General features: G+C 41.4%; 2 protein-coding genes across 7 annotated transcripts; both read left to right on the top strand.

The window, feature by feature from the left end:
- The first annotated feature begins 25,991 nt into the window (after window positions 1–25,991).
- RRP15 (ribosomal RNA processing 15 homolog) lies at window positions 25,992–62,975 on the top strand. Of its 6 annotated transcripts, none has more exons than XR_008465579.1 (6): window positions 25,992–26,074; window positions 29,739–30,013; window positions 31,915–32,012; window positions 32,821–33,022; window positions 44,003–44,127; window positions 50,083–50,116. XR_008465579.1 is itself a non-coding variant. In XM_054196244.1 (6 exons), exons 1-5 carry the CDS (start codon window positions 25,999–26,001, stop codon window positions 50,233–50,235), a joined length of 804 nt encoding a protein of 267 aa, XP_054052219.1. In that variant the 5' UTR covers window positions 25,992–25,998; the 3' UTR covers window positions 50,236–50,284; window positions 52,082–58,028. The 6 variants fall into 6 exon arrangements, 5 of the variants coding, with proteins under 5 accessions (XP_054052219.1, XP_054052220.1, XP_054052218.1 ...); XM_054196244.1 differs by lacking the exon at window positions 44,003–44,127 and adding an exon at window positions 52,082–58,028 and having other exon boundaries at window positions 50,083–50,284; XM_054196245.1 differs by lacking the exons at window positions 44,003–44,127; window positions 50,083–50,116 and adding an exon at window positions 60,730–62,975.
- Window positions 62,976–63,771: 796 nt separating this feature from the next.
- Window positions 63,772–130,295, top strand: TGFB2 (transforming growth factor beta 2). Its single transcript, XM_054196221.1, has 7 exons — window positions 63,772–64,661; window positions 106,102–106,265; window positions 120,196–120,328; window positions 120,443–120,553; window positions 122,568–122,742; window positions 123,311–123,464; window positions 125,372–130,295. The coding sequence occupies exons 1-7, from the start codon at window positions 64,319–64,321 to the stop codon at window positions 125,528–125,530; spliced, it is 1,239 nt and encodes a 412-aa protein (XP_054052196.1). The 5' UTR covers window positions 63,772–64,318; the 3' UTR covers window positions 125,531–130,295.
- The last annotated feature ends 13,884 nt before the right edge of the window (window positions 130,296–144,179 follow it).

Raw genomic sequence — 144,179 nt, 5'->3', positions numbered from 1 at the left:
CTGCTGGACTCAATGGGAGTCAATGTATTTAAACACCTGCACCTATGGAGTGTTTGCTGGATGAGGGCCGTACAAAATATTGACATCTGGATTAAAGCATAAGCATCCATAAAATGCATATCTAAATCAAAACTGTTAGCACAGTTCTAACTGCAATAAGCACTTGGATAACACTATGTACTTGGAAAATCCCATATGGTAACAACATACCTGGCATATAGCAGTAGATCATCCAGGATTAGGTGTCTTACCTATCTACAGATCTGATACTGAAATGAAGTCCTATTTGGAAAGTGAAAACTCAGAGAAGTACAATAGTTCCAACATTAAGAAAGGCAGCTTTATAAAATAATGACACATGGTTCTTAATATAGAATTTCTCATTTGTGGAACTGCTTATGTTGGGCTTTCTGCAGGTGGGACAGATATTACCTACACTATGGCTTGTGGGATCCATCGGAGACTGAGGCATTGCAGTGCTAAACACTATACTGCAAAAACAGTTCCTGCCATGAAGAACGTATTGCTTAAATAAGCAAGAGAAAGATGGTAAGAATGGATATAGAGACAAAGACAGATAAGCAGACTTGCCCAAGATCTCAGAGGAGATCAGTGCCACAGATGTGGTTGAAATCTGCCCAACTGGGAGAAGGACATGGAAATCTGACAGACAACAAACAATATTAGTTTTGGAAAGAGGGATCAAATGGAAGGGCAAGTGCTTCCAGCCTCACTGAACACTGTCCCCAAAGTCTGGCTCACGATGTGAAGGTGTGTCCCAGCTCTCCCACCCAACTTCCCCTAGTAACACAGCAAAACCATTCCTATAGTAAACTATACTTCCTAGGGGAAAAAAAGAAAAAGGCAAGGAAGATCGGTCCCAAGCACCCCAGAGATGAATTCATAGACGTCACAGCAGTCTTCCCATTGGAGTATGAATAGCCATGCTCATTTTACAGATGGGTATACATCTGTTCATGTGCTTTCTGCAGGCCAGATCCTGAGGATACTAAGGCTGCTTAGCACTTTCAAGGATGCAGAACCACAGCTACAATTTATTGGTATAATAGCAGAGCTTGGTCTAGTCGACAGGAGTTCCCACCACATGCTCTAGTTATTATTCCTCTAAACCAAATTTGCACATAAATAAGCAGAGAAAACCGCTTCCTACTGCACACAAATAAAGCCATCTGCAACTAACTAGGTTGTAAAATTTTAAGATACCACCCAGCCCTTATCAAAAATGTATATGCTTCCATTTTCTTCTTTTTTTTACGCTTTCTCTCTCCCCTAAGCAGAATATTGAGACAGGAGGAATACCTTTTCTAGAGACTTAAAAGTCACTCTCCTATAGTTGACAGCGCTCCATCTGGCACAGTAAGCACATACATCGTGCTCTTCACCTGTCATTTCACCTACCTGTGCTGGACAAGGCCTCCTCTTGTCATGGAGACCAAGTCCAATGCTGAAGGACTTCAGTGGGAATGGAGAAGACCATGGTGACTTCTGTGGAATTTTGTCTGAACATTTAATGTCCTTCATCACAGGTCTCCCAGGAGGTCGAGAGAAGTCAACGCAGCACAACACACAAATGCACTTGCACATTTGAGATATGTTTAACCCGCGCGCACACAAGTCCCTGGGATTTTTTAATAGTAAAATAAACAAGAAGGGTGGGGGAAAGCAGAGAAAAACTCTCTATCTGATCATTAGTGTAAACCTAGTTCTTGGCACATTACAGAAAATTAGTAGCTTTTAAGAAAGGGCTTTTAATTGCTTAATCTAAGTAATGTGGACAATGGCATACGTGTTTTATTTTAGGGTCTATCTAGCCCACTCAGAAAATGTAATGGACCTAATTTTCATTTAGTATAGGTCTGTGCAGTTCCTAAAACATCTAAATGGCTATTAATTTAATCAGGTAATTTAACTATAGCTCTAGAAAAGGCCACCAGCTAGTTGTCACGCAATGATTATGAGGATGACATTTCTATCCCATGATGCCAGAGGCAGACTTTGATACATCATTTTCTTTTTGAAGGTTAAACTCAGATAACCTGCCTTTGGCATTTAATTAGCTACATATTAAACACTCTTTTAATAATAAAATGATTAAAAATTTTATTGCTTCTCAAATGAGGCCCTTTTAGATAGATTTAATGACTTGGTTAGAGCACTGTAGTTTGTGAACCAAACCTTAGTTAGACCAGTATATAGTATAATGATATGCTTTACAGCTTGCAAAATCTGTATTTTATTCAAATGACTGCCATAATCATTTTGGGTAAAACTTATAATGCATTCTTCTGTATTTTTAAGTCTAACTGTTAAATGTCATTGAAAAGTAACCAAGAACTAACTGATTTCAGAATTTAAAGAAATGATCAAATTCAGGTATAGTTACATTAAGCTGCAGTAGGATTAATGTACTGTATTTTATACAGAAATTGTTTATCCTTTAAAAAAAATATATCATTTTTCACAGTTCAGTGTCTGTAAAGAAAAAAACAAACCACCCATGTTCACCTAGCAACGATAAAAAAGCATGAAGTGTCTGACAGTCTCCACTCTTTATTTGGTATAAAAATGTTCACAATTTAATGAAAACTGACACAAAAAAAGATAATATTTTCCCATTCCAGCATGGTAATAACAGTGCCATGACTGCAAAATAGCTGTAAAGATAATAATTCCATGGGCTGTGCCCACAGAGCGAATAGTACTATAAGGCAAAGCAAGTACATGGCATTTAAGAATATATATATTTTATGTCTGTGTGCATATAGATTTCTCTCTATACTTAAACCAAACAAGCACCTTATCTACAGATTAAGGTAATTATTAAAAGCTCAACTTCTTGCAGCCAGGAGTTTGGCCCACCAAAATCCCATCACCTTCACAGCCAGAACTAGGTCACCTCCTCACAGGCAGTTAGTTACTGACAGAGACGCATAATGTAGGAATCAACCTACCATCCAGTCCCCTTAAAAGTGGTCCCTTAGGGAAGAAGTACATTGTCAGGACAGCTGGATAAAGAGGGAAGTTCATTGCCAGGTCTGTCAACCTAGCACTTTTCATGAGCATAAAAATGAAGGAGAAAAAACAAGAGCAAACCAAATGAAGAAATGAAGAGTAATATCTTTTAAACCATACAGCTTTTTTCCCAAGTCTTTGAAGGATTCCTCATCGACTTAGACCCTGCTAGAAAGAAAAGTCTTTCCTCGACATCTACTCAACCCAGTCATGCCAAAGTAAAAGCCAGAGCCTTCTTAAACACTCCATTTTCAGGCAGGTAGGAGAGATTTGCCAAGATCTATTTGATAAAGGAAAAGGGGGAGGCTATCGGGATTATGGTTATGCCCTTTTAATTTTCAAACTGCTTTAGTCCCTGTCCAGACATAAATTAAGACAATCTAGAAGTTACTCTGCTTACAGTCTCAGCCTAGCACACCACAGGGAATAGAGCTCTACTGCTCTCTGCTCTTCCCATGTCTCCTGTGCCAGGGTAGGCATGCAGCAGTAAAGCGTGCACCAGTGTCCTTCTCACCACTGACACCCACACAATTTTATACCTCACGTTTGAGGCAAGAAACCATACATCTAAAGAGTCAGGGCCAGATGGTTGTGTCAGGGGCTTGAGTGTGCCAACAGGCTAATTGCCCTGCCCAGCCTCTCACGCACAGTATACCTGCCTTTGTGCCATGATGCCATGTTGGCCTGGCTTGTCCTTGGGCTTTGTAACCACAGGCTTGCCTGGACCCAGGTTGACCCTGGTTGCTGTTGTTGGACCCAGTCTGCTCCTCTTGTTCAGGTACTATGATGCTGAGAAATCCCCGCCTGGACTTTCCTCTTTGTTACCTTTGCCTCCTGTCGCATCTGCCCTTGGGAAGCAGCCTGCTCTTGCTGCTCCCTGACAGGTTGCTTGTAAACACCAAATGATTTTTTTACTGGGTACATCTGTACAACATAACATGTGGAAATAACTAAGCTAGACTGGACTAAAACAAGTTAGGTAATGAAGCAAACACAGCTGTATTGGAATGATGCTTTCCAGGGGCTAACACATGCCTGTGAGAAGCCTTGGCAATGCGGCTCCTGCTAACTGTTGAGAGTTACTGTAGATGGCTTCATGGAGTGTTATGCTGGTGTATGGACAATCCTAACATGCTCTCTTTCAGCTTTTTTAGGCCACGCCTCCTTTCAACTAATTAAGACTTCTTCATGTCTCATTATATGACACACCTAAAAGGGTAAGAGCTGCTTCACACCTCATTTGATGCTTGCAGCACCTAACCCATGAGATGAGAGAAAACTTTAGAAGTGCTGCCACCCCAAAGGTGGTACCATATAGCATATTTACATTTTGTAGCCTATACAAAAGGCTTGACAGAGCAGACTACCACACAAATGTTTCTAGAAGAAACTGTAGGAGACACATCAACAGAAAAAGATGAGATTATCTGTTCTTGGGCAGTTCTTCCAAAGGCAAATGGAGAGCATGTAAAAGACTACCATTCCAGTATGCCTCCATTTTACTAAAATGCCGTTAAGCCACAGGCAAACAGAACCATGTACCAAGAACTGAAGGTTTTGGAGACATTTCTGCTCATACTGAGAGGACAGGATGCTTGAAGAGACAGTTTATCACTGGGTGATAACACTCATATTGCTGCCTTTGCACTGCCCTTTTGTGAGGGGTGGGGGAAAAATAATCTCTTTAAGTTTGTCTTTAAGCATGTACAGATTTCAAGATGAACTCAAGAAGAGAGATGGTAGGAAAGAAGACAGGTCACGGTTTTCCTAAGTACTAGACCTACAAGCATGCCACTTCCAAGAAAGAAAAAAAAATAAAAGTCAGTCTTACTAGATTTCTTTTTCAGTAGCATCCATTTTAAGCATGCCTTCCAACACTGCTGCCCTTTCCATGGTGGCTTTTATTTTCTGTTTTGTTTTTTCTTTCTTGGAAGTAGAATCTTCCCTTTCAAACCATGTAATTCTGCAAGCTATTGTTACTTGAAAGCAGAGGAATAAAACAAGCAGTAAATTTGTCTTAAAATGCAAATACGTTCTTCCAGTCATGCGTATGTCTGCTCTGGGAGCATGCCCACCCTCTGCAAAAACTCCTAGGCATACCAGCTTTCATATTCTCATTTTTCTTTGTGAGTAATGACTATCCCTTTTTCTTATGTTACACTTCTGTGCCCAACTATTCAGTTTCTCCTTTTTCACAGGGGAAAAAGCTATGATCTTAATATCACAGGATGATATTGCAGTATGTTATTTTACTATGCATCTATGCTGCAGGTGAATTACTGAATGAAGAAGGTTCAGGCAACACCCTCTCTTTACTCCTGTTTTGAAAGTATGCAGATTTTTTGCTCCTTGAATTCTATGACAGGGCTTCCTCGTGTGGTGCATTACATGGCCGAGGACTAAATCTATACTCAAATACAAATTATTAGCCCTTTCGTGCCTCTTACAGTGCCCATCAGGACTAGCTAATGTGAATATAGGTCCAGAAACCGTCCTCCAGCAATGCCACCAAGCAGATACTTGGGTAAAAGCCTGACTTCAGGAAAGACAACAGGAAAATTCTGAGTGCCTGCAGTGATGCTCATGTTTCACCCAACTTATTCAATATATCAGATATAGTTAACTCCAGCTGGATGCTAAAGGTATTGTACTAAGGGTGCTGTATTAATGGCTAAGCCAACGCAGTCACTTGTTGCAATGAAATAAAGCAATGAAATAAAGAGAGAACCCTTTCTCCGAGGCATGTGATCCTACACTCCCCAATACCTTTTGGAGTCAGCTCATCACACCAATACACAACTAACTTGGCAAGGAGAAAGCTTTCTGGTGGCACAGTCAGCTGAGCTGGCTCACTAAGGTATCTCACAAGCCACAGACCTGGCTTAAGGGGACAAAATTGTGACTGGGACCAGGATGGTCCCTTTCAACAGCAGCGAGCCTTTTGATGTCATCATATTATCCCCTAAATAGGAATCAGAACATAAAAAAAGCTCTCTAGCACTCCTCCAGTAGAAAGATGAAACCCAGTTTTACTTTGCTGAGAAACAGTAGTGATCCAACTTTGTACAAATTAAAGGGTAATCACATAACAAAACTTGTAGTTATCTGATATCATCACATGCTACAGGAGGTATCAGATAACACTTGCAATATGCTTTGGATCTACACCTTATACTTCAGCCAACATGATTTGGACCTACACTTTATACTTGAGATCCAAGCCATCTGCAAAGAGCAGCAAGTATGAAGCAGAGCTGGAAATAAGGCACGCTGCACTCAGAAGCCATAGAAATTCCAGATATTCAAATACGTTATTTCCAGTTAGTTTTAAAAACCACAAACACAAAGCTCTGTACGTTATAAGCTTATCCCATGATAATAACTAGGAAACTGCTTGCAAAATATAGGACACTAATAGCACTGTTACTAGCAACAATCAGATACAGCAATTGAAAAAAAAAAAACAAAACAAAAGGAAGATGAGATGCTCCCATAGAAAATTTTGATGCAAAATTTGTTGGGGTAAATGGAATCTTTCCTTTGACTTCAATGGGCTTTCTGTTAGGAGTCAAATGACTGAATGCAACAGGTAGTTTTGTGCAAATGTGACTGGAAAAAGAAAATAGAGTGACTGGGCTAGAGCTGTTGGCACTGAACTTTTGAACTTTCAACCAGGATTTTGTATATGGTATTTTTTTTAGACTGTTCAAAATATTCCGGGAACATAATAAAAATCTAAGCAGTTCAATCATTTAGCTAGTGCACTGAATGGTAACCGGTGAAAGAAAATGCAGTAATTCTGGGAATTACCTATGAACTTACTGTGCATCTAATCATTGGGAGGGATTCCAAATTTACCCCCAGAAAACATATAAATTAAAAAAAATAATAAAAGATCTTTGAAACCTGGTATCCCATCAAGAAAAGATAAATAGAGAAACAGGCATGCATTTTTACACTTCAGTATTCTTTAGATCTGAAGCAAATAATTAGGTTTAGTGGGTTTTAATTTCTAGACTTTTCTACATACATTTTCACAAGTTGTTATGCAAATTTTTTTTGCTTTTCTTTTAGAGAATGTCTTTACAGCCAGAGCTAGAAAGAAGTTTACTGCTAGTTCCATGCTCAGAAGAGAAACACTGGTTTGGAGTTCACTTTACTTACAGCATGTAATGCTTCTGACAGAATTAAAACTAAACCAAGAAACCATCACATTATTCAGCTTTTTACTTTCATGAACATGGAATGAACATCACAAAAAAAAAGCAAAACAAAAGCCAGCAAACAAATGACAACCCAAAACTTCTTGCTTCTCCCAAAGCAAAAGAGAGCATCCCTTTTGTATGAACCTGAACTTCAGGCCTTGGTGGCACAGGAGCTTCCATGAGTTAGAGGATTACCATAGGAAAAGCAATCCGGGTGTGATATCTTGGCACTACTCCATTTAACCCTAAAATTACTTCAAATTGGCTGGAGAGTTCCTACTGAAAACTAATTAGAGCAGTTGCATACTTCCTATCCATGGTCCATAAGGATCCATATTTAACTTCACGTTATTTTTCCTACTATTCTGGGTATCAATTCAGAATTACATGTGCAGTTTTTTCCTGAACCCAAAGTAGTAATCATGATCGGAGACAACGGAGTAATATACTCTCTTTCAGCATATACCTTGGCCTATGCCAGAAAGCATGTGATCCTCTTGTTTTATTCCCGGCTTAGCATTCAGAAAAGTAAAGAAGTGTTCACTTGGAAGCAAGTGTTTCAAATTATTAGGCATACTTTGATCAGACAATTGCCTCGTACAGAGCGATGAAAGATCAAAGTTGGCTGCCTTTTTGGCAATAATGTCTTAGGAGTGGCAAGGAAGCGATTAGTTTTCCGCCGATAACCACATCCACCAGTCTTAATATCTCTTTACCTTCAATACAGTAACTCTGAAAGGAAAACCTTTCCATACAGATTACACATTCTCAGCAGTAATCTATTGATCTCAGCTGCTATGTTCAGCCACATGTACAAGATATAACACTGCATTTTCATCACTGAAAATGCTTTTGCCTGTAGCAGCCTCTGTTGCAGAAGAAAAGTTTGATATGCTCAGTGAAAGGGAGCGCTTGCTCCACTGAGGAATAAATTAGAGGTTTAGAAATCCAAAAGAGAAATTGCTGCAATTTTGATGTGGTGGTGGTTTTTTTTTATATATATATACAAACTTCCCACAGACATGTATAACTTCCCCTGTGTAGGATGACAGCAAGGATTCTTAGTTTTACAAGACTACAAAATCCAGCTTTGCCTAATGATTGCTACCTGCAAAGCACAGGATCCTTCCTTTCCTTATGAAAAGTACATGAAATGTTGTTCCCTGCCCACCCAAACCCAAAGCTGTTGTTTCTCTGCACACTTCCTGCTTTGCTGTCTCTCCTCAAGGACAGAATCTTGGGGGTTTCATGTAATTTGTATGAAAATGTAATGCTTCCCGGCTCTTTCATTTACGTTATGCAAAGTCAGTATTCTCCTCTACAGAATTTAAAGCATACCCAGTGAAACTTGACAGGTAAGGGAGGGTAGGTGGAGGAAGGTCTTAGAGGTCTGAGAAAGCAAATATAATTTATAATGCCTAAAACCATAAAATCTCATTAAATATGTAAAGCCAGCAGAGCTACCAGGAAAGGAAACTAGGTAGGGCTGGCCCCAAGCACAGAGGACACGCTCCACAGAGACGCCATGGTGACCTTTAGTGGGCATAGGACTGCACATAGGCGAGCTTTCCCGCTCTGTAGTAGGAGTCCTGTGGGATGTCCTCCAGCCAGGTGAGCTGCTGGGACACCGCTCTGTTTCCCCTCCCTCTTTGTCAATAGTGGGCAAATATACAAACGGACACCACACTTCATCCATCACGCCACCTCTTTGCTTGGGAGTGGTTGCTGGGGTGAACGAGAAACCATTATTGTGTTACACAAGGTTTAGTGACCATTCCTGTTCTGTACTGTAAAATATCCATGATTTCTTTGCAGTTTCTCCTAATAATCTAATCATCTGGTGGTTTGAGCATATATGTAGGAAATGAAGCTGGCCTCTGAACCATGATCTGTCACAGCCCAGGAAAGCCCATCATTGGACAGATTTTACTCTTGTCTCTCCTTCTGGTTTGAAAGTCTTTCCCAAGTCCTCCCAAACCAATTCTGAGAAAAGCATTATTAAAATGGTAAGCCAGGGAAGTGCTCAATTTCAATAAACAGATTTTTCAGAAAAATGTTGGTTTTGAGCTTTCCCAAGCACATCATGCTCAGTCTGCAGACAGAGCCCATTTCTGTGATTTCAGTAGGTGCAGAGCGTGCTTAAAGACCACAGGCAGCCACACGGACAGGCACAGAACCAGATCCTAGACTTCATGGATTAAATCATACGTGCATTGTTCAAACAACACAGAACTGATTCCGAAGATTCCAAAATGCCCAATATTCTGTGAAAGGAGAACTAAATGCATATGGTTTACTACGCTACTAATTGAAATCCATCCTTATGCTTTGCTTTTAGTTCCTTACTATCCCCGCCTCCCGCAGCTTTCTGTTTGGGTGAAAAAAAATTAATGTTCCATCTTAAGCATGGCATTCAGCCTCCCAGCTTTGTTATTGATATGAAAAATAAGTGTTCAAAAGAAATGCACCTGGCTCTATGCAGTTCTCTAAAATACAAGATGCAGTGAAAGAACTGTCACAAGTCTTACTGCAAGTATGAAAAAAACTCTGGGGTTTTTCCTTTGCACGCTTCACAGCTAATCAATTTACGATGTGACAGTATTCCTAGAAAACCTTCTTTCTCACTGTATCAAGGCCTGTTTTTCAAGCATTTTTGAGTGATAATTCAATAGGATTAAATTACACTCATGTGACAGCTCAACCTCACTAATGAGGTACATTTCAGTAAATTGTTGACAGAACTGTCTGGAAGGCTTCTTTAATTTACCAACATGTAACAACATGGGAAAAGCATTAGTCAACTAGATGAAGATGAATAAGTATTGGGGTCTGGGGGCATTTTACATTAACACATGACAACCTAAAAGTGTTTTTGTCACTTGCGCTATTTAGCCCAAGGCAGTCACTGAATAACTGGTACCTGTTAGCGTGATTGACTTACCAAAGCAACAGAAGGGATTATATTTACGAATGTCTGTATGGAAAACATGCCAGGGAAATGTGTTTCTTTTTTCTTAAAAGATAACAGTTGTTTTGTGGAAACATGTCTTACAGCTACAGCCAGGCTGAAAGAACTTTTAAATCTCTTCAAACAGCCTGCCAGAGTGCTACATCGATTATTTCATTTCAGAAATTCTTTGACTAGATATTTTTTTAAGCTTGTTTAAAACATATAATTCCATACAGCTGTTGCCTAGCAAGAGTACATACAGCCTCTTACTAAGCAGAAAATGTAAGAGGAAGAGAGAAGGACTCAGAGGCAGACTCAATGGCTTCCAGTAACACTAAACAACTCTTCATGTACATCAGTTTCTGCATATATACTGCTATTAGCATGCTTAAATAGAAGCCGAGGGATATTTAAGGAACTGATGGTATCATTAAACAGGGAAACTAAAAAGCATGCAAAAGAGAAGACAAAGCAATGCCAGTAACTTTAAACGTGCAGCTTCCTGTAGGTGTAAATCAGTGCAGGCAATTTTAAAGGTGTGATGAAAAGTCTCTTGCCTGATGCACTCAACTGATGTATCTATCTGCTGCATTTTTAGAACTAGAAAAATTAAATACTTGCAAATAGCTTAAGACTTAAGCAAAACAGGTTGCAGCATAACTTATGGGAAGTGGTCCACTGAAGGAAAAGCCTGTCTTTCTATTTAATCAGGTTGCATGTTTAATGAGGGGAAAAAGGGTATTTATTCTATCTCAGTATCACCTGGTGCAATGCTCATGGTTCTGTGTGAGTTTACTTCCCTAAGAGTACCTGCTTCAGAAGAATTAAAACATTCCCTGATGGAGGGGAGAAAAAAGACAATTGAACCAGAACACACGTTTTCCAATGTAGTGGAAACAAGACAAACATCCTAAAATAAGACTGTGGTTGAGAACTAAGGGGAAGCAGGAGATTTTGTAGGCTTACTAGAGGAGAAAAATTGAAAGTCTAAATTCACTTGAATGGAAATCAGACCCCAAAACCACATAGCTGTCTGATTACATTGAATTTGAACAATGTGAAAAGAAGAGAAACAAAAGAGCTGTAAATTAATCTTGCCATGAGTAAAGCTGCAGACGTTAAGTGATAGATACCCACTGAGTCTTTTAAAAGATCCACCTTTTCCCATTTGGATTTGTCCTAGTCTGCTGCTATCTGTGGGCTACCAGCACCTTAATTTTTTCCATTTGTACTGGCTAAACTGCCTGAACTCACCCCTTCTTTCATCTGTTCCTAATTCAAATGACTTAATCTCACCAGTGTAATCCTATTGTCTGCGATCATAAACTTAAAAATCCTAGTTTTAATACCAGTGAACAGCCCCCACCAGTCTCCTTAGCATTTCAGACTGGTAAATATGACTGATGAACAGAAAAAGAGCTATGGGGGCAACACCTGGGGACTAATACAACTGCCATAGTCTCGTGCTCAGTGCCTCCCTTTCACTTCCTCCCTGGCACTTACACCTTGTACAACAGCAGATCCGTGGATCAGCACAAACACAATATTAAGGACAACCTGAGTGCAGAGTAACCCACATTCTTGTCCCTTCACACCTATTGCAAATAACTTCCTACAAGAATAAAAACACTGAAGGTCTGGTGCTGGCTGGCACTTTCTTCAAACCTCTGTCGTCTTCCATCATCTCTCCCTTTTCACTGCCCCCTGCAACTCCTCTCTGTATGGCTGCAGCTTTGGTGCTTTGGATGGGCTGTGCTCTCCTTTACAGAGAGTAATGGGACACCAAAAACTTTGACTGCATTTGTAAAACTGTGTTGAAAATGTATAGAGAAATGTCTCAAATGACAAATATCCAGAAGGAGAAACAGGGGAGGGGAAAGGTGATTGTCATCTATAGAAGAGCTCATTTAAAATTGTTTCTGAAGACCCTTGCAACCTGTAATCCCAGCGATGGCTGATTGAAAGCACTGATGCCACAAAAATGGAGTAGAAAAATAGATGCATGCTGTGCCGATAATGTATCTTTTTTAACAGTTTGAGTCTCTGGGGCTAAAAAGGGCTGGTGCGTGACTTTGTCTCTCTTCCTTTTTTCCTCTCAACTCAGATGCAAGTATATTTATTAAGCAGCAGGCTGAAACCTCTTCATCACAAAAGTTAACTTTTTTCCATTTAGTTTTACAATTTACTGGAAAGGATAATTACTTATACAGCTTTCATTACTGCAGCACCAGAGCAGCTCACAGTCCTGGTGCATTCATCCTCACAGAATTATTTGAAGGAGGAGTGACACTCTTATCGACATTTTGCATACAGCAGGACTTGAGCTCAGACGCTGACACATTCAAACTCAGTGACTTGCCCAACAGCACATGAACATCTCTGCCAAAACAAGGCCTTGGACTCCGGTTGCCCAAGTTTGTCTATATGGAAAAATAAGCAAATGAAAGAGCTTTTTTTCCAGACAAACCTGCTTCTGAAAATACATGATTTCCTTCTGAAGTGGTTCTTAGGTTTACTAAATGTCTACAGCTGCCAGATGACAACTTGAATAATCCTCAAGACGGTATGATGAAGCATATTAATAAGTCTATTGATGGCTTTACTTTTTTTCCTGTTCAGCTCTTGGTATTAATAGTTTCTAACTACAGTGTAATCAGCAAGTGAGACTGAAAAGGTTGGCATGCACCAGCTACCCAGGAAAGGGCTAGGAGCCCTAGCATCCAAAATACCAATAAGAGAAATTTGTCTAGCCTGTTGAAAACACGAGGGTTTGTTTTTTTTAAAGCAGTAAAATTTCTTAATCAGTCACAAGCTTCCTAGTATGTCTGATTTATTCTTCTTTGAATCAAGACGTATTTGCAAATTCAAGATAAATATCAAGGGCAGGATTGTATCCTTAGGAATAATTTCAGCTGGTTTCCAGGGGAAACATGCAGGAATTTTGTAAAGTTGTTCCTGCCCATGAATACTTGACCACTTAGAGAAACCAAAACTACTTTTGTAAGGAGAGGTGCTCTTTCAGAGTCCAGAGCTTATAGGTTTCCTCCCTTTTACCTTCTACCAAAAATACTTGGAACAGGTAGAACTTAAGAAACCAGACTGATCTTCTGTTTAATGAAAAGCAGTTTTTTTCATGTTCATCCCATGCATTGCCAGAAAGACATAAAGGAGGGAAAGTTAAGACGCTGACTGCAGCTCATTTACTTCTGGATGACACAATGCAACTTCAGAGCAATCATGAACCTGAGCCACTTCTCTTCCTTAATGAGACAGTATCTAGGAACATCCATGGAGCATGATCTATACCCTGTCTTTCTCACATATCATGACTTTCTCGTGAACAACAAATGATGCTAGGGAAGTGAGTGTAGCTGAATGACCACGAAGGCCTAATCTATTCTGTGATGCGAGTACATCACAGTTATCCAGCAGTAAATTCACCCGTGCGTTATATTTACATTCCTCTGGCACATGAACAGAATGATTACATTCATATTCAGTACTATAATCCTTTCTCTACAGATGAAGAAACTGGTTAGTGCAGAATTTGAAGCAGGACACTGGAATGCCAGAAAATCACAGATTTTGAGTGCTTCTTCCCCAACACCACCACCACACGCACACAGCCTGGGCTTGCTGGTAACGCTCAGCCTCTCCAGCACCCTCAGCAAAGTCCACAGGGCACAGAGTGGAGCTCAGCAGCCTCCCTTTCTCCATCCCTTAAGTGAAGGACAGCAATGCCATCCCATCTTCCTGACAGCATTGTTATGCAATTCCAGAGATGGATCTTGCAGCTATTCTCTCTCTGTGTTGAAACATCCATGCATTATTAATTTACTATATGCCTATCACTATCCCAAGTCTTCTGTTCAGTGAAGAGTCCCCCTAAGTCACTATTCTTTTTTATAAGACCGTAACCCAAGTACTTTACCAGTGGCAATGCCTTTGGGTAGCAATATCTGCAAAAATTGCACTTTCCCAGCCTACCGGCAGTACAGGCTGCTCATAAATGGCAGACAGCTCCATCCTATCCTGTTTGGTTCCAGCTCCCTGAGTACAAAACCCATTCCTATCATGGCTGACTGAAGGTAACCTCCCCTGTGGAGGTGCTGAGCTGGGGCGGAGGTGCAGCACTTGCACATGAGGCAGCCACCTGCCGGTGGAGCTCTTGATTCATCACCTGTGGAGCCATGACCACAGGTACCATCCACGTGAAGGCATCTCACTGCCAATGCAAGCACCTGAACAAAAGCAACTGGGTGCTTCCTTGGCATCCTCCTTGGGAAATGGCTCAGGTCCTAACTTGTCCTTCAAAACATGTCCTTATTCACGTTTGTGCAGCACCTAAGATGGACAAGAGGCACCATCCCAGAATAAACTGTGATTGTCCTAACAAGTACAGCACATACCCTGAAAAATCTACATTGCTTGCTTGCAATATATGGCCTTGACTTGCCCCAAGAAAATAGTTGGGTGGGCAGAGCGAGGATATTGTGCTCTATCTTTCAATGCAGGGAGAAAAGGGTACCCTGAGCTGTTATTACTCTGCTCCTCCAGCTCAGAGCACTGACAATTCCATGTCTGCTGCCCTCATCTGCTACAAGATCTGCCAGCCAAAGGATGACACACATGCCTTGTTATGACAAATTGCTTAATTACAAGTTTGGCAATATGTAATACTTTGTATTTGCTATTATCATCAAAGCAGAAGAAAACGAAAAAACATCCATTACCCTGAGAAAAAAAGTCTACTGTTACCATAAATTTCTGATAAAGAAATGAAGTAGGTTCAAGTTTAATCACACCAGCAGTAAATCAAATATCAAATTTAAAACAACGAATTACAAAGAGCCTCCTCACAGTCACTTAGCATTGATAAATTAGTAATGTAATATTAAATTATTCATATCTTTTTTTTTCCTTAGGACTATAATGATATACTGTACACAGCACTGATAATTTACTTAGGCTGAGTCCATTCATTTAATTATGCTGCTAAACTTGGTAGGCCAATTGGTCATCATGAGAGTTTCCAGGCAAGCTAATCACAAATATATAGAACATGTCCCTTATTGTCCCCAGCGGCTAAGTGCTAAAATGCTATTTAGTGCTCAGAAGGTTAATGTCCTGCTTATGTAAATTGTCCAATTTAACATTCAGCAGCAGTATCATAAATTCTGGCTCCAGGATTTCATTAAACGTATGTTCAAACTAGTTGACCTTAAAGGTTAACAAGCACAAGTTAAACAGGACAATTATTTAACTCGCTTCTTATCAAGAGACTGAAGCGCTCTAGCCATTTAATAGTTATGCATACTTCACAATTAGAATTCTTAAAAGGTCTCTGATAAAGCAGCAGGTCATGAATTTTCATAAGGATGTCAGATAATAACTATTTATCTGCACTTGTTTTTCTTTCTTATAAACTTAAACTTTGATCTTAACATTCAATTAGAAATGATTCCACAGAGAAAGACTAGGTGACTCAAGGAGCTTGTCTTCACATTAATTTGAATCTAAATTAAGCTTTAAAAACATTGCATCCATATTGTCTCCTACAGAAATTAATTCAGAAGTTAGCGACCTATTCTTCATACAAGAAAACACTTCAGCCTTTCAGCATTAGCCGATCGAAAAACGCTGAATGCCAAATGATTACATCAGGCTAACAATTGCATTTTTATGCAAATCATAGGAAAAAAGTCTCCCTATATGTCATGAAATAATTTGTATCATATACAATCAACTTGCCTCTTAATATGTTAACCAAAGACGAAAACAGACTAGCTGAGACCATTTCTTTTTTACACTGCCCTATTTCTCACACAGCCTCTCTTCCTGAGGCTCGTGTGAAATACGAACAACAGTAGCCCCTGAAAGCGGCTGCCACAGCCACAGCCACCGCTACCTACGGCAGCAGTGATGCATTGAGAGCAGCCCCTCTGCTGACATTTCAAATCCCAAACTCACAACTTCTAAATGCAACAGGATCAAGTCGTAGCTTCAGGATACACTAAAACAGTAAACATACACAAGAAATCTCAGGAGCTGCCAGTAACGACATTCCAAGGAAGTCGTAAGAAGCATTATTTTTTTTTCCAAGCTCAGCTGTATGAGGTGATTTTATTTTCAGATAAAATAGCAACTACAAGCAGTTTTATATTTATAAATCATGCAAATCCCACACTATTTTAGAGGCGGGAAAAAAATGGGAGAGAAATCGATTGTTATTTGAGAGAGAAAAAGCCTTTTCCTTTCTGAATATGATGATGCTTTCATCCAGCTCATAATATGAGGATTTTTGCCGCGCAAAATTTTACTCCTGAGGGTGTCTTCTGAAAAATGGGGCCAAAGGAGACTTTGGAGCTAGTGTCTAATTTTTTTCAGTAATACCTGAAAAAAATGCAGATCAGTTGGAATAAGTACCATGAAAATGGGAAGTTGACTGCATGTTTTTCAGTATTTCATTTTAAAAGTTTTCTATCCTAAAAGGGATCAGAGAACTATACATTTTGGCAGTCAGGAAAAAAGTGTTGTAATTTAATTATGGCAGAGCAGCAGAAGATGAATACTCATTCCTCTTCCTAAAGGTTATTGAAAACCTTGAAGAAAGAAAAGAATTTTCTAGCATCCTGAATGTGACAGCATTTTATGACCTCATGAATGGCTCTTTTTCCAAACTTCATCTTTTGAATTCTGGCTTCAAATTCTCCCTGAAAGAGGACATAAATAAAGCTGAATTGCTAATGGACTAAAAACACTTATGATCAGGTTTTCATAACGAACATTATTAATGGCTTCCTTTGCACATGCACTGACATATAGTGCAATACTCATTTCTAAAGTAAGATTTAGAGCCCTATTTGCAATAAAAAGCTAACAGATGCAAATAAAAAATGAGAGATTCCATTACATAGCTACATGCAATGGATTTCTATTAAGGATAAACAGAAACATTTTCTTCTAGAGGCAGAAGGAGCTTCCATAGAGCTTCATTAGAAACTCACACGTTTGTAAGATCCGCATTTGTCTTCTCAGACAGATGTGGGTATGTTTCTTTTATTGCTATCAACAGTACTAAAAACCTTGGGTCTGCTTTTTAGTAGTAATGCACACACACGTCCTACTTTAAGTCTTCCTAGAATTGTGAAACTTCTCACCCGAAAAATCAGGTTGAGAGAGTCAAGGATTATCTCCAAACAATGAAAAAACCCGCCAAGAAAAAAAAAAACAACAAACCAGAATGAGTGTATATCCGTCTGTCAGGCTTCTAATCTTTCTCTAGCTCCCCCCCGTCTTTTTCTTCTTAAAGGACAGTAACGAGACATTTAAATCCAGACAGAAATGAAGACAGACAACTTGAGAAATGACTCTCTCTACGAAACACAGCAGTCTATTAAGATAATCATAAACCCTCTACTCTGTCTCTTCACCAGTCTCAGGCTAGCCAAATGTTTTTGAGAGACAAGTTGTTTTTCCTGCTGCCACCATAGTATACCCCAGCAGCCGCGTTCCTGCAGAGCAAATGAAGAACCTGGCAGTATGGGGAAGCTCACTTAGGCAGGAGGCTGAACAGCCCCACCAGCCTGATTTACTCAATAGGACTCACACTCAAAACAAAACCAAGAAAAGTTACGGAACTAACTGCTTTCAAAATAAAGCTTATTTCTCTGACTCTGCATTCTTTCAATAATTTCCTTAGATCCGTTCCAAACATCCAAACTCATTGCAACAAAAGAAAACAACACTAAATCAAGAAATCCAGCTCCTCTGTAGATTCAGATGAAGATCTATAATGTTATTCTTTTCTCAAATACTTCATAAATAACGTGGTGATTAGGCTCAGATGAAACCTTGGGAAATGATCAAAAGACCACACAACCCTAAGTTGAAGATTTTATAGAAGTCAAGTGTTCCCACTATCCCGAGACACATGCACTGTTGGGACTGCGTGGTTGCTTTCAGAGAAGGTGAAGGTAGGAAAGCCTATCCTATAAAAGATGGGCCAGAGAAAAGCAAAGTAGACCCAAGCACCATTTGCTCTGAAACATGACAAACAGCTACAAAGGTTCAGCCAAGTCCCTTGTTCTAGTCAGTAACTGAATTTACAGGAAAGTTGCTCAGTGAAATCGGGGAGTTCATTTGCAATAATAATTTCTGTTGGGGTTGGAGAAGAAAAAAAAAAAAAAAGTGATTCAAGTTTAGCTAACACTAGCATTCATACAAAAGCTGAAAGAGTAATTTTACCATAACAGTAATTCCACCATGAAGGTAAATCACTAGAGGCATACAGGCAAGAAAATGAACTTAATTATTGGTAGTTATGGTTTTGCACAGGGAATAAAAATACACTATGAAATTCTGTTTTCCCTGAACATAGAAAGAGATCCGCTACTGATTTCAGGGGAACCAGGAATTTACCCATTTGTCTTTTATTAAAGATTAAAGTCTCCTAAAACACTTCAAAAAATAATCCCAACGTTACTTGTGAAGCTGCCCGATGTAAGAACATGGAGAGAAGAAAACTTGTTGAAGACAGACTGGATAATCAATTTCTCCAGCACCCATCTGTCCTAGTTTCAGCTGAGATAGAGTTAATTAGAGAGATTAGATGATTAGAGAAAATTAACTCTATCCCAGCTGAAATCAGGACACCGTCTTAACAGTATGTGTGTCTTGCTTGATAGAGCTACCTCTTCTTCCCCTTTACTTCTCCATCTCTAAACAGATGTAATACATTTCTCACTGGAGAGTTTAGGTCCCTCTAAATATGTTCCGGGCATGGTAAGACTCTTGATAGATCTCACCTTGCTTAAATGAGTTTTAATGATGGTTGTTACCCAAGTTCTCATTCAGCTGAAGGAGAATTAGCTGGATTCACTGATTTATAGATGATCTCCACTGTGAGGAGGAGGGAGTAGAGGAGGAGGAATTGATTTTTAGAAATAAATTACTTTGCAGCAATACATCTGAATGCAAAGTTTAGTTTCCTATATTTAAAGTGTTCTTGTGACCTTACTACTAGCAAATGTCAGGTTCTTAAAAACCTACTATTACTTGAAAATCTGAGAGTATGATAGAAGACCAGTTGTAAACCAAAAAGGCCAGGTGTAAACCAATTCCCATTACACTTCAGCTGTCAGGACAAAAAAATTAAAACTTGATCATTTTACAGAAGATTTGCTGATATGAGAATCATGGCTTTTCATCAGCATTCAGGTGCAAATGGCACATCCCAGTTACAGCTCACATGCCCACAATCTCATGTATTCAGGCTTCATCAAGGTAATCACATACATGCTTAGTAAGCACATGTTTCAAGCTCACAAGTACTCATGGAGAGGTTTTGTGTGCTGAGAGTTTGCAGGTATGCAAGAACCTTGCTGAAAAGGGATTTAGAAGCTTTTTGAAGTCAGATTTATTTATTTATTTATTTATTTATTTTACTGGTTGGAGTAGAGTAACTTATGCAATCAGGTGCTACTGAAGGCAGGTGTATCAAAATCTGGTATTAAATGAAGTGTAAAAATAGTTGCTGATCGTGTATAAACAAGTGTGAAAGTAAAGGTCAAGTCCAGCTACAAAACAGAACTTCCGTGTCTTATAGTTAGGTAAAATATATTATGAAACTCTTAAGCTAGTTTAGCATGAAATCTTTCTTGAGCTCTTACACCATCATATAAGGGTATTATCTCATCCTCAGTTATCTCAATACAGTATTTGCTTTGTAGCTACAATACTGTTTTTGGCTAACCCTTCTGTGTCTCTATTTTATAATGACTTTCATGGACGATGTGAAATCGCTGCAGTGAAGCTTCATAATCATTAACAAAGTAGATCCAGGAAGATTTTACAATTTGAGATAATAATTAGGCATAATTTAAAAAGGTATTCAGGTAACAAATAGATAAACCTTTTAAATAAAGATGTATATAAGCTTCCCTGAGACTATTCTGTAGCAATAAATTACTCATCTTTCAGTTAATCAGCAGAGAATTATCTTTCTCTGCAGTTTGTTGCTTTATAACTGGTGAGACATTCACACTGCCAGAATTCACAGGAACTGTTCCTGCACAACCCTCGGTGCACACAAGCTAAGTGACTATTCTGGCACTTTTAGCACAACTGGAGGCTTTTATTCTGATTTGGGTATGAAACATTTGGATCACCTTCTACTACAGACAGGCTCAAGCTAGTCTTCTCTCTGATTTCCAGAGTGGGAGGCAACCTTTGGAGCTTATCTAAGCTTTTCTGCTTTTTCATATTTACTAGTTTGTTTTTCTTCTCTTGTCTAACCATTACTGACAATTCTTTAAAATGATCAGAAGTGATGAATGTGGCTGACATAAATGAAAAAAGAAACCCGAAAATCCTTAAAGATTTGGATAAAATATTCATTAACTGTTTTGTTCTCCAACCTGCCCTCCTTGACACGTCCTTAAACATTTAAAATCTACTCAGGACATAAAACTACATTTTTGGGGACAAGCTCTTTTTCTCATTTGTTCATTGTAACTCAAGCTAACTCCTGTGATTCAGATACTGATAAAATGGAGAAAATCTGACATGAATTCCTAAAATTCCAGTTACTAGCTTGTGTTTTGAACTCGATTGTGTCAGGTAATATATCACTACCATAATTCATCCCTATGAAATATAGGAATAAGAATGGTTATTGCACATGAATGAATGAATGGAATTAGTGAATAAGAAACAGACAGGAATTTAACATTTAGCTTTCGGGTACATTAGGTCCTTTTATCTCTCTTTTATTTTCTCATATTGGTGTGGCAGAAAATAATAACTACTCCTCAACATGACATATAAACTTACATATCTCTTAAACCAAGAAGCTGTATTTCAAATGGCACCATGGTATTGGTTGAAAGCTAATATATAACAACCAATAACTACACGCTGAATAAATTGTGTCAAATAATATGGATAGTTGCAAACTCAAGCACTTACAGTTAGGAAAACACAGATTTAAGACTACTCAGCATTACTCCACACATATTCAATGTGATAACCTGCCGCATTCAACGGGCAAGATTTCACAGTTTCTTTTTAGAACTGTTTTTCAGTCCATGGCTCCAAGCATCAGAACAAAATCCCTTTTTTACATAAATGAGAGTTGTTCTTCTTGGCTTTTCTATGGTTCTCATTGTTTAGGTAGCAAACAGTTGTACAGGTGTTCATCTCAGTCTAAAAACATGCATTTATGTTCACAAATACAGGCATAAAGGTTTGAAAATGTTGTATTTACCCCCCTGTGACTCCATCCTAAAAACATTAAGATTTACTTCACTGTGTGGTTGTGTGGCTCAGGTGCCAAATGCATTCCCAAGGAAAGAAACAGGAAGTTTCCACTTGACCTTGCCGGGACCTGGACTCAAACTTTCACGAGGCAAAACATTTGCAGAGAAACGGGTAGTATTTTACTATGATTCATTAAATGTCAGTTTATATGAGTTTTATTGAATACGAGATAAGAGCAGTAGTTATTATATGACAGCACAGTATTCTGTGATTTACTCATGAATTGCTCTTCTTTCTTCATCTGCAAATACCCTGCAGTCAAGGGGAAAACATGGCATCAGCTAAACCAAAGAAATGGAAATGAGGATAAACATGTTTAAATCTTGGGGCACTGGAAAGCTTTATCATGCTCATCTTCTATCTGTTGTTATTGATCTCTTTAAGTGAGGGAATCAAGTTGTGAATACGACCTACAAAAGTGGCAAAGATTTTGAACTTTATTTCTCTGGCTTGGGATTCAGCCTTCACTGTAACCAAAAGGGCAATTGTTTGGGGGATATGTGTGAGTCAAGGCAATTTGTTCACAAAGCAAAGAGGAGGAGAGCAGCATCAGCCATAGGGGACAGCCGGGAAAGAAAACACAGCCAGATAGATTGGGAACACCGAGCTGTTTAGTTGGGATAATAAGGGCTCAATACTTGGGAAGCTGAAGATAATGCCACAGAAACGTCTGAGAGAGGCAACAACGCTCAATCCTCATGGATGGCAGTAACAATTTCTAACACTGAGTAAGGGGTTATATTAAAAATTATCATAATTGTATTACTTTTTCATTTCTATTCTATTGAAATTTTAGCATAAAGATCTTGATCTAAAGGCCAGTGGAGGCAGCACATCTCTGCATTCACTTCCACAGGTATTCAATTAAGTCAAAGCTGAACTCCTAATTTTAATGCTCTTGGTGGCCTGTGCCCAGGATATCTCAGAGGCTGCACTCTGGGATGAAGACCACAGCTGGTAACTACCGCCTCAATGAACATTTTAGAGTAAGGGTAATTCTGTCTGCATAAACAAGAGCACCTTTGCATAGAATGAGACAACTTTGTGGAGCACTTTCCCACAAGAACTAAGGATTAATACAAAACTTTTTACTACCTTGTTTAAGCACAAGGTATGTTTCTCTGACCTCATTTTCTTTTACGTAAACCCACTGCACTTTTGGTCATGTGTCTGCATGTTGAAATGCATCATGCAAGCTTCTTTCCTAGAGACAAACTGACAACAGGCTTTGGACAGCCACCGCTGTGATGTATGAATTCATTGTATGTCTAGAACAGAAGAGGAGAGAAAGGAGCTCCACCGCTCCAGAGAAAAAAAGTCTTCATTTTGTTACTGCTATTTTTGCCATGAGGAATAAAAAATAACCACTTCAATTGAGCTCTATGCCAGTATTGTTGATATTTAAACTTTAAGCAAAACCAAAAAATTAACATATTTAAAATCTTAGATAAAAATGTTAGGATTGCAAATCCCTGTGCCATCCTTTTTACAGCTTTTTTTCAGACATTGGCTCTGCTGCATCCACAGATCAAACTTTCATGCACTGTCTCGTTAGCCATGGTTTTACTACAGACCTGCACATGCAGAATGCCAGCTTGTGCCTTTGCTTCTCTTCAGACAACGTTGCTGACATTGATAAACTGGGAGGTAACTGCTGTTTTGTCTGGGTTGGAACGACTTTGTAGGCTGGCTATCTCTCCAGCATTCCTCAGACCACAATTTCAATTCAGAAGAACATTCAGGCCAGAGTGATGGGAGACAATGACAGTCATTTGAAATGAGGTTTGGCAACACATTTTCTGAGAAATGCTTCGGGATAATGCTTGTGGAGAGAAGTATGCTATTGGAGATGTGACTTGTTAATTCAGTCTGAGGGAAGAAGGTTCAGACCTTCTTTACTGGAACCCATTACAGGACTTAATCTGAAGATTTTTACATACTTCCAAGCCAAATACGCTACCATGTGCAAGACATGTTCAATAAGGTGTGTGTACCAGGAAATGAGGATGGTAATCGCTATACTGGAAGAGCTTTTTGCCTATGCAGTTTAATAACCTGCTCCTAGCAGTGTCCCTTCTGACACAACATGATTCAGAGATGAATCAGGCCAAGCAAATGCTAGGTGTCTTTATCATTGCATAGCAGACTTAACTAAATGATTAGTGATTATTATTGGCAAACACCCTAGGATTTGAGCCCTACAGAGTAAAACATTAGAAATTATGTCTCCTGTAAAGCTTGGGCCTCTTCATGACACATCCTGGGGATGTTTACAGTTTCCTTCTTACTCCGCAGATCAGAGCAGAGGCACAAATTTTTCAGCACAGTGTTTCTCTTTGCTTGTAACAATGAATTACACTGATATTCTTTCCAGGTAGTTCTGCTCTGCAGGACAGTTTATGATAGAAACAGTGAGTCCCATACTGTTTATACTTAGCTGGCACTTAACCAAGATGTACATACTTAGCCTTTATAATCTTTACTTGTGAAAGTTTCCCTAGCCACGCAGTAATTTCTGTCACTCTATCTGACCTTTCTCCAACTTCTAATTTTTCCACCTGATACTGAGGTAGCAAAAGGAATTTGCTATCTTGGCTGCCACCCACATCATTCGGAAAAGAACATGGAATAATAGAAGTACAAAGACGCAAGACTGACTGCACAGGGTAGCAACAACAAATGAAATATTTATTTACAAAAATACAGAGTGTAGAAATTAAATAGCATGTTACTCAGGTAATAAATTCTCTAACCTAAGGTAAGAGGGATGTATTTCTTTTTCTACAGATGGTGGATAGTCTGCTCTTCTGAACAGCCAGTGCTAAAACCAAATACTACCATTAAGAGGAAGGGATTTCAGTACATCAACTGAACAGGAGTTTGCAAAAATTTCTAGCATACTAAACTATTAATTTGAAAAATTTGTAAAAGAATGTAAACCATAGTTAGTGATCTATTCATGCTAAGCATTAGATCGGTTAGTTTGGGTAGATACAGTAACTGTCATGTGGAGGTTAACATGCCAGCCCACCCCAGAGGAGACTTGTGGTGGAACGTGTCATTTCGGACATGCAGAGGGTCCGTGGCTCACCCACCTATCTGGGGCCTATGTGCCTTTGGGTGTCTGAGGTGGTCTGAGCACATCCACCCCACAGATAACAGCTAGCACAGGGTAACTTTAAAGATTGAGAGCACCCTCCCATGAGTATCCTCAGAGGACATCTCTAGTGTAGAAAAAATATATTCAAAATAATATGTGGAAGCATCAGTGTGCAAATGGTATATCTTTAAGAGGATGTAATATGAGGACAGGCTCAGAGAGCTGGGATTGTTCAGCCTGGAGAAGAGAAGGCTCTGGGGAGACCTTATAGCGGCCTTCCAGTACCTAAATGGGGCCTACAGGAAGGATGGGGAGGGCCTCTTTATCAGGGAGCATAGTGAGGGGTCGAGGGGTAACGGTTTTAAACTGAAAGAGGGGAGATTTAGATGAGACATTAGGAAGAACTTCTTTCCTGTGGGGGTGGTGAGGCACTGGCCCAGGTTGCCCAGGGAAGCTGTGGCTGCCCCATCCCTGGAGGTGTTCAAGGCCAGGCTGGATGGGGCTTTGAGCAGCCTGGTCTGGTGGGAGGTGTCCCTGCCCAGGGCAGGGGGGTTGGTATTAGATAATTTTTAAGGTCCCTTCCAACTCTAACCATTCTGATTCTATGAAATGTTTGTTTCGTTTTGGGTTTTTTTTGTTGTTGTTGTTGTTTTTTTTTTAATTTGACTGAAATGCCAACAGAAAATGATTTGGTTTTCTTTCCTCCCCGTGTTAAAAACTGTCCTCCTTTTGGGCCTTGACCCACGTTTTCTTTGGGATATCAGCACTGTGAAGGTAAGCCTTCAAATTCTTCTTCCCACTATGCAATCTACAGTAAACACAACATCAATTTATTGTTGCCACATTGACTGTGGCTCCCAAAGGCGGAAGAGAGCAATTGCCAGAGAATAACCAGCCTGCGCTTTGCTGTGTTTGAGCTTTTGCAGGGGTACTCCCCAGGCTTCGGCTGAGGCAGTCTTTCTCCGTGTGCTGAAGTCTGAGGCCATCTGTGGGTGCTGGTGACCCCAAGATGGCGCCCCTGAGGGCCGGCGTAGGGGAAGTCCACAGGGTCTCACTGGGCTTTGCCCACTGCTGCAAGGGGTGCCCGAGACCCACAAATCCTCCGGGCCTGAGGAAGAGCAGAAACCCAGGCAGACCTCTCTGTATTTTATTATTATTATTATTATTATTATTATTATTATTATTATTATTATTATTATTATTATTAATAATTTTTTTGTTTCTGTCCATTGCGCAATGAAAAAACCCGGCACTACCAGACTTGCTCAGCTGCCTCAGCGCCTCGTCAGGCCCGGAAGCCTCCGACACCTCCTCCTCGCCTGCCCGGAACCTTTGGAGCCGGAACGCAGATTCCGGGCGCCGGGGCCGGGCCGGAAGACAATACTGGGAGGATGCAGGGGAAGATGGCGGCTGCCGTGGCGGGCTCACGTGGACGCGAGGATGCGGTGGGCGAGGAGGCGGACAGCGGTAACGGGCTCTGCTTCCCAAGCGGGAGCGGGCGGGAGGGTAGAAAGGCGTTGGGGAGGGATCTGGACAGGCTTGATGGATGGGCTGAGGCCAGTGGTATGAGGTTCAAGAAGGCCGAATGCCGGTTCCTGCACTGGGGTCATAACAACCCCATGCAGCGCTACAGGCTTGGGGAGGAGTGGCTGGAGAGCTGCCTGGCAGAAAAGGACCTGGGGATGTTGGTCGACTGCTGGCTGAATATGAGCTGGCAGCGTGCCCAGGTGGCCAAGAAGGCCAACAGCATCCTGGCCTGTGTCAGGAACAGGGTGGTGAGTAGGACTAGGGAAGTGGTCACCCGCTTGTACTCAGCACAGGTGAGGCCCCACCTCGAGTACCGTGTCCAGTTGTGGGTCCCTCACCACAAAAAAGACATTGAGGTGCTGGAGTGGGTCCGGAGAAGGGCAGTGAAACTGGTCTGGAGAATAAGTCTTATGAGGAGCGGCTGAGGGAGCTGGGATTGTTTAGCCTGGAAAAAAAGGAAGTTGAGGGGAGACCTTATCACTGTCTACAACAACCTGAAAGGAGGTTGTGGAGAGGTGGGGGTCCATCTCTTCTCCCAAATAACAGGACAAGAGGAAGCGGCCTCAAGTTGTGCCAGGGGAGAATTTTCATATTAGGAAACTTTTTTACACTGAAAAGGTATTAAGCATTGGAACAGGCTGTCCAGGGAAGTGGTTGAGGCACCATCCCTGAAGGTATTTAAAAGACAGGTAGACATAGCACTTAGAGATATGGTTTAGTGATGGTTTTTGTCAGAGTTAGGTTGATGGTTGGACTAGATGATCTGAAAGGTCCCATCCAACCTAGGCAATTCTATGATTCTATGGGGGTGGGAAGGGGTTTGGGTCTTTCTCTGCTCAGACAGGCATTGAAGGCCTCCCCTGCCCGGGGGCAGGGGAGGCCTTCGACACCAGTCCGATCCCCTCCTTCCCCCACCCCTGTCCTTTCCCTGTTAAAACCCCTTCCCAGTGTGGTTTCTTTATTCTGGGAGGAATGGAGGTTGTGGCCATTTGGAGCCGTAGGTGGCAGTGGTTTCTGTTTGGTCTGAGGGACAAAACTGAACCCAAGGGGAAACCTTATGTGGGAGCTTCTTTCAGAGCTCATTGCTGAATGATTGCTCTTTTTAACTGTATGTGTATACACCTAGATCGCTGAGCAAGTTTAGAAGACTAAACTATGGAGATGTACACGTGTATTTGCCCCGCACACACACTTAGGATTTTTTATATTAAATCTATACCAGGCTTCAAACTTTGCAATTCAGGATAGAGTCCCAGGTCTTACTTCTGATAGAGTTAATATAGTTTAAATTACTTTGAAATTCCTCTGCTTTATCTCATGCTGTTGACAACTGTTGACATGACATTATGATCCTCTGATGTAATAAAGAATAAGTCATGCCTGGTTGTTGAAGCCTTGTTCATCTTTCTGTAATTGTTGAAAGCAGGTATTGTTGGTATTATCTGTCATTCTATTTTCTTGGAAGAAAATATTATGTAGACTAAGACATGCTTTTGCAGTTTTCCTTTTTATAAGTCTGTTCTGTTCTGCTAAGGGTGGAATTTCGTCCTAAGCAGTGTGCGGAATTCAGGTTTGGACTTCTGGTAGCTGTTAGCATTTGTATTTATAAAAAGTCACAAGTAGAGGTTGATTCCTTGTTTAGATAGCAACGTTCTAGTAGGGCTTAGGGGTGAAACCTTGACAAATTGTTTTACATGTAGGAATCTGCCAATGCACCTACTTCTTTACATGCAATGGTTTGAATTTTTCTTTTTTATTTGGAAATCAGGATACGGAGATGTACGTATATCATAAAAAGGATGCCTTTAGTAGTTTATGAATATGTTGAACAAATTTGCCACTTCTGAATTTCCAATTTACAGTAAGGACTGTTGAAAAAAGCCCCACAATTTATCCTGTGTGGAGTGTGGCACAACACTGTGTTCACCTTGGTGGCAGTAAAAATCATACTGATATAGATAGTGAGCAAGTATTCAATAAATATTTCTCTTCCACTTTTGTGATGTAAACATATAATCTTGTGTCTTTCCATGATGATGACTAAATGCCCTCCAAGCCTCTAAACGTGCCTAGCTATTAGAGGCTTTGTTTTAAATTGGTTAATGCCACTGTTTTACTGCTACATTGGGTGTTTTTTGCTGGTTCAAAAAGGCACATGGAGAAGGCAGAATGAGTTAGTCTGACAACAGAGTGTATGTTTATGTTTGTTAAGTAATTAAATAGGCAATTAGTAGAGAATATCATTAATAGCTGTCTGCATGGTTTTATAGAAAACAGATCTTGTGAAGCAGTCCTGACTTCATTCTCTTAATGATTTGGTTGATGAAGGTAGTTTATGGGATATAGTAATGCTTGCAAAGTAAAGCACTTGGCTCAGTAGTACTTAACACTGTGATTTTAAATACTCTTTTTATGGAGTGAGAGCGGTAGATGGATGAAAACCAGTCAGCTGGTGTCTCAGAGTTGGTGGGGAGTTGTCCCCTTACTGGTATGCGTGTGGACATATTAGAAACCAGCCTCCTTCTGTCCAGAACTTGTTTTGCAGCCTTGAAAGTTAATTAATTTAAAAATTTTGGGTGGCACAAATATGAGTGGAATGGTAGTTAATAGCGGCGGGTCACTTGTAAGCTCTGCTCTTGATTATGTGATAAAGTGGGTCCACTGAAATAACCAAACATATTTTAACACACCCTAAACTTGCAGCTCGTTTCATTCTAGTTAATCATCCACACCGTTAAAGGCTTGATTTTTTTCTATTTGACCATTAGAACAGACTAATGAGGGAAGTGGTAGATTCTTCATGTGTTTTATTTGCTGTCTAATTGGCTGTTCTGTCTTACTGTTGCTTGACTCCAGACTTCAGTATTTTAACTTTAATTCCTTCTTTTCTGTTTTGAAGGGACATAGGGTAAGGAAACTTGAATTTGGGGGTGTTTTATTTGCGTATCAAGAATTTGAGCAGTTAGTTTTACCAGAAAAGCTTAGTGCCTCTGGTTTCTTTTGAGCTACCTGACAACTGTCTTGATTCTTTATTTCACAAAGCAGCCTCCCCTCTGCGTTCATTTTGCTTAGTAATCATATTTTTGCTGGCATTATTTTCCGTGAGCAGATTTTGCTGTCATGTAAGAAATGCTCCCCTACCTTCAATTTAATCCATGTAGCTGATTGCATTTAAGCACTAGATGTCACTGTTGCGGTTTGTATAAAAGTGTGTACATATATACATATGTGTGTGTATATATGCCTCTGTAAATTATAATTTTTGAACTGGAAAATATGATTTTTTCTCAAAACTTGCTGCTCCTAAGCATCAAAATATTCATTAATCTAATAATAAATCTTCCAAGGGTGCCTTTTCTCTTTTACCCAACCTCTTAAATCACTTTAAATCATCACTGACATGAGCAAGCACGTGCACAGGATACTTTCTAATAAATTCATTATGGAGGTGTATGCCTGCTTGAGGAATTAATAGTAGCAGCAAGCAGTACATGACCCTGAACTTGAGTAACATTTACATACGGAGAAAATTATGCTAGTGATGGATCCTTATGAGAAACAGAACTCCTGATACTTCTTTTTGTTCCGTTTTTTTTACCCCTAGATTCTGAGTTAAGCTCACAACTTCCAGAAGACAGCTACTCTTCAGGAGGTGAAGCCCTGGATGGTGATGATGAAGATGAAACAGCAGCCCTTGGCAATGGGGTTGAAGAGGCAACAAGCTCCAAAGCTGGTCCAAGTGCAGGCTGGGCAGATGCCATGGCAAAAGTGCTCAACAAAAAGATTCCACAAAATAAGTCCACCATTTTGGCCAAGAATAAAAAACTGGAGAAGGAGAGAGAAAAGGAAAAACAGGAAAGACTGGAGAAGAGGATGAAGGTGAGAAAAAGATGCAGTATTTCATTGTGCAATCGCAGTCAGATGGGGATACATGCAAGATCCCCTCAGTGGGGATTTGGGAGAGTCCTCTGAGACTGCCTCAGTTTTGTAATCTCTCCTCCACAGTTATCTCAAGAGGCTTCAATTTTTTTACTTTCCAGACAGTCACGCTGTAGGGCTTTTTCCCTTACTGCTTTTTCTGGGCCATCAGGCAGGCTGATCTTTGGCAGCAAGACTGTTCCCGTCTGTCCGCTTAAGGTGTGTCTTTGCTGTCGAGAGGGTGAAAGCTGCTGCTTTAAGCTTAGTTTTCTAATTGCTATTGTTAATTTGGGGTATAGTTCACTTTGTTGGCATTACAAGTTGAAATAGTTCTCATCGAAAGTGCGAGCGAGAAAGAGAAGAAAACTGCTTTCATTTAAATTCTGCTGTGACTTCCAAAATCAAAGGCCTCTAGGTTGAGATTGCAGTAATCGTTGACGCAGTTGTGAATCATTATTTGCTCCCCTCAATGATTTTCGTGGTAGGAGTTTTCTATTACAGTGTTCGTGCCCTAAATTGCTTCTGGTTCTGAAGCTGTTATGAAGAAAACAAAACAGTGTTGGCAGTTAAGTCACTTGTTTGTGTATCTTTAGTGTAACTTTAAATTCCAGGCTGTGATTGATTTACCTTCAGGGTAAAAATACATTAATAGTTCTAATGTCTCATCTTACCAGTTCTGTTTCAGTGGGATAGCCAGGTTATCCACCTGACAGTCTGGAACACGCTGTGGTTAGGCCACGGCCTGCCTCTTAACTGAGCAGATGCCATACAGAATCTCTCTGTATTTATGGTTGTCCTAAATACCTGTTCCCATCCAGTAAATATGTGGGAGTACTGCAAAGCAGAGGTGGGCTGCAGGTCCCCCAACTGACTTGTTTACCCTTATAAAAGCTTGAGAACAGTGTGCCTTCTATTAATTTCTTGCTGATGGAAGACAGAATAAGGCAATTCTTTTCATAGAAGGCCAAAACACAGTCATAAATTCACAAATTTGTAGTAGTCTTCCTGGAATTCTAAAGGTAAGGACTCTGAAATTCCATGAAAGACTTTTTGTGTAAAATACACTTAATGCAACATCACCAGGCCTAGAACACTGTTAAATTGGTAAAAGGGAAAAAAATATTTCACTACCTGAAGCTGAGGCTGGGGAAATACAGTGTTCTCCTGTTGCAGCAGAAAAAAAGCTGGTAGTGTTGCGGCCCCTGGTAATAGGAAAGCAGATTAGTTTGGTTTTCATACAGAGCGCCTCAAAGAAAAAGGACGAAAATAAGTGTTGTGCACAGGAGTTGTTTTCTGGTGAGCATTTGGTGCTCTTCCTGATGTTTGAGTTTTGCCAGTTGTAGTCTTTGCCATGCGTCACTGTTGGTCACAAGGCTGTACTGTGATTAACTCAGCCGGGGAAGTCAAATTCCCAAGGCTCAAAATGCAACACGCCTATCTTGATAGACCCAGGATTTTATTATGTATAAATTTCTCTGTGATCAGCTTATTAAGTCTTGGAGTTGAAAGCTGTCTTTGAATAATTTCCATGTCCATAGCAACCAGTGTGAAAGGATTTGAGTATTTCTAAATTCCTTTTGCTTGTCTTGAGTCAGAGGCATCACTCTGGTGCGACTCTTTTCTAGTTTTTGTTTAGAGAAGGCAAGTGACTTTTTGAGATTTGACTGTGGCCCCTGGTGTGTCCGTACAAGAGACTTGCCTCAGACCTGTTGCCCGGTCCCATACTGGAGCTCCCCTTAGCCTCAAACCAAACCGAGATTCCTTGATTTATCTTTTTTTCCCTTCTTGCTACATACGCTATCAGAGCATGCTGCATTCTCAAATGCTCCATGTTGTTTCACATAACAATATTTATAATGCAGCTCGATAAAAAGCGGGAGTGGGAAATGATGTGCCGAGTGAAGCCAGATGTTGTCAAAGACAGAGACAGAGAAAGAAATCTTCAGAGAACTGCCACAAGGTATGAGTTTTTCTGAATGCTTTCCTTAAATGTATGTGTATCGAAAAAAGGAGAAAAAGGGGAAGAAAAGGCCTGTGCAGGTAAGCTGTTTCCAATCAGAATGAACACTTAAGAAGTGACTAGCAGGAGCCAAGTGATTTATATACAGGTCTGCTTTGTACAGTATCAAGTTCAACAAAAGATTTCAGAAGCTTTATGAAAGAGTGAAAATTTAGATGGGAACGTAATGTTTGCTTAACGCAAATGCTGTGTTGGATCCCCTTATTTTGTTAATTTAAATGCTTTAAAAATGCAAACAGTTGTTTCTGCTACTCTGTTTCTTCCTTCTCTGCAGAGAATTCACCAGATCCACATCTGTTAAGTTCAGTTGCCTGTTCTGCATTGCAGTAGTTTGGTGTTGCAGAACTAGTTGAACACCTTGATATGCTGTCTGTATCTGTCTCCTTACTCATTGCTCTGCCTTGTCCCCCTGCTTCAGCTGCTCTTAACATCTTCCCTGAGGACTTTAGTAGCTGATGTAGGACGAGTAACATGCTTCTGGGGATGAGACATGCTCTTGCACTGATCTCAGTGCCATGTTATCATGCTTACTTCTGCAGAGTTATTTGTGGATTTGTGAAGGAAGAGCGAGAGCTGTAAGTCTCTTACGTTGCAGTAAATATTACTTCTTAACTGATTTGAGGTTTGAAGTAACTGTTTTGGGGAGCTAGCATCTGCACTGATTAGTTGCTTTGGTAGAGGGTTCGTTTCCTTAAAGGGAACTTGAGTTAAAAACTTTTTTGTTTTGTTGGTTTTTTCCCCATGCCAGAGGTGTTGTACAATTATTTAATGCTGTCAGGACGCACCAAAAGAATGTTGATGAGAAGGTGAAGAAAGGTGGGAGCTCTGAGAGGCAGCGTGCTAAACTGCTGTCATCTGTTTCAAAGAAAGATTTCATCAATGTTTTAAGAAACATGGATGGTGCTAAAGGAAGCAAGAATGCTGCTGGAAAGGCTACAAAAAGTAAACAGGTAGGTTTCGTCTGGGAGAAAAAATGCATACAAGATACCCTCTTAGTATAATTACTGTCCATTAATGTGCTTGCTCTTCAGAACAGCTCTGATCCTAGTGCCTCGGGTTTTTTGAGACTACTTAGGAATGGAGCAGGCAGCTCTTAGTCTGGTTTCCCTGTCTTTTGAGTATCAAAGTATGAAACCCTGGAATCTCTTTTGGTATGACACCAAGCCTTGTATACAAATAACTTGGTTTTGCTGTTTTTTTTAAAAAAAGAATACTGAAAATTGGATTTTATGTTGGATTTTGCACCAACCATGGAATAAACTGCTAGATTTTAGTGGCTTGTGACATTTAGAATTTGGCCAATAGTAGTTATCAGCTCTTCAGAATTGTTAAAGGCACAGTGGCTCTTCATCTTACATGTTATGTTAGACTGTACTACTTGTGTGTACCCACAGTTTTGGGCACTTCAGACTCGCTTCCTCTGGATGATTATGGTATCTGGAACGGAAAGGCTTTGCCATACAGGTCAATACCACAACAGAAAGAAACTGAGACATATTAAACATTGTATGTAGGCTTTTCTTTCCCTACTTCTCTGTGTGTGTTAGGCTGATGTGGCTTTATTGCTGTTACGATGTTTTGGAAAGAAGTATTTTAACATGTTCCACTTTTTCCAAACGTGCTCAAGAGACGCAGTGCAGTTGGCCTTGTCCAACTGTGTAGTGATTCCTTCAGTTCACCAAGTAGCTCAGGGTTGAAAACAAGTTGCTCAGACATACTCTTTCTCAGATTTCAGAAGCTGCACGTTTTTGAAGCGTATTTGTGTTCAGGTTTGAACTTTGTGCTTGGTAGTGGGTGTAATACATCTGTTGGCCCAGACTCACAGCAGTTAACTAAGTGCTTTTCTGTGCCAGGAAGAAATACTTTAATCAGTTGGGAGACAACAGTTTGTCATATGTTTTTTGTTTGTGTGCACTTGGGGAGCATGCTGAAACACTGCCTGCCATGAAGAGCTCATACAATTTTCATGCAAGTGTAATATTAAAGTATTTTTTAAATTCTTTGGATAATGAGAACAATTTAGCTCGGTGCTGACACTTTATTTCTCCTTAAATAATTCCAGCTTACTTGTTTGGGTGGGGGGGCTTGCGTGTGTGTGGTTCTTCCCCCCCCCTACGCCCCTGCTTTTTTTTTTTTCTTCTCCCCTGGAATAGCAGAACATCAGAGCGATAGGAGTGCCAACTACTATTGTAGTAGGCATTGAATCAACAGCTGAGCAAAAACTAGGACCTTTTTTTCTTTGTGTCAGATTGTAGCAGGGCAATTTTCTAATTACTAGGTCAGAAAACATGGTTGCAAATGTTTCTATATTTTAAAAAAAAGTCTTATTCTGGCAGCATCAGTAACAGCCTATTTCCATTAAAGTGATCTGGAGATGCTTTAGATGCTGCCTGGTTAGTGTTGGTTTTGAGTATTGATATAGATGCTGCTTTCATGTTGCTTGTGAACAAAACCTTCAGATTTTGGAGTTTTTCATTAATATAAGGCTATACTTGTAGGTTTGCTTTTTTGTTTGGTGAGAGGGAGTGGCGTTTTTTGTTGTGGTTTTTTTTGAATAGCCATGTCTGCCTGGATAGACCACCCCTTCCCTCCCTCCCTCTTAGCATTTGCTTCAGTGACTTTCCATTCAGGACTCACCTAAATTTGCCTTATTTTCTCTTAAGAACATATCTTAGCTGTTTAGCAGGCTCCCATCCTCATAGTTGTTGATGCTTGAGGTTGAGGCCAATATCTGATCTTCAGTCTCCTCCTCAGAATTACACAAACATTTAGCCATAATAGTACAACATAGTACTGCTAGCCTCCATGGTCATATCTCTGCTTCTTGGTCTTTGAGGGTTTTTCAGAGGCATGAGGCTTTTGGGTGGTGAATTTGTTGCAGCAGGAGTTTGGTAGATTGTTTGTGCCATCTGAAAGCTTTTGTTTGTTTGTTTCTGTTGTCTTTCTTTTTTTTTGTAGCAGCTTGCTTTGTTTTTAGCAGTTGAGAGCATGGCATGTATTTCATTTTTAAAAAAGAGGAGGGAAATACATTTATTTATCTCAGCAAAAACAATGGAAGAGATGCCAATCCCAAACTTCAGGCACTCTGCCATCAATTAAAATGCAGTCCAGAACAATAAAAACTCTACCCCACCCACGTAAAACAAGCAGTCAGCAGGAAAAATAGCAGAATAAAGTTTTCCCAGTGAAAGCAAACCTTTCTTGACTCAAGCCTTGACCATATTTGTGAGAATGGGCAAATGCTTTTCCTTACTTTACAATGGTTTTGGGATGCAAAATTTGCTGCTGTATTTTTGAAAGTTTGGTGGCTTCTTCAAAATGTCAGGGATTGTTGAAGAAACCCCTTATAAAGCTCTGTTGTGGCTGACTATTTAGTCAGGTATATGTATGCATGAGAAAAAAGTTAAATGCCCTGTAAAGGCCCATTCGTAGCAGTGGGGTTTCACAGTACCACAACGACTTAAAAAAGTTTGTTCTCTATTTCCATCAGCTTCATGCATTGATGGGAAGGACAGGTAACCTGTGTCCTCTGAGAATGTTGTTTATAGTCTTGTATACTTTTAAACATTGTCCTTAATATTACTTGGTGTACGTCCACCCAGTGTAGCTATGGAAGAAAGACTGTAAGCCTGTGAAAATTTTCCTGTACCATGTGAAACTGTAGCCCTTCTTGGGGTTCTGTGTGCCCAGATGGGAGTAATTACTTTTTTGAGCTGGAGCCAAAAGCTTTGCCTTTCATATCATTAGCTGTTTATCAAGGTATTTCTTAATCCTTACTGAGCCATCTGACTTGTGTAATATTTTTCCCTGTTTTTTTCCAAAGTACTGTACATGATGCTTGCCTCCGGGTAATATCATCTGATTTCTCTACCCTCACCACCTTATCTGAAAGCCTTGCAATGTGGGAGAAAAATGTAATAATTTTCCTTTTTTTAAAAAAATCCCGCTTGCTTGTTGTTTGGGTGGTGTTTTTTATGTTTTGGGTTGGTTTTCTTGGGAAGCGTTTATTGGGAGATATGAGAGCTTTTGGTCTTGTTCAACGCAATCCTTACAGACCAGATTTTCCTTTCAGTATGTGTTGGTTGTATCTTGCAGCTTCCCACCTGTAAGATACCATAAGAAACATGATTAAACTACAGGTTTAAAAAAAGGTACATATCAGATATGCTGTCTTTCCAGCCCTGGAGGCTGAAGTGATATTCACATCTATAGAAGAAATACAGAAGTAGATAGTGGCAGTACCTCTAGGTCCTTAAGAATTTTCTGTGTGCTCTTAGCATTATGGGTTAGGGAAGTACCTTTGCTTCCAGGGTTGAGTGGAGTTTCTGATCTCTTAGAGTTGCACAGACATGTTGGTTGATGTAGTGAATTACATGGGGTCTTGAAATCTTAATTGTAAGAAAACAAAGAAATACAGAGTTAACGTTTCCAGAGCAGCCTCAGCTCACCTCCATTGCTGCATGCCAGTTACAACAGGGTTGTTCAGTACCAGAAGCTCTCATCTTGACTTTTTGCTTGTTATTTGTGCTACTCCTTTTAAAACATTACTGGGTGGTAAAACATTTTCTAGTGACACATAAATAACTGACATGAAAGTTACAAATATTCTTTGTGATGAGCATAACCTGCACTCATCAACCTTTAATTTTGAATTAGGCCTTTGTAGCATGGTTTTCTGAATCGCCTGTGTTTGCTTCAACTTGTAAGTTTTCTTACACCAGATCTGTTGCAGAGAATTTCAGTGGTTGGAAGTGAGAGCAGGATTTCCTGCTCTACTTCAGTAACCTTGATCCAAATTCTGCAAGGGAATTTTTCTGTAAACTCTGCTGACTACATGACTTGGAGGTACAATTTACTTCCTGTGTTGTGATCGCATCTAGAAAAAATTGATGTATTGGTCTCAAAATAGTACCTTTTCTAAAATAATTTATTGATGGGAAGGAAGATGAGCAGAGAAGAACACAAGTGCTATTTCAGCTATATAACAGCTATTGCTCATGTGGGACTTGAAATAAAATGCTTTTCCAGAAAAGTTCCTTCTGCCTGAAGTGTACTTTATAAATGCTTTTAGTGTTTAGTAAGTACTTTGTAAACACAGTAATTAGAGTCAGGTTTACTATATATTTTTCTTTTGTTCATAAGATTTTTAATATACAAAAATATTTTAATTTTAAGTAGCAGGGCAGAAGGAGTACTACACTTCCAGCTTTGACTGCTGTTCTTGCTGAGACACAAGGAGTGGCATGGGGGGGCTTTCATTTTTCAAGCTAGATGGGGATATAGATGTGCTTTCCAGCTTAAAAACTAGTTCTTTTTAAAATCTGTGAGAGTGAGTGCCTTCTTTTTCTTGTGGCTGCATAAGTACTGGCCATTGGCATGTCGTTCTGCTTTTTTCCACAGTTTCCACAGTGTAGAAATGGGGAGGGGGGGGGCGGGGAAAAGAAAGATTATTTTCATCCATATCCCAGTCCGGAAGGACAGTAGTCTGAACAGTTGCTTCAACCAGCTGTAGGAAATAGTTTGGTTCTGAAGTATGGATGAAGGCATAGACAACTTCTAGAAATTTGGTAAGGTGTATCAGCACCTCTTTTAATCTTAAAAGGAAACTTTTTTTTTTGGTGATAATGGCATTGCAGAGTAGCAGAAGTTTATTACTACAGTTGTTGTGTGCTGGTTTTACAGAACTAATTGAAGGAGTAACCAGGCGTGCGTGTATTCCAGCAGATTTGAGGGGGCAGCCAAGTATTAATTTAGTTCAGCTGCAGCTAGAGTAGATGTGTTCTCCCAATTTCAATAAACGTCTTCCCATCACATGCACAGAAACTTTTAATTTGGATTCCTTTCTAAATCATGCATTTGTATCTCTTTTTCCTAAATGTGTGTACACTTTCTTGAAGGTCACCTCGTATATATTTGGAGCTCATGCTTTTAATGTAGTGTTTTGGTTTTGTACCAAAAGGTTGCTGACTACCTAATTGTATACTCTGATTTTTATCCTTAGGGATGAATGCAGTGCAGCCTGCCACCAGTTTGCTATATCCCGAATTCCTTACATTCTTTAAGGTGAAGGGTTGTTGTGCAGTATTATAAGTTGTTTGATGGCAACATTTTTGCTTTAGATCTGTTTGCAGGAAGACTTACTCATTTTGGGTTGCCAGCAGGGTTAGGTTTTAAAGATACATGAGCTCAGTTCCCTATCTGTTGTCATAGCTGGTAACACATATCTGCTTTAATGTGGGAATGTAGGTCTCTGTCAATATTTACACATGTATTTGTTTATTTCCTTTCTGCTCTCATTTCAGGTACTTGGTCAGAAGTCTGGTAGGGAAAAAGATTGTGATTTTGCATTCTGTTTCCATCAAGCTCGCTCTTTGTCCTCTTCATGTTTTATGTTCCTGACAGGTTCTTTCCCCCTGCACCTGCAGACCAAGCATGTAGCCTGGCTTCCTGATGGCTAATGTGAGAGCAGCCCTGACAGCTGCTTGCACAGAAAGACTAGTTCCCTGTCATCATGGGTCACATACGGTCCAGTTTGATGCTGTCTTCTAAGGTGCAGATAGTATGTGATCAGTGAGGTCAGATATTTTATGAGAATTTGGATACTAAATACCTATCATAAATACTTAGAGCTACATGTTCCACCTAATTATTTTAATCACTTGGAAAACGAGGTAAAAGGATAGCAAGCAGTGTGGAGTGGAAATGAGTGTTAATAGGGAGGCAGCTGGCAGTTCATTCACCTTGAGGGCGTTGCTGCTCCATCACATTCAGGGTTTATTACAAACCATATCCTTCACAGCCTTACCATTAGTCACCCATCACTCCAAAATGTTATTTGTTTGTTCTTGCTTCTGCAATAAGTGGACGAGGAGACTCAATTGTTTGGGTCAGAGCTTCTTTTGAAACCAGTTATGCCTCTGGACAACATTGCTACCTGCATATGTCTCCTCTCCGGGAATATGGGACATAGTTCAGAGTAAAGCCTTTTAAACGTTATTGCTCCTATAAAAATGCTCTACTGACTGCAGTGGAATGTACTACTTCTTGTGTTCAATGAAATGTAATGCATTGCCACAGCACAGTTGGAGGACATGCTTTACACAACACTCATCAAGGGAGAAGTAGCACACTGGATAAGATGATGGAAGTCCAGTTGTCAGACAAGGACAACAGGCTTCAGAGAAATACAAGTTTTGCAAGTCAGAAAATACCATTTATTGTTGTCTCTGGCTGCAGAGATGAGGTGTGACTCTTTTCTCTTTATTCCTGACATCTCATCTGGAAAATTCTTCAAGCTGAGATGGTCATCCCAGATCCCCTTACAGGTGAGAAAAAAGCGGGGGTGTAATTCAGATGACTGGTCTTAGACATCCATTTCAGGGTGAGGTGACCACTGGTGGTGTCAACTGGACTTATTAACAAGGAGAGCCCAGGGTAACTGGATCAGAGGCTGGTGTGTGTCATGTAGACATCTCTGTTTAAGTCAGTTGAACTCAGCTTGAAATCAACCGGAGATTCACTCCAGAGAACACGAGGTTTTAAACACTTTCTTTTTTCTGCATGAAACTTCACAAACTCACACCAATGCTCATCTCACACTTTGCAGACCAGCAGGACATCTGGGAGTTACTACAGCCAGGCTTGTGCCCCAGAGACCTGCCAGTATTGTCTTGTTTGGCAAGATGTGGAAGGAAAAGTACACCTCAAAGAGCTCCAGGGCGAAACTCCTGTTGGGAATCCAACAACACTGGCAGAAAAGAGCTTTTGGTGTCTACCTATGCCTTCTCAGGAAGGTGATGTAGCATTGCTGCCAGCTGCTTTTTTTATCATTATTCATATTTATAATTTATTCATATCTCTGACTCCACTGGGGCAGGGGCTCTGTAGAAATTCAGTTCATCCTACCAGACTGTAGGATCTCATGTGCATCTCATGTGCCAATGTTTATAGGTGCCTCCTTACTTTGAAGAAGCCTGTATCGGTTCCTAGAACTCCCTGGAAGGAGGTTGTAGCAAGGGGAGGGTCGGTTTCTTCTCCCAAGTTACAGGTGATAGGACAAGAGGAAACAGCCTCAAGTTGCGCCAGGGGAGGCTTAGGATGGATATTAGGAAAAATTTCTTCACAGAAAGGGTATCAAACGTTGGAACAGGCTGCCCAGGGAAGAGGTGGAGTCGCCAACCCTTGAGGATGTTTAAAAGATGGGTAGGCATGGTGCTGAGGGACATGGTGGACTTGGCAGTGTTAGCTTAACGGTTGGATTCAATGATCCTAAAGGTCCCTTCCAACCTAGAAGATTCTATGATTCTATGTTTAAAACTTGGGCAGATCGGGCCAAATGTTCATGGAGATAGCAAGTGACACGTTCCTAGCTCCAAAATACACTCTTAACTGATTTTTAAGTCCAAAAAGAGTGAACGATGCGAGGTTTTAATGGATGCCTGTAGGAAATGTCTCTTTCCTGCTTAGAGCTATAGACAAAATATTTTAAGTTCATCTTTCTGTGAAAATGGGTGAAATAATTTAAGTTGAAACATCTCAAAAGCCTGCAGCATGAAGAGGTTAAGTTTGACAAATTGTGTAAGTGAATATAAACAGGGACTTGTGATTGAAATGTCAGGCAATATTGAGACGGCTCCATCTGTCATATTTGAGACTAACTTGCCTTTGTATTTGATTATTAGGGCACAGGATACAATGATGGTGTTCTGTTTTCCCAGAAGATGTTGCAAGGATTTTTTTCAGTAAAACTATGTCTAAAACAACCACATTTGAAAAACTTGTGGTGTGCGTCGTCTTTTGATCTTCCTGGAAGTATACAAAGCACAAAAAGTCAAATCGTATTAGACTTCTAGATGGTAAATTGAGTTGGAAGCCTTATAACAGCAGCTCTCCACTTTTGGCTTTGTACATAACTCTTATAGGCAAGGCAATGTGCTTAGAGAAAAATATATCTAAACATTTCATAAAGTTTTATTAAAAAAAGTGTTCTCCAGAAGTAAGAAAGATTGGGTAGAGCTTGTCTATCTGAATCAGTTTGTTTCCCCCATCGAAGCATTTTCTACTGTTAATTACCTGGAAAAGTGATTCCCTTACTTTGAGGTTTTGTTAAGGTATAAAATGTTCTGATTCCCAGAGTGTTGAACTAGCAGATGTGTATTACAAATGACCTCTGTGGGCACCTACTCATCTGTTTATCTTGGTAGACTTCAGGAGTGGTGGGTCAAACTGCGTCTGGCTTCCAGTGGTTAGAGGGATCCTGAATTCAGTTTGGTTTGGTTTTTTGGTTTTTTTTCTCTATGGGAAAATCTGGCCAGTTTTTAATTAGTGTTTCTGAAATTTACTGAAACCTTAGAATATATACTTTTTTTTTTAAACCTACTTTATTAAAAATGATATTAAAGCTGTCATCTTGGAGAGATGCGACCTCTTTTTGGTTTGTTGCTGAACCCTGGACAGTGTTCTGCATGTCATCTGTGTCATTTCTTCTCCACCTGCAGGCATTGGGAAAACTCATACAAAAACGTAGAAGGAGACAGAAGGGTCAGAAATGCAGAGAAAGGGTAGCCAGATGGCTAAGATAAGGGATTGGGATCACAGGCAGTTTACATATTCCCTCTTCAGGTTTAAACAGCTTTTAGAAGGCAGCCTGGGAGTGTTGAGGGGTATGGTCTGTTCCTTAATGAGTTTGCCACTCACCCACTATGGTGTGAGGGAAATCACAGGAATATAAAATCAGAGACTTGGATTTGCAGACGTTTAGGATATATTGCAAAAGCCATTTAAGTAAAAGCAGGGGCAATGAAGGTAGGGAGGTTTAGCCATACAAGCTGCTTCGTAGTCATAAAAAATTCAGTATTTCATATTTAGTAATAAAAACACACAAAAGCTAGTTCTTCGTGGATTTTTTTTTTCCTCCCCCTCCTGCTGCATAGTTTTTTGGATCTCTATACTTGTTTTGGGACTCAGATGTGAGTGGAAATTCTGAGTCAGGAAGAGGAGGCTTTTTATTAACCCCACTTCTTCCTCTTCAGCTACTCTGTGAGATGATTTCTTAAGTGTCGGAAGTGAAGAACTTGGTCATTACTGTCGCCTTTGTTGTTTGAGACAACCTTTTGGGACTCACTTTGTTATGCCTCTTGCTGAATCATAATGAAAAACAGTGGATGATTTCAGCACCATTTGTAGGAAATTATCTGAGTTGCATTCAGATTATTCAGAAATCAGCAAGCTGCTAATTTATTCTAAAAAAGGATCAAAAAATACTCCAAACAGCTGTGGGCCTGCATGTTTCCTTACTGTACCATCAGGCAAGCTTTTATAAAAACCTTCAGAAAACTTTAGGTACCCAGCTGAGATAGTGCATGTGTGTCTTGCATAAATGGGTGACATCTGAGAAGAATCTGTTGTGACTCAAAGATGTTTGTCTAAAGTAGACTGTTGAAAGACATGAGTACTTGACTTCTGAGGGACAGCACATTGAAGGTCTTAGTCTTGACCGGATGCTCTTTACTGGGCACTCTTGCTGTAGCTGCATATTTTCCAGGTACAGCTTGATGGTTTGGGAACCGTGCAACATGCAACGAGTATGTTGTGGGCTGCATAATGTTTAGTTCATCTTTAAATGGTGTAATGTCTTCATTACTGCAGGCAATACACATTAAGAAATGTAGGATCAGCTGATGGAGAGAGGTCTTTTCTTATCACGTGCAGGAAGTTGTGTGGCATTTCTTTCAGGGTTGAAATGCTAAGTCTCTAGGAAAGTTCGTTCTTCCCTTATTTTGAATCCCATCCAAACAGAAGAATTCTCGGTTCATTATTTTCTTTTTAGGAATAACGATGGAAGCTGGTAAGTAGTCATCCATATAAATTTGCTCTTGGTAATTAACAAATATGCTTTTTGGTACAAAATGAACAATATTTTGCAGACGGGTTACCTGAGGTACATGACTAGCTAGCATGAAAAGCTCTTCTTTCTGATGGACAGCGTTGTCTTTTCCAAGTCAGAATTCAACTACTTTGAATACCGTAACTTGCGATACAATTTTTGTCTAATACGCAATGAAAGTATAACACGTTGCTTTAAATACAACAGTGTTGATCATACGTCGTTTTCAACCACAGTACTCTTTGGGTCTTTATGTCAAGAATTAATTGATCTTGGTGCTGTGCAGCCTTTGCTCTAAGGTTCCTATCGTTCAAGTAGACGAAGCATGAAAGCTGTGTGGAGACTTACTGATGAAGAAAGGGTAGGAGTAACAGGTGAATACTGAGAGAGTAGTGGCCAGTATGGTAAGCAGTAATTTCACTGTCAGTGGTATAACTGCTGATAAACAGGCATTGCAGATGTGACGGTAAAATCATATAGATGAGGATGATGAAGCAGTTTTGTTTTTATAGGAGGCAAAAAGAAACGTGACTGAAAATGAGCAGTGATGGCATACTGAAAGAGTATACTGTCTGGAAACTTTCTGTCCTCATATGTTGCATGATAATCTAATACAAGCAGTGTGTTATTTCTCTCTTGCCAGGTATCTTCTCTGTAATAATTTGCAGTATTTGAGTTAATTTTTATTTAATGCCTACTTAAAAATGCTTACTTGTGAATGTTTTTTTTTTTCTTTTTTATGTCAGTGTAGTGTTTTGGCCTGATGGTTGTAAAGACAGTGATGTAATTACTTGATATTCACGATGTTGTCATTTTGCCTTGTATTTTACATAACATGAGTTACAAATTACAGAATATATTCCACAAGGGGAATTGTTAGCATGGGTAAAGGTAGCAGGTTGTACCTGTGTTGTAACTTAACTATAAGATTGTTTCATTAGTGAGGCTTATTTTCAGGTGAGTTTTTATTTGATGAGTTTTTCTGTGAGGACCTCCTGGGAATAGCATGCCCATGCTGTTCGTCATCTCATTAAAACATGTGAAGGAAATCTCGATGCCAGTTGGCCAGACATTGCCTGTGGTAAAATTCCTTGTGTAGCAGAAGGATTTCCGAGACGGCTGCTATTAGAGCTGGAGCACAGCACAGACTGAGGAGTTCCAGAGCATCAGGTATGCAGAAGGGCCCTGTGTTATGCTTGAATTCTTTTGTTTTTTTCTGTCAGAAATACTGATTTATGAGATTTCTGATGAACTAAGGCTGAGAAAATCTGTTCTCTCAGAAGTTCTTTCTGTGATTCTTTGCAACTGCGCATTTAATAACAATGCTAATGATTTTTCTTCTTTGCTTAAGTCAAGATGAATGCTTGTATTTAGAAATTGTGTAATTCAGTTCTGACCCCTCTAAGGTTGGGGCATGTTTAAGCCTCTGCATGCCAACCCAAAGCATTCCTCCTCATTCACACATCCCCCGTTGTAGTAAACCCTAGGGGAGGATGTGAGGATGGGGAGATTCCTCATGCAGGTCATTAAGCTCTGGGTGGTCTTCTGGCTGTGCTCAAAAGGAAAATCAGTATTTGTTGTGCTTGTAGTAATAATTCCAATGTATGTCTTGCAGAGAAGTTTGAGCAGGAGCAGCAGGTTTCAAAACACACTATAAACCATGTAATTCTTAGATTTATTTACTAGAAATGCCAGTGTAGATTCTGATGTGCACAAGAGACCTTGTGGTCTGAGTAAATCTTCTGTGCTACTGCTGATATCCGCAGTATAGCGTCACTTCAGATATACCAAGGCAATTTAGTTCAGTTGCTCTAATTTCTCATTCAGAGACAATGCAAATGGGTATTGAATGACTCTCACCCTAAGGAATAAATGATTGTGCTGAATTATGCTGCAGCAGAATAGACTTCTGTTCTGCATCTCACATCTTCTGCAAGCTTGAAAATGCTTCCTAAAGTGAGTTGCTGTTGAGACATCAGCTCAGAAGGTCAAGATAGTAGCAGTACAGGATATATTCCCAGTTTCCAGATATCTGTGTTTCTCTGTCTGTTTGGGATCAGGTGTACGTAGGAACCTTTCTTACAGTCAAGATCTCATTGTTATTCAAATTTGATAAAGTTGCAAGCAGCACTGATGATTAAACCAAGTATCATTTTTCTGTTAAAAAGTCATTAGATTTTCTGCTTATATTGCTGCTTTAGATACTTCAGCTGTAGTTTTCTTTATTTCTTCCAAGCTCAGAGGAAACCTGATTTCTTAGCCTGTCAGCTTGGATATTCCTGAAGACGAATTTAGGAGAAAAGATTGTGCTGGTGTTCTTTGTTTTCCATTTCTTCCCCACTTCTACCAAGTGATCTTTTTTTATTTTTTTTTTAATTGAGATGTAACACACCTTGGTCTATGCCTGTGGTGGTTTTTTTTGAGCTAGTGTTAAACTGACTTGCTTGGGGATGAGAAGCAGAATGGCAGCAGTCATTCGGAGCCAGATGCAGGCTGTCAGGGAAGGTAACTGTCAGATGTATCCAAGAATGCATTTTGGCAGTTAGGCTTTTTAATTTCTTTGTCGTGACAAAAGCTGTCCTGTATTTCAAGGTCTTAGATGTTTGTATTGAGCAAAACAGAGAAACCTGGGGAGGCAGTTCCAGCTAATTAGATATGTTAGAATTGTTTTCTCAGGGCTTAAAGTTGTTGCTTGAGAGATATTTATGTTAGAAATTCCTTCCCTGACAGGTACAAATAAACACTTATTGTATGTGATGGTAAAGAGAGATGCCCCTGCAAGCTCTGGCATTTCATTGTGTACAGCCCAGTGTGCTGATTGTAATTCCTAGGTCTGAAAAAATGTTCCTTTGTTAATACCCTGCAGTTACCATCTTCTGGACGCAGGCTGTAGGGGAATCTCTGTGGTGATGTAGGTATGTTTGCTGTCTTGCAGATGCAGAAACTGGGGTATATTCAAGCGACATGAGCTGGTGGAAAGTGGAGTGAAATGCTGTTTTTAATCTGTGCACTCTGATTTCAAGACATGTCTTTTAATGCTGTTATTTACCAATCAGCATGGGACTTCGGTCTGCTTATGCATAGGGTTCTGAAAAGCTCTGGCAAATGTTCCTGTTCTGGTTTTAGGATGTTGCTGTGCCAGTAAAGCAACAGATGAAAATGACAATGTCCTGTGACTCAGACAGACTGAACTTAATTCCCTTAAGCTTTCAAAGGAAGCAGGCTTTGAGTTAAGGCACTTGTTTGCAGACTGAAGCAGCTGTGCATGGTTACAAGTATCCTGCTGCTGCTTCTGACAACTTTGGAAGGGGTAGGGAGGATAGATCTCCTACCTGAGTGGCAGTGCAGTCTGCCACAACTCCAGTACTGAGTTGGGCAGGTCTCAGTTGAAGATACTTACTGTAATGTCATTTACCAAGAGTGAATTATGTAGCTCGAAATTTTTGCAGGGGTAAAGAAATGAACCAAAACAGGGATATTTCTAACTTGGTGTTGGTGACATAGCAGCTGCTGATGCCATGAGGCTTTCATAGACCAATTCCTCCAAAAGCATCCCAGAGGCAATTCCGGGATGGATCCTGCAAGGGATGGCTGTTTGTTCCAGGTGACAGACCTGAGCTTTGTTGTTTGGTGGGTGGTTGGTTAGCTTTATTAGGACTTGGCTAAGAAGTTCAGTTCATCTTCTCCTGGTGCAGATTTTAGTCAATATGTCTTGAAACCAGAACTAGTTTGGGAAGTTTGTCCCCTTGAGCTAATGCTGTGATAGCTTAGGTGGCACACCAAGCAGGCAAGATGGTGTATATTTTATTTATATGATCTCTTTTTCTACTGGACTATTGGTCTGTCTCAGCAAATAAGTGTCTGCACTAGAGTAACGACACTGCACGTCTTGGTCTGTCTTGTTTCAGACAAGTGCATCACCAGTTAGTCCTGAGATATTTTAGTAACTGTGGCCTCTCAGGCCTTTTGAAATAGATTGCCACACCTTCAGGCAAAGAACAGACCCATTCAAATGTATATAAAAAATGAGAGGGGAAAAAAAGCAACACCAGAATTTTTCACTCCTTGCCTTACCGAAGAATCCACTTTATGTAGCATTACACACTAATGTTTATATAGCTTGCTTTGTTTCCATTTGGGGATGTTCAAAGGGGACTTCAGTGTTGTAGTGAAATGTGGGAGATGTGGATGAACAGCTGACTGGAAGTTCAAAAGCAGTTGTATAGAATGAAAGCTGGCTTATTTTCCATGTGCCAAGAATCAGTTTTGGTTTATTTAGATGAAACCAGATTATGGCATTGAAAACCCAAGTGTATTAACATTCTTACATAAAGCGAGTTGGGAAGTGATGTCACAGTTGAACTAATTGTTAATTGTACAAATAGTCTTGCTGCATATTTTCTTAAGGCTCCAGGAATGTTTTGTGATACCATAGTATCACAAGTAGGGGACTTTTTATTCTGAGGGAAAAATAGGGCAATAAATGAGTTAGGAATGAAGATAGTGAACATGGGGCTTTCTTCACTTGGGAGCATGCTTAAAATTGATTAAATACTTGCTTTCAAGGATTTAATCTTCCTCTTTGAGGCGCGGGCATGCTACCTCTGTCTTTCTCCTTAGGGCTTGTTGTAAAATTCTATTCAGACCTTTGTGGTGCCTTACATAGTAGGTAATGCTATGGAGGATCAGCATCCCTCTTTTGTTGAGGTCCTGGTTTTGTCCTGTTGTTCACTTGACATAGCCAGAAAGAAGGCTTAATGGTTGTTGAATGGTAGCTTGTGGTGAATTTGAGCATTGGGCTTTTCAAACCCTGAGCCTTTCATTGCTGACAATAACCTACTGCTTCTGTGCTGTTTAAAAAACAAAACAAAAATTCCTGTTCTGCACATCTTGGGCCGGGGTGGGGTGGGGTGGGGGGGGGTGGGGAATGGTATCTTTCATAATTTTATTGGAAAAAAAAAAAAATTGGATTGTTTTGTAAAGAAGATGGGATTTTTCCATTTAGGTATTTCAGATTTTACTCTGTGGCGTGTTCAAATGGTGATCTATGAAAGATCTGGGATTAAAAAAGAAAAAGCTTGGTGACTCTTGCAATGTTTTTGACTTTTCTCTACTCTGCAAAGGCAAACTTGTAAAACAACTGAAATACAGTTAAAAAGGGGTTGGGGATAGGGGTAAGCTACCCTTTCCTTACGTCCCAGAACAGAGTATTTGTGTTTGCACTAGTACAGGTTATTCCCATGTGAACATTTTAAGGTCTGCCTAGGGACCCACCTTATCTGTAATTCTTTAATTCCAGGTAATTGATTACCCTGTCTGAGATGGTCAGGCTTTACAGGGTATAGCATTTGAAGTGAATTGCTGCAAGAGTAGAAAGTGGTTAGGAGGCACTACCCTGGGGAAAGGGGGATTGTTGGGATGGGAAAATTACCCTTAAGAGTAGGCATTAATGAGAGCAGCTGTGAAGACAAAACACCCCAAAAAACCCCACAGTGCAAACAGCTTGAGGAACAGCTGTACCGTTTCTCTTTTTTTGAACTGGGCCCTGGGAGGTTCTTTTTGGGAAGGAAAGTGTTAAGACTTGTTACCCTATTTTTGTGAGAATACTCTCTCAAAAAGAACTGCAGGAGAAGTCACATTGAGCATTTCTGCCTTGATTACCTATTAAAAATACGTATCTCGTTTGACAGACTTTTTGCTCTCAAGCAACTTCTGTTGGTGTGGTACGATGTGTTAGATGTGTCATGTTGGACAGGGATGGACCTGCCTTCTCTATTACTCATTTCCTGTGCTTTTAAATTCTGTATGCTGCTCTCTCCCAAAGATTGCACAGACATCAGCTTAAATATACTGTTGTTTTATGCATCACATATTCCCAGATGCATGACAAAGAAGAGGCATGAACCTACAGCAATCATACATTTACTGTGGGTTTTGCGTCTAGTAGGCAAATCTGCATCTGCAGAGGATGTTATAATGATGACCCCCACCCACTGTACAGCATCAGGAGCTGGTAGTTACTTAAATTAGGGTCGGCCAGCTGAGGTCTGTCCTTTTGAGCAAGGGAGTGGGAAGAGCATACCGGAGATGCCAGTCTTTGTTTCAAAGACCCTGCAAAAGTAAAATTACTGTTTTCTGTACCCTTGATTCCAATTTGATAGGACAATTTTTTGTTTTCCTGCTGAACGCTGAGCCACGTTGTGCCTCAGAAGTATTTTGCTACTAAGGCTTAAACCACTGAAATCCTTCTTCAGTACGTTGAGCAGTTTTTATTATTTTCCTTCAGTAATAACGCAGGAATAGCTTCAAGCTGTTCTTCAAAAGTGCTGCCACAGGATGGGGCTGTTGCACTGCCCAAATGCGATCTGTCCCTTAGAAGAACTGCAACCAAGCACTGTTTTCAGTGCTAACCTAAAACTACGCTCCTGTCACTTCTCTATTATTCACCAGTCCATGTAGCGTGGCCTCAGTTTATCCACTTTCACGAGGTAGGAAATTTGGAGTAAGGTGGTGTTGGTTTGCTGAGCATAGATCAACTTTGTTTCTTTTAGAGGCAGCTTTGCACCATATGACAAGCCCAGGTAGTGAGGTAATAATCCACATAAAGGGGATTTGGTTCACGTATCACAGAATATGTTAAATATTAAATCGGGGGGGCGGGGGGGGTAAGCCTTTATTAAATCCATATTTGTGTTTTAGAAATGTGCCAAGAAGTGTTCTAATGAAGCAGCACCTGGGGGTTAATAAATGATATCATGAATCCATTCTGATTGCCAAGAAAGATTTTAATAAAGGAAGCCATGCCCAGGGTTGACTGTTTCATCCATGAGGAATAATTGTTTTCTTTCCATATTTCTTTTATTGGTTGGTTAAAACAAGTTTGCTTATTAGCATCAAGTCATTTATGATTGTCTTGTATATTTTTGTGTACCATTTGCATAAAGAGCTAGGTAGGTCTTGGTAGACCTTGGTAGGTCTTGGTAGACCCTTGGTAGGTCTGCCACTGCGAATTGTAAGAGTGTGAGAGGTGTTATTCTGATTGCGTGAAGAGCTTCCATCTTTTACTGCCTTTCACATTCATCTCATCTTCCTCTGTCCCCTCTTCTCCTCCCCTCAAACATTCAGGGTGAAGTGAAGTCTGAAGAGGGGCCGGAATGGAATATACTGCGTGATGACTTCATGATGGGAGCATCTATGAAAGACTGGGACAAGGAAAGCGATGGAGAGGGCAATATTGAACAAGGAGGTGGTCTGAAACAAGAAGATGACAGTGACTGAATGAAACTGAAAACCATTCAAGATAACGTGTTATCTTAACTTTATTTAGGTAAAACATCAGCATTCTGTGAATGTACAACACTTGGAGGATATCTCTTTTTTTAAAAAAAAAAAAAAAGACTTGCACAAATTTGGGGTGTTTTCTCCTCCATGTCAAATTTTTATTTAATACAGCTTCATTTGCTATACTGAAATCTTGAAATATTTTCCAAAACATGTATAATTTTCAACATATTTCCAAAACATTTTGTACAGTCAAAATAGTGGCACCTGCCCAATGAAAGAAAGATTTTGCCAAGGTCATTAAAAGTTTATACATTAGTCATGGCAATTGATGTATTAGTGTGCCTGCATTTCCAAATCATTGTTGCACTTTCAAAAGTTGTTAGCAATTCGCAATAGAAATGGCTTACAATAAACACAAAAATTCTGTCACCTTGTAAAGTTATCAGACTCCTATAGAGTCTTTACTACTTTGGCCGGAAAAGGTTTTGTAGATAATAAAGAAAAGCAACCATTAATGTGATAGTTCTGGTCTTGGAGAATTAGTTTGATTGGAGACAACTCTGGAAACGTAATTGTAAACAGAGAGACTTGACCCTACTGATTGGCTTTTATATTTTTTTATATATATATATGTATGTATGTTTTTTCCATTGCAAGTCTGAAGTTGTATAAGCTCAGAGACTGGTAAGAGAGGAAAGGACAACCGTTGCTATTGTTTTTGTTGGAGAAGGGAGGGCTTTTCCAGCAGTACCGCATAAAATTGTATTCAGTGTTGGTTCATTTGTAGTTCTGGTGTTCTAGCATCTTTCAGTAAGGAGCTGAACCTCCAAGATACCTCCTGTGGGTTTAGTCAGCTATGAGGCTAATTCCTCAGGTCAGTAAAGGGTCAAACAAAAGCCCTTCCTCTTAGGTGCATACTGTAACAGTACCAGATTTTGGAAGACGTCTGTCAGTGTAACACTGTTGGATTTGTTTAAGCTACAGCGGTTTCTCCTAATTAATTGTTTGGTTGCAAAGGTGCAGAAGCATATGCATGCAGAAGGAAGTGCCTTGGGATTCAGGTGTTCTAAATGAGAGGCTGGGGTTGAATTCTGCTGCCTTCACTGTTCCAGACTGGCTGTCTGATTCTGCGTCGTTTGTTTAACTTCACTATCACATGTCCCCATTTGCTATGTGAAGAAAATGCCTTGGGGCCTATTAATTGCTACTTAAAATACATAGTCGTGTTCTGTCTGTTTTTACAGATGTCTTACGTACAAACCTTTCTTTGTACCTGCTTATATGCAAGATATGATTAGGAGCGACTTTCAAATTTTCAGGCTTCAGCATTGAAATGTGTAGTAGGACAGTGAATTTAGATTTTCTTAATGAAGGCACTGAGGAGAGGAAGGGGTCTGAACTTTGTGGATACTGCAGGATAAAAAATAAACATACAAAATGGCAGAGAAACCCATCCTAACAATTGGCAATGGTTGTGTTATCTCTAGCCTATTCATCTGGTATATATTGTAGCATAATTCTTTGAGGAGAACTCAAAGCTAACAGCAGAAATGTTTAGATTTTCAAGCTGTTTTGAGTGTTAAACATATTAGATATCTGAGGAGACATTAGTTTGTGGCCTGATATTTATTATCACAAATGAAGGCACACGCCCAAAATATCAAGTGGCAAAACCACAGAAGTTTGACATATGGTTATCCCAGCTTCTGAAGGCTAGACATCTGTATAGCTGTTCAGCAAGAGCTGGCATCTCATTAGTGCAATACAAAAATATACTACAAAAATTTTGAATCTATGAAGCAGCATAATAGTCTAATCTGACATTGCTTTCTTTCTACAGCGTGCAGGTACTTTGTGTGTAAAAATTACATCAGGACCCTTAAATGCACAGTCGTTCTCTTCTTTGGTATCACCAGTCTCTGTCTGAGATGAAACTTCTGGAAAATAATCTAGTTTTTCTTAGGAACTACGACATCTTCGGGTGATTATTAAAAATTTAAAAATATTTTCAGAATACTTCTGGAATACTTGTGGGTTTGTGAGTTTTATTTGTGCATTTTTGAAGTAATGTTTTGATTAAATCACGGAAGTGTCGCTTGTGTATTTAAGAAAAATGTGGAATATATCGATATTGCTAAAAATGTCTTGAGCTTCCATTTCATTTAAAGCGCATAGCACTACTTTTTGCCTGAAAGTGGAGAGCATTTCTTGCCTTTTAAGAAGCATGATACTCAGATTTTTATGTACATTGGATAGTTTTTTAATTTTGATAGTGTACCTTGCCTTTTGTTGTGCCATATGCAGAGGAACTCCTAGAATAACTTAAATTGATAACCACCTCCAAAAGAGAAGTATGCTGAGGACTCAAGACAGGTGGGAGTGGTATATTTTAATTTTGGACATTTCAGCGGCTGATTTATTTCACAAGTGTTGTTTTAACTGACTAGCAATTCAGAAGAAGAGCTAAACCCTGTTTGGCCCAGACACCTTCGAGTCTCCTCTTTCAGCTGTGGGATCAGTTGCCCTTACCCGCCACCCTTCCCGCTTTTTCAGTAACGTTCTTTCTTGTCAATAGCTACCAAGAACAACCTTTAGCGGCTTTTCCCAGCCGTCAGAGTACTTGCTCTGTTTTGCCTACTCCCATGAATATCTCTGCTTAAGCAAAGCTGTGCTGCTGCCCTTCATTCCAGAGAGCATGAATCATCTCAACTTTGTATATTTCTGTACCTATCTATATAAAGCCAATAAAGATGGGGTGGTTCCAGTTTTGTTAGGCTTCAAGCCAACTCCAGACTATGTAGAGTTTAATATTCTATGGATTGCAAAGCAACAGAGTTTTGTTTAATAAGAGAAGGCATAGGGTCAGCTCTTCCCCATGTCTCTTATCCTCTGGTCTAATTTCTCTTCACATTAACTGGGCTAACTTTTTTCAGCAAGGAAAGCATGAGTTGGCCTATGGAAAAAGAAAGACCATCTACTCCCTGCTTTTCTTCCGCCTGCTGTTAGGGAAACACTTCAGGAGTGGTCGTGCGATATCCTTGTTGTGCCTAATGCTACTGCACCTCAGTGTCTTTCTTCCCTGGTAAAACATGGGGGGAAGATCTCCCACTTCTGCAGCTGTGAGGCAGGTTCTTCTGGGTTCTCAAGTAGAGCAGAACAAAAGAGCTGGAAGCCGCTGCTTGGGGCCCCTGCCACTGCCTAGTGGAGATAGGGCTTTTCTTTGTGTGTTTCATTTTAAAGAGAGAAATTAATTGTTTGGAGGCCATAAAAGTGTTTTGACTATGATGCTTCCAGAAAAAGGTGGTCTGTAAAGCCGCATCTGTTCAGAGCTGGCTCAGTAGCTGTCTCCAGGGAGGAAGGCAGAAGTCATCTGGCACACAACACTGCACAACTTAAAATGACAAACTCCTCATTCTTATGAAATGAGTCCTGGCATAGTTAATATCCACACAGAGCAATCATCAATGTTGTTCACTTCCAGCCCCTGCAAATTGCTCCATGATTTCTTCAAGACTTGCTGAGGTAAGGAGTAAGAGGGCCAGGAGAAGGCTTGAAGTAGTGAAGACTCTTAGTTAGGATCTTGTTAAATAGATAGGATCCTCGTGCTAAATAAGACATTAAATTTAGACTCTAGGACCTCAGTGGCAGACACTAGAGACCAGAGAAGTTCTTGTTCAACAGATGGTGGAAGACTCAATTTCATTTACTGTTTTTTCTAAAGCAGTGGCTTTTAACCTCTTGTCAGTATGTAAACCTCAAAGGTCTACCTCTGCAGATCTAGCAGATAAGGGCCTTTCCTTAATTGTTCCTTCTCAGACTGACAGGGAAGGATGGCTGATATTTCTTAGACAAAGCATTTTGTTTTCAAATGCATCTTTTTAATTGCTTTTCTGTCTTAGGGGACATGTTGAAATAAAACTACAGTCAAAGTTAATAGCTTCAACACCAGAGATGCTTGTGTTTGTGTAATGGCCTCATCCTTTGAAATGGTCTCCTCTTGTTTAAATCTACGTGTTACATCTGTTGGATATCAAATTGTAAAATGAATTAAGACACTTGCGTCAAGCCTTCAGATATGACCTCATGAGCACAAATGGCTTCCAAGAGGCACTCTGGAAGGTGATTTTAGGAATGCTCATTAAAAGCATTATTTCTTCACAGTGCCTTCGTCCTTTCAACAGACCAGTGTCTCATGCCGTGAGTGAACTTCTGAGCATTATTTTGCAACATTTTCTTAGTGTTTCTTAATTCTATTTTCAGTATATGTGGTGTTAATTGTGAACTGCTAACCAGGATCAGATTTGCACTGTAAGTTTGATACCACTAGGATTTCTTACAGACATAAGTGTTCTCAGAATAGCTAAATAATTAATAGAAGTAGTTCACTTAAAAGATTTACTGGTTACTCTTCTTCCCAGAAACTTAATGTGTAGTTTAGAAATGGTTAAATATCCAGCCTGCTGATGTTATATACTAATCAGGTCTTTAAGTAATGTCTGTTATAGGCATGTATGATCACAAGTAGAAGGTAACAGGGTTGTGCACCATAATTTTAAAATCTGTTTGAATATTGAAGTACTTAAAGATTCCACTAGCCATTCGTGAGCCCTTTATAAAAGGCACTATGATTGTAATCTTGGAGATTATGACTGAGGGCCCTTGGCTATTCAGTCCCATTGTTGCTTTTAATTTAACCCCAGTGAAGAAGGACATGCCCATTCTTGTTCAGATTGGAAATACATACAAGTGTTGCTTCATCCAAGCAAAATGATAGTGGAGTGGAAAGCTTTCTTGATTGTGGATGTTTGGTTTTGATTATTATCTCAAATATTTACTGCACTGACTTTCAGGTTGTGTATGGTTTATCTAAAGAGGATTTTTGTTTTTCGAGTGATCCGCAAATTGCAAAGTTTGTGGGCAGTCGTGTATTGGAAGAGTAGGAAGTTACGGGTAGAAATACATTAGACCTAAGTATAAATATACTTCCAGTTAGAACATTGATCAAACAAATCCAGCTTGGGGGGATGATACAGTGACATCATTCCTGCAGGTCGTGTTAGCAAAGGGAACAGTCAGGCCTTGCAAGATCTGATGTTGAACAAGTGCAATGAGCAGGTCGGATCAGGGTTGCCAGTGCCACTGCTGTTCTCTCTATCTGCTATGTTAGTTACTTTATTGCCTTTTTTTTTAACTGCTGGAGCATTCTTTTAAGTTTTGGTGTTGTTGCCTAGAATTAAAGCAGAAGTGAAATACATTTTCTGTAAAGAAGATAGTTCAAGTAAGAAGGGAAACAAATTATCTATATGTCTTTCTATAATGTCAATATTACGCTTACAAGAGAAAGACCGTTGTGTTTGGTTCTCATTCACTTCACTTACTGTTGAAGCATATTGCTGGACCCATCTGCCTTGTGATGAATTAATGTCTTTTAATTTCTTAAGAGACTGGAGTGATGGGTTTGTGGACTCAGGTCCTTTATGTGAGATGGTGCTGGGTCTGACATCTGCATTGTCAGCCGCTGTGTAGGCTTTTCTAAGCTCTGACTTGGCTGCTAATGAGGTGCACGTTCAAATGACAGGTTTGTGAGAGCAAATACGCTCTCACGTATTTGTGAAAGCAAATATGACACTTATATTTGTGAGAGGCATTTCAGCTGTCAGTCTGTATCCATGATGGAGAAGTTTAGAAGTTAATGTCTGGAGGACAGATGGAGCTTTGATATGTTTAATGAAGACAGTTCTCCCATTCTTGGTATCTGTTGTTCTTAAATCTTGTTTGCATGATACCTTTCTCTTATTTTTCTAGAAAATACAGGACTTTTAAATTTCTGGAAAAAATACCACAATTCTTTTGATCTTCCTTATGCTTTTAAAGATCTTCGTCCTTAACCCACAGCCTACCTTAGATGATAGGGGAGGTGCTCTCAGGTGGTTCTCCTTCTGGAGAAGACTTCACTGAGCGCACTTCCAGTGCAAACCACCCAGCTGGGGGGGTTGTGTGTGCTGTTAGAGTTTCAAAAAGGGGTGTTGCACAATTACTTCGCATGGTGTATGGCTGGATGGAGAACTGCGTTCAGCTCTGTGGTGGGCCTGGTGGATGTGCAGGTGGAGCTGCTCCTCGGCTTCCCGGGGGCAGCCTGGACCCAAGCCGGTGCCTCTGGGTGGCACGAATCGGGAAAGCGCGGAGCCTGTCTAGGTACAGGGCTTGGAAGGCCTGCTGCTGGGAAAGCTGAGCAGTTGTGTAAATGGGGTACCCCGCTGGCTCCGCAGGGCCCAGCTAAAAACCAGGAGAGCAGGTGCATTTAACTGCAATCCCATCTAAAAGACCATTAATTCAGGAGAAGTAGATACTGAACATCTTTGCTACTCCATATAGGTGGCCTGTTCTAGACCCTGCTCTGAAATAATCTAAATCTGGCTCAAAATTATCACCATTACAGAAATGGGTCTTCTTGTTCTATTTCTAGATAAGAGTCACCAAGCTGAAACGCTCCGGCTTGGAAGGATGCCATTTGATCAGCTATTCAAGAATACTGTTTTCATTGATTTCAGTAGCCAGGCATAAAAAAACAGGTTTAAACATATGTAAGGCTGAGAGGCAACACGAAGACCTTCTCCGGAGCTAGTCTGGTGAGCGCAGCACAAAAGCTTGGTATCGCCTGAGTTTTTGGTTTTGTTTTGTTTTTCCTGAGGTGATGTAAAACAATGCATGGCTTTCTGTAAACGCATTAGGATCAACTTGAACATGTGTTGCTTAAAAGCCATTAGGAAAAGCCATTTCTGAAGCTGCATTAGCTTATTAGAGCTTTTATTCTGTGCAGACTGCACGGGCAGCTTGCGAAGAAGACAGGACTCCAGATCCAGGGCTGTTTGGTTTTTGTAGCTGCGGAATATGACTCTAAGATATGGCATTACTGGCTGACCCATTTTTGAAGGTGCTGCCCATTAATCTTGTTCTATACATATTATTCTTAAAACTTCAGCAGTGCAATCTGGGTGCATATTCTGACTTGAGTTACATAACTTCAGTTTGTTGCATAAACTCCTGTAGATGCTCTGTCAGGAATACAGTATTTATAGATATCATTTGCGTGTTACTTAGTGAGGTATAACCCAAATCATCACTGAGCGGTTTGGAAATAGAAGGCAACAGCGGTAATACCGAGAAAGAGATGCAGGTCAGGAGTTGAAACATTGAGATTAAAGGGATGACTTTTACTTTGCCGTCTTTACTTTGTCATGCTTGCTGTAAGTAGATGTCAAGAACCTCTGGTACATAAACCACGGCTCTTATATTTCTTCCCCCCCCTTTTTTTTTTTTTTATTATTTTTAGTTAGTGAATCTGATCATTTTCCTCTGCTGATATTTAAGTCTTACTGACTTTAGTGGAAACAGGATTTCCTGTGGTGATTAAAACCACAGGTGCTAGGATTAAGGAAGGCCTTTTTTTTTCGTGGTACATAGACTAAAACTGGAATGATACAGAGAAGATTAGTGTGGCATCCTCAGGGCTGACAGGCAGATTTGGAAGAGCACATGAGGGGATCAAACTCTGGGAGGTATGACCATGGGGGAACTTCTCTGGCATTCACTAAATTTTTATCGAGGCTTCACTCTTAACTGATTTAAAGATGGGAATCGGCTGTTGGAAGCAGAAACCTCTTTGGTTGCAGCACTGATGTACGCAGCCTTTATAGAAAATGTATATTTTTAGGATAGTCAGTTAGACCGCTGGTCATTGCATTGCTTCCCTAGACCCCCTCATGTCCAGCTGTGCTCTTTGGAGAGAGAGGGCAACTTTACTACAGGGAAGCTATTTTCTGGATTGTCAAATCCAAGCCGTGTTAGCTGTGGATAAAACCCCAGTACTGAAATACAGACTAATGGTCACTTTCCTTTCTGTTCCCTTTTTCCTCCTATCCATAAGACTTTTTTTTGGGAGGGGGAGTTATTCTAAGGGACAGCTATATCTCAGCACCTCCTGAACATTCCCCTTTCCTTCAAATTTAGTCATCCTGGCTTGAGGTGTCTTGGGATCAGGATCCTGTCTAAAGGGTTTGGGTTTTTTGTTTTGTTTTGGGTTGGGTGTTTTTTTTTTGTAATTACATTCTAGATGTCTTTTATTAAGGCAGAGTTTTAAACACAGAGGCTCCACACTGCTGTGTGGGCATCACAGCTTGCTGTCATGTCTGTCTCACTTCCATTACTGTCTCACTCGGTGGAGGTGGTGCCATTCCATAAGATCACAGAGGTGACACCTGAACGGCACTTTGCACCGGGTTCTGTTGACTACTCTCTTGTAATTGTTTCCACTGAAGTTATTGAACCTATTTGTAGGAACGAGAACTTTTATCTTCATATATATATATTTTTTTATATATATATATATCTGTGCGTATATGAAATATATAAAAGTGTGTGTGTATCTATAAATATATGTCTAAAATTCATATAAAAATAAAAGTTCTCATTCCTACTATATATAATATGTATTCTGTATTCCTTCCTATATATAAAATATATATTAAAAAAAGTTCTCGTTCCTACAAATAGGTTCTCTCTCTATATATATCAGAAACATACCTTTGATTTGCAAGTTGACAAGTAGTTACATATGTATATGTATATATGGATAGCAGTCTTGCGTGTCAAACAGCATGTTCTATAAAGTAGCCTTTATCTTCTGGAACATGAGCGTTGCAGGAGTGGGCTGTGGCGGTGTGAAACGCAATCCTAGGGGCAGTGGGGCTGCTTGTATTAGTAAGGTCAGCAGGATTTGCTCTCAATTTCATTCAGGCATTACTGCACACACTAATGAAATGTGCAGCACAGAAGTATGGACTTCTACTTCACTAAGGATAATAAACAGTGAAATCTAAGGTTTTATTATGGTATATATTACAATTTTCCATTATTTGTCATCTCCTCTTTGCCTCACCTTTATTAGGTGCCACCTTGGCTCTACGAGTTGAGCCTTTGTACGTGTATTTTTTATAAAAAGGAGAATTCAAACGTTTTTTCCCTAGCACCCTGCATCAGAATATCTGAGATTCTACACGACCACAGTTACGGCTGCAGATTTCTGTGCGTGCCACAAAGAATTAATTGTGCAATCATCCTGCGCTCGTCATCAGTGTGAGAGTTTACAAAAGTCACCTCTTAACTTTTAAAAGTTATTCCTCTTCCAACAATGTTCTTTAGTTTATGAAATGTGGCCAGCCACCTTACTTAATGACCTGGTCGTCAGCAGTTTTAGAAAGATTATTGCCTTTGTATTTCGCACAGCACATTTGCGTATAACCAAAACAATCTAAAAAGAAACCACAAATTGTAAAATCCTGACCACGTAATTTTTAAGTTAATAGGAAACATGAAACCTTTACGCTCAGTGAAGTAACTTTCCAGGTGTCCCTGTTTTTCTAATAAACAGTTACTGTTTATTAAAAAAAAATCGATATATAAAAAGACAGTATTGTATTGAATTAAAAGCTCCTAAACAGATAAGTTCTGTTCTTTCCCTGCGTGCACGCTAAGGGCCCATTCCTGCTTTTTGACTTACAAAGCTTCCACTGACAGCAGCCCCGCAGGGTAAGTCCGTTTCATAAAGGCACAGGGAGCAGATAAGCGTAAACCGAGTTAAACTTCAGTGTCTGATGATCCCAGCAGCTTTTGAAACAAACAGGTAATCATTAAATAAAACTATTTTGGAATGAATAATAATAATAATAAAAAAAGCTTTTTAGGCTAAAATACAAAGCCATAATTGGGATGATTTTGACAGATATTATCAGTCCTGAAAATTAAAGGTAGAATGTGGGAGCTGGATTACCTGTGCAGAGGAGCGTGTGTTTATTGAATTGTGACGGTATTACTCTTGATCCAGCTTTGTAGAGTTCTCACAGTTTGGCTCTGTCATTGCTCACTTTAGCAGGTAGAAATGGCAGCTGGTTAGAGTCTGGTTTGCAGGACTTTTATGGCAAAAAAAAAAAATAAAAAATTAAATGTGCAAGGGAGAGATTTTAGAAATAAGATCAGGTTTATCGTGATGTATATTGTGATGTATGTGTTCCAGATATTTTCAGTTTACAACATGGAAAGTCAGTGTTTATGAACGTCGATGTCTATTCGAATGACTTGGCTAGCAGGTAGGTGTCCTTTCCTAGAGCGAACCAGAGCAGCTCAGGCGTGTGTGATGGGCCTTCTGCAGCTGCTAGGGATTTGGCTCAAGTGGCCGGGGCTTTTGGAATGGAGAAGCTGAAGCCCATCTCTGCTGCTGTGCCCAGGAAGTTCTGCCTAGCAAAAACATCACCACGGTGGTACCAGGAAGTTTTAATGGATCAATCTTCGTTGCAGTGGGGAGGCAAAACGGAGACCTGCACCCAGGTTAGCCTGACATCCTGTGTCACACTAAGAGGGTCAGAAGAGAAGCAACGGGTCGTCTTGAATGGGAACAAAACCAAGGTTTATTTTCATTCTCTTTTTTCCTAGCTGGTCTGAAAGACTCTGAGGAAACATTGCCAAATCAGAAGGAATCTCAGCAACTTTCAAAATCTAGTCGGACTGGTTTGCTGTCAGCCTGGCTGGATCTCTGGCGGCTTACGAGGAGGGCTCCTCTGTGGCTTGGACCTCCAGTACCTCTGGCTGCGTGGGCAGCCTGGCCGGCCAGGCACCAAGCACATGGTGTTTGGTAGCCTCCAGCAGGGCATCTCGAAGGCTCCAGGCTTTGTCAAAGACACTGCAAAGTTTGGGGCCTTTTTTATCTTCAAATTGGAATGAAAATGAATGTTCAAGAATTAAACCACTTTTTGATCTGGCAGGGCTGTGTCTGTGGAGATCTCCTGAGAGGTGGTGGGAAGTCTCCTACGGAAGAAGAGTGTCAAGCACTGTCCCCCTGGCTGCCCTGAAGCCCCCAAGGCGAGTGGCGGGCAGCGCATTTACAGCAGTGAGGTGTTACAAGGCCACAGATGCTGTGTAAGGAATTTCTCCATGGTTTCAGCTGCAGCTTTTCGAGGAAATAATTTAATAACCCTTCTCTTTAGAAGTATTTGCGGTTGAGGTACCTCGTGTAACAGAGCTGATTCCTCAGCTGGTGAGCAGCGGCAGAGCTGTGAGATGTAGCAGCTCGGGGAACTGTCCCCTCGGTTTTGTACAGGTGCGGTGCAGAAGTGAAACCAGCTGAGTCTACATGTTGAGCTTGCTTGTTTATTTGAGTAATTTTGGAAACACTGCCATTCCTGACACTGCAGCTGTGTTTTTGAGGTCAGCAGGAGCAGGACATTGACATGTTACAGCAGTAAAAGCGTGATGTTGTGGCAGAGACGTTTAATCTGGCCTTGCAGGAATTCATAGACTTAAGTGGAAAGCACCACGAACTCTCGCATCAAGTGGGTGCAGTCTCGGATGTGTCTGCAGTGCTGTACATACCCACACGCTTTTAAAGAATGAAGAGTAAGTTCACTTTCAGAGGCTGCGTGTGTACGCATACCTGTAAATAATGTATTTCCTCAGCTCCTTCATCTCTTGGAGAATCTCATCTCTGCTGGTACCCCCAGCAGCACCACGTTAGCTGGCCACGTTGGTGCAAGATTCCCCTACAGCAGAGCCCTGCCAATGCAAACAGTGCGCAGCAGCTCCAGCGCACCGCCACAGCTGCTCGGAGGAAGCACTTCTCCTCACAGACACTCTGGGGAAGGAAAAACTCACTTTACATTTTGGGGCTGCCATTCTCGAGCTTCGGAAAACAGTCGAACGTTTTGTAGAAAGAAGATGGTTCCTGAGATGTGATCAGACGGGGAAAGTCTTTGATGGTGGTTGCCTGGTTTATGTCTTGCATGATTCTCATTGTGCTTTCAGATAGATCCCAGTCATCCCATCTCACTTCTGCTATGTGTGTTTGCCTGTCATACCACGGGCAATGGCCCAGCTGTGCTTCTGAATGCCTGTGGCCCTTCCAGTACCTCTTCTACATGTTTCTTCATCTCTGGACACAAAGCAGAGGTTCTTCAGAAACAGCCTTGTCCCACCTAAGAGGTTGTGATTGGAAACTCCTGGCAAATAAAACCTGTGACAACCTAATTCAGAAGGGAATATAGGGCTCAAATGGGTAAGGGCAAAGAGAAAGGCTACTTCATCACTGTTTTATAAAGTTAATGTTGATGTAGGGGGGTGATAAATGGACTGTGAAAGAAAAGCTTTACTGCATAAAGTCGAGGGATGCCTAGTAGACTGTCATTTCCCCCGGGCGGAGGAGGGCAGCTGTCCTCCTGAGGTCACGGAGCGGGAGGCATTCCCCATGTACGCACACGGAGCACTCATGGATGGATGGAGCCTGTGATGTTTGTTTGTCGTGGCCAAAAGAGGCAGCGGAAAAATTGAACCACAGGCGCAGCCTGAGCATTTGGGGCTTGAGCGTCTCTGTCAAGTGCAGATGAGGATGTATTTGCACACTTCCGACAGGAAAGGAGACCTCGGAGAAGGAGCAAATCCTCCTCGGCTCTCAGCCCCTCCCTGCTCGGCGGGGAGTGCCGGTTACCGAGCAGCCCGTCGGTGGGGACGGACGGACGGACGAGGATCGCCCAAACCGCACTTGGAAGGGAAACCCGGGAGGAAGGCGAGGGGCAGCGCAGGGACCGAACCCCTCCCTGCCCTCCGCGCCGAAAGCCTTGAACAGAAACACATCCAAGGGGGGGGGCGGAATTCTTCCTCTAAAGCAGGGGTGGTATTGGGCCCAATTACTTTAATAATGGGTGCAAGCAACATTAAAGCCTTACTTAAAAAAAAATGAATAAACAAAAAGGAAAAAACCCCACAACCCTAGCAGGAGTTGTTTTTCCTTGTCGGCCCTTCTTCTCCTCTCCCCCCTCCCCAGCGGCGAGGACGGCAGCCAGGCAGCGGCAAGTCCCCTCTCCGGCTGCGCGGGGCCGAATAAATAGGCGGGCGGCGGCGCGGCCGGCGGAGCCCTCCGCGGCCCCTCCACGTCACTCCGCGGCGAGGCGAGCACGTGGGGCGGGGAGACCTTATAAATCTCCCTCTCCCCGCGCGGCCGTGATGTTATCTGCTGGCACTCGTCCCCTCCGCGCAGGGACAGCCGCGGGGCCGGGGGGGCGCCGGGCGGAGCGCTAGATCCGCCGGCAGCTGCGCCGTCGGGGTCAGCCCCGAGCCCCATCCCCAAAGCCCTGGGCGGCAGGGGGGGGAGAGGAGCGGCCGCTCCGCGGGAAGGCTTGTCGGGGCGGCGGCAGCGGCGCTGCCTGACTGCGGCGTAGGGTTGGCGTTTGGGAAAGGAGGAGGAAGAGGAGGGAGCTGGAAAGAAAAAAAACCCACAAGCTCTGCGGCCCGGGCGGGGGTGGGTCGGTGCATGCAGCGCGGGGCGCCGGCAGCAGCCTGCGGGACGCGGCCGGAGGGAGGATCGATCGCCGCCGCCGGGCCGCGGGGGCCGGGGCCGGGCGCAGCCCCGCGCACACGTGCGCGCCTCTGCCGGCGCCGCCGCGGGGGCTGAGCGGGGCGGTGCCGCCGCCGCCCGCCGGGAGCCGCCGGCCGCCGCGGGCGCACGGCGGGGCTCAGCGCCGCGCCGGCACCCTCTGCCCCGCCGGCTGCGGCAGCGCCCTGTAATACCCATCACTGCTGCTTCTCCCCCCTCCTTTTTCCTTTTTTCTTTTTTTTTTTTCAGTTTTTTTTTTGTTTTTTGTTTTCCAGCCTGCTCCGCCAGCGCGCTGAGAACAGTCTCCCTTCCATTTACTTGATTTGCAGGTTTGTTGGTCTGTTTAGGGGGGTTTCCTCTCCTTTTTTTGCTGTCCGGCTTACTCCACCCCCGAGTTTTACCTAGTTGTAGCAGCTTGCTTCCATTTATATATATATATATTTTTTTTTTTTATTATTGGTATTTTTTTCACTGACGCTTCCCGTGTGGTTTTCGATTGCAAGCCGTCCTTGCAGTCCGATTTTTAACTGCATTTTGTCTGCAGGTCTTCTCTTTGTTTGTACACATCCCCGTTTTATTTTTACTTTTTTTTTTCCGTTGTTGTTGTTCGTTGTTAAAGTCACTCTTTTTTTGGGGGGGCGCTGTATTTAAACACTTAAAATGCACTGCTATCTCCTGAGCGTGTTTCTCACCGTGGATCTGGCCACCGTGGCTTTCAGCCTGTCTACCTGCAGCACCCTCGACATGGATCAGTTTATGCGGAAGAGGATCGAGGCGATCCGGGGGCAGATCTTGAGCAAACTGAAGCTCACCAGCCCCCCGGACGAGTACCCCGAGCCCGAGGAGGTGCCCCCGGAGGTCATCTCCATCTACAACAGCACCAGGGACCTGCTACAAGAGAAAGCCAACCACAGAGCTGCCACTTGTGAAAGGGAGAGGAGCGACGAGGAGTATTATGCTAAAGAAGTTTACAAAATAGACATGCAGCCTTTTTACCCTGAAAGTAAGTCCTCTGTGTTTGTGCATGTGTGTAATTTTGCCCCTGAGGCTTGGCCATGCCCGCCACCTTCAAATACCAGCCCCGTGCATCATCATTTACTCGGTTTGCTCTTATCCTCAGCATCTCTTTGGTGGTGGCTTCCAGGGTTTCGTTTAGGTGGTGGGGTACGTATATGCCTGGGTGGGTGGGTTGGGGGGTCAGCTGTCCCCCCAGCCTGGCAAGGTTTCCGATCCCCTCTGAAGTCACCCAGAGTCTCTAAAGGTGCCTCTGCTTTCCGCCACCATGTACCTGAGCAAATCTCCCGCCCCCACCCCGGATCCCGCTCCCTCCCCAGCCCTGGGTTTAGCTCCCCCACAGCCCCGTCTGCAGCCTCCAAAAAGAGCCAATATCTTTCCACTGCTGTTGTTTCCCTTGGAGTGTCTGGATCGGGCAGGTTTCCATCTCTCCATAACTGAAAAGAAAAGGAGGTCTAAAAAAAAAAAAAAAAAAAAAAAAAAGGAGTCACCAGCTCCTCTTCTGTCTGTGCCCCTCCAGAATGTGTTCCCTCAGACTGCTGGTGTTCAGAGAGGACAGGGACATAGACGTCCTCCTTCCTTTTCCCGCTCCAGCAAACCTCATGTTTTGGTTCATGGGCGCTTTCATTTCAGGTACAGGAAAAGTTTTCCCTTCTGGGTAGCCTCGGTTCTTGGAACCTGTCTCAGCCCATCTGCCTTTTGCTGTTTTTAACGACCTTCTGGTGATCCACACCACGTTTTGCACAAAAAGCAAAAAAGGGGTACAAATGCTCTGTGCTGACCAAATCCACTTAGAATGATTAATAATCATAACGACGTGCCTTTTTGGTTTGGTAGTGAAGTTTAAGTGTATAGAAGAAGGAAAAAAAAAAAAAAGCACCGCACTGCCTTAAAAGAATCTAGATCATCATCATACCAAGGAAAGTGAAATACCAGAAGCAGAAAATAACTTCACCGTTCACATATCCAAAACCTAGTCCCTTCTCTTTTCATTTAGCTCAGCTTTTGTCTCTCTTCCCTCCCCCGCCACTTGATGCCCTATATACTTGCTGTCTGTTTTTTAAAAACACATACCTCTTGCTTAAATAGATAATGCAGCCATCTTGGTAACTTTATCCTAGAGTTTCTAATTGCATTTTCCCCTTATTTATTTTTAGTTTAGCAAGTTGTAGCTTTGGGGCTTGCTCTGTCTTGCATGTGATAGTCCTAGGATGCCAGCCAAGGTATCTGAACCCCACAGTCGGTGCAGCTTGCCTCCCTTTCTTCCTTTATTCTTAAATGACAGCATCAGGTATAGGACATCCTGGCGGTAAGAGCCATTTTTTTTATTGTAATTATGGCACCATCCATAATAGCCATGATAAATACGCTCCACCCTTGTTACCCTCGGGTAAGAAATACTTTTTTTTAAAAAAAAAAAAAAAAAAAAAAAAGTAATTTGGAGCCAAGTGGGTATTAGCAGAGAGGTTCAGTATAATTCATAGCCCTAGCAAGAACACAGAAATCATGCCTGTTTTCCACATTGGTATGCTGTAGTATTTTGCTGGTGGTTTTGATGGAAGTCAGCGCTTTGTTTTGAGACCTATGAGATGATGCCCTGAGCAGACGAATGAGTACCTATGGGCAAAGGTTAAGACGACTGATAGCGGTGCCTTGGCTTGTGGAGTTGACCCGGTAGCAGCGAGTCTCTGAGAACTGTAAAATGCATTCATCCTGAGCACATCTGTCCTTTCTTCCTCGCGTGAGCAAACTACAAAGAACCGATAGTCCAAAATGCAGCCGCCTGCTTTCCAGAAAATTAAAATACCTGTGGTGTGTGACTTGCATGGTGTTGACAAAAGAGTATCTATTTTTAAAGTGTTGTCAGAGGCCAGGTTTGTACCGAAGTATCGATAGAGGTTTTGGAAGAGCAAAGGAGATTGCAGGTATCTACCAACAGAGTGCATCAGACGTTTGGGATCAGAGGGCCAGTTAGCAGCAAATCCAGTACTACTGTGCGAGGGCTGTCGCTAACATCAGAGTAAGTAGGTTAACTATTTTTCCACTGCTCTCTAGTTATGCTGGATAGAGCGAACCTTTCCAAAAAAGACAGAAAGGCAGAAATCGCTCCACCATATTTTAAAGGAAGAAATGGAAAGCGCAGCTCTGGCGGCCACAGGCGCTCTCTCCTAGACGTCTCGGAGTGATTTTTTTTAACTCTACGGTTTCTGCTGCGTCGGAGGGAGGCAGGAGGGAGAAGGGGATCAGTGTGAATGCACTGGAGGTCAAAAGCTGCTGGAAGGAAGGCATGGGAAAGATCAGTGGTTCAGTTTTTACCACAAGTTGTTAGCGTTCAGTAACTGACTACAACCCAAGTATTACAAATATGCTCTAATTATACTCGTAGTCAGCAATATATCACTACAGATTGCTGATAGGTCTTTGTGGGGCATTTTGTAAAGTTCAGACTAAATATTTTTAGCGATGAGGAGATTTAAAAGGAAAACTATAAGAGATATTGTATATACCCTAAGGCATATTTTGTTTTAAATATTATCCTTGGCCAACTGTACTGTATAAATACAGTAAATATGAATAGAACTGGCAAGATGCCAATCTCCTGGGATGAATTTTAGTCAAGAAGGTATTTATGGGATATAAATAATACTGTGTCAACATTTAAGAAGGGATCTGATTAGTTTTGAATTTATTCGTATTAATCTTTTCACATGCTGTTAGTTTAAGGCTCAAAGTAAAGTTATGCTAAGGTTTACTGATAGTTTGCACTGAGGAAGTAAGGGGGCATCTGGCTTGACAGTCCACTTGAGGTTAAAGGCACATCAAGTCAGAATATATGTAGAAATTCAGTGAGTCGGGGACTGCCGGACCCAAAATCAACAGATGTGAAAAGTCGTGGTAGAAAAAAATACTACAAAGAGGTTTGGAAAAACCAAAAAGGCTTTTGTCTGTCAAGCACGCCTGCCTGCGTTGCGCTCGTGACAGCATGGATTAGATACTGAAAGTCTGAAGCTCTCCCAAGTCCGGCTGGCAGTCAGAAACGGAGTTGTTTTACAGAGCGGTTTACAGGGGGAGGTGGGATATGGAAGCTGAGCACGACATCAGAGAGGGTTCTTGCGAATTCTGTGCCTAGGCGATGTTACCTGAGTAGATGCTTAATACTCATTTCTAAAGCTGGATGACATTACAAGTTTATTACTTATCGGTTCTTCCTTGTATATCTAGGGCCTGATGCTTGAGCTAATTATTTATTTGAGGCTGGGTGATAATTGCCGTTGCACTGATAATAAACAGAAATTTAATGCCAACACAGTTAAGGATTGTGAATTGTAATACTAGCGCATTAACTGGGATACTCAAGAAAAAACGGCAATGTGTACGTGGGGGCTGGCGCCCGGTTCTGTCATCTTCATTCACGGCAATTTTTATCACATTCAATGAGCTGGTCCGTACTGATGGCTTAAGGCTAACACAGGTAAATTTTTAAGTTTTCTGCATTCTTGGAGATAGGTCTGCAAGCACTCAGTAGCCTAAGAAATCACAGTTCTTGTGGGTTTGGGCCTGGTTATGCATGGGTTTTAAACTACTTTAGTATGAAGGAGCCTCCGTGGGTTCCACCCTGCACTGGGTGGTAGGATTAGTCTTCTCAGGAGCTCTGTACCATGAATATTGCTTTACATAGGCCATCATTCTGCTGAATATTCGCCTCATGAAAGACAATATTATAAACTGCCTGGGCACAACAACGTGCTTCTACTTTATCAACAAGGACTCGATTTACCATCGAGTATGTGGGCTCCTTGTCTTCAGGGTACCAGAATTACTCCTGGTCCGCGTCTGCCGGCACTGACTGCATCGTTACCACAATGTTAACAGCTACGGCTGCGCAGCTCGCGTCTGTTTGCATTAAGCAGAACACAGAAGTTAATCTTTCAGGATTTCCTATGTTGTTAATGGTATGGAAACAGTCTCAGAAGGAATACCTTATTTTAAAACCTCCTAGCTATGCTTGGCCCTGTGGCTGTGCTCTGCAGCATCTCTTGTAGGAGGCATTTGCCAGTCTTCCTCTTGGGTTTGCAGAGAGACCAGAAGGCATCCTTGAGGAGAGACGTGGGAGGAACAGTTCCTTGCTGCTTGTTCATGAATGGCACTTATTGCAATCTTCCTAGGTGGTGATGAAAAAACCCAGGAAATTGCAAATGGCTTTAAAAAGGGCCAAGGTAATTTTCTGGATGGTAGTCTCCTACGTACCAAGAGGGGTGATAAAATAATGTGCTCTGGTGCACTAACCAAGGGCAGCTGAAGTCAAAGAGAGCTCTCTTCTTCCACTCCCGCTCATGTGGAGCAGATGGCAGGGTGCACCACGCGCGTTTCCTGCCTGCTTTCTGAATCACCAGCGACTTGCTGTAAACAGGGTGCCAAGCTGGGAGAGGGGGAGGTCCACAAGCTGGTCTGGCATGGTATGTTCTTCCTGCTGTTCTTCCAGAGGATGAAGCCTACAGAAAAGCAAAGCACCCATGACCCCACTCTTTAATGCTGCAAGGTCAGAAGACCTGCAAGACAGAACTGTAGGGCTATATTCCTGAGTCCTTTCTGTAACCCTCCTTGAGTTTATCTCTGGTGTCTGTTTTAAAGAGGCACTTTGACTCTAGTTTGAGTGAAAAGGTTAGATGTGCATCACTGCCTCTGCCGCTCCCCAACCCCAGCCTGTTGGCAATGGAAATATTTTGCAGTCCCAGAGACCTATTTGGAAATGTGCCCTTGTCTTCTGCTCATGGCCGGAGCTGTGCAGGGAGTGCCCGGAGCTTAGGCCACTCATGCTGGCTCCACTTAATTTTAGGATTGTGTGTGCGTAAGTGATTGTGTGAAGAAAGCAGAGCATCATCTTCATTAGCTGCTGGTTTTAGCCTTGCTCATTGTTGGTGCACTGGGTGAGAACAGTAGCGGTCATCAGGATGGCTGTGTTACTTTGAAGTTACCGCTTCCAGTGTTTTGCTGTCAGTTTGAGATTCCAGAGCTGAGCAAAAAGATGAATGAGAACTCCTGGCTGTCATCCTTGGTGAGCTTCTTCAGCACAGTTCTGAAACATGCATGAAGCTTCACACACATGAATGGACTCATTAACGTTAAGGCTCTGTGTATGCCTAATTAGCTTCTTGAATTGGGGCCCGGTTTATGGCACATTTGCAGGGATGAACAAAGCCAGACAGTTCAAATCCCTCTCGCTGCGTTGAAATCTGTCATTTGGGCATTGGAGCCCAGTGAGAGAGAGATGCTTTACAGGATTTTTTAGAGAGGAAAGAAGAGGCGCTTCAGTACTCCTGTGATCCTGAAGAAGGCTGACCCTCTTGGGCAGCTGGCTTCTTTTGCCTTTGCAGTGTCTGTGCTCCACTGTTCCTGTGTTACAGATAAAGAGAGGAACCCCAGGGTATGGTAACAAAACGAGTCATGAGTGAAGACACACAAATGTTTCCATTCCTGTTGGGAAACCACATGCTGCACATTTTCAAGCAGGCACCTTTTGGCTTGAGGATGATTCACTCCCCAGGTATTATTTAAAGTAATACTTTGTTACAGATGTTTTCTGCTGATTTGTTTAGACTAAAAAGTTTGTTTTGGTTGTTTGTTGAGGGAAAGTTTGCATCCTGCTTTCAACCACAGGCTCTTGCTTGTTTCCCTTTCAATCTGGGATATGGGCTAGTAGGTGCCTAGCTCCAGCGTCACTGTCGGTTGGCTTCCTGTAGTGGTCTATCTGAAGCTGCTACGTTTCTTCTTTAAAACAGCTCCGCTACACTTGTCCTCGCTGTCGTTGCTGCTGTTAAGTGATTGCAGCTGGGCACCCAACTGTACAAGACAGAGCTGCAAGGTGCAGAGGAGAAGCTCAAAGATTTGTCTCTGGCAAGAGGATAAGGAGTTGAAAAAACCACAAACCTAGTGTGAAGGGTTATGTTTTATCTCCTTCCAGTGTGACCAGTTGTTTTTGAATTTATAAATGACTCATGAGCCTGTTTAGGACTGTGGTTCTCTTAGCTCAAATGATGCAGGATCAGCCCTGGAGAAATGAAGTGCTAGACCTGGCTTCATTAGACCTGTCTGGTGAGCAGGTTTATACTTGGTTTTGGTGCTCTGCAAGTTGGTCCAGAGTAGAGAAGTTGCCTTTTTGGGTAGGATAGCGTTCTCTAAACCAGCCAGGTTTTCCGAAGGGAACCGCACGGCAGTTTGTGCGTGTTGCTTGGGAAGCTCCTGGCTCCTTGTGAAGGAGGTCAAGTGGGATGGTTTAGGCAGCAGCACAGAGAGAATGTTGCTCTTTGGGTTCTCTGACAACCCACACTTGGTTTCCAGGAGCTGCTAGACCTCAGAGGCATTCCAGCAGCAGACTGAAGCAGGCTGAGAGTATGGAGAGGATCTTTGGAACATCTCTCCCTCGTTCAGGTTTTAATTTGGACAATGAGCGAGGTTCCTTTTAATTTCATGTGTGATGCTCATTGACATATTCAGGATCTTCATTGTAGAGATGAGCTTTTTCCCACTGAAACCTCCTTAGGGCAGGAGCCTCTTTTTGTTATTATATAAGATCTAGCATAGTGTGATGCTGACTTCAGTTTATTATAAGTAATGGTGTAAAGTATAAATGATAAATTGACCTCGTAGCTGACCCTGCTTTGAGCTGGAGGTTGGACTAGATGTCCCTTCCAACATGGATTAACCTGTGAGCCTCGTAATACTACATTTTAATACAAGAAAAACAATGCATTTTGTTTCAACTTGCATAGGGTGGTCTTGATTCAAGTATCACCCAGTTTCTAAAGATATGTTGTTTTCGGTCAGTCTTGGATTTGTTCCTCTGTTGTAGCTTTCTTGCACTAAAATGTTCCTGTTCCTCTCTCCCTCTGCACCCGTTTTTCTTTTACTTTTCTTGTATGAATATTGCTTTTCAAATAAGCATTGTAGGTTGTATGAAAATAGACTACTGTATTACACTTCAGCAAAAGCTGTGGCATCATTTTAGGTGAACTGAGTGGGGGAAAAGGGAAATGTTGTGATACTGACTTTTCACTTTGCTTGTTTGGCTCCTTCCCACCGTATCTGACCCACACTGCACTGACAAATGCCGCATTTGTCTTGACAGGCGAGTTCACAAATAACCGTTTATTCATGACTTGGAGCTGCTGTAAGACTCCTTCTGGGTTGCTTAATCTGACAGTTGTGCATTTGAGCAGAGACTTTGAAGAAAAGGCTTTGCAGGATGACTGTAAGTTCAGTCTGACTTTCTGAAAACTAAGAGGGAGGTCTTGCGTGAAAGGGGATACTGTACTTAAGTATATGTGTGCGTGTGTGCATGCGTGCACACACACGCGTGCATATATTTAAGAGTATTAAAACATCTGTTGTTGCCAAAGCCCAAATTGGAATGTTCTGGGAAAGATAATTTAATTTTTAGCTTCTGGATTCATTTCAGTGATGGTAATTTCAACACTTCCTGGGGAGAGTCTATCAGTGGTTATGTGCATCAAATGCAGCGGTAAATCTGTCATTCTTTCCATTTCAGTTTTTCAGGCTTACAACTTCGTTATTTTTCCCTGTTTGGCTGGTGTTAGTATCCAGTGTTTTCCCTGGCTTCATCTCTTTTAAACCCCTGCCTTGAATTTTAAAAGGCCAGCTAAGCCTGTTGAAGTTCCTTCTTTTACTTTTTTTTGTTTACATATAGCATTTGCAATTCAGCAGCTAGCTCAGCTGAAGTAGTGACGGTAACTTATCTTTACCATAGTGATGACTGAAAGATAGGAATCAGAACATGTTGGTTTTCATTCCTTGGGGTGGAAAAAAAAACCCAGCCCACAAAAAACCCCAACCCTGTGGGTGGACTTTGTACCCAGGAGGCTGAAAAACTAATAGATCTTAGCAGCACTGACTCTTTTGAAGTGGTCAGAGAGTACCTAGCAATCTCATACTTGATGAAGGCTTCTGCTCAATAATACTTATTAATCCTGAGCCCACAGATGTGTTTACAGATGATCTCCCATATCCTAGATTGAACAGAGAGTAGTTCTTGCTTATTTGAGTGCGTGTTGTCCAACGTGTATAAAATGACTTTTTGGGGGGCTTTGGGCAACAATCATAAAGATATTTTCTAGAACTGCCAAGATGCAAGCTAGGAAGAAGAACACCTGCAGAACTTTCCGTCTTCCAAGTGACGTGTAAAAATGATGCAGCAAATTTACCCTCTTCAGATGAAGCAGTGGGTTGAAATAATGGCAGATGTGTCTGGCAGGCACAGTGTGGTCGGGGTCTAGCATTTACCAGAGCCTGTGGCAGGCTGCTGCTCCTTGTCCCACCTCTGCTTGGTCCCAGCAAAGCGGAGAGGCATCTCTGCTCTCCCATGAACGTGATGATGGAGGGGCAGCTCTGCCCTTTGCATCGCAGTTCCTGGCCTCCGTGCTTTGAGGGTTTGATGCAGGAATCAATCCAGTTGACCAGATAATACCGAAACACAGCACTTATGAATACCTAGTAAGTATAATTTACGGATAGGGGTCAGGTCCACTGACATGCGATACTGGCAGTTCATTTCTTTATCCAAATGCCTACAGGGGGCATAGGGGATGTTTGCCCTTGGGGAGGGATAAGTGTTACATTGTATTCTCTAACATGATAGGATGTTTTAAACTGCCTGGAGATGTGTTGGATCCACCATCCTTGTGTTCTGTTTCTCGCCCAATCTCTGAGAGATCCATCCCAGTTTTCTTGGCTGCTGTTGTTGGCTCTGGGCCTCCTTGGCAGAGCAGGGGCTGTATATGTCTTGTGCCAATCACTGCTCTATACTCAAATTTTTCCTGATGCACGCTTTGGAAGTGAAGTAGCCACATTTCAACGTTGAGGTACGCTGAAAGATGTCTGTGTGTTTCATTTGTTGTGCTTGTTGCGTGTTTACCTAGCATATAATGGCAGGCTATTCCAGCAGACATACATACATCTTTAGGTTTGTGAGTGAGGAACAAGTTCCAGCTTTCTTAAAAATAAATCTGCTGTTCTGATCTGGTGGTGCGATACGAACTAAGAGGCTCCCTGCCAGGATATACAATTTGGAAAGCAAGGGAGCTAAGCAAGCAGCTTTGTCCCAGTTAGGATGGACTCGGAACAGATTGTTGGAAGTCTGAGCTTTCTCTCCTTCTTTGAATCTGGATTCCCCCATCCCATCTTGCATTTCTCCCTGATGCTAGGAGCCATGCACTTGGAAATTTCACGTTCCCCTTGCTAATCAGGGAAGAAAAGAGCCCCAAAAGGATCTAGAAAAAGAGATCTTTATAAAGGTGGCCAGAGACTGAGTTACAACAATATCATGTATCTGAAGGAACTTACCTCCTTCCAAGTTGGAGTCCTATTATTTACCCACTTTATTGGGAGACTTAATTTTCTCTGGATGGAAATGTATTTGTTGAGGTAGAGTCTGGAAAGGAATCTGCCTCATGCACACTTGCCACAAGGCCAGCTATACATGTGATACAGTCAAACCTTTCCATTTTTCTGCCTTTTGAGAGTATGTTCCGCAGATTAATGGCCCTGATCCAAAGTCTGCTGAAAACACTGGAAGCCTTTCCATTGACTGCAAAAGTCTTTGGATCAGGTATTAAGTGCTGTTCCTTTGTTTCAGGGAATGGCCACATCTTCAAGATATATTGGGATGTATTACTGTAATGTGGTGCTTTCCCTTTTATTGAGTTGCCACTGGAGATGTTCTTCTGTGTAAGGCTTTGCAAAAGAAAAAAAAATCGCTTTTAAAAATAAACACCTTAGTAGCTTATTGATAGAAGCATTTGATGGCAGATGTCATCTGGGAACAGCATATGGCAGCAATATGGCAAGAATTGCAGAATGCAGAGAAGGAGGCATGAGTTCATGTCCTGTACTACTTAGGTAATCCACACCTCCCCCTGTCTAAAATAAATGACCATCTGACTGCAAAGGTCTTGGCAAATAAACATGATATAATATATCTCTATCATCCTCCCTACAGCGAGTTTTTGTCTAGAAGCTCATCACTCCGCATCCAGCGGCTTCTTATAAACACACGCAAAATCAGACCTCAGCGCCCAGAGCAGGGAAGAATCTAAAGGCTGTGAATAAGAATGTGGCAAATCCCTGTGCAGTGGACTGTGAAAAAAGGTCAGGGCTAAGCCAATAAGGTGTTTTTATGTTATCAATAAAATCTTAAAAGTGAGTTCTGAATAGAGCTGGAGCCTGGCGAACAACTTCTGAAAGTCAATTTGCTGCATGATATATGCTGAGTTTACAAGCTGGAAAGCCAAGTAGTTTGGGAACAGGAGCTGTGCTTATAGCATGAAGGTGCATGTGGTTTTACATAAAGCCTCTCTGACTTGATATGTCTCAAAGTGGCTCACGAAGTAATGACTTAACTTTTGAGGTATGTTTTTTTGCATGGATGAAAAGTTGGAGCAGTTTAATTTGAGTCAGTAAAGCCACTCCAGATTTTTCCTTGTGGTGTTGAAACTGGAGTCTGTGCAGTGATTGTTTAGGCAAGCAGAGCAGTCATTGTGGCTGGGGTTTTAAGCGTCAACTAAAGGAGTGGTTACTTTGTAGCCTTTGAGAATCACGGCATTTTATTCAAATGAAGGCTGATGTAGGTAAATCTTCTTTGCTGATTATAAATGTCCTGAATGCTGTTTTGAATCATGTTTGTACTACTACTACTATGTACTTTACAAAGCCTGGGAGGACTCAACATCCACCACAGATTGTTGGGGTTTTGTTTATTTTTTATTTTTTTTTTTAAAAAGAGGTTGGGTTATATTTTATCTGTGTGGTACTTCCTGTGTCCTGTTGGGATGAGATTTAATCCCAAGCCATTTGATGCAGGGTATGAAATCAGAGGGCTTGGTTCTTGTTTAATCTAAGGCAATACTACAGCGTCACAAAGTATAAAGTGCCTTAACGCAATGACAGCCAGAGCTGCAAGCACGTTTCGGATTGAACATGAATGTTGCCTTACAGCTGAAGGAGATACTCATCTCAACAGGGATGAGGCGTTCTTCTCAGGGTATAGTGTTCCAGGTCTGTTCACACTCATAGCTAATGAATAATTGATATCATACTGTATTTTAAAAGGGTGAGACTGATGTTGCTCTAGGAGGCTCTGTCTTATGGTAGGATGGATGCTTGCAGATTAAAAAAGCTGGAGGCCATCATGATGGACTTCTGGTCTCCCTACCTGCATTTTCCAAGCTATTGAGTTTTGCTGAATTAATTCCTTTTTGAAAGGGAGTTGACGCCATGCTTGGTAAATTACCCAGCAATTAATTACCTGCACTAGAAACAAGTATCTTTGTGTTTTAAGTTGTTTGCCTTCAAGTTCGAGCATTTGAATCTGGTTTAAACCTTCACTTGCTATTTTGAAGACCCGTTATCAAATTTATGGGCATTGTGTAGGCACCTGCAGGAGAAGGAAGTTTTGCAGACAGGAACTGATCTGGCTGACAGCAAGCTGGCGTGGCTTCTGGAAGACCCTGCAATGAGGCAGCTAGGAGCTCAGCATGGGCTGCTTTGCCCGACTTTGAGCATGTTTCAGACCCATAGACTGTGATTGAGCCACAGCTCTTCAATACGCTGTGCTCCTTGAGATATTGGCTAGCGTTTCCAGTTATTCTCAGTTTCCCACTGAAACTCCTCTGCTTTATTCATATACTCCTGAGATTGTCGACAACAGCATTGGACACAGTATTTCAACAGTGACTGTGCCGTTATGAAGTACATGCATGTTGCAGGCTCTGCTCTAATTCAATATTACACAGTTTATGCAGCTAGTTTTGGCAGTAGCTTTGCCAGGAGCTCTACAAGGAAAAGTAAAATTCATACTTGGGTAGTTATCTACCAGAGTCCCCCCTTGCCCTAGTCCTTTTCAGAGGTGCTGACTCTCAGGATGGAGTCCTCTCTCTCTAAGTATGGCCTAGTTTCTCTGTCCTAGAGTTGTATTTTCATATTGATTCTACTGACATTTACATCTTGATGATTCAAGTCACTGTATTTGTGATGCATCTTTTTCATTATTTGTCACATCCATATCATTATTTCATCTACAGTTGGTGAATAATGGTTTAGTTTCTTTCCAGGTGATGGATAAAAATATTAGATAGTAGAGCACAGTAAAATGAGCCTTATGGGACCTTGTTAGAAGCTTGTCTCTCAATAATGCTTTCCTATCTACCATTGTATTTTGAGTCTCATAAAAACGCAAGGCTTTGATTCATTTACTGCCTGGCCATGTTAGTGTCCTGTTGTTCCTGTTTCCTAATGAAATCATTATGTAGCACCAGCCTAAATGTCTTGCAGCTACCCAAGTATATTATATTAAAGCAGTTGTTTTACCAACAGGACTACTGACTTCACTCACTAAGATCCTGGATCAGTGGGATCTGTTTTTCTAGAGCTGATGGTGGTTTTACTCCCTTAGCTCCTCTGAGCTGATTCTTATTCCTGCACTTTGCATATTTTTTTCTGGGATCAATATAAGGCTGATTGTGTATGTGAGATAGCATGGATTGCCCTGTTTAGGCATTATATATTAGCAAATATGTTCTGCTTTAAACCCGTAAGATGTTTTCCCGTGTTTAAGATCTATTGAAAGCCAGTTTTAATAATTTAGATAGTTCCTTGGACAGCTCTTTAAAAAGTCTTCATGCAAGTTATGTGGGCTTCCTTTTTTTACAATGTCTGATTATTGTAACTATTGTTTTAAGACCTTCTGAGTTGCTGCTGGAATAAAAAAAATAGATCATCTTTTCATCCTATGATTGCCTGGATTTTTTTATCTACAGAAGTATATTTCATATTTCTGTATTATTACTTCAACAGTTGTTATCTTGTAATGGATGAATACCACTGTTAAGCTTCCTTAGTACTTAAGTAAATCTCATCTTTAAGTTTCTTGGCCATGAAGCTGGTACCCCTGTTTGATTTTTCTCATGTCTTATCTACAGTTCTTATTTTCTGGCATATAGTAGTTCTCAGCAGCTATTACTTTTGTTTTTGTTTGTAATATATAGTTGCATTTTTTAATTTTATCTCCTTATGGTTGTATTTGGTTTCTATTACAGGCAGTTTTCTGAGCTGAGTGGTCTTATTTGTTGATTGTGGAACTGTGTCATTTTTACCTGTCCAGCAAACTAAGCACACATCCATTATCCTTTCGGGTTTTCTTTGTAAACACTTCTGTCCAATTGATTCAGCTCATTGTTGTATTCGTCTTTGTATGGCTGTCTCCTGCATAATACGAAACCTGAATGTGTGAATGTGTTCAGTTCTTTGGGACTTCCTGATTTTGTGCAGAACCTGAGGTGGTCACTTCTACCTCAGCTGAGAATCTTCACATCTGGGTCACCAAAGCACCTCAGTTCTGTCTTCAAAGTAAACTGGTACCCGCATCTGGGTCCTTGAAGGTGCTTAATTGTTCAAGTGCTGGGGGCTTAAAATAAGGGGTCTTCAGAAACCACCTGGTCAGAGAGTTACCATATCTCAGCAGGACCAGATACAAAGGCGTGGCCTGACAGAGTTGGTTGCCCTTGTGCTGGCGGGAGCAGTGCTACCCACAGCTCCTAACTGCAGAGGAGGAAGTAGGTGGTGATGGGTTATCTAGTGTCGTCCAGTTGGCAGCTCTTCCCTCAGAGAGGCAAGAGGCCAGGCACTCCAACTGTGACACTAGTTCTGTTGCCAGAAACCATAATTTTGGAAGGCAAATCAATTTTTTGGGTTTCTTTTCCATATTCAATAGCACAAGACATGGGAGACCTCCAAGTCACTGGCTGGGTGACTCCATGTTGCAAAGTAGTTAGTGGAGTTCTTCCTACCCAACCCAGAGATCTGAGCCTGTAACCTATAAAGAACTTTCACTTGTGTTAAAAGTAGTGTAGAGGGCATGATGGATCATAACTCATCTTAGTAACTGGGACTTAGTAAAAGGACCTCGGAATTAGGAATATCTGTACTTAAATTGTAAGAGCTGTTACTCTCATTGAGTCCATCCTCTTAACACTAAACTGGAGCTAACTTTAGCAAGTATCTTCAGGGAACAATCTCTTTTTGACAAGTTACTGTATAAAGATGACTACGTAATAATGACCAGTTATTCAACATTAATCTTCTCTCTGATAGCCGTGATTTAATAGCATGATTTGGGGCTAGTTTTATGTGAAGCTCTGCAGATGAGCTCCTCCAGGCTTTGTTGTACTGTACTATTTATTCAGCAACTCTTAATCCTTCCATGTCCATATCTGTAGTAGTCTCTGGGCTCAGCGAGTAGCCACGTTTCCCATGCAGTTCATGAGGTGTTTCAGGGATCTTGAGAAGCGAGCTGTCTGGGAGCTTCCTAGGCCAATTGGGGTGAAAAGTGGAGGAAGGAGTTGAAAGCTGAGCACGTCCACATGGGCAGGCAGATGTGCATCTCCTGCATGCAGGAGCTAGGGGCACTAAATTCTGCTGGCTGGAGGGTTTTCCCTAAGAGAGGTTTACAATCTCTGTGCTTTTCTCTTCCTCATTTACACTGGACCAGGATGTAAATCATTTTAATTGTTATTACTGTTACAAAGAAGGAAGGACTGCGCGATTTTAATGTGATCTAAAAACTTTCACTTCCCCCTTCATCTGTTACCCACTGTCTTTATCTTAATCATTTAAAGATGTTGCCTGTGCTTTGAGTCTATGAATCTTGACTTCTCTACAGTGCAAAAAAATGTACAGTTTTGCTTTTCCTTCTCTGTTACACTTTTACTTCTTGTATAATTCCGTTCTGTTCTTTTTTATTATTTTTTTTTTCTCCCCAGAGTGAAAGGGTTGGACAATCCAACCTGCTTTTCTTGAAAATGACTTGCTTTCGTTTCCTCCTCCAGCCAGGGAATAGTTTGGAAACACTATTCTCTGGACCCTTGGCCGGGCAGGAGAAGGCAGCCAGCTGCGCCGCTTGCCAGGGGAACAGGAGCGCTTCCTGGCAGAGGTGGGGCAAGAGGAACAGAGCCTGTGCCGTGGGGCTCGCTTTCATCTCCTCCACTCTCTGCAAGGCAGTTCTGAAATTTCCTGGCTGCTTTTAAATCTTTCATTTAGAATAACTGAGCAGTGAGGCCCACTCATTTTCTTTTTTTTTTTTTTTTTTTTTTTTAAAAAGGAGGAGAGCGCAACTTGCTTTTATAAATAGCAATAGATGAAAAATACTAATCTATGCTGGGCAATCCAGCACAAGTTTGTGTGATTTTGAATACCCAATAAGGGAGGATGGGTGCTCCCACATGCCTGGCCACAATCACTATCACCTTGTATGAGTCCCCTTTTTGTATAATCATCCTCATATGATTCCTCTGTTAAGAATATGATCTAGTTCTATGGTCGATCCTGTTCCATTATATTTAGCATATTTAGGGATGGATATGTGCTGTGATGTTTTGATTCCCATATATTATTTTCTTTTCTTTTCCACAGTTCTGGGTACGTTTGGATTTGTGGGTTTGGTTGTGGAGCTCTGAGCATTGCAGAGTGCCTGAGGCCTGTTGCTGAGGTGAAGTGTTGGGCAGGAGGAGTGCTTCAGCATTGCATTCTGGCTTTGGGGACCTGCAAACAAGTTGCTGTCAGCAAACATTGCAAATGCTTTACTTTGTGGAGTAGTCTTTGAAATGAAATTTTGCAGGTTTCCTGGTAAAACCTAATTAAACTTAATTGCTTGGTCTCCATTGTTGGGGCCTTTATCAGAAATACATAAGTGAAAAGACTTCTCTTTAAGCCTCTGAGAAGTTTGGAAGCATCGATCCTCTTCCATGGTTTCATCAGAGACATGTTTCTGAAGAGGTCCCAGTGTGAAAATGACTCCTGTGGAGGTTTTCTGTGATTTGCTTCCAAGTCTGACATGCCTAAATTTGTCACTGTTCTCTTGTCTTCTTCCTAAGGCATTTCAGAGATATCTGGAGATGCCATGGATTCTCATGCCACCTTTGTAAGTGATATATTTCTCTCTATCTGTACGGGTTCAGCTTTTACCATGAACCTTGAGTGAAGTCAGCAAATGATGAGGGGTTCCTGGCTTGACCTAAAGTCACAACTGACAGAACCACTGGTGACAAAAGGTAACTCATCTGAGGAGCTGATTGCTGTGTTTGCATCAACAATGATGGCAAACCTCAAAGCAGTATGAAGCCTCAGTGTCACAATGAAACTTCTCTCATCCTCCCATGCAGTTTTCCAAGGTGGAAAAAAAAAATTGTTTGACATAAGGAAGAGGTTTTGTTTTATCTGCTTTTATGGAAGTCTGGGTATGGTGAGATGAGCTTTACAAACTTCTAGTTTGGATTGTTGCAATTCATGCTCCTCAGGTTGGAGGCAAAAATTGCCGGTGGCTGACCTGGCTGAAAGTGGCCAATACCACCAAGAGCAAGTACATCATGTGTACTGCACAAATGGCATTTGCTCCTTCAGAGCCTTTCTGGTAAGATCTCATGTTTCTGACTGGAAGTTGGAAAGCTTGGGTTCCTTCTGCCTTAGAGACTTTGTTAACCTCAAGTAAATTATGAGGCAGTGGTAGCATTTTTGCATACTGAAAGCTAAGCAGGTAGGCATGAGTACTCTTAGTTCAAGGGCATTGACAGCATTTCTGTGTTTTTTATAATTTTTTCATCTCTTCTGACAAGGAACTTTAAACTTTTATTGATGTCACCAAAGAAAAAAAATCTATGTGAAAGCAGTCTTGTTCTTCTATGCTGGAAAAATTGAAAAAAAGAGAAAAAAATTCACTCTGGATATTCCTTACCCCTACTTCGTCTTATTGAGAGGTGCTAAGCAAAACATCCATGGGTAGGAACAGTCTAGCTGGGGAGGCTGTAACTGCCCGTGTTTAGTGAGTCAGGGCTCTCCACAACTCGTGTAACAGAGATCCTTTTCTTTGCTCCCATTCTGGTCCTGCTAGTGCATCAGCCAACTTTCACCCCGTATTGCAGCTGCTGACAGAGAGGTTTTCTGATGTGTGGAGCCAAGGGCCAACCACAATTTGTCCATGTATTTACAGGGATCATTTCACTCCAGTAGAAGCGTGGCCAAGTATTTCTTGATAGAAACATGCTGCATCCATCTAACACTATCCAATTGAGGCAAAGTGAAAAATGCCGCAATATTTGTATTACAGTAGTTGCTCAAGCCCCAGTGAGAGATCAGGACCCTGTTGCGTGAGGTGCTGGTGAGCTCGCGGTACTTTTCCCAGTCCTACAGACCTTTCCATCTGAGCTGACAAGTCAGATAATGGTGCTCCATGGTATAATCAGTTACACTGCAAAAGGCATGTGTGCTCAAAACCAAAGACTTTCATGTGATCTTAAATATTTCTTCATATAATAGCGTTCATCATCTCGTGGCTGTGCTAGTCCAGCATGCTTATCTAGGAAGTGATCATACATGAGAAATGGAGAAACTTCATGTGTCATTCAGTGCTACTGGTGGTTTGTTTTGGTTTGGTTTGTGTTTTTTTTTTTTTTTTTTTTTTTTTTTTGCAGGGCCAGACATTAATCTTGGCCTTAGAGCCCCAGTAAATTATTTCTCATCAGCAGCATGGTGAGTCTGAAAAGAGAAATTAGAGTCAAGAGGGTATTTTCCCAGAAGATTACAACAGTTATAATGGAGGTCAAACTTTTGGCTTCAGCTATTGGACTGTTTCACTTTAAACTTGAAATGCACATCAGTGAAAGCAGCAATCTCAAAGTTTAGCATGAAATAATGCCAAAGACTGAGGGGGGGGAAAAAAAAAAAGCATGTTGTAGTAATTTTACTAAAACTTTGCCATCACTCTTCACACTGAATGTAACTTTTCAAGCAATATAACAAGCAATCCCAAGATAATGAATCACCAGTGGAGGAAAGCACTGTACAACATAGCATCCTAGTTTGGGGAATTCAAGTCCAGGGGATGGTGTATCAATTATAATTATTTACTGTGTTTTAAGCATGAATTTGATATTAATACCACAGAGAATTTACTTATTATACTTGCACTAGTATACATTTCAAAAATCCTGGTATAAATTCCTTTAACGCAAGGCTTATCTCATTAACTTAAGTAGCTGTTAACAGTTTATTAGCTAGTTGCAGGATAGTTGCAGTAGGTTTCCAAGTGCATTACCCAGGAAACAGAATGCTTCGGAGAAACATTGTTAATTTTTTAAGTTAATCTGTCTGTATGTGTGTAATTAATAGCATGTAAAAATCATTCCCACAGGAAGGGTTTTGGAAGCCTGTCGCTCACCCTGGCTGCAGCGGGAGCTTTCTGTGCGTGGCGGCTTCAGCTCTGGGCTCCCAGCTGTTATTACCTTGCTGCATACTGGGCATGGCTCTGGCTGGCTGGAGGGCAGGTCTGTTGACATTAGTAGAGTTCATGTATTGATCTGTACCCTCTGGGACCTGACCTAATGACATACATTCCGGAATTACTTTGTATAAATATATCTGACAGGTATAGGTATCAGTAGGTGTATTCATAAAGCTTGTTCAGGAATGTGAGCTGTTTGCCAACAGCCAGTTATCGCAGGAGAAACAGGGAGCTGGAAGGACTTCAAGCAGCTGCTCCATTGGTCCTGCATTAGAAGAGGGTGTAGACTGTAGCTATGATATTCCAGATATGTATTTGTGTAACCTTCTCCTAAAGGTTTCCTGTCACCGCCACCACCTGTGCAACCTATTCTAGTGCATCATCGTTAACCTTGAGGTCTAAAGGTTTTCATGATGTTTAGCACAAACCTTCCTTGCTGCAGCTCAGAACTACTCATGATTTATCTGTCGCAGACATGGAAAATGGATCATTCCCCCACTTTTTGTGGCAGCGGTTTACATACCTAAAGGCTGTTTTTATGTAACACCTTCAGTAGTGTCTTTTGGCTGAGCACCCCAAATTTACTTGTTAGTCCATGTTTTATCACACTGTAGTAATCTTATTCCTCTGCAGCACCTAGTTGGGTAGTTCCTTCTGTTTTCACTAGGAACCACTGATAACTGCTTTCTCAGAGCAGTCTTCCAGTCTTGCAGCCTACCTACTGTGTTTTTTTTCTCTAGACCACATCTCCCTCATTTGCTAATGGGCGTGTCAGTGTTCAGACTTACTGAAGTCAAGATAAATGTCGTCTGTGGTTTCTCCTCTATTTGCAAAGCTTGTTATCCAGTCCTGAAGGCACTTCAGATTGTTTGGACACTAATTGCTTCTGACAAGTCCATGTGAGCTGTTACTCAACTCGCTTTCTTCCACGTGCTAACAAATAGTTTGTTTGAATATTTTTCCGCTCTTGTTCTGTCTTAAATTCATCACTAATTCTTATTCTCCTCACCTCCCTTTTTTTTTTTTTTTAATAGGTAGCATGGGTTGCTCTATTCCAATCTTCCGGTACTACATACTTGACACTATATTTAAAACTATATTTTCTTATATGTAAGTGTAATTGTTACTAGAAGCAATAAGGAAAAGTAAACTAGATAAGGCATAATGTATTAATTTGTGGCAGATATTTTCAAAAGTTTAGGTAAGTGTAGAAAAATATGCAGGTATCCCCAGTCCTTTGCATCCAAGGCTGTGGGTTAAATCTGCATTGCTTATCTAAGAAAGGTAGAAGAATGGAGAGAGAGACTGAATGTATCTGTACTTGTGTCTCTGCCTCTAATCATGGTCTGTGTCTGGGGTGTTTTACATTGTGCTGTGGCCTTTGTTCACCAACCGGTCAATTAATTTGTTTGTAGCTTGCTACATACTTGGAGAAGTGAGACGGACCTTGGGGATCCCTTCTGTTGAAATATATTGCAAACAGAGAACTGAGTTGCTGTGTGTGTGTGAAAGTCACTTGTCAGATTTAAACAGTGTCACAATCATACCTTTTTTTGTTTTAAAAATCAATCCAGGGGGTGATGAGTAGCATTCTGTAGGATCTTTTACTTGGGGATCCCCACAGACGCCTGCAGGAGGCTATGAGCTCGGCTCTGACCCTCCCCATCTTCCATTATTATTGTTCCTTTTTTCAGATGCAATTAGGATTTGATGCCCTTTCAAAAACTAGAAGTTATGAAAAGAGTGGAGCAATAACTTCTAAGTGTTTTCTCTCAGGCATCTATTTTGATATAATCAAATGAGTTACGAAGTAACTTTTTCGAACTCTTTTCAAGAAATCCAAACAAACTTTCAGACTGAGTGTACAACATTGGCTATGTTTGCTATTCCAGAGCATACAATTGATATTTATGAGAAACATAATATTCTGGGTTCTTTGTGCTTTCTTTTTTTGGATAGGTACAACTCGAGTTTCATGCCAGCACAGTACCTGGCCCAAGTCTCTAGGACAGCGATGCTTCGTCTCCTCTGATTATTAGTGATTTCCGAGCATCATTTTTTCCAGTGGCCTATATTTGATCCCATGGATTATGTTACGTTGCACATGAGCTCATCTTTTTTACTTTTCCTCTCTTTTCCCTTTTGCTTCAAGTCTCTGTGTCTCCCTTGTTGTAGCCAGGTGTCCTTCCCTCCACCCTTGGGGTAGCTGGCGAGGGAGAAGGGGGTATTATGTGTTTGCAGTGCTTTAGGCAAGCAGTGGCACAGTTTAACCGGAGATGTCATTTATTGTAAGTAGGTGCTGTTCACCTAATTGTTAGAATAGCACTTTGGTAACTCATTTGCAAAATGAACTATATTTTCACGAACTGGATCCTTAGCTGCCAAAACTTCAAGTAGTTGTGTCCACTGCAGGGGGAACTGCCCTGATTTATTCCAGCTGAGCTCAGAGTAGAGTCTGCTTCTGATGCACTTGCGTTGTGGTTTTTTTAATTCCTTTTTGAAGTCAACTGCAAAGTTTTAATTTTTATAAGTGGGAAATCTGGAGAGTAGATGTGCCATATTCAATTTCCCCAAAACTTGTTGGTGTTTCTATGTGAGCAGAAGCTGACTACTCCTTCCTTCTACACTGTATAGTTAAGAGCTCAGCTCTATATGTAGTGGAGTAGAAGATGAGGTTACAAAGGATCTTCTTGTCAAGTGGTCTGTTTCCCCACCATTGCTGACATGCCCTTTTTCATTTAGTCTACTTCTAAAGGCCAGTGTAAAAGGTTTTGGAAGTTGCCATTTGCATTACTTTTAGAGGCCACCTGGGTTATTGGTTTAAAATAGACACTTAACTGCCAGCTACAGTTACATGAAATACAGAACTATGTCAAACCAAATAGAAAACTACACTGAATATCACAGTCTAAAACGTTGGGGTTTTTTTATTTTTTGTTTGGAGGGTGGGTGGAGTGGTAGTGATTTGTGGTTTTTTTTCTTCACTTTACTCTTTCTGGTCTACTCAATTGTCGTCTCAATTTTTATTGTCCTCAGGCCAGTAGTGCCTAAAAAACTAATGCAGCAGTTCCATAACTTCTCTTAGTGAGCAAGGTCGACTGCAAGGTAATGATATTACTGCCCTAAAAATTGCTGTCACTTTTTGATGATTACATGCTTCAGATGTCTCTGAATGGTTGAGCTTTGACCTATTCCATTACTTTTCATATAGGTATTCAGTCTTTGTTTTTCATCAGACTCTGGAGCCACTAGATCTCCTTCTTAGCTCTGACTTCTCTCCATTTTGACACTAACCTAATGGAAAGAGATGTCCAGCACTGAAAGGAAGATTATTTTTTTTGAGTGTGATCCCAGCATGGTAAAAGACTAATTTTCAGTTTTCCTTGCAGTCTTGCTGCAGTGTTGCAGTGAGAACTCATTTATCTGCCACACACTATCAACCCTTGTTGTCTTACCACGTCCTTGCAGTTGAACCAGGTTTTTTTAATTATTATTTTTGCAGTCATTTTAATATTTGTGTTTACTTCTTATTATGGTTTTACACCTTCTAGGTTCCAGTAATGCTTTTGTGTATGTAAAATAACCTATTGTTGTGTAAATTTGAAAATGACAAATATTTGTTCTTTGTTACTTGGCATGACTATAAGGTGGTTAGCTGGTGTCCCATACTTCTCATTTCCACGTGTGATCCTGTAGGGCTCTAGTATCTGTGTATGAAATAGGCAAAGCAAGGAAAAAAGCGTCAGCTCCTCATTACGGATGTAATTCATGTGTGCATTTTGAAGATGCCTTCATTGTGAATTCTGAAGTTCCACCTCTGAAATGTGGAGCTTTTCCTTTTGATAGTAGGTCAGCCTTGGGTTGGGTAGAGCTAGAATAGTCCTGAAGCATATGGTGTTTTGTGTAAATATGTACAGCATTTAACTGTCACGTGTTATTTTGTATTGGTGTTTAGAAGGACTCTGCCTCCAGAGTATGCAACCAGTACTTAAAACACCCAACTCAACAGCACATTCTCTGGACAATTCCCAGTTCCACTGCCTGCTTTCCAGTGTGATGTTCCCTCTGAATACGGTTCTTAAGAAGCTTAAGTATCCTGTGTATTTTTTGCCAGTGTCATATGACTAAACCAGTAAAGACTATTTCTGGAACCCTATTTCTGTAGGCACAGGTTAGCTGAATACCTGCAGAGCCCCACCAGTAGGAAGTACGACAAATAATGCATGTAGACCAGAAAATTTAAAACTTGCTGTGAGGAGCCACCGTAGTTTTCATGCTCCTTTGAACTAGTGTGTTTTCAAATCATTCTTTAGGTTATTCCAAGAAGCCGCTTGTGCATTCCTAGTCTGTTTTGATTTTAAGAAATGCAGACATTGACTCTGTAATTGCTATCCATATTCATTATTGCAGTCATGGTGTTGTACGATGCAATTTGTGGAGCTCTTTCACTGAATGTGATCTCTGTCTGGAGTCTGCGTTAGTTTTGGATCCTTCTGAATCATAAATGGTTAGAACATCTTTTTCTAATATTTAGTTGGATATCATCTTGTTAGTCTGAAATATATATTCTTTTATGATTTTAGTCTCTTTGTGTGCATATATGTGTGTTTGTGTTTGCATGCCTCTTTCTCTAGCGAATTTTGTCTCAAACGTATATGCATACCCAAAAAAGCAGAAAGTAAGTTGCTTGCAAATACAAAGCAAGGATTGAAATTAATTGACCAAGAATAGCAGGTAAAAAGTCATCTGTTGTTAAGCTTGGGTGTAGTTCCATTGTCTTGGCAATACTGTGATCCAGTTCATGGTGTGTGCCTGTACCCCTGTCACTCAGGTACCTCTGGTGCAGAGCTGTCCTGCACCGTGGTTTTGTTATCGTGATGTCTCCTTCAGCGTGGAACAAAATCCACCAATAAAAAGGAATCAGAAACTCAGTCTTGGTGTTGTATATCTAAAAGCCAGTCCTCTGCAGATGAATCTGAATCAAGTGGCCACACTTGGAGTGGTTGATATTCGTAATGTCTTGGGGAAAGACATTTATCTTGTGCTTTGTAAAATACAACTGGACCCATCTAGCTGTTTTATTTGGACACAGGAAAACCAGTCTAGTCCTGTAAACCTGAGCACTCAGCTATGAATAGCACAGACAAGAACTGAGTGCCCACTATGTTATGAACTTGTGCTGTTTCCTCATGTGTTAACTTGTCACAAGGAAGGGCCACACTTTAAATTAACAGCTATGTCTGTACTGCCCTGTGTTACGTTGTGTATTGCGAAAAGAGAGTATGTACCTGCAGTAGCACCTGTCACAGTGAACCGTACCATTCGCTGTTTCTTCTCCTTATTCTCCAACTCTCCTCTTCTGTTCCAGACACTAGAAAGTTAAAATATAAAAAAGTGCATATATTGTAACAAAAAACTTAATCCTTTTTCAATCTGTATATGATTTTACTCCAGACAAGGCATCTTTCCAGATTTACATTAACCAATATTTGAAATGGGATGGTTTCAAAACTCAGAAAGCTGTCTAGGACATTTTACTACATTAGCCTGAAATGTTTCAGAAAAGTGATCTTTTTTTCTCTCTTCTCTCTCTTCTCTCTCTTCTCTCTCTTCTCTCTCTTCTCTCTCTTCTCTCTCTTCTCTCTCTTCTCTCTCTTCTCTCTCTTCTCTCTCTTCTCTCTCTTCTCTCTCTTCTCTCTCTTCTCTCTCTTCAATATTGGAAATAGCAAAGTTTTGTAATAGTAATAACAAATATTAGAACTTGAAATATTGATCTGAGATCTATCTATTGTCTTGACCGTCTGTCTTTTTGCCCTTCCCTGCTGGTGGTTGTGGCAGACTATGGCAAGATACTGTCCTCTGCACACATGGCAATCTCCCTTTACCTGCCAGTAGGGTCTCGTTACCTGTGAACAGTTTGGGTGGCTAGGCTTAATGGTAAAAAGATTCTTCAGCTGATGGTTTAATTTATGGGGTTTTTTTAGTGTTCTGTTTAGCCTCCTTGCAGCTGTTCTACAGGCCTGTCATTATGGAGTAGTCCTCTTTCCTTAGCTTCAGCAGAGAAATGCACTCCTCACACGTGAGGAAGAGAGTGGGCTTCCGTGCTTCTGAGGATTAGGTTAGCAAAGCATAACTTTCTGACATGTGAGTACCATGTAGCCTATATGTAGATTAGTAAAGTTATATTTGAGGTAAACTTTCTATCACTGAGTAAGATGACTTTTGTTATTAACAGCACCTCTCAGAGGAAATATTGGACACCTCTACTTTCTGTGTATTGTGTAGATGTCTTAGTTGGGTCTTCTTCACTCCTTTCACAGACATTACTAATTCAACAATGCTACAGCTTCACTCAGGTGAACCGTTTAGGCGGAGAGTTCTGTAATTTGCAATAAGAGGAAGATCCATTTACATTTAGTTACAGTGCCACTGAGAAAGTTCTGAGACCACTGACTGCTCTGAAAGGAGGAGGAAGATGAGTTTATTTCTCACCTGCGTTTTGATTTTTACACCCTGTATTATCCTTTTTCCCCAACCTGATCTATAAATGCTTCTTGAACAAGTCAGTGCATCTCAGTTAAAGAAGTCTTTACAGCGTAGCCAGCTATACCATTCAGAGCTAAATACCTGTTGGTATGTAGGCATGGCCAGCCATTGCATTCACATGGGAGAGAAGTTTTTAAGCTGGGAATCCTGTCTCTTCCTAACTCATTGTGCTGGACATGAAGCATCTAATCCATGCAGTTAAGTTATTAGGAGCAAACGTTAAATTCAGAGGAGCTCTTCCAGCCTTAGGGGGTCTTACAGTTCCAAACATAGCACTTGGAAGTTAGCATTTGTCAAGACTGAGCCTGTATGGACACAGCTCTAGGTTACCAGGTGAGAAATGATTGGAGTTTTCTGTCCTAAGCCATGCTGTGTAGTGCCATTCAATAATGCTTGATTATAAAGAGAATTTGAACTTAATTGTTGCTTTATGACTCTGTTCTTATTCTTCAATATCAGCAGTATTTTTTGCGTGTAAGGAAAAGGCCAGGTAAATGCATCCTCTTCTGCCTTCGTAGCTGTGGAAGATAGCTTTGAGCAGATGCCTTCAGTCTGGCTTCCCTAATTCATTCAATGGTAGGGCTAATTATGTATAAGCAGGGCTGTGGTCAAATGTGTGCCAGACCCTCCATCCAGGAAAGGTCTTCAGCTGGCTCTCAGTGCTCTTCTGTAAACCTTGTTCTAAAATGGCAGAGGTTTGCATGTGTTGGTCCTTGAGTTGTGCAGATGATAATGTCACAGGGAACGCTCCTACAGGAGGACAAAGCATGACAAACCAGTCTTTATCTTCTTTCTCTTGTCTTTCATTTATGAAGGATGATGACAAAAATATAAACATGTATACCAGATTGAAAGGTTTATTCAAGACACTGTACTTTTCAGGGACTCTGAAAAGGCAAGTAGCGCTTGTCTCTTCCCTTAAGAAGGCATTTCTCTTGACTATGGTTTTGATTGGTCAATGTTGTTTATACAGTCCTGGGATTTAGTATCTTCATTTGAATTGAATAAAACCAGTCGAACACTGTTTGGCACTAGGCAACAAAGTACATACGTTGAGATGCCAAGAAGAGACTCTGCTGAGCTCTCGATGTTTCACATTCCAGACCTGTTACCTTGTAAGTGTAATATTTACCAGATTTCAGTCCAGCTGGAGAGGAAGAGCAGGCCTCTGAAGGAGACGAGAGTTAGGGAGATTTTAAGCTCGAGGAAGAAAAGCTTGAATGAGCTGGTACAGGATGCTAAATTCTTCCTGGGTAGTTGACTTACATGAAGGCACGTAAAGAACAGTTGCTCATGGGCAGTTTATTCAGGCTAAAATCAATGTGCATGGCAGTAAAAGAAAAACAGAAAAAAGAAGGGGGGGGGAAATGAAAGGTCTACTCTAGCCATGGATGAAAAACCCCAAGCTTTTGTGTTTGCAAACATGAATGGATTCTTACAAGGGCACAAGACCAGTTTTAACACTTTTGCTCCTGTGCACACTTCAGTTTTGTAGCCAGATGGCTTTGTTTACTCAGAGGACTTCTCCTTTGGAGGAGATCGTGATCCATGGTTCAATCGGTGCGTGAAATCTTGTTTACAAACAGAGCTGGTAAATGGGCAAAGCTGAACAACTGGAACTCATAAACATTTTTAATCTGTGCAAATCAGAAAATCCAAAGCCTGAGAAGAAGTGAGGAAGTTTTGCAAAATCACACTGATATTGCATGTTTCAGTCCCATGTGAGTGCTGCTGGAGAAGGATTTCAGATTCTTGTCTACCAAACCAAAATATCAGGGAGAAACTGGATCCAGTTCAGTTGGACTTTATTGGATTATGCCTTCATGCTATTGTAGCTGAAAAAAATGCTATGATTCCAAATACGACGTGTAACAATTGTGCGAATTCCTTAATCCTGTTTTCCGTTCATTTATGTAGTAATTAAAACCATAGACCTGGAAACTATTTTCACAGGCAACTTTCATTTGCAGAGGCCTATTTAATTTCATATATTTTATGACTGTATATTCAATTTTACTCTCTTCTCCTTCCAGAAGAGAGTAAAACTTGATTGTGTTATCGTCATTGGTAACCTTCTGTGCATTGTTTCTGTTTCTTACAAGTTGTACATTATTCCACTGTACAGAACATAGCAGTGTAATTGTGCGTAGAGGTGGGTTTTGTTTAATTTTATTCTCCTTAGAGGGCACCACAAAATCTCTGATGAAACAATAATCATAAGCTTAAAAAGGAAGGAAGGTTTTAAGGGACTAATTGAAGAGGGGAAATGGCTGAGTGGTTTAAAGGAATGAAATGATGGGAGAGCTCCAAGTGAGATGAGGCAGCAAAAGTAAAAGATCTACCACCAGCTGTGATGAATGGTAGACATGCACTTAAAAACTGTGGTCGTGGGGCTGTATAAGTATGCAGATAGAGGGACGAAAGGGATAGTTCACGGTTTGTTCAGGAGACAGCGGTTCAAAGGTGCATCGCCTTACGTCCGGTAGCCGGCAGCCATAGGTAACAGGCAGTACTTTGTGCTCCAGACCTATGGCAGTAGGACACTACCCCTTCTACGTCCATCTTAACAGGGAAAGCAACTTATGACATGGTTTATAGTATACTCTTACTCAATGCAGTCATCCATGACAGAGCAAAGAACGCTGCCCCACTGCGTTCTGTGGGATGCGCTATTTAATTTGATCTCTGTGCAAGGGGACTATGTTAAAACTGTACTGTCTTCCCATTTTAAAAAGAAATTTTTCTGGGGAGACTGGATGGCTCGCTCTAGCCTGGAATTTAATCCAGGCTGGGGAGGCCTGGTGAGCGTTAGTAGCAGGTGGCTGTCCATTGGACAGCTTGAGATGAATGGGGTGAGTTCAGCCTAGCAGGTAAATCTCCGCAAGCTCACAGAAAGTTGATGCTCATTTTCATCTCTCTCACCAGGAGTTTGAAGTGGAAGCCCACTAACAACATAGGCATGAAAGCTATCATCCATTATTGCTCCTGTGCACAGAGGAGCCCTCTCCAAAACACAGATTGGGTAGGTTGGGAAAGAAGTAACAAAAAATCAAATTGCAAGTGTGAGGTGCCTGAAGGATTTGATCCTGTGAGCTCTCCTCGGTCTGAGGAGCTTCATGAGGACTGGATTCACCCCAGTCTCCCTCGCTGCTAGGGGCTCTGAGGCAGGAAAGCTTTTAAGCACGTGGCTGTGTAAGAAAGGTCATAGGATGACTTCAGCAGGACTGTGTTTAAAGTGAAGCCAATGTCTATGCTCTTTCTCTGAAGCAGTATGGTAGGCTTCTTGCCCTGTTATTCTACTAAATATTCATACTGACTTTACAACTTATCTGGCGTACATTCACTTTCAGTTCGTTGAACCACCCTGCAGATGAATAAGAGGGGAAATAAAACGTTTGACTTGAAAACAAGATAAATGATGTTTGGATTATTCTGTACTAAGGTAGAGACACACATAAACACAGCAGTGTGAACAGCTTAAACTGAATTGTGAAATAGCCTGAGAATGTCTTTTTGCTGCCATTTCCTTGATTTCAACACCACTGAGTTTGTCATGTATGACGGCTTTGTGGTTGTTGTGACACTGTTGGAGAAAATTGGATTTGGGGAAAGTTTTCTTAGTTCTTTAAATAATTCAAAATGTTTTCCAGTTGTGTTTTTTTCTTTCCAGTGCAGCTTTGTTCTGCTGTGGTACATTTTTTGTAAAGTAGATTTTTGCATAGTGTTGCATCGCTGTGGCAGTGTATAATCCTCAGGATATATCCAAGGGATTTCCAGCCATCCTCTTGGATTTCCTAGCAATACTTGCAATTAGAAGCACTTCTACGCAGAAAATTAAAATGCGGATGCGTATTCATGGGCTTAAAACACAGCTCAAGTCATCCAGCACTAACAGCACAAGTCGGAGCCTGTGATGACCATGTTTGCTGTCAGACAGAGTGCAAGCTGTACCAAAGTGACATGTAGTGAACAGCCTCATTTTACAGACAGAGACATATGATGGGTAACTGCAGTTTACTTTAAGTCAGAAGAGTTCATTTAAGTCAGTTTCCTTGGAGAGGTTAGCTTTATAAACATACTAGCCTGATTTCTAGCATTAAAAGTGTATGCCTGTCTTCTGTCCAAGGATTAGGCTTAATCACAATCATCCTCACTGCCCTGGTCCTCAGGTCTGAGGGGTCCTGACCCGGGTTGTCCCTGCGGTACCACTGTCCTGTGGCTCTCATGAGTGGCCCAACCCTGCGGGCTGGCTGCCTTCTCTGCCTTTGGTGTTGCTGGGGGGGTGTTGCTTTCTTCGCCCGACTTGTGCAGCACCCATGGGTGCAGGCACAATCCACCCATGGGCAGTGGGTCCCGCTGAGGCTGCAGGATGCCTCTGTCCCACCTGCTGCCTCGGTGCCTGCAGAAACCCTGGAGCTGGGAAGAGAGAGAGATACGGAGTGTGCGCAGCTGCATGCACACGTGCCAAGCGCCTCTCGTATGCTGACAGGGAGAATGGATTTATAACAGAAGAAATTTTTTTTGGTGAGTCTGATGGATTCAATAAAAGTACGTCTGCACAATCTATATTTTTTGAATATAGCTCATTAGTAAATTGGCACTGAGATAACACCATGAAGCCAGTTTTAATCCTTCTGGCTGGCCTGTCAGTTCAAGTGAAATTCATGAGAAAGGTGCCAGGAAGAGGAAGAATTTTAAAAAACTAGTAAACTTTCACAGCCTTTCTCAAACATGGGCACATCCATTTAACCCTACAGCTAATCTGCTGTTGAGAAGAGAAGGTAAAATGTTTCCTTAGATAAATATTATTCAGTCTTACTTGGGTTTTTGGGGTATGATGACTGCTTAGGGGTTTTGAGGCACTGCAGTCAGCATCTGGATGTCTCTGTGTACAGCAATACGATATACAAACAACGCAGCTGGACTTGTGATCATGTCTGCCTCTTCAGCCCATCGATGGAGAGGTCTCTTGTTGCAAATTGCTTCTGAAGATATCGCTTCAATAGCATGCAACCAGAAGAAGGCTGGGAAATGAAAAAGGTCTTTGTGACAGGGAAAACTGTCGGTCAGTCCTGTGAACGGGGGAAGGTTAATCTGATCAGTTTTAAGTCTCTGAGGTCATTGCAGCCATAAAAAGTCAGCTGAACCGTGCCAGCAAGTCAAGTCTTATTTTGCCATTGAGAAAGGTTTGTGGTCCCTGGTGAGTTTTTTCTTTTTGCCCTCTTTTTTTTTTCTTTTAATAGGAGATAGGCCATTGTACTTTCAATTCTTACTTATGATTCCTAGCTGAAAGAGGAGCAGCCCTTCATGGAGAGAGATGAAAGACACTAGGATATTTTTCTTACATTCCAGTGTAAGCAGAATAGCAAAGTACATACCTGAGAAGCTTCCAAACATAACACACATCTATTTACATATTTTATTTCAGTGGTGATACATGATAACCTGGGATTTCATTCAAAGGATCCTGATGGGGATTTGAAAGGAGTTCTTCCCTGAATGTTCACAAAATAACTGCTGAAAGCTGAAGGACCTTTTGTTGGCAAACTAAATTCACAGAGAACAGGAGGCAGAGAGGCTGGAGACAGTTTTCTTGTGCTGAAAATCCTTTCTATGCTTACAAGTGCGGGGATAAATTCCTGGACCATTCACAGCAATGTGAATATTTCGTCTGTGACTTCAATGGGACGAAAACTTCACTCAGGTTTCAGAGAGGCTTTGGTATCTCTGTCACTTGTTCTAACACCTGTTGACGGACACGGCAGCTTTCCTGTTAGCTTGTCATGCATCTTTCCAGCAGAAAAGGATCTGTCAGCTCCTGTGGGGAATGCCTGGTCATGGACTCGCTACAATGGCATCCGACCCAGGAGCGATGATGTTTTTCTCTCTCACTATTAAAACTGTAGTGTTGCATAAGCAGCAGTGGGATTATAGAGGCGGTATGTTTGAGAGAGCGAGCTGTTGTGCGGGTTTTTTACCCCATGTGTTTTAACCTGCCACAACATTAGGATTTCTTTGTTGAGAAACAAAGATAGCAGTATGGTTTGTGTTTACGTTCCCTCTTGGCTCCTTTGCATGACAGCGGATGTGTGAATAGGACTTAGAAGAGGAGAACTGAGGTCAGACCTTTCAGACTTTAAAATGTGTGGAGATTTGTATATGCTGAAAGTGGTCTGGAATGGAAAAATGACCATTTGCTGCTCTCCAGAATACTCCTGAGTAATTAGGTTACCCCAATTAAGCATTGCTCAACGGCTCAACATTTAGACCTGAAAACAGCTCTCATGTGATGCATCAGTGTTGTTCACGTTACCCAACCCCTGCATTTCAGCATGGATGAGGGAAAAAAGCCAACAGCCTGGAAAGCTTTAAAGGCAAGTAGAGAGGAGGGTCTGGTGAGTTCATGTGAGGGAATTTTTCTTCAGGAGATTCATTTTCAAGCAATAGTAAAGGCAGGGGCAGAAAGTTTCCAATGAGCACCGTGCACCTGAGGGGAACTCACAGGTGTTGCCATGCCAGGTGCTAGTGTACCCTGTTTCCAGCTACTCTAGCTTTTGCAAATAGGTAAATAGCCTTTCTTGCTGGGAGAGAAAGATCAGGCGTGGAGCTGTGCTATGTGGGCTGCTTTGTCCCGAGAGGGGCCATCCCCGGGGAGGGACTCCACGTTCCTTTCTAAGGACTATTTGGCAGTGGTCACACGAAGTCTGCCTGGGTCAGAGTTTTGTTTTTGTTTTCCTGGAAGGGACCGGACAGTTTCCCCCTTTCATTTTAGCCAGAGGTTTCAGCAGTTTCAATTGGCTTTTGATCCTTTTCCAGCTTCAGAGGTTTGGATCCAGGCAGTTGATTCGAGGCTTAGTGCTCAGTCTGACTCTTCTATAAGTTTTGTTTTATAGCAGAAGCGGTCTTCTGGGCACTCCTCACTTTCTTCAAAATTGCAGAAGAAAAGTGTACTTTCTTAGAGGAATTCAATCTTATTCAACAGAACACACTTTCAGGATAGGAGAGTTTGTACAGGACCAGGACTGGGGCTTGCAATCGCCTCAGGACTGCCCTGTGGCTGTAAAGTAATAATGACACAAGTTTTTGCAATCTCTGTGATGATTTACCTTAGCATGCATTTGATGATGTAAACTCATGCGTGCAGTCTGTAGTCCTTACTTTCAGGCATCTTCCTATAAGTTCTACAGGTGTTTCCTCTTTGTTTCAGACAGCCTTTACAGGCAACTGATTTCCTCCCAAATAAATTGTGTAGCTTCTCTGGAAGGACTATGTATGTTTTCCTTAAGTATTTTTCTCCCATTCCTGAAACACTTTCAGGTTTTCTAATCTTCTTTGCAAATGAGCAGTGGTGGGAGACAGAGAAGGTGTAGAGAAAAGGTTAGACTAGCATTGCGCAGGCCTGTCCCTGAAGAGGGTTATTCTACGAGCGTTGTGTTTTGATCACACACGCTGGTTAGTTCTTGCTGCCTCTGCTCTCACAGTACATTGCTTTTGTGGGGTATTTGTTCTTTAATGGTCCGGTCAAGAAAACATAGCTGATCACTCTGACACCCAGCACAAACCAATGGACCAGTACTGTATGGACCAGTTAGATAAAGGCTGGAGGTGATACATGATATCAAAAGAAAGGGAGGGAGAAGAAAGATGTGCAGGGGATTTTTCTGACTTTTATGCTTTTTTGGTAGGTAATTTTTTTTTTTTTGTGTAGCCCAGTGGCTTGGCCTCTCATCCTGCAGATATATTTTTGAATTTTTTTAATCATTAATATTTTCTACGTATGTGGCTACACTCCAGCTCACAGAGGCTGACAGGGAATTTTTGCTTTAGGTTTTTGGGCAAGGTGAGCTAAGAAGGAGGCAAGATTTAAGGTGAAGATGTTCTGTAAGTGTCAGCACCCATGGCTGGGGCTAGGTGGCGAAGAGACATCAAGCTCCATTTCAGTGCCAAAACCCAAAACTGGTTTTCAAAGGATCATAAGAACAGTTATGCCCTTTGAAAATCAGGCCAGAAACATCCAGTTGGAAGACTTAATTCTAGGGACATTCGGAAAAATTAAAAAAAAAAAAAACCAACAAAAAAGATTCAAAATACTGGGTGCTAAACACTTGAAAATCTGGTCTAAGCCTGGCTTAAAGCACAGAAGAGGTTAATCCCTTTCCGCATGCTGCACATTAGCATTCATAGCATGGTCTGGGAAGGGAAGCTGGGACTTTCTGCAGTGTTAACTCTCCAGCCCGTTGCAGCAGGAGTGTGTGCAGCAGCAATGCCTCTCTGCCATTCACAGGAGAATGATTGCATGGACTTGTCTGAGGCTTCTGGTCATCTTCTCAGATAAAGCAGAATGCTCTTGCAGTTTTTCTGTTTGGTATTAATTTTGACTCTCCTTTGTCTTTTGGGTGATGGAATGGCTGCAAACCTTTTTCAGGAAGAGTTCATTTGGGGGATCTGTGATAGCACGCACTTCTTGGCTGTTGTTGTTGCACCTCATAGAAGGTGAACAAACACATGGGATGTTGGTCCAGCAGTTTTTCTTCATATGGTACCCATAGGAGAGGGAGGAGAGAAGAAGACATAGCTGATTGTTCCAAATAGATATTTTGTCATCTTTCTTTCTAACTGCTATAGGTAGTATGGATTTTTTCAGGCTAGACGGTGTTTTGGACTGAGCCTACAAAAGCTAATAGCCTCATGAGAATAACTGTGAAGGGGTGGCAGAAAGTCCAAGGGAAGAAAGGATTTAAATGAGGGCTTTCTGGCTGCAAAGATTTACTTAAATCGGACAGTTCAGTGATATAGGAAAATTACAGCCCTTCTCTTACAATGGTCTCCAGACCAAATTAAGCACCATTCAAAGTCAGTTTCAGCTGCAGTATGTAAATACAGTTGAGGTTGAACTTGCAACATGATTTGGCCCAGCCCAGGGAGAACAACTACCAAAAAGAAAAAAAAAAAGTTTTAAAATGGGTTGTATTGTTACAGCCTTAAAACAGCAATGGTAGCTTTTCTTGGCAGGGTTTGATGCCCACTGTAGGACTCATATCCAGCTCTGATGTGCTAGTAGAGATGAAGTGACACAAAGTAGCGAGTATGTAATAAGATGCCCTTCTCTTTGCATTGTTAAAATGACCCACAAAGCCAGGACTCAACCTGCTTTGTACCAAAATCCTGTGCAGCGGCTTTGCTACACCACCACCAATGATTTGAGTTTTATTTTACTACTTGTCTTTGTGAGAACTTAACCTAAACTTTAACTTAGCTCTGTGATTCTCCAGTGGCTAATTATGCTGTCTCAGTGTCCTTACCATGCTACTTGTATTTTGACCCAAAATGGTTTGGATGTTTTTCACCATTACAGAAATCAAGGGCACAAAAGGCAATTACATAAGAGTGTCAAAGTCCATCAAACTCCAGAGCAATGGGAGTACCCTGAAGGAATTAATTATTTGGGTAACTGGCAACCGGATTACCAGATCACTGTGCTATTGAGGTCATAGCTTTGGCTGGTCATCTTTTGATTCAGGCTTGGTGAAGCAATGAGGAAGGAGCAGCAGAACCAGAAGACCTTTGTCAGTTTTTAAGTAAGGAACACATAATTTCGTAAACATATCTTCAGAAAATTCCATTTTTGCCTCATTGTACCTGCTTCTTCGATCTGGAGAACGTCCTGTTTTGTTGTTTTTTTTTTTTTATTTTTCATATGTTGTCGTAGACCTTTGTTTTAAAAGAGGAATAGCAAGTGGTTCAACAGTGGAAAATATGTCACAAAATCTGATAATTAGGTAATTATTTTTTTCTAAATCCGTGCCCACTTGGACCTTCACTGGTGTATATTTTTTGGACATGTAGACCTTAACAGAGACTGCGTAGGCAGAAGAAAACCCACATGCATTTGTGCTATGTGAGCACTACCAAGTGTCTTGCTTTGAGCACTCTAGAGTCTGCTAGTGACATTTATTGAGTCTTCGTAGCCAGTTTATGGCATAATAATTACATGCATAAATTCCATCTGTGTATCAGGAGCTCAGTGTGTTGTCATTACAAAGAAAGAAAAAGTTAACTAATACAAGAAGTTGTTACTGAAATAAGAAGACTCAGGATTGGCTTCTGTTAGTGTAACTGGTGAAAGAAAGTCATGTTTAAAGATCTGCAGCAGGAGTCTCTGTAGGAGTGAGGTTTTGTTTCTTTGGGTTTTCTCCAAGGGGAATCACCTCAGGAATCTCAAATCCACTGTCTTAGTGAAGCTGCATTGAGGCTCTCCCATTGTGACTGCAGGGACAAGTCCAGGGGTCAGAATTGGTGATAAAAGAAGGAAGTGTTTTCATATTTTAGTCTTCAGTTGTTCTGATGCTCAAAAGGGTCATCCAGGAGTTGGATCCCCAACCTGTTCTTTTTCTGATGAAGAAAGCTCTGTCTTCCATTATGTATGCCTGTTTCCTTGTTAAGTGTCAGCATATCCACATGCTGTAAGTACCAAGACCGAAGTTATCAGTGAATGTGGAATTTTGAACCGTCCGCGCACCTTAGGCATGGATAAATTATGTATCTAGGGATCATTCAGTGAAAGATTCCTAGGTGCTAGTTTCTGGCATGGGTTCTTCACCAAAAACAGGTGCAATAACAGACGTCATGTCTTACACTGCACTGTAGGTGCATGCGTACCCTGTTTTGCGAGAAAAAGCTGCTCCAGAGCCATTGGGCCTCAGCTGAAAGCCTTATCTGCTGTGCTCTCGGCAGGTTTTTTCTGACTTTCAGTGCAGTGCCCCTCCTCAACAGCAAATGGTTGATGACAGATAAAGGTAAGGGCTCACTGGCAGCTTAGGTAAAAACTGGAATATTGGAGTAAGCCTCTTACAATGCTTTTGTACCATCTGACTTTGAAGCCTTCCTGCAAGAGGCTGGAAGAAACATTTGAGCAGAGAGTGGCACAAGCGTGTCTGTCCAAAAGCACTGATTAGCTAATGGATGTGCTCATAACTTAATGTCACAGAAGGACAGAGTTTCAGAGCTAATGGAAAGCTGATGTACAACTGATTTACCTCTGAGGGCCAATCCCAGTTCCCACATATAACCTGTAGGCCTCCATATTTTGGTTCACTGTATTTATATATTGTCTTTCATTGCAGAGAGGCAGTTTCCAGCAGGATTCTGCAGTCACGTCAGGGTCAGGAGGGGTGAGCAGAGTAATTATCCGTGGGCTTTAGGAGCCCAGATGCATTAAACAAGTTTCTAAGTTCTTGGAGAGACATTCCCTGGAAAAGAGGAAAGGATTTGTGACCTGAGTGTGCCTGACAGGAAGGACGGGATCCTGCTGGAAAGATGTGCTGGTAGAGCTGACGAGCTGCCCACCCTTCCAGCAGCCTTATGCATGCTGCTTCACTTACCACGTCTGGATGTCCTTAAAAGCAGCCTGACCCGGCTCATGGCAGGGACCCATATGTTGAGCAGAGAGTAAAATTCACACAGGGGATGAACGACGTCACACTATGATGTTCATTACAAAAAAAAATGTGGGATTTGCTATCAGTGAGCTGAAATCTAAACAGCCTAAATGGTCCTAATAGTTAGAAGGGTTAGGGAAGCATGCCAGAGCGTAGAAAGCATAACAACTGCATTTAATAACAATCAAGCTACTCTTATAAATATTTGCATGTGCTGGTTCAAAGCCTACTACACGGTCATTCATGTACTGCAGTTAGAAAGATGAGGAGGGGAAAAGAAAAAAAGAAGAGGGTGAGAAGAAAAGGGCACTCCATGTTTTGTAGCTGCTGTAATAAAGAATGGGCAAAGCACCAAAAAGAAAAGAAAAAGGAAAAGAAACCCTCCAAAGTTTAATAAACACAAAAGGGAATAAAAATAAATCTTTGGAGCATTTATTACAAGCCCTTGATGGAAGGATTAGATTGAAGCTCTCAGCCTTTCCAGTGTGGGTGTATGTGTGAAGACAGCCTGTCTGTCCTGTTCCAATGAGGAAAGAAAAGTTGTTTACATTTCCTAATTTGGGCTGTGCACATGATTGATTTTTTTGTTTCAATAGCAGAAATGAAAATTCAGAGGGGAAAAAAAAGCCTTGTTTGGATACAACTGAATTTAGGTCTTTCTCCTCTCCAGAATGAAAGCCCAGCTTTCAGAAGAGCCGCGTCAAACAGAGTGTTTTGTTTCTCCTGAAATGTCAGTACATGCAGTACTTGTGAGGAAAGCTGTGGAAATGCAGGGCTTAGTTCATCAAGCTCAACTGTGGAAGGCAAAAGTGTCATCCTTTTATGCAGGAGATTCCCGATTGGGGGAATATCTCCAGCAAACTCTGTCCATTCCCACTTTTGGTTTAAGAGACTCCATCTCGCTGTCCTCCCAGGAGCAATGCTTGAGGGTCTACGTGCTGTTATGGACGGTCAGTCAGAAGATGTGTTCAGTCTCTCCTGGAGAGAGACTGGACATTGCTCAACCTGGAGCAATGCTGCAGACTGTTCAGTATTTTGGGATAGGTCTCCTGCACCTCTCCTGTTGGTACTTTTCTTCTCTGTCAGAGCAGGGCTGCTTTCTGTCCTAGTTACTGGCACAGGAGCTTAGAGAATGCTGGACACTGAACAAAGTCAGTAAGAAGCATGGAAACCAATACGTTTTAACCTGGCAGTTTGGACTGTCCTGTGTAAAGCAGCTAATTAAGTTTCAGCTCATTCAAGAAAAAAAAAAACCCAACCCAAAAAGAATGAAAAAGCTAAACTTGTGATGCTCGTTGTCTAGCAGGCTAAAGGGAAGAGGAGGGATGCTGCCTTCACCTTCTCCAACTGTGCTCTATAACTCTTGTCTCAACTGTACTGTGATGATTGTGATTATTACAGATGGAAGTTTTCAGGTTTTTAAGGGTTGAATTAATGAATAATGTAAAGATAAAAATGGAATCTTTCACTGCATTTACTAGTCCCTCTCTCCAAAACAAAAGAAATCTGTGTTTTCCTAGCTACAGGAAACATATTGATTTAATTCCACTTGTTAATAATAATGGTTCAAAGAATACTTAAGGGGTCTAGTCTGCATCAGGATAATTGTGTTTACAAACTAACTTGGTCAGAGTCATTCTGGTGTCTACTGGAGTCATTGGGCCAAAACCAGAGGGGAGTGCAGAGGTATCCAACTGAGTCTGAATTGATACAACTGTCAGGTTAAGGTGGAGTCACAAAGAGAGATAAATTGCAGCATCTGAGACCACTTAAAGGCTAATCCAAAACCTTGTAGACTCCATAGGGTTCTTTCTGTGCCCTCAAAGAGAGTTGCAAGTCTCAATTCTCAGTCTTAAAGTTGATTAATTTTCACGTAAACCCCAATTCTGCAGTCAGCCATTCTTTTCAGAGGAAGGGTTCCAGCTAGTAAAAAACACTATTTTTTTTGGCTGTCCATGAATAATGCCTTTTCCTAAATTGACTTCCTGTGGATACTGTCATGAATGATAAAATAAAGAAATCAAATTTCTTGTTCAAGTTTTTGCAATGTATAAAACTATCTTATACGAGAAATGAAACTTCTGTAAGACAAGAATTAATTCTTATTCATGGTGGGTGTCCCAGGCCTGCCTTCCACTGGAAGGTAAATGCTCATTCACTGTGTATCTGAATGCACATATGCAAATACAAAAACATGCACCCTTAAAGAGTATTCCTTCTCTGTCTATCTTATTTATGTGTGAAAGAAAGAAAAAATGTAAATGCAGAGATGGTTCAGGAGAATCCATTCAGATACATATTTGCAGATTTGTAATATACAGTATCTAAAATACAGAAGCTGAAAAGAAAGACTAAAAATATAGCACAAGAAAGTTCGAGAAATAAGTTAGAAGCTAACTATAAATCAAACTGAAAGTTAAATAGGAATTCTCAATCTGAAATAAAGTCAAGATGGCCTGGGTTTGTTTGTGCCAGGGCAAGTGGCTGGCTGCTAGTTTGGCTCGTCCACAGGGAATGAAATGGTAGGTTGAAGCCTCAAATAAATGACAGGGCAATAAAGGACAATTTACAACTCATCCTGGAAGCATCAATCTTATATATACATATTATTATGCCAGATTATATTCCTAGTAGGATTAGGTTTGGCTGAAGAACAAGTAGTAGTCTCAGAGTTTCCTATAGCAGAAAAATTAATTGAAGAGATTATTTCTCTCTTAAATGAGGATATAATCTCTGAAGCAAGTAGCTTTTATAAGAATTTGCAAAATGTGTGGAAATGAAGATCGTCGTTGCATAAAGCTAAGCTTTTTTCAGAAGACCTTCATTTGGTATTTTGAGAGAGACCAATACTAACGTGTTGCTCATGGGAGAGAGGAGTGGTTCTGGTGTGAGGGTAGTCTGCATCTGTTTTTCTTTGAGATCTTGCTATAAGATGATAGCAGTTTTCTGTCAGTAAGCCTGGTAGGCAACGATACTGGTCATGATGCTTTGGGGTTTATTTTGGAGCACTGCAGATGTAAAAATCAGAGAACCATTTTTTTTTGTTCCTTTAATTAAATGAGATCATTAGGAGGCCTGGGGCTTCCTGTTCGTATTGGTACCTCTTACCCATTTGACCATACTGAGGGTCTGCTTTGGGAAGTACTCTTTTTTAAGTATTTCATCATCTCTCACTTGTAATGAATCTACAGTTGAGGCCAAGATTATTTCTCTATCGTCAAAGATTTTCTCAGAGCTAGGATTATTTGTAGGGGTTTTTACCTCTGATCATTTAAAAAAGAGATTTGGGCCCAATTCCGTAGAGGAAGCGTGTTTGTAAATTTTGTGAAGACAAAATAAATTTGCTCTATTCTTCATGTGACTGATGTACTCATGTGCTTGGTATTTATTCTGTAGTGAGTTTGAATTTAGAATTATTCAAAGAGCTACAACAAATCGGTTATTAAATGTGTAACTGCAAGTGGTGTTGCCTCGTGTAGTCAGGAGCTGCTACATTGTTCTGGTAGTAGCAGCCAGTCCAGAAACACTAAATATTTGGAAGAAGGTCTTTAAGTTACTAACATGTCTTATTGGTATGAGTAAATATTATTAAGGATTTATTCCAACTACCTTTAATAGTTAGTAGTTAGAAGTAAAGGTAAACGTACTGCACTTGGCTTCTCCCATCTCTTTACATAGAAATGCTAACTTGCGTGTATTGTATCTGTGAAGAATTAGGTATCTTCCAGAAGGCGGCACTTTATTTGATTGATAGATGCCTGGATTAGTGGCCTGGGTAGCCGAGGGAGGCAGCGGAGCAGGAGGCCTCGCTGGGATTTGGGACAAGGCCTGGGCCTTTCATGGGCGCTGAACTGCTCACCTCCCTGACGTCGAGGCTGTCGTCTCCTGCCACTGCACGGCAAATCCTCAGCTCCCTGACTGGTGGGAAAGCTTCATGTTTTCTAATTATTATCTGAAGTCTTCCTGCTGGTGTGGTCTCAGGGAGGCCTGAGAGTGTTGCTTCCTCAGCTGAGAATCACCCCCCCATCCCCCCAGATCCAATTTTCCTCCTTTATTTTCTTCATCCACTTCACCTTTCCCTCAGTTTGAACGGAGGTTTTCACTGGGGCCTTTGAGCCATTTCGACTCCTCTGTGAGTCGGGCTGCGGAGCGCCTTGCCAGGCAGCAGGGTGAGGAGGGAGTCTTGCGCGCAGGGGATGGTGGTTGGGGCGCCAGGTTCCTCCTCCTGCTGCTGGCCGGGATGGTGGCGGGGAAGGGCCTCAGGTGATTGCTGGACCCTTCAGGGTAACCTGGGTTGCGCAGAAGCGCTTTGCTGCTTAGCCTCCGTCAGGATTTACAGCTGCGAAAGAGGCAGAGACTGTTTGGAAACCTAAACGTGATACGTTTAACGCTACTATTGATGACTTGAGTCCATTTTTGTGACTGTTTTTTCTGCTTTGCCCATGATATATAGTGAGGGGTGATTATGTTTATGGCTTTCACTGCTTCCAAGTGGTTAAAATTGATGTAATTCTGTTTCTAAGGTCTACTATTTGCTTGTCTTTTCCCTCCCTTTCTTCCTTGTCTTCGCTTCCTGCCCTTGTCACTATAATCAGAATGAATATTGTGTTCCAATAAGATCCTTTAATATGAAACAAAATCTGAAGCTGGCTAATTTATTCTCCTTATTCTGGGGGGAAAGGGGCTTCAGAGGGCATACAGATCAGATGAATTGCTGTTACTTGTCATTTTGGTGGATCCCTGTGAACTCTATGCAAATCTGAAGGCGTTTGCCAGATACCAACTGCTATGATTTTTTCCCAGTTTATAAGAATCCGTTATTTTCCACCAGTATGTTGAAAGAGGGGAGATTTAAATGCATGACCCAAAATAGAGTTTGAAATAGTTGTTAATCTGTATTAATATGGTATTCCTATAATCAAACACATGGGGTGCATTGTTTTTTGGGTTGTTTTATTAAATTGTTAATAATATTAAATTGGCATTGGGAACTGAATCATGCTACAGATATTTCCCTTACTGAGGCTGTCTTGTGTTACACTGTTTGAAGGAACAATGTATTTTATCATTAAAAAAAGTAACAAAATCACACTGCCTTCTTGCAGATGCCATCCCACCGAGCTATTACAGCCTTTACTTCCGAATAGTCAGATTTGACGTCTCAGCGATGGAGAAGAATGCCTCCAACTTGGTGAAGGCTGAGTTCAGGGTCTTCCGTTTGCAGAACTCAAAGGCACGGGTCTCAGAGCAGCGGATAGAGCTGTACCAGGTATGGCGGCACCTCACATGCGTCAGCTCCCCATCTTTCTGCAGCAAACCCGCCTTGTACCCATCTAGCAGGTGAAACAAACCACAAGGAGAAGGGGTTGAGTCCCATCTTTCCAAAGTAGCCTCTTATTTCCCATGCCTTTCCTAGAAAGGACTATTCAAAATTATATGAAGCTGAAATGTGCAAACTTTTTCTAGCAATTGTGACTCAGGACTCCAAAGTTTCAGCATATAAAAATAAGTGACAGAACATGACATCAAACAAGTCATCTTCAGGATCTCTGTCTTCAACACCTGGCCGTACTGTAGTTTACATAGAAGCCAAATTCCTCACTCTGGCCTGTGTTCAGGAGAAGCCTGGTAACCGTTCCTCACAGAAATAGTGTTGTTAATAATTGAGTTTCAAAGCTTAGCAGTTGCAGACCTGGCTTCTGTATAGTAGCCCAGGGGTTGAGGCAAGGGACTGGGCAATTCAGGGATTGAGGAGTGAGGGAAAAAACGACCCCATGACTCTCTCACTCCTGAGTGCTGGTATGATTGATGTCATTTATTCTTTAAAGACTTTAAAGCCATTAAAGTTAATTACATTGAGTCTGTGCATTTGTGCAAATACTGTCTAGAGTATATTTCATCTAAAGCATAGTTCACTTTGCCGAGAAACACAGCAACCAAAAGGGGCTCAGCTCCCAGCAGTTTTATACTGGGTAAAACTCATGCTTGTTCCAGCAACCCAGGACTTACTCTGCTGAAAACCCTGCCAGATAGGATACCACCTTGTGAAAGTGCCTGGAGCCCCTCTTTGGGTCTGTTCTTGCTGCCCTATTCACTATGCCTGAGCACTGCCCTGTGTTTGCAGCACTGTAGAGTCCAGTTCAGATCCAGTGGGTGCAAATGTGTTATTCTTCTACCTCACTTTAAACATTCACCTTTTCCTGCCTGGTCTGGTCAAGTGCAAGCCTAACTTGGAGCAGAGAAGGGGGGAATTTGGGTTCACGTACTTACTGAAGTGACAGTGTAAGCCAACCTGACAGCAGGAAAAGACACACTGACCTGTTTAGACATTGTTTATAAGTAGGAGAAGCGTGATTCCTAGTTGAATGTGGTTCAGGTCGACAGGTGGTTACTGGGTGCTTGTCTTCATGACTGCAACCTGGCTGCCTTCCTTCCCAAGGACAGGCTGGCAGAAAAGTTGAGTAAATAATGTATCATTTGTTAAAAGCAAAAGCGAGGAATCTTCAACGGCAGTTGCTGGTGTCATCTATAAGTAACAGCTGTCACAGAGAATTACACTACGAGTCCCTGTGATGCTGCCACACCAGCCTGGTGAAACGATTGTATGTTCTGGCTTGACCTCACTCTTCAGACATCCTACAAGGAGTTGATGGCATCTCTCGGCTTTCTGTTGTTCTACTTTTGAGAGCTGTTAGCCACCTGAAAGGAGTACAGCTGTGGTTGCCTGAGCTCAGTTAATTGCCTTTCCGTGTTTGAGGAACGTGGGATACAAAGGGTTCAGCGGAGGTAGGGAAGAAAGAGCCTTTGCTTGGCTGGGATTTAGCCTTGTGATGAGAAACAGCTGTAGCTTATTTGAGAGAGCCTGACTCCAGCAAGCCTGTGCCCATGGAAATGACTGACACCTGCATTCAGGGCAGGTACTTGGGTCGTTTAGATAAATATATAGCTGGTGAGTAAGGCAGTTTCTTTTTTAGGCTGGGTGGGGCATACTGAGTGAAGTGTTAGGTGAGTAATGAGTGCAGGTTATTGTAGGATTAGGTCTTTTCTCCACCAAGTAACAGGCAAGCCAAAGGCAGACAGCTCTGAGCGTGCATTTGTGCCAGGCATGTTACTTTGCTCTCCTGCCTGTAGAGAGGCCAGCTGTCTCTGGAGCATTTCCCTTGCAGAGCACCTATTAAAATGATAACAGCTGCTTGTTAGTTCCTCTCTTTGGTTTACTTCTTACAAGGTCCTGTAGCCACCTTCTGCTGGTTGTTTTTTCTTCCCTTTGGTCGTATTTATATCTTGCAATCTTGTGTGCAGCTCTCCCCAGAACCTTGTATGGAGGTATTATCTTAGCTCTGTGATGGCCAGTCTGAACTGCATGGTTTCCTTGCCAGCAGCTCTACTGCAGGGGCATCAGGGTCCCTAAATACTGCTGCATCTAGTCTCCATCACAGAGTGTGAGGTTAGCATGCAGTGTTTAACAAGAAAAGCAAAAGCAGGGAGAAGAGGAGGGACCCATGATCCTTATGGATCCTTTCCAACTTGAGATATTCTGTGATGTATTGTAGCACACTGCTATAGAAAGCATCCTAAAACTCAATGTATGAATTTTAGAGGTTAGAAAGAAGAAAATTTAAGGAGCTGAAGGTGAGGAGGCATTGGTGCTACAGTGATGGTAGAGGAGCTTCAGGGATGTGCAGTGATAGATTGATAGTGCAGATACGAGTGTCTAGCAGTGAAGGAAGGTACAAACGTGGGACGTAAAAGGGGAGAATGAGGAAGATGCTCATTTCTGTGGAAGTGGAAGAGGCAAATACATGCTGTAAGGGCTGAAGACTTACTCTTTGCTTCCAGCATGAAAAGCCACGCATGGAGAGCGAGCCTCACAGAGGAGATTGCTGATGGAGTTGGCATGTGCAGCCACTGCTCCTCCTCCATGCATAAGCACTGCTTCCTGTCTTGTGAGATATGTGCTGGGCTTGCCAGGGCTGTTGTGCCCAGAAGGAACAATGTGGTTTTTCATCTTGCATAAGCAACATTTAATTATTAGGGTGGGTTTTTTTTCCTCCTACCAAGTTTCGGGTTGCCTAGTGTTTTGCTTTGTTGAGGAGATCTTCTTGATGAGGGTTTTTGAAATTCCTCTCATACCTGCAGTTTCAGGGAATGGTTGTTCCTGTGTCCCCTTGTCTTTCTCAGTTAAGCAGGAAGAGAGGGCAGAAGTCTTCTGGAGAGAGTCAGAGCTCTCTCGTTGTGGTTCACTGAGAAAGTGGCCACAACACATGCAAGTCTCCTAACTGCTCTTCAAGAGCTCTCTCATTTAGTCCAGTGGCAGTTTAGTAGTAGTATATATACCACTGGTGCAGAAGGGTCAATATTACTCTGAAGGACTATTTTAGGAACAGGAAGAGACAGATATGCAGAGTAAATGGAAAAAAATAAGCAAGCAGAATATAAATATTTTGTTTCTCCTCCTGATTCACTCTTTGTGTGGTCCTCTGACCTTGCAGATCTACCTCTTAAAATGAAAAAGTGCAAGACTGCACCTTTTCGGCTAAGCTTTCCTCAGGCTATACTTGGCTTCCTTTTCCAACCCACATCAGAGAAGGACTTTGTGTTTTCCTGCAGCCCTTGTTTGCACTGACTACGGGAAGGCAGTCTGGGGCTGCTTGGCGTGGACAGACAGGGCCGTGGCCCCTCGCTCCTGGTGCAGCAGCAGCCAGGACCCTTTTCCCACCTCAGAGGCAGGGTTGGAACAGAGAGCACTCCATCATATTTATGCTGGGAGCAAGTGGTTGTGGATCTGTTTACTAGTTCTGTTGCCCCCTGGGTTTCTCTGGGCAGTAGGTCCTGGAGGTGAATTCTCGTACAGGTGCACTGGATGCGACCATGAAGCCAGTGGGCAAGTGGTAATCCCTGAGAGCAGAAACAGTTTCTTTAATGTCTGTTTTCACCCAGAGTACTTCTCTTTGTATTTAAGAATTAGTCAGCTGCATCTGTGTGTTCCTGCACAGATGGGAAGCACAGTGCACATATTAAGTAGTCGTAGGATGGAAAATAATAAAACTCATAGAAGTAGGAATTAAGGTGGTTTTTTTTATAAAGCTCGTATAAAAGCTTCTGTCGCTTCTTGGCTCTGGTTAAGTGAAGCCACAGATAATGAAATTCTTTAAAGGCACTATCTTTTCTGTTGTTTCTTCTGCCCGAAAGTGAGTGTTAATCTGCTGGTGGTGCTGCTGATCATCAGCACATTGGAGAGTGGGAAGCTGGAGGGAGGGAGGGAAGGAAGGAAGGAAGGAAGGACAGACTGTGATCTCAATCACATCGAGCACTCTCCTGCACTTCTCCTCCTGTCCTTCCACTGCGCTGCATTCGCTCAATGCACTTCTCAGTGTGCACCGAGACTTCAGAAAATATTAAGAGGATAAAGTACTTTTGGGGGAGGGAGGAGTAATAATATTAAATAAACAAGTTTTAGCATCCTCCAGTGGCCCTTGCTATGTTTTTAAAGATTTATGCCAAATGCAGGCTTTATTGGAATTTGATCAGATAAAGCTCAGTTGTTATGGGAATGTCTTTGTTCATCAGTTTTCTTGCCTGCTTTGAAGACTTCATCACATCTTTCTTTTATTAAGGTGCTTCTGTATTTATGAATAAAGACCCTGCACCCTTCAAAAAAAAGCTTGTCTTTTATGAATAAGCATTCCAAAAAATAAATAGGCACCACCGCAAGGCTGGACGAGTGGAAACCCTCACAGGGTGAAAAGCCAGTGTTCAGAGAGCATTGTGGTATTCTTTTTAAGGTATTTTTATTATGTACAGACGGTCAAACGATAACAAGTAATAATTACTTCCTATGGAAGCAGTGCCACGTTTTGTTAACACATCATAAAGCATCATGAAAAAAGCAGCTGAAGCACTGGTTTTTATTGTCGTCGTTATCCGAGGCTGCTGTGGGTGGGGGTACCTGAGAGGCTGCAGATGTCAGGGGACGTACCATGGGATGTATCAGAGTGCAGGGTTGGAGCAAACGAATGGCGCCAGGTTAAAACCCAGGAGGGACATCGGATTGCAATGAAGAATTTGAAGTAAGCAGGAGCAGACCCTCGGTCTTTCCATGTCGGGAGGGTCCAGTCCATGCCGAAAGCTCCTGTGGAGCTTTGCTTGGAGTCTACGAAGAACTATCTGCCCTCCAGACAGTGGTAGCCCCGTTTCTTTAAGGGCCTCTCTCCCTGCTTGGGGGTATGAGGAGGAAGATGCTGTGGAACATATTACCCCATTATGAGTCAGATTTAAATTTAAACCACAGTCGGTTGTTCAAATACTTTAAATTCAGACAGCGTTTTGTCTTGTTTTTCAGTTAGGGAATACGTTTAGAGCAAGCTACTATAGATTTGGGCCAAATCTCTGTGGTGCAAATCTGAGGCAATTTACACTGACTGCAGCAGAGCTCCTCAAGACTGATCTCCATATAATCAGGAGCAGAGGGGCCTTCCTCTCTTTTCTTGCCAAAAAGTGCAGTCTCTAATGCCACGGAAGAAAATACCAGGAAGCAGGATTTGTGGCTGTGAGCTGGCGCAGGATGTCTGTATTACAGATATCACCTGGGGCATTTGATTTTAATTGACTGCCATCGCTCTGACCCACATCTAAAGTAGTATATTTGGGTCTCAAAACTTATGTATTGCTGTCCTGAAACCATACTCTTGCAATCTGAAAGGTTACAAGGTTATGTTAAATGGCAAATGTACAGTGCTCTTTGAAGTGCCGAACTCGGTATAAAGCGTGGGCCTAATAACTTTATACTCTTACCAGCTTCCTCCTCCTTTTCCAGCCCCCTCAGGACCAGAGGAAGTTAATTTGCAATATATATCAGTCAAATTGCTTTCTCCTTGTTCCAGAATCTTTTTTTTTTTTTTTTTTTTTTTTTTGAAAGACTGTATCCTGTACAAAAAAGAGTCAGTACCCTGGAGACTGTGTATAGAGTACCTTTGGCAAATAATCTGTGAGCCTGGATAAGGGGACATATTTATCGCAGTGTCATATTCACTGCGATTTGAGAACTTATCTCAGATGCATCTCCCTCTTGCCAGGAACAGAGCAGTTATTGAAGACAACTTGAAGAAATTTATAATATCCCAGTAGCTACTGGCACAAGCCAGCGTGTACTCCCAGCTCGACACTGCCATGTGTAGAAATGTGGGGCACTGAGCTTATTGGTAGATTTATTGCTGTTTGCAGTGCATGTACATTCATTATGGGGAGCGTAGCAATGAGGGACATGGGTCAGAAACGAGCCACTAGGTTTGGGTTGCTGCTCTTTGGGCTGCAGTCTGGTGGGGTAGCCAAGCCCATGTTACACTGAGACAGGAGCAAGTTTTAACCAACCACTGCAGTGTGGTAGTTACTGGGCTGAGGAACATCAGGTTGGTTTGCAGTAGAGAGCCCATTGGAGGGGGGAAGGTACTATTGCTATTCTGGGGAGGTGTAGGAAACAATGAGAAGCTTTGTTGGAGAGAAGCCTATATGAAGAAGAATAGATGATGGAAGAAAATGGAGGAGGATGGGAGTGGTTTGAGTGGAAGCGTGTAGGTGGGAAGAGAAAACCACAAGGAGAACTGTGGCTTATGGAGAACAGTGCAGACAAGAGGAAGGGAAGAAAGAGGAATGACATGCAGAAGACTACAGCATCTTAGAAGAAGCAGTAAGTCCAAATATTCATATAGCAAAGAAAGTCGCATGCCAAAATGTTGCAGCAAAATGCATGTGTACATGAATGTCAGGGACAGGACCAAGGAAGAGGAAGGGCTTGTGAGACTTGTACTTAACGGGGAGATGAACACAGGAGTACCCTGCAGGATCTAGGGGATTTGGCTAGAAGACAGAAGAACCCACTCAGTTTTTGTTGACTTTGGCTCCTCTTTGTTGATATTTTAATAAAACATAATGTGCCTCTGGCAAGTTAAAGCTAAATTCTAGATAAGTTTACAGGATTTTTTTTTTGTTTTGCTTCATTTTGTATAAAATCTTTCTTTGGAGCTATCTTAAAATCTCCTAAACAGCAGGAAATTGCACTCAATATTTCAGAATCTTCCAGCAGAAGTACCCCAGACCCTCCGTTCTTGTTTATTGCTTATACAATGCAGAGTCTTCCTGCCTGCTTAAGCATAAATCAGACCGAATGGCCTCAGGGCTGTATCCCCAACTTACACTGCACATGTATCTTCAGTGGCAGGAGGAGGGCCCTGCTTGGGGAACAAATGGAGAGGAAATCCCTTCTCAGGAGCCATTCTCTTCCTGGAGCCCATTCCCCTCACCACAGCACGATGCAGTGACTCAGTCACAGTGATTCCATGACATACATGACTTCCCCTCCCTTTTTGACCTGCTTTAGCCACTCATCTCTCTACTCCCCTCACACTTCTTTTACCTTTAAGCAAGTAGCAGCCAACGCTGTAAGAGAATCCTACTGCAGCTGTAGCCCATCCAGATATAAAAGGGGTTGGGTTATGTGTGCAATATGTTCTTTTTATTTGCAAGTTTGCATGAAGAACGTGTCTGGCAAGTTCTGAGCAGATGGATCAGAGAGCTGTGGGTTTTTTTAAAACTTTGGCAAGTACTCCATACCTTTGTATTTTGGCAGGAACTCTGCATCTCGTATACTAGTCTCTTAAGATTCTGCCCTCAGTTTGAGCCTGATTCGGAGACCTTTGCAAGCAATGGAAAGACTTCCACTGATAAAGCAGGGAGGCTGTAAAGTCCTTTTAACTCCGTAGCACTGAAGGCAGAGTCTGAATTATTATTTTGCAGAAGTGGTTACAAGAAGAGCTTGAAAATTTGCACTGAGAATTTTGGAAAAAATACACAGTCAGTCTTTTGCACTAGTGGTGATAAGAAGAAGCTAAGATTTTGATAGTCAGTAGATTCCCAATTATCTGGCAAAAGGTAATATATGTAGGCTTTTCACTTTACAACATATGTTTCCACATATAATGAGTAAGTAACTGGAGAGATTTGCAACAGATTTAAGGTTTTGCTTATCCATGTGTCCAAGATAAGATCAAAGACCTTGAACTCAACCAGGCAGTGAGAAAGGAATGAGAATTAGCACGGTCATTTTTTAACTTTAAGCTTCAGAAAGGGATGGATGGAAGTCCCAGAGAGCTGTCTGAGGAGACCTTTGAAATCTGGAACCAGGCAGCAAGTGAATGTTTCAGTAGGGTGAATAGTACGTAAGAATTTGGAAACCACAGGCGGCTGCATATGCAGACCTTGGGAATCTGGTTATTCCACTGCAGAGGGTTAGGCTGGAGTTCCCTGCGTGTTTCTTCTAGTTCAGAAGAGGTTATCCTAAACGGCTGTTTTCAGCCAGTTGTGCATAGCTGAACTTATCTCTGCTCTGATGTTAACCAGCATTAGCACATCATTTACCACTGGATCTCATTGTTTGGGCTTATTTACTTTGAGCTTACAAGTACATGTCAGGTTATTTCCATTATTTTAAAATGCCCTTGAAGTTCCAATGGAAACCGTGGATAATGACTGATAAGTAAGAGAAAGATTAGTGAGCCTGCCAAGATGTTGTAATACACAGGAACATTACAGTAGTCTGAAATGACAGAGAAGAGAAGGGAAGAAAGGAAGTTATCAGGGAGCCAACAGCATCTGGAGGGAGGAGATCAGACAGTCCAGAATGAATGGAGAGGAAAAACAGATTAATAGCAGGTTTTTACAAGATAATGCCATATTTGCTGCTATTCAGTGATTGCAGAACCCATGCTGGCTGACAGCAGTGACCATCCCAAGTTCCAGGGCCATGCGGCAGACAGGATAGATATTTTTAAGTGGCCATATGATCTTATTAATATATTTTGAAAGTTCATCAACTTGTTTTAAGAAACTGTAAGTTGCCAAAAATATTTCCTAACAGTTGGTTACTGTAATTCTCAAACCCAGCTATAAAATGCCCTTGCTGTTCCTAAAGCTTGGCCTTTGATCTGTGCCTAGGATTTTCTTGGCTGCCGGAGATGTATGTCATCGATGCATCACCCTGTGTATCATCACTACTGAACCACATTCAGTTTTTTGTTTGTTTGTTTGCTTTCTGGGAAGGTGATGAATTTATTAGCCAAAACTATTTGACTGTAAATTACATGTAATTTTAATTTTCGTATTCTTCTGCGTCTAATTGTGGTAACTATAGGAGACTAGAAGTAATTATTGGCCAGACCGTCAAATCTGAAATAAACTAAGAAAGTTGCTGTTCTGGAGCTCTAGTTATTTGAAAGAACCAGTGTGTCTTTTCTGTCAAATTTTTTCCTTTTATGTGTGTAATGAGTCATGAAGACGGGCTGTTCTGGCGTCTGCTCTCAGTGGTTATTGTCTAGAATACATACACTGGTGTGTTCATTCAGTTATGCCCTGCTTTAGCTGCCTCATATATATATGAGAAGGGGAGCAGGCAAAGGAAAATTTGAGCAAAATAATTACATTTCTATTAACAGAGTCCTGGGTTTTGGAGGTTTTTTTGGTTTTGTTTTTGAACCAGTAGAATTACACTGATGCTGAATGTTCCTGCTGTGCTCATATCGGCCTCTGGTATGCCCCATTTTTTAAAGAGCCATGTTTCTGCTAATTTTGCAAACTTTCTTTGTTTGTTATCATGAATTATATAGTGTTCACAGTGTATTTTACAGTTTATAAAATACAGACTAGGACAATCCTTGTCCTTATTTTTATACTCACAACTGTGTGATGGATACTTGAGAGTATAGACGTGTGCATATAAATAAACAGTTTCATCCTCCAGTATTGTAATGACGATTTCAGCTACTTGATACTTAAATTTTAAATAAATATATATCAGTTAATGCTCTCCAGTTGATCTGCAAAATTAGTATAGCAGATGACAGAAGTAATTTAGAGATTGGTATTTCCTGGAAACTCGCTTGTCATTCTTCTGAAACCAGCATGTGACAAAACCAGAGCTTTTCACCACTGAATGTCCTGGTCATGATGATTTGGGATATGCTTCCAAAATAGCATCATGGTCCAGACTCGTCTAATGGACGCGGAGGAGCACAGACAAATCCCTGCCAGCATAGCAGAGGGTCTCCCCCTGAAGACTGAGCAGGACGCCTTTGCAGAATGAACGAAGAGTAGATTTCAACAGGATTTGTAAAGTACCAGAAATCTGGCAGGGGTGGCATGTGAGTGCTGTCATCACCAAGATCCCTGAGTGGGCTTCCTAAACATGTGTAGCTGTACAAGCGAGAGCAATGATTTGTTTGCATCTGTCTGGCTGTTTCGTGAGCCCTTTCCTGCGATTAACTGCATTATTTGTATATTCACGTTTGTTTTGCCTTGATCTGCTGGCGGTAGCTGCATGTATGTGGTATCTGGAGATCCTTCATGGGTATTTGTTAGATAATTTTTTCCCCAGGTGTTTTTAAGAAGGGTCAGAATAGAAGAAAAAAATTGATGAGGGGAAGGTTAGCAGTTCCTGTAGAAAAAGATAGCTAGAAGGCAGGGCTTAAGTGTACAAGATACTTTATCTAGAAGACATTAACAAGCGTTTTGGGTGATTTCCTGTGAAAGGGAGGAATCCCATGCAAAATGGGGGTAGAGAAGACCAAATTGTTCTTAGCGTTTAGAGCATTGTTACAGAATGAAAATTACTCTGCGAACTGGGCTAGAAGTCTGCTGGATAACCTTTAGGTAACACTTCTACCTATTCATCTCATCCCCACATAATGTGATCATATGCATATGTTCCCGGCATAATCCTTTGTTAGAAGAGGCAGCATTGCATTATCACTCTGTTGAAAGCGAGATCAAATAAACAGATACACGTGGAACAACATCCCCGTGTTCAGAAGCTGCAGAGATTTTGCACAACCTGAATTTTGAGTTTGTTGATTTTGAGCTCTCACTCAGGCGTGTGTGAAAGTGTGCATGCTTGCACCTGCACGCGTGCAGTTGTGCACTGTCAGCTACTTGTGCATGCAGATGTTTAAACGTGTTGCTTGTAGTGAGGGAGGTGAGGTTGTGTGTGTGTGTGTAAACTCTGTCTCCTGTTCATGCAAGTGATTGAATCTGTCAGCTCTACATGCAGGTGGTGATGCGCAATACTCCCCCCACCCCAAAAGCCCTAGCCATCCACGTCATGTCCCATAGACATACCGAACTCTTTCTGCCTTTTTAAGACGGAGTGTTTGGACAAGGTGCCAGAAGGAAATGAGAAAGGATTAAAGGGAAAGTTTAACTCAGTCTTCCTTCTGTCTTGTGGTTTTTTTTTTCCCTTGTCCTCTCTTAATATTTTTAGTTCTCTGAAAACTCTTTTGCACAAACGCCTACTTTTTAGGCCTTCATTTAGCTCCTGCAGATGCAAGTTGTGCATCAACATTTCTGGTAACAGTGTTTGATGTGGTTGCGATGCGCTAAGCATAAAGGTAAGGCAGTGTTTATAGGCAAGGAAAGGCAATGTTTATAGGTAAAGGTAATATCTAAGACTAATCAGTATAGTTGAAAGAAGTAGACAAACTTTCAAGCACAAAAGCTGCAAGGCACAGAAAAGGCTTTTCTTCTTTTTTGCAACAAAACTAGTTAGTTGATCTAGTAGAAAGCCTAGAATTTTACCATCAATTAGAAAAAATGGAAATGATGAAGCTAGAAGATCGTTCTTGCTTACAAGCCATCAGGTTATTAAGATCATACATTACCCTAACACTGTAAAGACACTTAGTCAGCCCAGGAGAAGGAGGAAGGAGCTTGAAGCAGTCATGGTAATTTCACTAAGCATGGCACTCATCACACTTAAAAGCCTTTTGCTTAAGAACCGCTAGTGCCTCTTTAACCCACGATGTCAATTGTGGAAATTATGCCATACTTAGTTTGTGAGTTTTTAGCTCATTCTTCATAATTTTCTTCCTGGACATGCAGCATAAACATGGAGAGGAGCCTTACTTTCAGATACAGACACCATAGTATGGATAAAATCTAACTCTTCTAATCTACAGCGTCCACCCTGTCCCACAGTGCCCTACAGTTTTGAAACCTGCAGACACTTTTCTTGTCATTCAGTTCATTGTTGAGGATGGATATTCTTTGTGATGATGTCTTGTCCTTTTACAAATGCCTTTCATGACAGGTACACACTGCCAGTCCTCGACTTTGTCTTTTGGTAGCAATGGGATTGGGATAAAGACATTTTATTTTGGATACCAAGGCACAGCTGACTCTTCTGAACATATCTAAGACCAATTATAGTTAACATCATGAGATTGCTTTTGGCACATTACTTGCTTTTAGATCCTTACACCACTGCCAAAACTGAGGTATGCAGTTTCTGGAGTCTTTGGAAAGATATGACTGTGCAGAAAGGAAGAGAAATGAGCCAAGTTCTTGTGTCCCATTTGCCTCACACACACACCCCGCCCCAACACATCTTTGCAGAATGACAGCTGCATTACATCCTCAGAAACACTTGAGTTGACCTGATAAAGACCAAAGGGAAGGCAAAGTTATATTTGTACTTCTCTGGGACTTTCCCAGCATTGATTACTGATTCTCTCATCCCTCTGGCACTTCTGCGCAATGGTAGTCCCCTTGCTGCTGCCAGACTCTCTGTAAACAGTTGTTCAAACACTTTGTTTGAAGGTTGCCTCATAAAAAGGAATCCCAATGTTCAGTGTTTCAGTGCCCACAGTTTCTACTGGAAAACTCAGCATCGCCTGCTAGGGGCACTTAGTAATTTGCTGGACTTGGACCAACGTCTTCTGATGTCTTTTTGCTAAATGTGTTGATCAGAAAGAAGGCAAAGAGCTTGTCATGCTGCTGTTCTCATAAGACAAATGTTATTGTGGGAGCTGCACTGTTGGCCTTTGAGAGGTCCAGCACTCCCTTGAAATAAATAGAGAGACTACATGTTGGACAGAATCTGGCCTTTTCAAGCCTGCTCTTCTATTTAATTTTGAAAAGCCTAATTTTATCATGATGACATAATTTCACACCTATTTTGAAATATTTTTCTTTACACGTGTTATACAGTTTCACCATTGTTTTATTCCAGCAGCGTTTGCGAGATGTCAGGTTTGTCTGGGCTGAGAAAATAGGAGGAAACAATGAGACGTTGTCACTTAGTTACTTGGAGATGGACTTGGATGGTTAAAGAGAGGAGAAACACCAAACAATATATGAAGTCTCACAGCTGGCATGCCAAAAGTTACAGAATGACGTTATTGTGTGGTATCTTGATTGGAGTTGACTTAGTGTTGCATGGCATTCCAGCTTCCTCCATCGCAAAACTATCAACATAGTAATAACCAGGAAACCAGAAACCTGTTAGCAGCCAAAAGCTCGGTTGTTTTTGTCCTAGAGTTAGGGTAAATAATAGCAGGCTTGTATGTGGGCAAGCACTTGCTGAATTGTTTAGATAGGAGGAAGACTGTGGGCACTTAAAATTCTAGGCACGCAGTGCTGTGTCTTGAAAGGGAGGGGATGGGGTTTTTTGTACAGGTATTTTTTTTATTGCATGCTCAGTAGCAAGCTTTGCTGAAACTTTTGACTGGCACCAAAGTTTGGATGGAATCAGCATCGCCTGTGGCACAAATCCATGGGTGGCCATGATTCACACCAGGCTGTCTCTGTATGCCCCCAGGTTACCTGTATGGACAATAACTTTTTATCTGTTTAATGTATGAGTAGTACCTGAAGTCAGAGGGAAGGCTGGAAGCATGAATAAGGCAATACCATACAGATTAGTTTAGGGTAAGCAATGTAATATCTTCAGTGTACAGACTACATTGTACAGGCTTTATTTTAGCATCTGATATTATGTTTTGACCAGTGTGAGTGTTACTAAAGAAGGTAAAATAGCCTCTTTTGATGTTCCAGTTACTATAATCTCTTGACCACTTATGTTGCAGGACGAGTTTTCAGGGCAGTCTTTCCGTGTGATTTATTTCAGGAAGGAATATGTGATAGCATGGTTTGCTTGGGAGTATAAGCTGATTTCATTAGGGTGTTTTATGTCACCTTTCTCTCCCCGCACACCCTAAGGTAATTCTTTCCGAAACCATGCCTGAACGTACACTTGCTGCATAGAGTTTTGAGCTTTAATAGGGTTTTTTTCTGCTGTTTTATAATGTTGGTGCTCTATTTAATAAAAACCAGGTAAATATTAACCTGTAGGCAATCATACTTGTTGTTTCTTGCAGGTTCTAAAATCTAAAGAATTGTCATCACCAGGACAGCGCTACATCGACAGCAAAGTAGTTAAAACAAGAGCTGAAGGAGAATGGTTGTCTTTTGATGTCACTGAGGCTGTACATGAGTGGCTCCATCACAGAGGTGACAAGAAGTGCTCTTTGCCTTCACTCCTGCCCCAACTGCTCCTCCATTAACTCATCAGTGTTTCAGGGTCATTCCATGTGTAAAAACCAACTCCACTTTTATGTTTTGCAGACAGGAACCTTGGCTTTAAGATAAGCTTGCATTGTCCATGCTGCACCTTTGTGCCTTCCAATAATTATATCATCCCAAATAAAAGTGAGGAGCTTGAAGCAAGATTTGCAGGTAATGAAAGAAAAAAACTTTTTAAAGTGTTGTGGTACTTACTAATTGAGGAGGGAAACAAAGAGACATTACTGCCTCTCTAAATGGCATTCAGCTGATTGAAAATTTGCTCATTTTGAGAATCTCGATTCTCAGCTGGTTGGAAATGGTATTGAAGGCACAAGGGTAAAACTATATCAGCTGAAGTATTCTGAAACCAGATGGCATGAATAAGCCGTCTCATTCCATGCATGCAGCTTCAATGTCCTTAAGTGGCTGTATTACGGTTTGCAGCATGCGCACTGGATATACAGACAATTTTGGATGTAGGGAAGACTTTTCTACAGTAGACCATCCACTGTTGCATAGTCAGGAGAAAACTTGCTGAATATTTTTGAAATAAAACCTTTTTTTTTTTTTGTCTGGTCGTATCAATAGTATTCTAAATTACTCTGAGCAATGGCATCAGTCACTTTGGGAAGAGCTGAACAACAGGTGCCAGACTTGTATTAATGTTCTACAGCGCATTGTGGGTTGAAGAAACAGCAGTGGTGTGCCTGTCTATGTGCTCTTACTTCTAGCAGTGGAAGTCTGATTCTCAGGTGAAGTCAACAGAACTACATTAGTTAACATTGATTATCTCTATATATCTACATTGGCACGTAGAATTTATTGTAACATATTTGTATATTAGTTACATAAACTATTTTTTATGCTGTCAGCTTGGTAAAACCTTAAAGATTGGATTAAGCAGACATTAAAAAATGAACAACAGTGTGTAGTTAGGGTTATGGATATTTGTGCTTATTATGGACAGCAGACAAGGTGATATAGAGTAAATATATTAAGGTCACGTAAGCTCCCTTGTGTTTTTAAGCCATTCAAGTTTCAGTTTTAAAAAGGGAAATGTTATTTAATTGACTGTGCTATAGTTATCATCCACCAGTACATATAAAACTACGGCTGTGTTAGAACCAACCCAAATTCTGTTTATGCAGTTTTCATTTATTAAAGTATATCATGATTTGGTTCATTTGTTTTCCAAGGATTTGGCTATATTCCTTGTTCAGTATTAAGTTTTTCTAACCATTGTTTCACTGTGTTGGAATTTTTTCTCTAAGTAAATACATGTACTGTACATATGATTAAAACCATTGTGTGTATTTAAAAAATTGTTGGTATCATATGTGGTCGCTGTAATTGCAAATGTTAGAAAAAGAAAAGTGTATCTTTTTCTCTTTAGATAGTATTATCTGGTTCAGGAGGAAGATTTTCAAAAGGATCTTAGCAACAGGCATAACGTGAGCTGTTTGGAGTCCTAGGAGTCTTTTGCCTGTGCTATTGCCATCATAAGAAGCTAGTAAGGCAGTTAGTGTTCCAAGAGAAAATACAAAATATGAGGTTGTTGATTGCCAGTTCGAGAAGAAATATTTTGATCGATGTCCTTGCCATGCCCATACAAAAGAAGGGGATAGAATAACTGACTTTCTGGGGAAAAAATAGCAGGTTTAAATAAACTGGCAATGGTAGAGAATTTACAAGCATTATAAAGAGGTAAATGCGATTGATAGAGAAAACTAATGGGATGGAAGTAAGCAGTGGGAAATGCAGGCGAAGTATCCAGAACAGTTTTAATGGTGTTACAAGGTTTTAAAAAGTACATAGCTGTTAAAAGATGTGAATACTGCCCTAAGTGAAATGACAAAAGCATCACTGCTTGAGGCATTTGAAACTAAGCAATGCAGATGCAGTGACTGAAGTAATCTTTTCTTTTACTCATTTCAACATTTCTGGTAAATGTAGTGAAATTCCATTAAATGGTTGTGAATGTGGGAGGGATGATAAAATAGATAACACGAAAACTGTGAATATCTTAGGGATCTTGGGTTGAAATTTGCCCCCCACTCCCCCAGTAAACATGCTCAGCTGACACCATCGTTGCCCAGTTTCTGAGAGAATTTTTTAAAGAGATGGTTTATTTAATTTGTGAAGAAAAAGCAACACAATGTTTATCACCAAAATGTATTTTTTGAAGGTATTGATGACTACACATATTCCAGTGGTGATGTGAAAGCTTTAAAGTCCAATAGGAAAAAATACAGTGGGAAGACCCCACATCTTCTGCTAATGTTATTACCCTCCTACAGACTTGAGTCGCAACAGCCCAGTCGGCGGAAGAAGCGTGCTCTAGATGCTGCCTATTGTTTTAGGTAACTATGCATCCATATTCAGTATACTTACATAGTCGTACCAGCCTGTGAGGTGTAATGCAGTTGCTTATCATGTTTCTTTACGGTTGGCATTTATACAGGGCACAGACCCACGGGGTCTGTGTGCAGCAGGTTTCTGCCCAGCAGTCTGCCATCCTGCAGAGACAGTGGCAGATGAAGAAGGTTGGGGCCTTAGAAAGCAGAAGCTGAGTTCCATCTGGGATGATTCCCAGACCCATCAGTCCCATAATTCCATAATTACAGCCAAATTATCACCTCCACTGTGCTCAGCTACTCAGAGAGACCACTCGGTAGGACCTGGAGAAAAATACTTACTAATCCTCCAGGGAAACCATTAGCTTTGTCTGTATAAGCTGGTCCTGCCATGCCTAAGCATCTGACTTCAGTTACAGTATAAGCTGCTATTGACGTGATTTGGTTGTGAATTTTTGGGACTCAGACTTGCCTGCCTGTAAAGCGTCATTCGGGGAGCAAGCAACTGGATTATTTTTACTGCCTGTGTTGTCTTTGTCATGACTGATGTGTTTGTCTGTATTTTATTATCCAGGAATGTGCAGGATAATTGCTGTCTGCGTCCACTTTACATTGACTTCAAGAGGGATCTTGGCTGGAAATGGATTCATGAACCTAAAGGATATCATGCTAATTTCTGTGCAGGAGCCTGTCCATATTTATGGAGCTCAGATACTCAGCACAGCAGAGTAAGTAATGATTTTGCTAATTATCAGCTTCTGTTTTATAATTACAGGTTGAAATACGTTTCTAGGACTAACATCAGCACCAATGCCCAAAGCTTGTATTTATTATCTCAGTAAATAAGGATGATGAAATGTGGCCCTATAGAGGGACTCACACATGGCCTCAAGCTAGTGTTGAAGCAGGAGGAATGTATTGGCCCAGAGATTATTTTTTTAATGTGTTCATCGATACAACATAGGGATGGATTAAATGCTCTTTGTGAGTATGAGCTTGGTGTAGCTTTGGAGGCTGCGTAGGAAGGGACCGCTCATTATAGAGCATGAGTGGAAGATGGCACAGTAAGTTTGGTCAGCAAAGGCACTGAGGGAAGCACTTTCAGCGTAACAAAATGGATGAGTCGTACCACCTGATTATCACCTACTTTTATAACCTGCCATTTTTAATTTTTCTTTGTTACTGATACACTGCCTTGTTGAATTTCATGAAAATGTACTGATAGATGTGCTTCTTTTACTTCAAAAGATGTATCCGTTCTTGTACTTTGAAAATTTATATGTGAAGGAGGAACCTTATGTCTGGGATGCCAAAGAACTGATAGTCATCTGAGATGGGACTTTTTGTTTTAGGGATGAAATGTGCTACTTTAGCCAACTGCCTTAGGATGAGTAGTATTCTGCTGTGAAGTGCTTATTTCTCTCAGCTGTCAATAAAGATGTCTAGACAGTAAATGCAAGAGGCAGACATTTGCATTACAGTTATCATAAAGTAAGAATTTTACCCTCAGGTCCATTCTAAGAATGATGGCTCCCCTTTTTCAAGCTTCCCTTAAAATATCAGATCAGCGTCAGCCAGCAGGAAGAACTCTTTGTGTCCAAGGGGTAGCTTGCTTTCCCTTTGGTCTGTAAAGCCACAATAGCATGTTCTTCCTGAACTGACAGACCCAGGTATAGATATCCTTTGTAGCTGTCACTGGCTGTGGCATTGCATTATTAGCAGTGTCAGCAGGCAGAGGTATAAATAAGGTAAGTAAGTTTCCTTGCTGGTGTGGAGTAGTAGTGTACACAGTTTGGAGCAGCACTTGTTTTTAAAGGAAAGAGGAAGAATAACTGTCATGGTCACAAATATGTGGTTTGGATAGTTGCCCAAGGAGTCAGAAGTTGCTTAATAAAGTAGTTAGTGTTGCTGTCCTGAACAGATCTTCTCTCTCTCTAAGCTGTAAATGTTGTGTTGAAGTTCTAGGAAAAGGTCACTTGGTGTTTGGCTAACACATTAATGGCATCCTCAGAAATACCTATGCATCATCAGCGGGTAACCCTACATACTTCCCTTGCAGAGAACCATGCATATGAATCCAACGTGACATAAAGCACCAGCGCTGCTAACTTCTCCACAGCTGATTCTCAACAGGAGTAACTGCAGCTCTTGTCCTGGTGCTTGCAGGGTGGCATTAATGGATGTAGTAAAACGTAGCCAGAGAGGAAGAGCAGAGGAAAAGCTTATGCTCTGAAGGGCTCTCTTCTCCCTTTGGTGTACTTATAAAGCCAAAATCCTGTAATAGCAAATGTCAATCTGAAGACACGGATAAAAACCTTTAAGTTTCTTCTTTCCATATAAATACAGCATGCATGTTGATTCAGAGGGCTACGCTTTCAAGGTGCGCTCCAGGCCTGTACCTGTTTTGGGGTTTAAGACTTCATAGCTAATACCTCAGGAAACTCAGGCAGATTGTGACACCAGATTGAACTGGAGAAGCATAAAAAATAGTAGAATCCAGGAATCTTCATACTGCTTTCAGTGGGTTTTCTCTCAGGCACTGTGGGAGGAAGCGGTGCAGAAAGGAATTTGCTCTGCAGTGGCAGGAAGGCAGAGGTAGCTGTCCTAATCTGTCTTTTTTCCTTTCTCCTTCTAGGTACTCAGCTTGTATAACACCATAAATCCAGAAGCTTCTGCCTCTCCGTGCTGCGTGTCCCAGGATTTGGAACCCCTCACCATCCTCTACTACATTGGTAAAACACCCAAAATTGAACAGCTGTCCAACATGATCGTAAAGTCTTGCAAGTGCAGCTAAAGGATACCCCTGAAACAGCATGACGTGTGTGTATTAAAAAAAAAAAAAAAAAAAAAAACCACAAGGAAAAAAAGAAAGAGCGAGAAGGAAAGAAAGAAAAATGAAACCCCAGGTTCATCAGTGTTAAAAGAAAAAAAAGAAGAAAAAAAAGCGGTACTAGTCTGAACTGTTTGAAAGTTTGTTTTGTTTTGTTTTTTAAACTGGCATCTGAAGCAAAACATTGAAGGCCTTTATCCTACATTTCACCTACACATAGTGTGAGATAGACAAGAAGCAAAGTTAAAGAAAAAAAAAACCTTTTAAAAAATAAACACTGGAAGAAATTTGTTAGTGTTACTATGTGAAAGGAAAAAAACAGGAAAATCCCATGAAGTGGAGTTGCTGTATCTGTCCCGTGCCTTACTTGATCTCTCTGTATTGTTACGCAATAGGCATCCTACCCATTCCTCTTAGTTGTAGAGTTAACAGTGCATTATTTATTTGTGTGTAAAAACTATCAAATGAACATTTCCGTATCGCCATCGGAAAAAAGAAAACCAGCAAATGTGGACAAAGTGGAGACCAAATAAGCTGCCAGAAATATGTATAAAGCCTAAAGGAACACAAGCTCAAAAGAATCAGAAAAGTAATGTTTAGTTTAGTTCAATTAAAATAGAAATCAGTTATTACATTATTGAGAAACTCTGCCTTTAAAATACCTTATTTTTCATGCCAGCTGCCTAGAGAGGCTTCTTGTAAGGTCTCAAACCCTTGTTTTAAATACTGAATAATTTACTAATAAAGGACACTCTGTTTCAGTCTCAAAGACAAGTCTATAAGATTTTTTTTTTACTGTAAATGATTTAAAATGTCAGTTTAGTAAACCAGTGAAATATTTAACATGTACTGGTCTAATCTTCAGACCTTAATACATTGCTGTATAGCTATGCTATGGGATTTTTTTGTTCTTTTGGTATATGTAACCATACCTAGAGTATTACCATAGGTGGGTAGTAAAAGCCAGCTTAATTGGAAACATATCTGTAGATCTCTATTTGTAAACTATTAAAAAATTAAGTACTTTATGTGTAATGTGTAAATTTTCACCATATTTTTGTACTCTGTAATAGTGTCAGCTCTCATGAGTTTGAATTTGAATTTGGGGCTCTTTTTGATCACTCAGAATCATGTGTTTCCCTCTAGCTGGCCAGTATGAGTAGAGTCCCTATATTTTGACTTGCACTACAAATACATGTTTGATAATAATTGCTATACATGTGCTTTGTATATTTTTCATCATTATGACATAAGCTACCTGACTCCATTTGTTTTTCTGTTTTATAAAAAGGATGGATTAGAGCGATCTCTCCCCGCCTCCTCCCCTTCCTCCTTGGCTGTCCCTGTTTGTAACACTTGAATCGCAATGCGGTTCGGATTACTAGACCTTTTTATTTCCTTTTGGATATAGACATTCAAACAGATGGGCAGGGAGCGAGGCGTTGCAAGAAGAGGTGTCCCAGCCTGGCTGAGGCAAGGCAAACCCTTGCAGAGAATGACATTCACCACTGTGCAGAAGGCTGGTAGGAAGCGTCTGCCACGACAATGCCCCGAGTGGGGCGTGAGCGGGATGCCTTTGTGGCCAGAGGCTGTGCGGCAGCATCGCATGCAAGCCGGGACTTGCCCTCGCAGTTAGTCCATGGGACCGAGCCTGCTCCTGCTGCAGGTAACAGAGGTTTGCCTTTATCTTCTGCAGCGGCACGGCAGGCCCCTTCAGGCTATTGATGTGTGTGTAAAGATTAGCAGGATCACACCCTTGATTTTTGTGAGTTTGCCAGTTTGTTTTTTTTCAATCGGGTTCACATTAAAGCTCCTTGTAAAAAAAGAAAAGGAAAAAGGAACATGGAGTTCCTAGGATTTTGTTGTTATTACACATGTTTAAATATTGTAGAGGGAGTAAAAAAAAAAAAAAAAAACCCACATCATACTCTTTAGAAAAAGCCCCGACTTAAATTAGCAAAAAAAACCATGAAAGCAGTGTATTCAGTTCATTTCACATGATGAATGGTTTTGCAAGGCAAAGCTGGAAAACTGCATTAGAAACATACTACTTGGATGAGAAGGACATTTTCTGTCATTGAACCGAGCGGTGTCAGGAGGACACTCCTGAGCTTGATGTTGTCAGCTCCAGTTTTAAGAAGTGCAATTTCTTTGGCTTCAGCAGAACACTGGTGCAAAGCTGAAGTACCTCAGCGGCTTGCACACACAGCTCCTCGGGACTTCGGTAGAGCCTGTGCTTATTGCTTAGATGGAAACGTAGCCCCACAGATGATCTAATCCCACCCGTTGACTCAGCGCAGAGGAGGAGGTACGTTAGACTTCTGATTTATTTAGTGAGTTGAGATGAACAAGTGAAAAATCTGTCCTGCTAACACTTGCTTGAGCCAGACTTACTCCAGTGAGAAGATGCACTGAACTCAGTGAAACTCCTTAGGGTAGTAAATACTCTGGATTTTGTTGTATACGGCAGCAAAGTTAGTTTTATCAGGTCCAGTATGAGAACTGTATTTTTGTTGGACAGGAAAGGAGACAAGGATGAACACATTTTAAAAACCTTAAAAACATTTTTGCAATTCTCTGCCATGGGAATGCAGCTCAAAACCAGTTTTGAAGCTTTGAAAAAGTGGAATAGGAGATAGCATAGTTGTCCAACTATACTCACTATGCGCTGGACGCAGCTGAAAATTTCGGTTTGGGTTTGGACTTTTTCTCTAAATTTAAGTATAAAACCTTATTTCTGTAAGTCATTACCCCAAGATTGAATACTTTTTTTTTTTTTACGTTTTTTTTTCCTCAAAATGCACTGATAGTATTTGAAATACTCTACTATAAAGCTCCTACGTATTTTTTTTTTCCAACAGGCATGTATTTCCCTTTAGTTACCAAGGATGTTGGGCCTGATTCTACAGTGTGCAGAACTCATGGGTGAAATTCCCCTCTACAAAGTGGGGTAACGTGAGTCCTAAGCACTGCTCAGGTCTGATGTAAATCCCCCTCGAATGATGTTTAGATGGGTCTGCAACAGCTCAAGGACTTTGTGTCAGAGGCCTTATCACAACGAGGTAATTGCCACTGTTGGAGCAAAGTCCCTGAGAACTGGTGGGAAATATACAACATGTTGAAAGATCAGACCCAAGGGGCTGACTGGGGCTGAGGGGAAATCTTAGCACTTAGCTGGGTGGGGTAGGACAGCATTTTTTATGTGTTTAGCATCAATACTATTGTATGGTTGGCATGATTTAAAGGAGGGAAAAAAAAGGAACTTAGAGGACAGCTGTGTTGTACTTCGGTGATTGATTACTCTGTATTTTAACACATTGTATGTCTTTTTTTGTGGTGCTCTAGTGGTAAATAAATTATTTCAATTATATGCTGGTGTTGCTTTCGTATGGCAGCGTTCTTCTGGCCTAGGCGATTCCTCAGCTCTGGCTCAGCTTAATCTCTGCAAAGCCTGATTAGGTGTCTGATTTTAGTGTGTGTCACCTTGATGTGGTCCAGCAGAGGCTGAGGTGAAGAACAGACATCAAGGGTGAGCATGAATCACGTCTATTCTGAGGATTGCTTTCCCCTCAGCCACTGCAGTAGATGCCTTGGTCTATAGGCAAGAAGTGGCTTCTGGTGGACTGCTGCGAGCAGCAGCACTGTCCCGTGTGTGTATAAGACAGGTGCTGCCCTGGGCAGGAGTGGTATTACCCCATGGCCTCGCTGTGTCTGATCCCTCACCAGAACCATTACTGCAGGCACCAGTTTTGGGGGCTTTCCTCTCTGGTAGAGGATCTCAAAGTAGATTCTTCCTTATTTCTGTAGTGCTGAGGGAGGTTAGAAGGTGATCTGTTTCATGATGCCCGTACACTGAATGGTCCCACCCCATTGTGTCCTTAAGTAGAGGCCAGTGAAACTGCTGATTTTTATGTTGTACAAAATAGTCTACAAACGGGATGAGATGGGGTATTGGAGGAGAGGCAACAGACACACATTGGAACATGGCAAATTCTGGCTTTGTGAAAGAAAATATTTTTACAGTGGAGGCCAAACCCTGGAATGGGATTGCCCAGAGAAGGCATGACATCTCCATCCCTGGAGATGCTGAAAACCAGCTGGGCAAGTCTCCAGGCAGCCTGCTCTCAGTGCACCTGCTGTGAGCAGGAGGTTGGGCTGGAGACCCTGCAGAGCCCTGCCCACCCCCATGAAGCTACAAACGGTCATGGTCCAACCCAACCACTACTTCAGTCACTGGCTAAAAGAGTGCGAGAAACTCTGATGCTCAATTGCCTCAGCTATTTCAGTTTGCCAGCAGCAGCCACGTAGCCACATGGAAGTGGGTTTTTTTTGACAGAAAATAGAATTCCCTAGTTTGTTTTAAGTCTCTCTCCATGCACTCTGCTATATGCAATTGCATTATGTAAGCAAATAAGAATTAAGGAGCCTGGTATTGCAGCTTTTCTTTATCAGACCTTCTGCAGCTCTAGGCACTTAAATAAATAAAACTGGTGGGAGGAAGGGCTGCAGGATTGAATCATTATTTTTGAAGTTGATAAGACCATATATGAAAATCCTTCCAGACCAGGGACTGATGATGAGAAGGGGTGAACATCTGCTCTTCCTGGTGCCTTCTCTGGGATCTAAGGGGTGCATAGCGTTTCTTGGCATGAATGAAAGAATATGTTTATGCCAGATTGTTTGGTGTGGTTGTGATAAATTATAACAAATGAACCCTGTGGTCTGTGAATATGTGTTTAAGAATGCAACTTCAGATGAGCATTAAAAACAATTTTAGGAGCCATTTCACCACAGTTACGCTCCAGCCGTACAGCAATCTGCCTTAATTGTTTTCAGTGAGTTTATACCAGCATAAAACTATGGTCCTGCAAAAACTGCCCATACTAATTTTCATTCTGACTATTTTCAGTTTGGCAGCTATGTGCTTTGACGTGAGTGTCAGCTGCCAGCCCCATTCTTATCCAAGGTAGCCCTCACACAGTGAGGTACGAACACTTTGCAATTCTGTCTGCTGCATTTCTGAAATCAATGAAGAACAGGAAGGTTTGAGGAGTAATGTTGATTGGACATTTTTGATGGGAAAGTGGCTGTAGTGCCTATAACTAAAGAGGAACAAAGTGGAGGGAACATGGTGTGCTAAAAGAGATTTTATAGTGTGGGGCTGAAATGATGGAAGCTCTCCCACGATAATGAGATTTATGCAGAATATTTTGATGCTGGGCTTGTCTTTTCCTTTCACTAACACAGCCTCTCCAGACTGTATCAGCAAAGCCCTTGCTGCTCTGCTTCAATGAAATTGTGGTTAATAAATGTAGAATATTCAATATAGGAAAAAACCCAAACCATGTAAATGTCTTGAAAACCATTTTTTTAGGCCAAAATCTGCCTCTTAGATCAGACAGAACAGATTCTATGAGGAGCCATGAGTTCTGGAAGAAAATAAACCGAGAGTTTATGTAATTATATGTGGTTATAAAGTAGATGTGAAGTAATGTAGTTGGCTTGTCAGTGGGTATGGGTGTAACAGTAATTTCTTCATCTGTATAAAAATAAAATTAAATGGAACAGAAAGCTGATGAGAACTTCCAATCAAATTTGATATGCTCATTTAATGAAGTAACCTGCTGGAATCTAATACAGAACTCCTGGGGTATAAACCTTTCTTAAAACACATGGTGGTCCAAGAAACAAATTCTTCCTTTGAATGGGGTGTTTTAGTGCCAAACCAAGATGATGGCAGGAATGGAGGAAGGGTCAGTGGTCACTGATCTCTGAGTCGGCACTGTTTGTACGTACTGTAGGCAGGTCCCAGTGAAAAGATCTGCAGAACTGATACCAAAAACGTTTGCCACAAGAAAGGGAACAAGGAAGATACAAACATCAAATGGGACCTGAGTCTTTTTTTTCAGTAGAGTGTGCTTCTAGGCTCAGAAAGCAGTTTTTACATACAATTTCATCCAAATAATTAGAGATGGATCAAACCAAAGTGTTAACATGTGAGTCCACATTTAACCAAAGTCGAGAATCTGGTGTTTGCGGTTCTGATGTTGTGTTCAAACCTGAACCACTTTTACAAAATTCAGTTGGGTCCAATCCCTGCACCTGGTTTGTAACCAAACTTTAATCACCAAATTCACTGCTGGGGTGTGTAAGGCTTTTAGCTTAAGATGTCAGAAGGCCTTGCACTTGAATAGCTCTGAGCATGCCAGATGCAAATCTCACAGAACAGTCGTGTTGGGTTTTTTTCTCAAGCACAAAGATGTATGAATCTAATTGCTATTCACAGTAATGGCAATCAGAGACAGTCAAAGTGTCCCTACACATCAAGGTGGTTCCTAGAGAACTGGTAGTGGGACAGCACACCTTAGGTCACCTTGTTCTTCAGTGATTAAAACACCAGCATTATGGGATTATGTGATCGGTTTTTTGCCGTCTGATGGAACTCATGTGAAATTAATTGATGGCTTCATTCCAGTTCCTAGTGTAAACTAGTTGGAATTCTCCAAGGACATGCAGACTAATTTCATCCATCAAAAGCAGAAAATATCTTTATCCAGAAAAACCTGGTTTTTTTTTTTCCTTTGAAAAAATGTAAATACAAAGGACAAAATATGCAGCAGTTCATGGGCAAGTTATGCATTCCTCTGCAGCGTGTAACCTGCTCTCAAAGAGGTGGTCTGGATCAATGTGTGAACATTTGGGAGGGAAAGCTGGGTTTGGAGGTGCTCTGAAATACATTGTTTCCTCTGCTTCGTCTATGAAACACTCAGTTACAAAAAAGCCAAAAGACTGTAAATAAGAATATGAGCTGACTTCATTTTTTTCACATAGTTATCCAGCTATGATGGATAACACAGGAGGTGAATCGCTGCAGATCTGGAGTGTCAAACACAGCCAACTGATGTACACAAAGTTGGGTCACAGAAAGCGGAGCAGGAAAGATGAACACAACAGAAGGTTTATGTCAGCATAAAGTATCAGCCCTACATAAAGCCACAGGAAAACTGGACTGGTTTTTGTTGTACTTTTTGCTTTGGATTTGGCGGTGCTTCCATAGCACAAAGGGCTGTTCCCATTTCTCATCCTTTGTCTTGAAATAGGTGCGTCTTTAGGGAGGTAGGAATTTACCTAGGAATAACTGAACGTCACTGATACATTTTGAGATCATTATCAGTCAGGAGATATAATTTAAATGAGCTGTTAACACGACCTTAATTAACTTTTCCTGTAGCTAAGCAGCCCCAGCTGCTCTCCTGGCCTCTATCTCTTATTTTAGCATTAGAAGTTCCTCCGCTGCTTTGTGGTAACAGATGGTGTCTATCAGGAGGCTGAAATCTCAGCGAGTATCCCAAGGACCGAGGAAGAGATCTCAAGCGTTAAACCCCCGCGCTTCTCTAGTGCCGGGTCCCTTAAAGCAGTGCTGTAACACACCAGGTGCTCTGCAGACCGGGCACAAAGCAAGACTTCAAATGCACTCTCAGCAGTGGGCCATTCATGTAAATAATACAAAACTACTGTGTCTTGGTCCCCACAAGACCCTCAGGGACTCATTCAAACAACTATCTTACTGGTTAGACCTCCTTCCCCCTTGTAAGCAGTGTAGGAGGAATCAGTGACTCTCACTCACGCCAGGGGAAATCTACCCTCAGGAGCTGATGAATACGTAGATGCAAGAATATGTGTCATGGACTGCAGATACGAAAACCCTGTCTACCCAGCTGCAAGCAAGAATTCACATAGCAAGAATGGAAAGAACCAATTCACGTTTGGTCCATTTCTGTGGATGCGGAGATTAACATAATGCATATAAATTTAAAGACCTCTTTAAGATTTGCATTGGACTGCAATGTTTTTATAGTTTTTTTTCTGTATTCATAAGTCTCTCCCTCTATTTGCTAAGTATCTTTGCACTTTCTGGACAGCTTCAGTAGTTGTATTCTTAGCAGTCTTACTGTATGGCTCCCGGGAGGAAAAAAGGAAATTTCAGACTGTTTCACTTCTGGATTACTCCAGCCATAGCAGGTTGTTTTTGTAACTTGTGTTGCTGGATGCAGGAAATGACTTTTGGAGGCAACTCAGTTGAACTGACTGGTCTTATTCCCAGATCTCTTACTTTAGTTTTACTCCAGCACAACTATTTCAAGAAGGAACAAACCAGGCTTTAAAGTCATTTGGCTAAGAATGGTCAGGCTCAGTTTGCCGTTTTTTTACTGGTGGCTTCACACAAGGCATGTGTGTTTGTAAAGTGTTTGAACATCGATTACCACAGTAGCCTACATTAAAGCATCTATATTAAAGATCTGTGTTTATATTTGAAATTTAGAAAAATGAAGAATATGACAATTTTCTGAAAAAGGAAATTGATCACTTACATTGGTATATTTTACAAGGTGTTGCTGTCATTTTTATCTCATCCAACGCATCCAGCAAAAAATGACCCCAAAGAACAAGAACTGTAAGCTGCATCTCCAGAGTTGAATAGGCAGAATGAGAAGGTTTTATACCAAACAAAGGCCTGCTTAGGGAAGTGCAAGAGCAGTGACTACCTCTGTCAAGCACGAAAAAAACGATGACGCATCTCTAGGCTGGCCAGGCATTGTGTGGGAGTAGTTCATCACAGTCTAGTTTCAGCTTCATCATGAACTTGGGTTACTTACTGGTATGCGTCTGTCTCTGAATGTTGATCTATTCCTTTGAAATCTTTTCAAGAGTAATCTGCCATAAAATATGTCTGTATAAAGGGATGAAAAGTAGCAAATGTCCAAATAAAAATTAAAGGTCAATCAGACTCCTTCTGTGTGATTCATGATTGCACCCATGTTTCCTGACGGAATAATTATAGGATTTGTTTAGAAGATTGTGATTCTTCTGCTTTATTCCAAATCTGTTGTAAATTACTTGCTAGAGGTTGCATACTCAGCATCTTTGTACTAAAATAATTTCTGATTCATACCAAAAATTTTTGATTTACTTTAAGGGAACTGCTTCCAGAGGCTAAAGGACAAATCTGATTCTTGTATCTCTTCCTCCTGCAGCTTGACTTCTGAGGTTTGGCTGTATCAATGCCATGAACTCATGGTATTGATTTTCTTCTATCTGATGTGGACATGTCTTGCAAAAAGAGTATGGCATTGATCTGTGTCCATCAGTTTGCCATATAGACGATCGATAGCTAGCACACATGCATCTGACTTGACTTTGAGTTAAATGGGTTGACTTGAAGCTGGTGTCCTCAAAGTGAAAGAAGCCTCCAGATCTCCTAAGCTTGGAGCCCTGTTCTCCAAAGTATTTTTTGGGTTCACAGTCACAGTCACCATTCCACAAGTCTGCCCACCAGAAACCAAACAGCTTGCTGAAGGCACCTTTCATGATTGAAACAGAATGGGAAGTCCAGAAAGCTCTTAGATCTTTTTATAGACTTGGCAGCCTAAATATATTCACAGCTAAGGAATACTTATAGGAATACAAGTAACCATATGCAGTGATCAAGTAGGGCAAAACTATTCTTGTCTCAAGAAAGAAAAGAAAACATCTCCGCAGAAACCATATGAAAGAGTCTTGTTAAAAGGGGGACAAAAACTTTAGGTCCAAGTAAATCATAAAGTTGACACTGCTGAAAAGCAATCAAATTTCCACCATTCAATTAACATCTTATTTGTTTGATTATTGTATTTCTGGTTTTTTAAGATAAAATTTGGTGCCTTCAAATCTAGCACTGGTTCCTTGCTTAAATGAGAAAGACTGTGTTGTTATGTTACTAGTTTAATGCAGCAAGCAGACAGAGATCAAAGTATCTTGAGAACTACATTTAATTATAATCACCGCCACAAATGCCAGAGCAAGATGTGGCTCTTTCATAAAAGAAAACACAGTAAAACAGTATTATGCAGTTTACAAATTCCATCAAACCACTGTACAAATAAACAATGCTACTGAATCACACAACAAATCATCTTACAATTAGGCCACACAAGACCATCTGGTTTACAAACCAGCCTATGAGCCAAAGAGGAAAACTTTGAAGATAAATATTGCCATATGTGGAAGCCCAGGAAAAATATTACTTACTAGCACAGAGCATCATTTTGAAATGTAATTCTCCGTGGGAATTGAAGATTTCTTACTGAGGCTAATATGTTTTGCAAGAAACCTCACAAAATGGAAGCATAACGTATTACAGATAGGCCCAGAGACTATGAAGGAATGAAAGCACTTTTAAAGCAGCTGGGTTTAGCCTGTCTGCTGGTTGAGTACATAAGTTAATTTGGAATTTTTAGCATTTTCTCTCTCCAGGACATTTGCCTAGTTGCATAAGGGAAACATCCTGTTGTTTCTCAGTCAAAGTGTACTGATAATGATAAAAAGTAGAATTTGGTCTACATGAGCTTTGAATGGCTAAAATAGAATTACTTTATCGCTTTTTATAATGCTGGCGGTCAGGGGTTCTTAGCATGCTGATGGACAGCTTTGCAAAACTTCAGGACTTAAAAGCAAGATTTACCAAAATAAATAGATACTTGGGATGTCTGTCTTTGAGTCACATAATAGTTGTGTAGTTCAAGAGACTGGAATTCAGCATTTTCTAAAAACCAAGACACTGTAAGGCATGTACAAATAAACACCAACAATCAAGATGTCTAAAATCATCTTTCAAAGATGTTGACCAATGAATGTGTTTTTTCCAAAGTCAGTGGTAAGTTTCTCCTTAATATTGGTGATGCAGGGTCAGGTCTTGAAGCACAATGGTCAAAAAAGAAGAATATAAAAAAACCAGCAAATCATAAAAAGCACAAACCCAACATCAGTTGCTTATCCATCTGAACAAATTTCGATTGAAATAAAAAATACAGAAGTGTTTCATTTGTTAGAAATTTACAGTCTCTGTGTAGTTCTGCTGGTTTGTTTCCAGTTTGTTTTGCCTTATGCCATGAAAGACCATGAACATGCGAAGAGGGTTTATCTTTCATGCTTTGAAATGAATGAAAAAAAGTTGAAATATTAAAAAAGATAGTTTAGGACATTTATAGAATGATAAAATAGCCTTTAAACTCTATTGGTTTATATGCATTATATAGGGTATAAAATTGCTTGAAAGTACGTAATTGACATCTCTGGCTCATTAAATGTTCTCTTTCTGTCACAGGTATTTCTCATAAAGTTGATCAAAGGTTTGGATTCTCCAGAAAATGGCTCCTATGTTAAGAATAACTCAGAAGTGCTGAAGTCATAGTTTTATTCTTGCAGGGTTGCTAATGAAATCTACTTTTGATACTTTTGAGGTTTCAGAGATGGGTTTAGGCAATGTTTTTACAAACTAATAAAACACCATTAAAAATGCATCCCCACTATCCCCGATTTTCAGCCTCAAGGCAAGTGTAACATCCCTACAGTTGCCCTGCTTTGAAATTTTTCCTATCTGTTGTGTCCAGTGCATCATCATTTAAGGAAATTATATCAAACTAATTGGGTGGCAGGGAGCTTTTGCTTTAGTTCATTAAGACATAAAGTTACACATGACTGTATCACATCTCAAATGGTCCTGATGCACACCGAGCCTTCACATCAGATCTCCGTTTGCTGCATTAGTTCACTACAGTGCTTTCAAGGGAGGTCTGATTTACACCAGTGCAAGTCTGAACCAGGTCTTGATAAATTAGAATGAGAAACAAAACTGTTGTTGGCCTGACTTCAGGTGTTACTAGCTTATATATTCAATAGGTGTTGCATGTCACAGGGAACACTACTGTGAATTGTGTATATTGCTGGCTCATGCAAATTACATGTTCTTGCATTTCATTCTTTGAAGTTTCTCTAAAGGTTCCTTAGATCACGGGGTGGAAAAAAACGTGGCTATTCTTAATCCAATGTATAGCCATTGAGTCTTTTCTCAAGTTCGCTGGCTGATTTCTTTCTTGCTTTGAGCTGCATCCCCTGCATTTGCAGGCTATTCGGGCCGAACAGCTAGTGCAGAATGGGAGGTCTCTTCTTTTGGCACCACTTGGCAGCAGTTTTCACAAAAAGTCAGAAAAGTCTGCCGGTTTACATTATAGGTAGATCCCAGTTTTGTTAGGGTTATGTTGATGCCGTGGATTAAAATGGTGAGCAAGGAGGCTGTGCAGTTTCAACTTGTGATCTTTGCATTACTTATTGTTTTTTTTAATTCAGAAATCAGCAGTTACTTTGCAAGCAATGACAGCAGTCCTAGACCTACACAGAGCATAGATGAAGATCTGATCTTTTCCCTTTCACTAATCTGATCTTTTCCCTTTCACTAATCTAATCTTTTCCTTTTCACTTGCAAGACAGACAGCTAAAGCTGTGGTGGAAACCAAGAGAAAGTTCTTTACTTTGAAGGTTTTTCTCCCCAGATGATACTGATCTCAGGCTTGTTTGACAGAGCTGCACCAGTTTATCCTGGATGAAAATCTACTTGTAGCTGGGCATCGGCACTGACCCTGAGATGGCTTAAAACATGCGTGAGTCATGGAAAGGAGAGTTTTGGATGGGAAATTTGTAAAGGGTGTGCCAGGGCAGGCAGGGCAGGCAGGAGGGGTGCCCAGGGCTGGGAAAGAAGGGCACGTCTGCTTCTGTATTTTATTTCTGTGTTTCTTTCCCTTCTGTCTCCTTCTGTTTCCACCACAGCACAGGCTGCAGCCCTTACCACGCAAACAAATGAACAGAAAGAAAGAAGCCTTCTCCCAAGTGATAGGTTTTGTCTCAAATGTGAGCAAGAGAAGAAATCTCTCTTGTCCTTGCAGAGGTCTGTTTCTCTGCAGCTGATGTTGAACAGCACTGAGTCATGGTGAAAGACATCATTAACTCCCTGAGGTCAAAGAAACATTTGCCAGCATCCCAAAGGGGATTCCCAGTCACCTCACTCATGCGCAGCGCCTCTGGCATCCAGTAGCTTGCCCGGCTTTATTTATCTATTTATTTATTTTATTCACCTCTGTTTTGTCTGGAAAAGACTTATCTATTTCTCCTCCCCAGGCTCAGGTCTTTCTTTCAGCTCCTGCCAAATCCCAGAGCGTGTGTTTTGGGAGCCTCTTTGGAGGAGGACCTGGCCCCTGTCCCTTGGCTGGCTGGCCAGTAGCTGGCTTGTGGGAGGTGACTGGGACCAGGGAGGAGAGGGACCAGATGGCTGGTTGGACCTGTGGTGTTCAGCAACCTGCAAAGGCTGCAGGATTGAAGCTTCACCCTGGGAGGTGGCTTCAGCCCCGTGCTGGGCTTCCAGCAGGGAAGTGGTCTTCTCTCACATGGGCAGGATGGGAAGGGCAGATAGGATGGAGGGAGATGGAAAAGCAATGCTCAGTGGCACTGGGAAACTTTATCAGGCACTATCAGGCTGGGCGTAAGCCAAGCACTGTCACAGAAAGCCTCTTCCCCTCTTGCATGCTTGGGTGGGTACAACACTAGCAGCTGCCATTCTGGCTGGGACAAGACCCTCCGCTGCTGCCACAGCCAGGCCGCTAGCATCCATGGAAATACATGCTTGCACCATCTGTGTGTTTTCATCTGTGCCCTGCTTGGGAAGCTGCCCATCTAACGTCCCCAGAGAGATGGGCTGCCTGCCTGCACGTCCCCTGCTGCCAGGCTGCGGCAGGGCCTTCCTCCATTTTGGGGGTGGCGTGGCCCAGCTGCGCTCCTGCCACAGGGCTCAGCCCCACGGGCTGTGGAGAGGAACACCGTCAGTGCTGCCGGCATCCGATGCCCTTCATGGTGGCAGCACACATGGCACTGTCCTGATGTTAAATAAGTAATAACTAAAATAAAGAGACGGAGAAAGGGAGGGAGAGAGAGAGAGAGAGAGGGAGCGAGTGAAACGTACACCCTCTACTTCACACAGTGTCCAGAAAGCCTGGCTGTCAGCATCCCGCTGGACTCCCTCCAGGCAGGTATTCATTACATAGATTTGACTTTTTAAATACGATAGAAATGAGAACTGCAAACTTAATATGTTTTTCTTCTTGGGAGATGAGGGGGCAGGAGGGAGGGGAATAGCGTTTACCTCATAATTTCCGTTTCTCTTCCCCCCTCTGTGTAAGCCACATTATTCTTCCTGCGAAGGTACTTGGGGAAACTTGCTAAAATTTTCCCTCATGCTTGAAATTTACTTACCCTGGGTAACAGGAAATGTGGAGTCTTGTGATGTAGATTGTTATACCAGATGGTAATCTTAGCACATGCTATTTGTGTAGATCTGTGGTGCAAGTGAGTCATCATTCGTAGCTGACCTTCACTGCTGTGAAAATACTTCTTTCAATAATAACAATAACAATAACAATAACAAACAACGTTTCTGCACAGTTCAGCTGCGCCTGGCCTGAAGACAAGGGCACGCTGTGCAGCCAGCAAAGGTGGGTCCTGGGCTCCCCGCAGAGCACGGTTACAATCCCTCCGGAGTGGGATCCAAGGCTCATTATGAGTCTTTCCATTGGCTCTGCTGAGCTCTGAATCAGGCCCAGGTCATGTTGCATCACATTTCTTTACAGCCTCCTTACGTTCTCCACTCTGCACTGCTCCGTTGACAGAAAGCGCTTGCCCATTTTCTGCTGTATAGGAAGAGGTGCAGACGCATGACCAGTCCCAAGCAATGGGACCAGTTTACTGCCCTTTCCAAAGTCCCTGCATCATGCTGAATTTAGGAGAGAGAGAAGACCCTGAGATGCATTACCCCTGAATTGCAATTATGCTTGCAATTTCCACATGTGAAAAAAGAGAGTTTTTACCTGAGTGAGGTAGCAAAACCCCTTGGTATTTTGATGCAGAGGGTGCATTAACTTTTGCTGGAGCCTCCCACAACACTTGTGCCAGCTCAGCCTTCCTTCTCTCTTTCCCTTGTCTGAACAGATAATTCTAAACACAGACTCCTGCCTGGGCAAACCTGCAGATCTAAGCCCAGATCCTGCAAGGACTCTATTTATGCAGGACTGAGACCGTAAATTGAAATTACTGTTGTTAGTAGTAGTGCCACTGCAGTCCTGTGGCAATCGAGACACAGTATTTGACTCTAGTGCTTCCTGTAGCAATGAATCCCACTCTGGGAAGAAGGATTTCCTTTCATTTTCCTGAAGCTGTCCTTGTAGTGTGAGATTTCAGACAAAGATTAAAATTAAAATTAAAATACTGGATGCTAACACAAAGTGATTTCTGTCCCTTTGTAACTATCAAAATCTCAGCTCTTATTAGCTGTGATAGCTTTCCAGAGCCTTTCTTCTGGTCATTTCAGCACCTAATTGACTGTGTCCTAGCAAAAAGGGCACAGGCCTTTCAGACCAGGTTACCTATTGTGCTTAGAAAGTTGTCTGATAAAATAAATAAAGCATTTAAGTGAGGAGAACGCAGAAGCCTATCGTATGTCAAACTTTTCAAAACCGATTACAACTGACATCTGATAGAGTGAAAATCACACTGGCAATTAGATCAAGAATGGCTGATTAAATTCCTCAGGCTTCCCAAATCACAGCACTAGTATTTGTTTCAAAGACTTTATAATTACTGTATTTAAAGGCCCGTTATTCAATACTCTTCTCTAACTCTAAATTGCTCCTGATGTCAATTCAAGGTACATGAAATTCTGTCTACAGCATATGCTACAGCCAGTCAGTGAATATGACCTTCATGGCAGCATGTACATCTTTTGCTTTGTACTAATCTTCTCTTTGAAAGATGGATATTGTAGAAGAGGCAGTAGGTCTGATTAAAAGCCTATTAAATCAGTGGAAAAACTTCCATCTTTCATGGATGTTAATGGACTTTGGATCAGGTCCCTTGTGACTGATTTTGCTGGATCACTCTCGCAATAAAAATGCCTGTTTTCTAATGCTGAACCATACTTACCTCCCAACCAGGGGAGTACAAGTGACACATACATTCATCTTAGCCTAGCCCACATTTTTCAGCTGCTTTGATGTCATTAGATGAGAGGATCTGACAAAGCAGAAACTAGTTACAAAGCAAAAGCAAAAAGACTTTGGAGTCCTGTGAAATTATATATTTTCTTTAGTAGCCTGTCTCATTCAAGAGAATGTCACATTCGTTACACTGTCCTTCTGGTAGCTGCAATAAAATGTTTTAAAACTGAAGTCTATTTTCTTGCTCTCACATCCAATATATGCAGCCCTTGTAAAAGGCAGAAAAATTCCTGATGTTTGAAAAAGTTGGTTTTGGTGCCAAAGCAGACAGAAAACGTCTACGCTCCTGTAGAAACGCAAGGGGAATAAAGCTGTTTCTAAAGGGATAAATGTCTCTCCTATTTCCTATTCCCTGTTACTTTGGTTACTGTTACTTTTAAACATTCCTAGCATTTTGCACATAATAAAAAAAATGGCAAAATCCCTGCTCATTTCTAGACACTATTTTCAAACCAAAGCTGCTTGTTTTGAAGAAAGGTGTAAACACCAAAGTCCATCCCACTCCAGTATAACAACCTATCCCAGGTGGAGCGCTTGCTACTCTGCTTATTGAAGGAAGGAGTTACAGGAAAAAAATAATAAAGATTAAGCAAGCACTAGAAAAACATCATCATAAGACCCAGAGACTGGCCCATTGTCTTTGGGCTTATGATCACCATTGACTGCATTTCTTCCTTCTGTTGTTTAGTCCATGATGCAGGTCCTACATATCGTCATGCTACAACTTTACATATAGTCCTCAGCTGTGGATAGTGCATAAATGTGACTGTCACAGGAGTTATTCTTGCGAAGTATTGTACTAAGGAGTTTGGTCCTGGTGAAACAAAAATAGCTTATTACAACCTGTCCCTTGTACCTTGCATCCAGCTACTATCATCTATTCCCCTCTGCTGTCACTCTTTCCTCCAAAACTGTTCTTCAGATGAAGCAAATGGCTGGCAGCCCCATTCCCCATACCCTTACCAGACCCACAAACCAGTGCATCCACATGAGGACAAAGAGCTTACCATTAGGAAAGTTTCCTTAGGGCAGCCTTGGTTGCAGTCCTGTAGCTTGTGTTTCTTTTATTTATTTAGGAATCTATTTCAACTTGTTACTTAATTATGCTAATGAGGAGAGCAGCGCAGCCAGTGTGCCGTGATCTGGGTTTGGTTCCACCCAGCAGCTTACAGACAAGGAAGGAAAACACAGCTCCAATTTCCCACTTGCTTGAAAACTTCTTCGTGCTTTCCTGCAGGACTAGACAAAAGATAGCTGCTGCCATCCCATAGTTTCTAGGCTTGAAATGCTTGGTGGACTATGAAATGCAAAACTGTGTGGGGTTATCTGCACACAACCTGACCTGCCTGTTAGAAGGATGCACATAAACCCTCCCAGCATGAAGCTGGGCTGGGTTCAGGGCCGTGGAACAGTCACCATCGTTTCCCATCTGGCTCCTCATGGGCTCTTTCCACCGATTTCTTTTCTCTGCCTTTGTGAGAGTGGGCTAGTATCTGCCCCTTCGTAGGTAGTGCAGAATGAGAGTTTACTGGGCGTCTGAAATGTTTTCTTTCCATAACCATTACCCATGAGTGGCCCTAGCTCTGTGTCGTGCAAGATAGACTGTGTGGGATTTCATTTGCACTTTTATAGCGTATTAAAACGACTGAGAGTGGCCACTACAGGTTTGCTGTTTCTGAAAGCATATTAACTTTCATTTAACAGTAGCATCTGTCTTTGCACTGTGGCTTTTTTTTTTCCTAAAAAGTATAATGAAGCTCGTTATTTGTTTTCCTCCAAGCATTAAAAAAAGTAGCATCCCTAGCTGAAGTATCTACAAATGTGGTGCTCTGATGTTCCTCATTTGTCTGTCATTAGTAATATCCTTTAGTAACCTCTGGCTAAAGCATTTTTCAGATATGCAGTTCTTCTGGTAACTTATTTACTCAGGACAGTTTAATTCAGAGGCAACATCTGGATTTCCATGGAAGCCAGTCTTACAGCTTAGCTGACTGAGGTACCACAGAGGTCAAATGAACTGCCTGTGGTGATACTTTAGCTGCCATTGAACTTAGGACCTTCCTGCCTCCATAACTCTGTATTGTAACTGTTAGACTCTCCTCTCTCCTCAAAAGTCATATTCCCAGGGATGAGCTTCTTTCCTCAGGCCCTGATTATAGCTGTCCTTTTTCATGTTCATGTTTAGGCCAATTTTATCTGTTCACTGTATCAGCCCCCTAGGACTGTTTTAAGAAAACACTGCATGACCTCCTAGCTTTGGCTCTGCATTTGCTTCCAAATCGTACTTCAGTGCAAAACTTTTATTGTTTTGTTCAGACCACAGACAAGGCTTGAAAGTGTCCTTGAAGCCCATGAAAAATGGTTTTCTGTTCCTTACAAATTTCTGAAATGCACAGATATTTCATCATCTGTGACTGTCTTGTGAAATCATGTGTTGTTAAGAGGCTTTTGAAGCCATAAAAATCCATACAAAATAAAACTGTATTGTCTTCAGCTATTGTTTCTGTGCTAATTAAACATGTCTCTGAACAAACAGATCCGGGATCGTGTAAACTCTCTAATAAATTTGTAATGAAAGAAATATTCAAAGCCTCAGTGATTAATGAGCAGATGTTAACAGGCAGTGCAAACTTATGGGAAACCATTTCTAATAGTGATGTCAACAGAGAACAATTCACAGACATAATTACTAAAAAATT

The sequence above is a fragment of the Rissa tridactyla genome, chromosome 3, assembly GCF_028500815.1.
Source record: "Rissa tridactyla isolate bRisTri1 chromosome 3, bRisTri1.patW.cur.20221130, whole genome shotgun sequence".
Taxonomy (NCBI): domain Eukaryota; kingdom Metazoa; phylum Chordata; class Aves; order Charadriiformes; family Laridae; genus Rissa; species Rissa tridactyla.
This window is presented reverse-complemented; position numbering and strand designations above follow the sequence as displayed.

Excerpts from the sequence above, each read along its gene's own strand:
- RRP15 (XM_054196242.1), top strand. The coding sequence starts at position 25,999 with ATGCAGGGGAAGATGGCGGCTGCCGTGGCGGGCTCACGTGGACGCGAG. Across the intron at positions 30,014-31,914 it reads GACTGGAGAAGAGGATGAAG|CTCGATAAAAAGCGGGAGTG; the intron begins GTGAGAAAAAGA and ends TTTATAATGCAG. Across the intron at positions 32,013-32,820 it reads CTTCAGAGAACTGCCACAAG|AGGTGTTGTACAATTATTTA; the intron begins GTATGAGTTTTT and ends TCCCCATGCCAG.
- TGFB2 (XM_054196221.1), top strand. The coding sequence starts at position 64,319 with ATGCACTGCTATCTCCTGAGCGTGTTTCTCACCGTGGATCTGGCCACC. Across the intron at positions 106,266-120,195 it reads AGCGGATAGAGCTGTACCAG|GTTCTAAAATCTAAAGAATT; the intron begins GTATGGCGGCAC and ends TGTTTCTTGCAG. Across the intron at positions 122,743-123,310 it reads GATGCTGCCTATTGTTTTAG|GAATGTGCAGGATAATTGCT; the intron begins GTAACTATGCAT and ends TTTATTATCCAG.